General features: G+C 44.9%; 3 protein-coding genes across 4 annotated transcripts; 1 reads left to right on the top strand and 2 right to left on the bottom strand.

Moving 5' to 3' along the window:
* The first annotated feature begins 13,228 nt into the window (after positions 1–13,228).
* On the top strand, positions 13,229–34,516 carry MEAK7 (MTOR associated protein MEAK7). Its single transcript, XM_087729410.1, has 9 exons — positions 13,229–13,425; positions 15,517–15,701; positions 20,831–21,025; positions 22,415–22,645; positions 24,346–24,490; positions 26,194–26,637; positions 28,048–28,166; positions 30,566–30,745; positions 33,667–34,516. Exons 3-9 carry the CDS (start codon positions 20,855–20,857, stop codon positions 33,790–33,792), a joined length of 1,416 nt encoding a protein of 471 aa, XP_087585536.1. The 5' UTR covers positions 13,229–13,425; positions 15,517–15,701; positions 20,831–20,854; the 3' UTR covers positions 33,793–34,516.
* ATP2C2 (ATPase secretory pathway Ca2+ transporting 2) lies at positions 34,039–81,204 on the bottom strand. Its single transcript, XM_087729409.1, has 27 exons — positions 80,945–81,204; positions 74,261–74,371; positions 71,729–71,845; positions 70,574–70,663; positions 68,708–68,743; positions 68,545–68,606; positions 67,713–67,821; positions 66,902–67,051; positions 63,555–63,623; positions 62,218–62,293; positions 61,197–61,263; positions 59,524–59,648; positions 56,904–57,001; positions 56,154–56,255; positions 55,442–55,531; positions 53,873–53,974; positions 51,759–51,915; positions 48,815–48,985; positions 47,402–47,499; positions 47,250–47,300; positions 45,750–45,916; positions 45,017–45,085; positions 43,379–43,495; positions 41,276–41,423; positions 39,392–39,487; positions 35,552–35,693; positions 34,039–35,131 (listed from the first exon to the last, which is right to left on the bottom strand). Exons 1-27 carry the CDS (start codon positions 81,047–81,049, stop codon positions 35,013–35,015), a joined length of 2,844 nt encoding a protein of 947 aa, XP_087585535.1. The 5' UTR covers positions 81,050–81,204; the 3' UTR covers positions 34,039–35,012.
* Positions 81,205–86,078: 4,874 nt separating this feature from the next.
* WFDC1 (WAP four-disulfide core domain 1) lies at positions 86,079–98,231 on the bottom strand. 2 transcript variants are annotated; one of them, XM_087701769.1, is made up of 7 exons: positions 97,655–98,231; positions 91,792–91,987; positions 91,610–91,615; positions 91,173–91,250; positions 90,949–91,089; positions 89,939–89,980; positions 86,079–86,618 (listed from the first exon to the last, which is right to left on the bottom strand). In XM_087701769.1, the coding sequence occupies exons 1-7, from the start codon at positions 97,799–97,801 to the stop codon at positions 86,560–86,562; spliced, it is 669 nt and encodes a 222-aa protein (XP_087557895.1). In that variant the 5' UTR covers positions 97,802–98,231; the 3' UTR covers positions 86,079–86,559. The 2 variants fall into 2 exon arrangements, with proteins under 2 accessions (XP_087557895.1, XP_087557893.1); XM_087701767.1 differs by lacking the exons at positions 91,173–91,250; positions 91,610–91,615.
* Positions 98,232–110,000: the final 11,769 nt, after the last annotated feature.

Genomic DNA, 110,000 nt, shown 5'->3' with positions numbered 1-110,000 from the left:
CCCTTAACCTAACCCTAAAACAAACCCCTAACCCTAACCCTAAACCTAACCCTAAACCTAATCCTAAAACAAACCCCTAAACCTAATCCTAACCCTTACCTTAATTGAAATCGGCTTTCTGCCGCGGCGCCGTTTTAAAGCGCCCTTTTGTTGCCGCGCTGTTGTCGCGGCGGTGATGACACGCGGTGACGACGTCGCGGCTTTAGCGACGCGCTTATGTCTCCGCGGATAAGGGCTTCGCGGTTTTGTCATGCCACGCAAATCCTTAGCAACCGGTAGTCCTCAACTTACAAGAGTTCATTTACTCCCCCAAAGTTACAACAGTTCTGTGAGAAGGGACTTACGGCTGTTTTTTTTACACCCGCGACCATTGTTAGTACCCCCATAAAGTCAGACGCTTGGCAATTGACTCATGGCGGTTACCGCTTCCCCGTGGTCACGTGACCAAAATTCAAATTGTCCCGCTTTCTGTTTGCGGGAAGGTTTTATGCGGTGTAGCTTGTGGGGAACCTGAAGAAGTCTTGCAAAAAATCTGTTGCAGGTGATATTTGGGCTGCAAGAATCCAGGCGTTTGGTAGAGATATACGACATTCATTGGGAAGGCGAGGAGATTGCAAAGTGCCATGATTAAAATCAGATTTTTTTCCCCCCTTTTCCCGTTCTCCCCCTCCCAAGCACATTGTTATCAGGCTCCTTGGCAACAGTTGCCATAGCGATCCAGCCTTTCCCCCCCCCTCCACCTCCAAGATGTGTTTGTACCCACAGTGGTGGAATGAACCCAAAATCAGATCATTAGGGGGGGAAAGAAAGCAAAATTAAAGTCTTGCCCACTTAAGTGCCCCTGATTTTCAGCTCTGTTTAACTGTTTAACTGTTTATTTCATTTGTATGCCGCCCTTTTCCCCCGAGGGGGACTCAGGGCGGCTCACAACTCAAAACAAGGGAATGGGGGATACAAACAATTTAACAAACAACACAAAATAATACATAATTTAAAAGCACAACAATCATACCATTCGAGATAGGGGCACGGTTCTTTAGCCCCAGGCAGGCCTGTCGGAACAGCCAGGTTTTAAGGGCTTTGCGGAAGGCCTGGAGGGTGGTGGGGGTTCGAATCTCCACGGGGAGTTCGTTCCAGAGGGTCGGAGCAGCCACAGAGAAGGCTCTCCTCCGGGTAGTCGCCAGTCGACACTGGCCGGCGGATGGAATTCGGAGGAGGCCTAATCTGTGGGATCTAATCGGTCTAGTGGAGGTGATTGGCAGCAGGCGGTCTCTCAAGTACCCAGGTCCAATACCATGAAGGGCTTTATAAGTGACGACTAGCGCCTTGAAGCGTATCCGGAGACCAATAGGCAGCCAGTGCAGCTCGCGGAGGATAGGTGTGACGTGGGTGAACCGAGGCGCACCCACGATCGCTCGCGCGGCTGCATTCTGGACAAGCTGAAGTCACCGAATACTCTTCAAGGGCTGCCCCATGTAGAGCACGTTGCAGTAGTCTGCATTTTCTTTGTAACTTCCCCATCTAAGAACAGACCAAGTAACAGAACAACAGAGTTGGAAGGGACCTCGGAGGTCTTCTAGTCCAGCCCCCTGCTCAAGCAGGAGTCAAGCATGAATCATTCATTCCGGACAAATGACTGTCCAGTCTCTTCTTAGAAACCTCCAGTGTTTGAACAGCCACAACTTCCTTCTGGAGACAAGTTGTTCCACCGATTAATTGTTCTCACGGTCGGGAAATTTCTCCTTATAAGGAGCTTGCTTAGTTTTAAATCACGTTTGAGCTCATCGCTGCCTCTTAACAGATCTCGCTTCATCGTAAGTGACGTTAGGGACCAGATGTCATAATTAATAGCTGAGTTTTACTTCATTGAGTTAGGCTGCGGTAACAGAATCTCGAGAGCAGCTTGAAAACACCTTTTTCCTTTCTTGAATTGAATTGAATTTGAATTTATTACACTTATATGCCGCCCTTTTCCCCGAAGGGGACTCAGGGCGGCTCACAAGTCAGGGAAGGGGATACAGATAAGGGATAAAAAGACGAACAAAACAATACACAATTTAAAAGCACCCAACAACCATACCATTCGAGGAGGGGGGCAAAAGCTCTTTAGTCCCAGGCCTGTCGGAACAGCCAGGTTTTAAGGGCTTTGCAGAAGGCCTGGAGGGTGGTGAGGGTTCGAATCTCCACGGGGAGCTTGTTCCAGAGGGTCGGATCAGCCACAGAGAAGGCTCTCCTCCGGGTAGTCGCCAGCCGGCATTGGCCGGCGGATGGAATTCGGAGGAGGCCTAATCTGTGGGATCTAATTGGTCTGGTGGAGGTAATTGGCAGCAGGCGGTCTCTCAAGTACCCAGGTCCAATACCATGAAGGCTTTATAAGTGACGACTAGTGCCTTGAAGCGCACCCGGAGATCAACAGGCAGCCAGTGCAGCTCGTGGAGGATAGGTGTTACGTGGGTGAACCGAGGTGCACCCATGATTGCTCGCGCGGCTGCATTCTAGACAAGCTGAAGTCTCCGAATGCTCTTCAAGGGCTGCCCCATGTAGAGCACATTGCAGTAGTCCAGTCTAGACTTTCTTGCCTCTGATACCCAAAAAACTCAAAGTGGATAGTTCCTTATTTTCTCACCAAGAGAGAAAGAGAAGGAAAATAAGCTGGGAAGATTTACGAACGGGTTAGCAATGAGATATAAACAAGAGTCTCTTCTGCAAGTCGATTTAAAGTTAGTTCAGTTCGTGGGCTTTGAAGAGATCGTCTCCCCAAAAAATCCAGGCACATTCTGAATTCCTAAGTGGGGAAGGCTAAAAGGGGATGCTTTTTTTGGGGGGGGGGAATCTCTGAAATGCGACCTTCCACCATAGGGCCTCTTAAACCAGCTGAAACCATCAGAATTTCCTGCCGAGTCATCCTTCTGACTATCCAGCTGTCTGGGTAGAGTATTCGGGTCCGTCCCAAGCCGACTCAGCAAAACGGAGAGTTATTCAGAGTTTCCAAAGATTAGGAAATTCCCCGTCACGCCACGCAAGACGGGCTGAGGGACAGCAAGAAGGTGGTGGAGGGAACTGAGTCCCTTCCTCCGAAAGGAAGTGCAGCCAAGACCATTGTTCGCAAAGCTGAAGGAGATCTTGGAAGAGGAGGCCAGGCCAAGGAGATGATATGCAGCAGAGGCCTTACGCAGGCCAGGCAGGAAACAGACAGCCGAGGCAGATATGGATTTCCTTAGGAATTATTTTTCTCTTCCTCGGTTGGAATCGGACAATTTAGGGTCATCCAATGTGCTGGAACAGAGGCACGGTGGCTCAGGGGCTAAGACGCCGAGCTTGTCGATCAGAAGGGTCGGCAGTTTGGCGGTTCGAATCCCTAGCGCCGCGTAACGGAGTGAGCTCCCTTTACTTGTCCCAGCTTCTGCCAACTTAGCAGTTCGAAAGCACGTAAAAAATGCAAGTAGAAAAATAGGGACCACCTTTGGTGGGAAGGGAGCAGCGTTCCGTGCACCTTCGGCGTGGAGTCACACCGGCCACATGACCACGGAGACGTCTTCGGACAGCGCTGGCTCTTTGGCTTTGAAAGGGAGATGCACACCGCCCCCCTAGAGTCGGGAATGACTAGCACATATGTGCAAGGGGAAGCTTTACCTTTACTTTAATGTGCTGGATTCTAGTAGGTTTAGGAGGTAACAAAAGGATCCTTGCTTTTTGACATCAAACATCCATATTTTATCTCCTTTAACCGAGGTGGCGCAGTGGTTAAATGCAGCACTGCAGGCTACCTTAGCTGACTGCAGTTCTGCAGTTCGGCTGTTCAAATCTCACCGGCTCAAGGTTGACTCAGCCTTCCATCCTTCCGAGGTGGGTGAAATGAGGACCCAGACTGTGGGGGGCGATATGCTGACTCTGTAAACCGCTTAGAGAGGGCTGAAAGCCCTATGAAGCGGTATATAAGTCTAACTGCTATTGCTATTGCTATCTCACTGCTTGGCTCAAGGCTTACTGTGACTGCCAAAGGCAATTATACAGGTTCCCAAGCTTCTTTCCTAAAAAATATGATATAAAGGGGCCTCTCCCCCACCAAAAAAGAGAGGCATGGGGCTGCAGATCCTTCATATGGGCCCTCTCCTTGAAGAAAAAAGTCAAAATTCCACCCCAAGTATACACAAGTTTTACTCGACGAGACATTTTCAGATTACGAGGTGCAAATATCTAGAAATCCTTCAGTCTGGTAGAACAGCGCACAAAAGGAAACAAGATCAACTCGAGGCACATGATAGACTTGAAAAAGAAAAAAATATATACCAGAGAAGTTAAAAATAAATTCTAAACCTAAAACATCCTGAAAGAGGCACAACAAGTGGTGATGAAAATCTTTTGGACGGTGGAAGGCAAATTTCACCACCATACAGTAGAATCATGAGCAGAAAATGTGTTTTGCTTGGCTCCACGGTTCCTTTTCTTAGACAAGGAAACCTTCAAACAATTTGGGGCGGGGGCACGGGAAAGGGAAGGAGGGGAGGAAGAGAAAGGAAAGGAAAAGAAGGAAAGGAGGGAAAGGAAGGGGGGAAAAGAAGGGAGGAAAAGGAAGGGAAGGAAGAGAAAGGAAAGGAAAAGAAGGAAAGGAAGGGGGAAAAAGAAGGGAGGAAAAGGAAGGAAGAGAAAGGAAAGGAGAGGAAGGAGGAAATAGGAAGGAGGAAAAAAGAGGAAAGGAGAAGAGAAGGAACTAGGAAGGAAGGAAAAAGAGAAAGGAAGGGGCAGGAGGGAGGGAGGGAGGAAAGCAAAAGAGAGAGGAAAGGAAAGGATACCATTTGTCTTCTATTAATATAACGCCAGGAGATTTCACGCTGTAAGGCTTCAAAGCGACTGAGAAACAGATCAGACATAAATCCATGTTTCATTTCTTCTTAATCCTGGGATTTATTCTTCCGGCAGATGAAAGAACCCGGCTGTCCAGTCCCAGCCTTTTCAACATGGTCGTTTCTCCATCCACAATTAGATAAATATATATATATATTTCCACCCTTTCTCTCCCCCTCTTGGTGTCATCTTCAACCACCGGTGTGGTGGCGGGAATGGCTCTGTCCGGTTGGAAAGCATGAAGAGCAAGCAGCTGCTCCCAAGTGGGGCCACCTCTCTCTTCCTGCCCTCCGAACTGACCTGGCGGAAGAGGAGATTAATGAAGCACCATCGTCCTGATTCCCTGAGTAGCTGCTGAGGACGATGGATCCACTTTGCCTCGCCCTGCTGGTCAGTTAAATCAAGCGTGGCCATGTGCGGAGGCTGCCTTGACCTCACGGGCCAACCGCCAAAGGTTCATTTTCAGCTGACTGCAGTTCTGCAGTTCGGCTGTTCAAATCTCACCGGCTCAGGGTTGACTCAGCCTTCCATCCTTCCGAGGTGGGTAAAATGAGGACCCGGATTGTTGTTGGGGGCAATATGCTGACTCTGTAAACCGCTTAGAGAGGGCTGAAAGCCCTATGAAGCGGTATATAAGTCTAACTGCTATTGCTATTGCTATTGCAGTTCGGCGGTTCAAATCTCACCGGCTCAAGGTTGACTCAGCCTTCCATCCTTCCGAGGTGGGTGAAATGAGGACCCAGACTGTGGGGGCAATATGCTGACTCTGTAAATGGCTTAGAGAGGGCTGAAAGCCCTATGAAGTGGATATAAGTCTAACTGCTATTGCTATTGCTATTCATTTCATCCCACGTAACCCAACAAGCGAGGCCAAGAGCAGGAATCTCCAACCTCGGCAACTTGGAAGAGACTGGACTTGCAACTCCCAGAATTCCCCAGCCAGCCACGGGGGATTCTGGGAACTGAAGTCCACAGCTCTCCAAGATGCCGAGGTTGGACATCCCTGCTCTAGAGATGCTTTCACCTGAAGAGCTCTTGGGGTCACCTCGAGGGGGATAAGGCAAAGGTTCCCCTCGCACCAGTGGTGGGTTGCCGGCGGTAGACCCCGGGCGTAATGGAGCCTGCCCGGAGCACCGGATACTGTTCCGGTACGGTGCTCCGGAGGGCTCACGTGCCCGCCTGAGCTCCTTACCTGGCTTTTAAGCTTTTGGCGCTTCTGCACACACGCATAGTGTGTACGGCGCCTGTGCGATGCTCTGCCAAGCAGCTGGAGCACCATGGAGGCTTGTGGAGGCATCGTTGGCAGGTATGATGCTTGCACGCGCTGCGCACATCCATGTAGCAATAGCAATAGCAGTTAGACTTATATACCGCTTCATATGGCTTTCAGCCCTCTCTAAGCGGTTTACAGAGTCAGCATATCGCCCCCACAGTCCGGGTCCCCATTTCACCCACCTCGGAAGGATGGAAGGCTGAGTCAACCCTGAGCCGGTGAGATTTGAACCGCCGAACTGCAGATAGCAGTCAGCTGAAGTGGCCTGCAGTACTGCACTCTAACCACTGCGCCAACCTTGGCTCTACACCAGGCCTGTTCCAACCGTACCGGGATCCGGAACCCACCACTGCCTCGCACATATGCGCTAGTCGTTCCCGACTAGCTTCTGCAACCGTTCCTCGTATGTTTGAGCCTCCGGTCCCCTAATCCTCTTTGTTGCTCTTCTCTGCGCTCTTTCTACAATCTCAACATCTTTTTTTTACATCGTGGCGACCAAAACTGGATCTTGCTTGATGATGAAGGGCCTAGTCCCGATTTGGGTTCTGCTTTTTCTGTCCGAACAGTGAGAATGAAAGTCCAGCGCATTGACTTCCTCGCCAAGGGAAGGATGTCGGCTTGCTTCAGGCCCTGATTAAACAGCGGAAACCCCTCAACACACTGAGTTATTTAAAGCAGCTGGTCTGGTCGGTTCTTATTCCCCCGCACCCCCACTTCAATCTGCTATTGATTCAGCCTTCGCTGTGGTGTGTGATAAATTAATAGGCTCTTTTCGTTGCTATTAGAAGATGCATTTAGAGCTGGCCAGGAATAACTCCGTTAGGGGAAATTGAAGTTCTGGATCTCAAATCTTCTTATTCCTTCAGGAGTATTCAAAGGGCCATTTCACACACGGGGCATTTAGGGGGTGGAGAACACACTGCTGCGGACATCACTGTGGGATGTTCCCAGATAGTCCTTTTGATGTCTACGGAGGTTCTCAATCCTCCGAGTCATGTTGTCTCAAAGATGCTTTTTCAAGAAGCAATTGGACTGCCTTGTTTTTTTCTTTGAAGAGGTTTCGCTTCTCATCCAAGAAGCTTCTTCAGCTCTTGAGTATATGTTGGGGAATGGAAGGGTCGATGCTCCTTGCAGACAAAGCTGGTCATTTGCATCCTTTTTAGAGAGTTGTTGAGGCCACTTGGAGGTTTATCTGTGTGCCTCCATTCCCCACCATCCAGTCAGAGCTGAAGAAAAAAATGACTTGTGAGGACTCCGCCAGATTCTTATGGCCTATCCAAACAGGAAAGGAGGTGTTAGCCTTGCACACCATGGCACGAAAAAACCACGCTCGACTAAAGCGCGCCCGAATAAATCGCGTCGCTGACGTCATCAACAGGGCGACAACAGCGAGCGCAGAGAAAGAAGGGCGCTTTAAATAGCGCTTTAAAAGCAAGCCGATTTAAGTTAAGGTAAGGGTTAGGTTTAGGGTTAGGTTTAGGGTTAGCTTTAGGGTTAGGTTAAGGGTTAGGATTAGGTTTAGGGTTAGGTTAAGGGTTAGGTTTAGGGTTAGGTTTAGGGTTAGGTTAAGGGTTAGGTTAAGGGTTAGGTTTAAGGTTAGGTTTAGGGTTAGTTTAGGGTTAGGTTTAGGATTAGGTTTAGGGGGGTTAGGTTTAGGGGTTAATTTTAGGTTTAGCGTTTACAGCGTGCTTCTGTCTCCGCACTGTTGTCGCCCTGTGATGATGTCAGCTACGCGGTTTCGTCAAGCGCGCTTTAGTCGAACGCGGTTTTGTGGTGGAACCCTTGCACACACATGTGCCAATTCTATCAGTCCATTAAAAAAGGCAAGATATTAATTTGGATCTAGTTATATATGGCAGAGATGCCACCCACCCACCCTTTATGTACAATACCTGGGCATTACAAAGGAGAGGCAATGCCTGTATTGCTGAATCCTTCTTATTGCATTAGCTTACAGCTTACAGCTTACAACTTTTCATCAGCTGGCAGCTATTAAATCCTCATTACCTGACAAAGCTTCTTGGATAAGAAGCGAAACCTCTTCAAAGAAAAAACAGAAAGTCCAGTCGCCTCTTGAAAAAAAACACCTTTGGAGATAGTCCTTGAGTTACAACCAATTCATTTAGGGACTGTTCGAAGTTACAATGCCGCTAGAAAAAAACCGACATGACCATTTTTCACACTTATGACTGTTGCAGTCTCCCCCGGGATCCAAAATCGGACGCTTGGCCACTGGCTCATATTTATGACGGCTGCATGGTCCTGCAGGTCACGTGACCCACTTTTGCGACCTTCCGACAAGCCAAATCTATAGGGAAGCCATGTTCAGTTCACAAGTGTGGGACTAACTTAACAACGGTGGTGATTCACTTAACAACGTCGGCGAGAAAGGTGGTAAAATGGGCCAAAATTCGTTAAAAGAATTATCTCCCTCAGTGACAAGAATTTTGGGCTCAGTTGGGGTCGCAAGTCGAGGACTTCCTGTAATCGGTTCTTAAAAGCATCTCCAGCATTTGGAGGTCCGTGCATGCATTTCTCCACACTTGTAATCTTTAGTCCCTTTTTAACGGATTAACAAAGAGTTGGAAGGGACTTTATAGGTCATCTAGTCCACCACCCCCTGCTCAAGCAGGAGACCCTACACCATCCCTGACAGATGGCAGTCCAGTCTCTTCTTGAAAGCCTCCAGTGATGAAGCTCCCACAACTTCCAGAGGCAACTTCTGTTCCATGGGTTGATTGTTCTCACTGTCAGAAAGTTCCTCCTTATTTCTAGGTTGAATCTCTCCTTGTTGAGTTTTTATCTGTTGTTTCCTTCTCTGGCCTTTGGAGAATAGGTTGACCCCTTCCTCTCTGTGGCAGCCCTTCCAATAGTGGAAGACTGCTATCCTGTCTCCCCTGGTCCTTCTCTTCACTGGACTAGCCAGGCCCAGTTCCTGCAACCGTTCATCATATGTTGTAGCCTCCGGTCCCCTAATCATCCTGGTTGCTCTTCTCTGCACTCTTTCTAGAGTCTCAACATCTTTTTTATAGTGTGGTGACCTAAACTGGTTGCAATACATATTAAATTTTAATAATTCAAACAATAGTCGAACAAAAGACGAACAGAGGGAGATGCAAGATCAACCATGTTGATCAATCATGATCAACCTTGTGGCGGTTAAGTCAAGCCTTACCTGCAGGGATTTACAGGTTTGCTAAAATGCTTATTTTGGGATCAGCATTCCTGCCCCCCCCCCAGGTATTTCCATTTCAAAAGCCTGATATATTTTCTTTTTTAGCAGTTTAAAGAGAGCCCGAAAAAGGCCCACAGGAGAAAGAGGGGTGGGCTTCTCACCCTTTCTGTGATCTCAGCCTTTTTTTTGATGATCTGCAAAACCAAACACAACCCAGTGGGGAAGAACCCCCCCCCAAAAAATTTCTTCTCCCAGGACCGTCTGACGCTTGGGGGGGGGGGGAAGGGGGAGGACAACCAGCTTCTGATTCAGCCTCAAGCCTCAAGCTTCTTCAGGCTTCCTAGCCATATATGGTCAACACATTCACGCAAGGAATGTCAGCGAATCAGGTGAGCTGTCAGTCAAAGGGAACCTCGCGGAGCAGAAACACAAAACCACAGGAAGATGACTGTGCAGAATGAGAAATGGGCCAGTGGGAGCGAAGCAGCAACTAAGGTTGCCTTTTATGGTTAAAAAAGGGGGCGAAAATTAGCAATAATCAACGAACCTTCATTGCAATCCGAATCTACCCTTAAGTCTAATTTAGCCAGCAGTGGTCAAGTGGCTTAATAAGCCAGAGGTAGAAGCGTCATTTATGCATTTATTTGTCTCAGGTGTGCAATGCAATGCAATGCAATGCTTTTTTTCCTTATAAGGTCCCCTCCCCTCCTTAAATCATGTGCATGGACAGACAGTCCTTGACTTATGACGATAATATAGCAGTAGACTTATATACCGCTTCATAGGCCTTTCAGGCCTCTCTAAGCGGTTTACAGAGAGTCAGCATATTGCCCCCAACAATCTGGGTCCTCATTTTACCCACCTCGGAAGGATGGAAGGCTGAGTCAACCCTGAGCCGGTGAGATTTGAACCGCTGACCTGCTGATCTAGCAGTAGCCTGCAGTGCTGCATTTAACCACTGCGCCACCTTGGCTCATGGAGCCTGCCCATTAGGGTCATACATAGCAATAGTCCTTAAGACTTATATTCACAGTGATTCACAGCCCCTCTCTAAGCAGTTTTACAGCATATTTGCCCCCAACAATCTGGGTCCTCATTTTACCCACCTCGGAAGGATGGAAGGCTGAGTCAACCTTGAGCCGGTCAGGATCGAACTCCTGGCAGTGGGCAGAATCAGCCTGCAAAGCTGCATTCTAACTACTGTGCCATGATGGATGGATGGATGGATGGATGGATGGATGGAAGGAAGGAAGGAAGGAAGGGCAATAGCACTTGGATTTATATACCACTTCACAGTGTTTTCCAGCCCTCTCTAAGCAGTTTACAGAGTCAGCCTCTTGCCCCCAACAAGCTGGGTCCTCATTTTACCCACCTCAGAAGGATGGAAGGCTGAGTCAACCTTGAGCCGGTCAGGATCGAACTCCTGGTAGTGGGCAGAATCAGCCTGCAAAGCTGCATTCTAACTACTGTGCCATGATGGAGGGATGGATGGATGGATGGATGGATGGATGGAAGGAAGGAAGGAAGGGCAATAGCACTTGGATTTATATACCACTTCACAGTGTTTTCCAGCCCTCTCTAAGCAGTTTACAGAGTCAGCCTCTTGCCCCCAACAATCTGGGTCCTCATTTTACCCACCTCGGAAGGATGGAAGGCTGAGTCAACCTTGAGCCTGGTGGGATTCAAACTGACAAATTGCAGACAGCAGAACCAGCCTGCAATACCGCACTCTAACCACTGCGCCACCTTGGCTCATAAGGCATGACAATGTTAAGGCGTTATCCACATGACTGAGCTGATTTTGCAACAGTTTTGGGGGACTATTATTAAGCAGCTGTTTGAAGTTACGACTGACCCCACAAAAGGGACTCCCGAGCCAGATTTGAAGTTCTAACATTCACACATAACCCCCCCCCCCACATTTTGGGGGCGCAGAAAGAGCCCGCATGTACTGCTGTTTGTAGAATCCTACAGTTAATGGATTGCAATTCCCCCCCCCCAAAAAAACCCCTAATGTTTATTTCTGGTTTCTGGCAAAAATAATACCATAACAAGATGTAGGTTTGCTGAACAACTGCAGTGTTCAGTTTATGACCGTGGTGTTGCTTAATGACTGCCACCAAAAAGCTGAGAAAATCAGTCACATTGATTGTTGTTTCTTTTTTTAAAATATTTTATTTTATTTTTTATTTAAAACAAATGCAGCATGCTGTTTCTTGTGCTGTTTTGCACACTCTTGGCTCCTAAGTATCTGGTAAGATGGTAGTAAATCAGCACCCCTGTTGACTGACAAGGGACCCGTTTCCCAGCTTCCAATCGTTTCTCTGGCTATTTTTGTTTCTGCTCGGCCAACAATCTTAGCAACTGCAAAACTGAAGGCATGACTTTCTTCATTGCAATATGAGGCTACCAAGGAGCTTGCGTCTCCTCGTCTGACAGATCGCTCGTGTTCTTGTAATCTGGTGGTTATTTCCCTCCCACTCTGTAGTGTCAGGGAATCCGGTAAATCTGGATATTTGATAAGCTAGTTTGTATTTCAGCTGCACTGGCAGGCCCTGTTCTGATGAACTAGCTTCATCAGATCTCTTCCACTCCCAAAAAATTAGGGTTCTGAAAAAAACTCGCCCAGTTTCTGATCTCATTCTCTCCCCCGAACCCGATTCCCCATGCAACTCAAGCTGCATTTCTTCTGAAGCCGACTCAAAGGGGATTGTGATGTAAACCCAGCACGATTTTGTTCTCCTTGGCATCAGTTGCATCGTGCAGAAACATAGCCCGGATCTTTGTAGAATTGCACAACAATGAAAAAATGTGGAAGGCGATGATTTTGACCGCCAGAATGACTTATTCGGGGCGATCAATGTGGAGCTCAGAGGGGAAACAGCGCAACGGTCCTTGTTTATTGCACAATTCTCCTTTCATGCCTTCTGAACAGCTGGGCACACAATGAAAAGGCTCCTTTTTTTTTCTTTCTGGAACGCGTTGTGCGTTAATAAACATCCCACTGCCATCGTGTGGGCATCGGCCCAAAAAGCACAAGGCGGTTGGCACCGTCCCGGGGACTTTTATCACACCCAGCCAAGCCACCACCCTGTTGCATGGGAGGTTTGCTAAAGGCACGGGAGGCTGATCTGGAGCAAAGGCAACAGGCAACAGCAAAATCTAATCTTTCTATTTTGAACGTCTTGGATATTTTTGCATTGGTCGTTCAACTAGCTGGAAAAAGTGTCTTTAAGGTGCACAAGTTTGTCTTTTGCAACCAGCTCTCCTATTGGTGTGTATTATTGTAGAAGCATAAAATTTGGGCCTGATTTGGATGGACAGGCACAGAATTAAAAATCTCCAGGAAAATAAAAAATATAAAATTATTTGCCTTGAATTCCTGTGTCTGCTAAGTATAAGTATAATCTTTATTGTCATTGTATTTAAATACAATGAAATTGGTTAAGGTGTGATACTAAAAAAAAAAAAGAAGAAAAGAAAAAGCTTCTTCTGGGCGCAATCGGGATTCGAACTCGCGACTTCAAGACACCTTTGAGATTTTTGCCCGTCTCGCCCCTAGGAGGGTTCTCATTGGCTACGACTGAAAAGGAGGACGCTCTTTCCCGCAGGAGGGCGCTCGCTTCAGATCGCATCTCCTCAACCTCCACAACATAGAGTACAACATCTAGAAAGTCATCCCCTTCGTACTTCATTTCCGGCATGACCGCACAAACTCCCAGGAGGCCTCCTTACCACGGAGCTGGCGATGCCTAGAACGTCACTGATGCAGCATAGGAATCCCGCTGTTGAGGCGTTTTAAAGCCTTATGAATGACGGAGACGGTGACGTCACGTTTAGAACCGCCCTCCCGAGGTCTCTGACGCTCCCATTGGCTGAGTGCTCTGTTGCTCAAGCGGCCCCAGGGGCGGAGCCTCAGCCGGTGGCGTCTCAGAGCTGAGGGCGGCGGGGCGGGGGGCGGCGCCGCGGAACAGCGAAGCCGCTGAGGGAAATCGAGCGGCGGGGATCCCCCGGGGCCTCCGGCACCGTCCCTACGAAGCGAGCCAGCGGCTGCCGCGAACCTTCGGCCTTGACGGAGGGGGCGGAGTCCGCACGGGGCCGTCTTTATTATTCATGCGCGGCGCGAGGCATGGTGGGTGCCCCCTCATTGATATTCATGAGCCTCATGAATATTAATATTTATGAATATAAAGGGGTGGAGCTTTGGGTTTTTTTTTCTTTCTTTCTCGCTTCCTTTTCCAAGTTCTCCAGCTGGGTTAGGCCAAATAGGTATGTTTTCTCTGCATGTTTTTAATAATAAGTAAAAAGGAAGACGCCATCTCTTTTTTTAAAAAAAAATATTTTTGGCACAACAACCTTTCAAGGTAGGCCAGCCTGCATTCTTTGCCCAAGTCGTGGGAAACTCATTGAATTTTCCTGCCTCTCCATGCACTTTGGGCTGTTTGCTTAAGGCTCCCTGACTTTCCCTCCTTTTGCACTCTTCTTCTTTTTTTTTGGCAGATTTTATTTATTTGCTAAATTTATTTGCTCCCCGCCTGGCTACAGGCGAGATAAAGCAGTGAAAAATGATTTAAAACGTGCAAATATAACATTTCTTTTTGCTGGAAAGCTGGGTTGCTCTGTGGGAGCCAAAGGTTTGGAGACGTTAGGCAGCCCTGTTCCTTTTTAAAATGTTTTTTTTTTTTTGCATATATTTTTATTTTTTAAAATTATATTTACGATATGAAGACGTGGCTTATAGTCCCGAGTTCGAATGCCGGCTGCCCCCAAAGGGAGCATTTTTTAGTATTGATAGGAGCTTAGCAGCTGCAGGGAATCAAGCCAAAGAATTTATATTTATTGTATGTGTGTGTGTGTTGTATTTGTGCTGATAAATTTATATATATATATATATATATATATGTGTGTGTGTGTGTGTGTGTGTGTGTGTATGTATGTGTGTATGTGTGTATGTGTGTATGTGTATATGTATATGTATATGTATATGTATATGTGTGTGTTTTATTTGTACTGTACGGTTTCTGTTGTGATGGACTCTTGTGACGAGCCGATTGACAGATGATGGAAGCAGTTAGCTTCCTCCCATAATTGTGGCTTACCAGGGGTTGTGACACTAGATAGATAGATAGATAGATAGATAGATAGATAGATAGATAGATAGATAGATAGATAGATAGATGATAGATAGATAGATAGATAGATGATAGATAGATAGATAGATAGATAGATAGATAGATAGATGATAGATAGATAGATAGAGATAGATAGATAGATAGAGATAGAGATATAGATACACACATACACATACATACACACACACAATTGTGGCTTACCAGGGGTTGTGACACTAAATAGATAGATAGATAGATAGATAGATAGATAGATAGAGATAGAGATATAGATACACACATACACATACATACACACACACAATTGTGGCTTACCAGGGGTTGTGACACTAAATAGATAGATAGATAGATAGATAGATAGATAGATAGATAGATAGATATAGAGATATAGATACACACATACACATACATACACACACACACACACACATATATATGTGTGTGTGTGTGTGTTGTATTTGTGCTGATAAATTATATATGTGTGTGTGTGTGTGTATGTATGTATGTTACTGCTCAGTTCATCAAGGACATGAAGAAGGTGGACTCGGCATATCTCAGAAATCTTTTAATAGTTACGTGGGTTTGTTTATGTGCACCTAAGTATAGATAGATATAGATAGGTGACAGATAACCAAGTAATTGTTAATTGAATTGCGCCTGATTTTATGATTATTATTTTTTGGCCATGGTTAAGCGAATCACTCCAGTTTTTAAGTGAATTGTGCCGTCATTAAGTGAATCCAGCCCCCCCCCCCCCAATTGTCTTTGCTTGTTGGAAGATGGCTGTGAAAGTCTCAAATGGGGAATCACACAATCTCCGGGATGATGCCACCGTCACAAATACATTGGGATCCACCCGTCTTAAAAGTTTAAAACCCTCTGCTTTCTCCGCCTCTCAGATGCCAGGTTCCAGTTTTCACTTCCACATCTGTTAGAAAATAGGTGCAGCAGCCACAAAGGAGAAGCATAAATGGCTTCAACACCGGCAAGCTCTGTATTTATATATTGCCGGAAATCAGAAAGCTAAACCTGGTGTTTTACGATGTCTTTAGAAAAGCTGGGGTTTTTTTTTTGCTTCTTTTTTTTTAAACCAGGTTCCTGCTCCATAAACATCGGTCTAACACCACCGGCCAAGACACGAGATGAGAAAATAAAAGACCCGTATTTCATCCGTTAAATTCCTGCACTTTTTGGGCAAACCTTGACGGGAGTCCCATCAAGAAGAAGAAGAAGAAGAAGCAGCAATTACTTTTGTGGGAGCCCTTATTTTTAAAAAGAGGTAAATGCCTTCTTGTTTCTGATTGGTTTCATTATGCTAAGCAAAGAAGCAGGCAGCATTCATTATGTGTGAAATATTATTATTCCTGATATTTTCCTATGTGTGTGTATGTTTTTGGGCTGCTGAATAATTCATGTTTTTCGGAGGCTTTAGAATAGAATAGCAGAGTTGGAAGGGACCTTGAAGGTCTTCTAGTCCAACCCCCTGCCTAGGCAGGAAACCCTATACTGCTTCAGACAAATGGCTATCCAACATCTTCTTAAAGACTTCCAGTGTTGGGGCATTCACAACTTCTAGAGGCAGGTTGTTCCACTGATTAATTCTTCTAACTGTCAGGAAATTTCTCCTCAGTTCTAAGTTGCTTCTCTCCTTGGTTAGTTTCCACCCATTGCTTCTTGTTCTACCCTCGGGTGCCTTGGAGAATAGTTTGACTCCCTCTTCTTTGGGGCAGCCCCTGAGATATTGGAAGACTGCTATCATGTCTCCCCCTAGTCCTTCTTTTCATTAAACTAGACATACCCAGTTCCTGCAACAATTCTTCATATGTTTTAGTCTCCAGTCCCCTAATCCTCTTTGTTGCTCTTCTCTGCACTCTTTCCAGAGTCTCCACATCTTTTCTACATCGCGGTGACCAAAACTGAATGCAGAATTCCAAGTGTGGCCTTACCAAAGCATTATAAAGTATTAACACTTCGCGTGATCTTGATTCTATCCCTTCTGATTCTATTTTAAACCTTTGATGGTTTAAAATGTGTATATCTGGAGCTTGTTTAATTATTATTATTATTATTTTAAAAAAACTCATGTTTCATGCATGTTTTTTCCCCCCCTCTTCTTCTCTTCCCCTGGTCTTTTATTCTGCATTATGTGTGAGACAGAAGGAGTGGCCTAGAGGTGGTGTTCTTGCCTCGTAATCAGGGAGCTGTGAGTTTGATTCTAGGGGGAAGCAGATGTTTTCTCTATCTGGGCACAATGTGAATATACCTGCTGAATATAACTCTGCATTGGCAACAGGAAAGGCATCCGGCCAGTAACCCCTCTGCTAGCTCTATTCTGACTCCACCCGGCAAGGGATTATGGGGTTGTTAAAGAAAGATGATGATGATGAGGTGTGATGCAGAAAAAAGAAGAAATCCTTTCTCCCTAAAGTGGAAAAAAATGAGATTTCCAAGATAGTGGTATTGTTGAGGACCACCTATACAGAACCAGTTGTTTTAACATCTCTACCTGGGCACAATGTGAATATATCTGCATTGGCAACAGGAAAGGCCACCGGCCAGTAACCCCTCTGCTAGCGCTATTTTGACTCCACCCGGCAAGGGATTATGGAGTTGTTAAAGAAAGATGATGATGATGATGATGATGAGGTGTGATGCAGAAAAAAGAAGAAATCCTTTCTTTCTCCCTAAAGGGGAAAAAAAAATGAGATTTCCAAGATAGTGGTATTGTTGAGGATACCTATACAGAACCAGTTGTTCTGTCACCTATACAGAACCAGTTGTTTTAACATCCCTGCCCTTCCTGTTTGCGATGCTTTCTGGCGCTGTCCGTGTTCCCAGACAATGAGATTTCGAGAAGTCCCTGCGTTTTGTAACATCCTTTTCTCCTCCTCCTCCAACGATTTCTCATTCGGGCCTTTGAGGTCCTTCAGGTCAGGGAAATGGGTTGCACAAGGACTCCATGTGGTTGTTGTGGTTGTTGTTGCTGGGTTTAATAACAGGGCCCTAACACAACAGAATAACAGAGTTGGAAGGGGGCCTTGGAGGTCTTCTAGCCCAACCCCCTGCTTAAGGAGGAGACCCTATACCATCCCAGACAAATGGCTTTCCAATCTCTTCTTGGAGAGAAGGCGCAGTGGTTAAATGCAGCACTGCAGGCTACTTCAGCTGACTGCAGTTCTGCAGTTCGGCTGTTCAAATCTCACCGGCTCAGGGTTGACTCAGCCTTCCATCCTTCCAAGGTGGGTAAAATGAGGACCCGGATTGTTGTTGGGGGCGATATGCTGACTCTGTAAACCGCTTAGAGAGGGCTGAAAGCCCTAGGAAGCGGTATATAAGTCTAACTGCTATTGCTATTGCTATTCTTAAAAAAAAACCAGTGATAGGAGAGGAGAGAAAAAAGAGAAAGGAAAAGCAGAATAACACAGTTGGAAGGGACCTTGAGGTCTTCTAGTCCAACCCTCTGCTGACGCAAGAGACCCTACAGCATTTCAGGTTAATAGTTGTCTAATTTTTTTTTAAAAAAACCTCTAATTATAGTGCACCCACAACTTCTGGACGCAAGTTGTCCGACTGAATAATTGTTTTAACTGTCAGGAAATTTCTCCTTAGTTCTAAGTTGCTTCTCTCCTTGATTAGAATAGAATAGAATAACAGAATTGGAAGGGTCCTGGGGGGGGTCTTCTAGTCCAACCCCCTGCTCAGGCAGCAAACCCTGTAACATTTCAGGTTAATAGTTGTCCAATATTTTCTCTAAAAGCTTTAGTTAACTTCCAGTGTTGGAGCATTCATAACTTCTGGAGGCAAGTTGTTCCACTGATTAATTCTTCTAACTGCCAGGAAATTTCTCCTTAGTTCGAAGTTGCTTCTCTCCTTGATTAGTTTCCACCCATTGCATCTTGTCCTGCCCTCAGGTGCTTTGGAGAACAGCTTGACTCCCTCTTCTTTGTGGCAGCCCCTGAGGTATGGGAACACCGCTATCCTGTCTCCCCCGGTCCTCCTTTTCACTATAGACTGGATTCCTGGAAGCCTGACCTTGTTTTTTGCCTCCTTAGGGCAGAACAATCTTGAGTTTTCTTCTTTTACTTCCTCCTCCCTTGGCAGACTCAGCTGGTGTTGACTTAAGGGCTACTGAATACCTTTCTCAAGGCCGTCTCCGTCTCCTTCTGCAGCTCTCTGCTTTTTTCTCTCTACTTATTCCCCCACCACCTCCAAGTCCTTGCAGGGCTGAGTTGCTCAAAATTTGCTGCTGAAGCTTACTTACACTCTCTCTCTCTCTCTCTCTCTCTCTCTCTCTCTCTATCTCTCTATCTCTCTATCTCTCTATCTCTCTATCTCTCTATCTCTCTATCTCTATCTCATCTCTATATATCTATATCTATATCTCCGTCTGTCTGTCTGTCTATCTATCTATCATCTATCTATCTATCATCTATCTATCTATCTATCTATCTATCTATCTATCTATCTATCTATCTATCTATCTATCTATCTATCTATCTATCTATCTATCTATCTATCTATCTATCTATCTCTATCTCTATCTCATCTCTATATATCTATATCTATATCTATATCTATATATCTATATCTCTGTCTGTCTGTCTGTCTGTCTATCTATCTATCTATCTATCATCTATCTATCTATCTATCTATCTATCTATCTATCTATCTATCTATCTATCTATCTATCTATCTCTATCTCTATCTCTATCTCTATCTCATCTCTATCTCATCTCTATATATCTATATCTATATATCTATATCTCTGTCTGTCTGTCTGTCTGTCTATCTATCTATCTATCTATCTATCTATCTATCTATCTATCTATCATCTATCTATCTATCTATCATCTATCTATCTATCTCTATCTCTATCTCATCTCTATATATCTATATCTATATATCTATATCTCTGTCTGTCTGTCTATCTATCTATCTATCTATCTCTATCTCTATCTCATCTCTATCTCATCTCTATATATCTATATCTATATCTCTGTCTGTCTGTCTGTCTGTCTCTCTCTCTCTCTCTCTATCTATCTATCTCTATCTCTATCTCTATCTCTATCTCTATCTCATCTCTATATATCTATATCTATATCTATATATCTATATCTCTGTCTGTCTATCTATCTATCTATCTCTATCTCTATCTCATCTCTATCTCATCTCTATATATCTATATCTATATCTCTGTCTGTCTGTCTGTCTATCTCTCTCTCTATCTCTATCTCTATCTCATCTCTATATATCAATATCTATATCTATATCTATATATCTATATCTCTGTCTATCTATCTATCTATCTATCTATCTATCTATCTATCTATCTATCTATCTATCTATCTATCTATCTATCTATCTATCTATCTATCTCTATCTCTATCTCATCTCTATCTCATCTCTATATATCTATATCTATATCTCTGTCTGTCTGTCTATCTCTCTCTCTCTCTCTATCTATCTATCTCTATCTCTATCTCTATCTCTATCTCTATCTCATCTCTATATATCTATATCTATATCTATATATCTATATCTCTGTCTGTCTGTCTATCTATCTATCTATCTCTATCTCTATCTCATCTCTATCTCATCTCTATATATCTATATCTATATCTCTGTCTGTCTGTCTATCTCTCTCTCTCTCTCTCTATCTCTATCTCTATCTCTATCTCATCTCTATCTCATCTCTATATATCTATATCTATATCTCTGTCTGTCTGTCTCTCTCTCTCTCTCTCTCTCTATCTCTATCTCATCTCTATATATCAATATCTATATCTATATCTATATATCTATATCTCTGTCTATCTATCTATCTATCTATCTATCTATCTATCTATCTATCTATCTATCTATCTATCTATCTCTATCTCTATCTCATCTCTATCTCATCTCTATATATCTATATCTATATCTCTGTCTGTCTGTCTATCTCTCTCTCTCTCTCTCTATCTCTATCTCTATCTCATCTCTATATATCTATATCTATATCTATATATCTATATCTCTGTCTGTCTGTCTATCTATCTATCTATCTCTATCTCTATCTCTATCTCATCTCTATCTCATCTCTATATATCTATATCTATATCTCTGTCTGTCTGTCTATCTATCTATCTATCTCTATCTCTATCTCTATCTCATCTCTATCTCATCTCTATATATCTATATCTATATATCTATATCTATATCTCTGTCTGTCTGTCTATCTATCTATCTATCTCTATCTCTATCTCTATCTCATCTCTATCTCATCTCTATATATCTATATCTATATATCTATATCTATATCTCTGTCTGTCTGTCTGTCTATCTATCTATCTCTCTATCTCTATCTCATCTCTATCTCATCTCTATATATCTATATCACTATATCTATATATCTATTTCGATCCCTTGCAGGATTTCGCCCCCAGCCAAAGGAAAATGGGCAACGTGGAAAGCAGCGGCTCTTACCAGAAACACCTTTCCAGGTTTCTTCCCGATGAGCTCATGGACATCGAGGGCGTTTTTAGCGCCTTATCTGGAGCGGATGAGGCCGTGGCTGTGAAAGTGGGGAAAAAGGCACAGGCCGGGGTGACCCTTGAAGCACTCAAGGTGAGTAAGCAATGGGCAGGCTCCCTTAGGGTTGTAAGTCGAGGACTGCCTATAATTTATTCATTGATTATTTTTTTCCCCAGCATGGGCTGTTAAGTGGTACCTTGCTCAATAGTAGCCGTTGTGAGAGGGATCTTGGAGTCCTAGTGGACAAACATTGAAATATGAGCCAGCCGTGGGCAGCAGCTGCCAAAAAAGCCAACACAGTTCTAGGCTGCATAAACAGAGGGAGAGAATCAAGATCACGTGAAGTGTTAAATACCACTTTAAAAGGCCTTGGGAAGGCCACACTTGGAATATACTGCGTCCAGTTTTGGTCACCACAATGTAGAAAAGATGTGGAGACTCTAGAAAGAGTGCATAGAAGAGCAACAGAGAGGATTAGGGGACTGGAGGCTAAAACATATGAAGAACGGTTGCAGGAACTGGGTATGTCTAGTTTAATAGAAAGAAGGACTAGGGGAGACATGATAGCAATGTTCCAATATCTCAGGGGTTGCCACAAAGAAGAGGGAGTCAAACTATTCTCCAAGGCACCTGAGGGCAGGACAAGAAGCAATGGGTGGAAACTAATCAAGGAGAGAAGCAACTTAGAACTGAGGAGAAATTTCCTGGCAGTGAGAAGAATTAATCAGTGGAACAGAAATTGCCTCCAGAAGTTGTGAATATCCCAACACTGGAAGTTTTTAAGAAGATGTTGGATAGCCATTTGTCTGAAATGGTGTAGAGTTTCCTGCCTAGGCAGGGGATTGGACTAGAAGACCTCTAAGGTCCCTTCCAACTCTGCTATTGTATTCTATTGATTATCTTATAACTGACTCAAGGTAGCAAAAATTATATAATACTCCCCCCCCTCGCCCCCCCAACAACCCTGTGAGGCTGTGACTGTCTTGTGGCGCATGACAGAGGAGTTTTGTTCTTCTGGTGACAGGGTAAGCTACTTCTTATGGGTGGTCCTCGACTTATGACCGCAATTGAGCCCCAGATTTCTGCTGCTAAGCAAGACGGCTGTGAGGTCCATTTTGCCCCATTTTACCACCTTGCTTGACGCAGCCGTTAAGTGAATCGCTGCAGTGGTGAAATTAACAGCACCGGCCGTTAAGTGAATCCGGCTTCCCGACCGACTTTGCTTGTCAGGAGGTCGCAAAAGGGGATCACGTGACCCCCCCCCCTCCGGGGAGAGTGCGACCGTCGTAAAATATGAGTCAGTTGCCCAGCGTCTGAATTTTGATCATGTGACCGCAGGGGGGGGGATGCTGCAGTGGTCGTACGTGTGAAACACGGTCTTAAGTCCTTTCCCCACCCCAGTGTCATCGTAAACTTTGAATAGACACTCAAGGTTGTAAGTCCAGGACTGGTTGTATGGAGGCCTTTCGGTCCCTTTCCTAGGTCTACGTCAAGGACGCCCTGCCTCCATCCATGGTGACGAGACTGTACAGTGGGATGAGGAGCATCCAGGAAACCCACCATCCCCCCGAGCCCATCCCCTGGGTGGCAAAGGAGCAGTTCGTGGTCTTTGCCTCCACCCTCTTCAAGGGCAACGCCCAGGAAAAAAGTGGGGTGGTCCTGCAGATGGTCTCGGGGGCTCAGAAGACGGTCAAGGGGAGCCAAATCCTAGAGGTAAGCAGACCAACACCTCGTTTGCGTTTAAGGGGGGAAAGGTGAGGTCTGTTCATTTATTTAGCACCTGGCATCTCCCACGCAGTCTGTCAGGCCTGCCTCCTTCAATATCTGTTTACTGTTTACTGTTTATATGTACTTGAGAGACCACCTGCTGCCAATCACCCCCACTAGACCGATTAGATCCCACAGATTAGGCCTCCTCCGAATTCCATCCGCTGGCCAGTGTCGACTGGCGACTACCCGGAGGAGGGCCTTCTCTGTGGCTGCTCCGACCCTTTGGAACGAGCTCCCCGTGGAGATTCGAACCCTCACCACCCTCCAGGCCTTCCGCAAAGCCCTTAAAACCTGGCTGTTCCGACAGGCCTGGGGCTAAAGAGCTGTTGCCCCCCCTTCTCGAATGGTATGACTGTTGTGTGTTTTTAAATTATGTATTGTTATGTTTCATTTTTTATTTTTTGTCTGTACCCCCCCTTCCCTGATTTGATTTGTTAGCCGCCCTGAGTCCCCTTCGGGGGGAAAAGGGTGGCATATAAATATAATAAAATGAATGAAATGAAAATGGATGAATGTATTAGGATTTGTATGCCGCCCACTCTCGAGAGACTCAGGGCGGCTTACAGATAAAGGCAGGAAGGGGGAAACATATAAAAATTAAAAAGAACAGACATTAAAATTTCACAACATTCATATAACTTAGAATGGGGCTGGGTGAATCAACAGCCCCAGGCCTGCCGGAACAGCCAGGTCTTAATCGCTTTGCGGAAGGCCGGAAGAGTAGTAAGGGTCCGGATCTCCACGGGGAGATCGTTCCAAAGGGCCGGAGCAGCCACAGAGAAGGCCCTTCCCCCGGGGAGTCGCCAGCCGACATTGACCGGCAGATGGAATCCAGAGGAGGCCCAGTCTGTGGGATCTTATGGGTCTCTGGGAGGTAAATGGCAGGAGGCGGTCTCTCGGGTCCAAGAAAGAAAAACCTCAACTCCATTGGAATAGAGAGAAAGGTACTTTTACGAGATATGGATTGAAAGCAGCGAAAAGGAAAGCAAGATCTGAGCCAAAGAGGAGCGAACAAGTACATATCAAATGAATGTTGAATGTTTGAATGTTTATTTCATTTGTATGCCGCCCTTTTCCCCCGAAGGGGGACTCAGGGCAGCTCACAACTCAAACCAGGGAAGGGGGATACAGACAAATTAACGACAACACAAAACAATACATAATTTAAAACACGCAACAACCATACCATTCGAGAAGGGGGGCAACAGCTCTTTAGCCCCAGGCCTGTCGGAACAGCCAGGTTTTAAGGGCTTTGCGGAAGGCCTGGAGGGTGGTGAGGGTGCGAATCTCCACGGGGAGTTCGTTCCAGAGGGTCGGAGCAGCCACAGAGAAGGCTCTCCTCCGAGTAGTCGCCAGTTGACACTGGCCGGCGGATGGAATTCGGAGGAGGCCTAATCTGTGGGATCTAATTGGTCTGGTGGAGGTAATTGAAAGGAAGAAAGGTCAGACATCAATACCGGGGCAATGCCAGGTCATCAGCTAGTATAATATATAAGGTAAAAATATTGTATTAAGGTCAAAACATAATAAAGCCTCCAAAATCTCTTTCGAGAAGCCCTTTTCGGTCCCCGCGAGAGGACTTGTTTCTAGAAGCGAAATCACCCAAAGACCATTTAATAAATCCTTATTCCACCTCCTTGAAGTTTGCAGGGGATCTGATCAGCTCCGTGATTCAGGTGCTCGGCTACAGGAAGCTGCTGAAAGGCTGGAATCCGAAGAAGCTGGATAATTCGGTCGCTAGGATCAAAGCCTTGGCTACTCAGTTGACTTCTGAACTGAAGTCGGCAGGTGAGCTGCCAGCGCTCGGGTTTAGTGGCGACAGTGGGACATAAAACAAAGACTACTATGGGAAGACTCGAAAGAGCCGGTATCAAACGTTTCGCACAATTTTCTGACTTAACACCCCTCATACTGGTAGTCCTCGGCTTAATGCCTCTTTGGTTATGATGGATTCCCATCCAGTGGTGAAATTCAATTTTTTTTTACTACCGGTTACGTAGGCGTGGCTTGTTGGGCATGGCAGGGGAAGGATACTGCAAAATCTCCATTCCCTTCCCACTCCAAAGGAAGGATACTGCAAAATCCACATTCCCTCCCTACTCCAGGGGAAGGATACTGTAAAATCCCCATTCCCTTCCCACTCCAGGCAAAGGATACTGTAAAATCCCCATTCCCTTCCCACTCCAGGGGAAGGATACTGCAAAATCCCCATTCCCCCCCCACTCCAGGGGAAGGATACTGCAAAATCTCCATTCCCTCCTCACTCCAGGGGAAGGATACTGCAAAATCTCCATTCCCCCCCCCCACTTTAGGGGGAAGGATACTGCAAAATCTCCATTCCCTTCCCACTCCAGGGGAAGGATACTGCAAAATCCCCATTCCCTCCCCACTCCAGGGGAAGGATACTGCAAAATCTCCATTCCCTCCCCACTCCAGGGGAAGGATACTGTAAAATCCCCATTCCCTTCCCACTCCAGGGGAAGGATACTGTAAAATCCCCATTCCCTTCCCACTCCAGGGGAAGGATACTGTAAAATCCCCATTCCCTCCCCACTCCGGGGAAGGATACTGTAAAATCCCCATTCCCTTCCCACTCCAGGGGAAGGATACTGCAAAATCCCCATTCCCTTCCCACTCCAGGGGAAGGATACTGCAAAAGCTCCATTCCCTCGCTACTCCTGGAGGAAGGATATTCTACATGATACTTGGAACGCTGGCAGCAGCATCTGGTGTGGCTAAAAATTGGAGCGTGGCAATCCCTTCCACACTGAGGGCAGATGCATAAGTTGAGGATTACCCGTAGAATCCCCTCTGAGACAGGGAGATGTTATATTAAGAGTTAGGGGGATTCTGGGAGTTGAAGTCCACCGTGACCCGTCAAAACCACACTCGACTAAACTGCGCCCGATTAAACCGCGTCGCTGACGTCATCAGCAGGGCGACAACAGTGACTGCGGAGAAAAAAGGGCGCTTTAAATAGCGCTTTGAAAGCAAGCCGATTCAACTTAAGGTAAGGGTTAGGTTTAGGGTTAGCTTTAGGGTTAGGTTTAGGGTTAGGTTAAGGGTTAGGTTAAGGCTTAGGGTTAGGTTAAGGGTTAGGGTTAGGTTTAGGGTTAGGTTTAAGGTTAGGTTAAGGGTTAGGTTTAGGGTTAGGTTAAGGGTTAGGGTTAGGTTTAGGATTAGGTTTAGGGTTAGGTTAAGGGTTAGGTTTAGGGTTAGGTTTAGGGTTAGGTTTATGGGGGTTAGGTTTAGGTTTAGGGGTTAATTTTAGGTTTAGGGTTTACAGCGTGCTTCTGTCTCCGCTCTGTTGTCGCCCTGTTGATGACGTCAGCGACGCGGTTCAGTCAGGCGCGGTTTAGTCAAGCGTGGTTTTGTGGTGGAACCGAAGTCCACCCCTCTTAAATGGAGAAAGCTTGGTATGTGTAGTATATGGGTTTCACCTTGCCAAATTCTGATTCGGACCTGGCCAATTCATCTCTCTCTCGCTGCAGAGGGAAAGAAGATGGAGGGAGACTCCGTCCTGGATGCCACGTGTGACCGAAACAGCCTGGAGGATTGGCTTTTCCGCGTCCCCCAGATCTCCACCTTCCTCAAGGTGGTCCTCCAGCAGGGCCTGCTCCTCCTGCAACCCCTCTCTGATGAAGGGGACGAGACCCTCCGCCTGCTGCCGGCGTGCCGGGGCCTCCAAGCGACCGCTGCCTTCGTCAGCCTCCTCGACCTCCCTTCCATCACCTACCTCAATTCCCACCTGCCTTCCGAGCTGCGGGATAAGTGGCAGCTGGTCTTCGCCTCCGGGATTCACGGCGAGAGCTTTTCCCAGCTGTGCGGCCATATTGTCAGCCAAGGGCCCTGCCTCCTGGTCCTGAAGGACACCGATGGCCACGTCTTTGGCGGGTTTTCCTCCTGCTCCTGGGAGGTGAAGCCTCAGTTCCAAGGTGAGGTCTTTGGAATTCAAGGTGAGATGAAAGGCCCTTCTCCCAGCCTCCAGAATTGTCCATGCATTGGAGGAGGGAGGAAGAGAGAGAAAGAGAAGGAGAGAGGGTAGGAAGGAGAAGAAAGAGGGTAGGAGTAGGGGAGAGGTAAGGGAAGGAAGAAGGGGAAGGAGAGGAGGAAGGAAGGAAGTAGGGAAGGAAGAGAAGGAGAAAAGAAAAGAAAGGGAAAATAAGGTGGTGTCTTAGCAGGTGCGAAGGATGGTAAACAAAGCAATCCAAACTATATCTTATAACCTTTTAAATGGAATAACGATAGTATAAGAATGGCAAAGAAAAAGAATAACTATGTGAATGTATACCTATAATTGTATGTAAGAGAATAAATGACAGTAAGAATATAAAGCACAATAGAGGTAAACAATATTTGGTTATAAATAGCTAACTTTAAATAAATATAGAATTATACATAAAAATGGATAACGAATAAGGAGATTATGAATGAAAGTTGGAAATGTATAGAAGGGAAAACACTTAACTGCAAAGAAACCGATACGGAACTGCTGTATGATGTACGATGGGACATTGTTCCTATGTTGTTTTAAGTCATGTGTCTGTTTCTGTTGATGTGTTTATGTGTTTAAAATGAAAATTTATTAAGAAAAAAAAAAAGTTGCAAACCAGGGACTGCGAACCTTTCTGGCACCGAGTGCCGAAAAGGGAGCATGCACGCTCCTTTGGGATGTGACCTGGAAAAGGAGCTGCCCAGGGAGCATGTGAGCATCGGAAAATGGACTTCTGGTTTCCAGCGGGCGCATTAGCACCGGACTTATGGTTACTGGCACACATGTACCATGTACTAGCTAGCAGGCATGCTCACGCTGGGAAACAGAAGACCAGCTTTCCCAGCTCCCAGGACTGCGGCATGCACGAAAGTCAGCTGATTGTCACGCACACATGCGCGCCAGAAACCCAGAAGAGGAACGGGCGATGCCGCGTGTGCCAGGCGACATGGCTCCCCGTGCCACTTCGGGCACGCGTGTCTCCATCACGGTTATAAAGAATTGTTCGGATATTCCATGCATTAATTTAGCAGATTTTAAGTACGCTGGTTGCAATGCACTGTTTGGGCTCTTTGGAGGTCACAAACAGACAAACAGAAAACCACAAAATGTGAGTTTTAGTGGTAGATAATAAGTAGAGACACCCCTGCATACACAAAGTGTGACAGCTGATGCTATCCACCAGGTGGCAGCCTTCTCTCAGAAGAAACTTCCAACAGCTAGCTCTCCCCTCAAAATGGGAAATGAATGAGGACTAGTCACTTCACTTTTTCCAGTTAGGCTCTGCCAGGTCGAATCTTTTCTGTTTTCCTTCTCTCTGGTCCTCAACTCGTTATTCATTTGTTGCTTACAGGAAACAACACCTGCTTTTTGTTCTCCGTTTCTCCCTCGTTGGAGGTCTTCACCTGCAGTGGCTATAATAACCACTACATGTACCTCAATCACGGGCAGCAGACTATGCCGAACGGACTTGTGAGTAACAAAGAGTGGGACATTTGAGTTTACTTTGGCCCCAAGGCTTTAACCACGATGGCTTGTACACGCATGCTTTGAAAATGGGTCAAAACAGGGGTCTCCAACTGTGGTAACTTTACGACTTGTGGACTTCAACTCCCAGAATTCCTCAGCCAGGAAATAGACTTCAACTCCCAGAATTCCTCAGCCAGGAAATAGACTTCAACCCCCAGAATTCCTCAGCCAGGAAATAGACTTCAACTCCCAGAATTCCTCATCCAGGAAATAGACTTCAACTCCCAGAATTCCTCAGCCAGGAAATAGACTTCAACTCCCAGAATTCCTCAGCCAGGAAATAGACTTCAACTCCCAGAATTCCTCAGCCAGGAAATAGACTTCAATTCCCAGAATTCCTCAGCCAGGAAATAGACTTCAACTCCCAGAATTCCTCAGCCAGGAAATAGACTTCAACTCCCAGAATTCCTCAGCCAGAAGATGGGAGTTCAGCTCCCAGAATTCCTCACTCAGCATGTGCATTTCAACTCCCAGAATTCCTCAGCCACTACCAGGACTTCAACTCCCAGAATTCCTCAGCCAGGAAATAGACTTCAACCCTCCTTCTCCACCCCCCCCCCCCAGCCCTGCTGAAGCCTGCAGAGTATTCCGGGGGCCAGGGAGGACAAAACTTTTTTTTTTTCTTATTTACCTCTTCGAAATCTGGGTGCGTCTTATAGTCCGAAAAATATGGTAATAGCTGCACAGTGTTAACTTAACATAACTTAACACAGTGTTTCTCAACCTTGGCAACTTGAAGATGTCTGGACTTCAAGTCCCAGACTTGAAGATGTCTGGATCTTCAAGTTGCCAAGGTTGAGAAACACTGACTTAACAGCTGTGGCAAGAAAGGTAAAGTGAGACAACTCCTTTTTTTAAAATATATTTTTATTTTCAAAACAAACATACAAACCCTCCTTCTTTACATACTGTAGAAAGTGTATCAGTTGGTTACAAAAGGCTTTTGTGCATCTCTCCCACCGTCATCAAATATAGTTCATGTTAACTCTAATATCTTAACTCGGATATTTATTATATTACCATCATCATACCTCCACTTTTATTTGACTATGATTATTTAAACGTCCTTCATCATAAAATATACCAAGATTTAATACCTAACCACCTACTGGCATTTCATTTACTTATTTATAAAATCCTCCCTTAACATTAAATCCTCATATCCTATTCTAGCTAAACATGCATAAAATTTTATAATCCTCCTTTCCAAATCTCTGTTTACCATTTACATCCAATTCCCTTATATTATACCCATACATGTATATAATTTATTATCATGATCTCTTTCTTTATTTAACTATATCCTATATCATAACATTTCCCCCCCTAATAATTAAAACTTAGCTGTGTCTAATTTTGCTCTTTTTTTGTGTTGTTATTCTTAATAACCTTTATATATAGTCCAAAAGGATTTCTGGCCTTCCCTTCACGGGCAACATTCAATATTCATATCCAATCATTACTTATCATAACACTACACATTATATACTCATTGTATGACTCAGCCTTCCATCCTTCCGAGGTGGGTAAAATGAGGACCCAGATTGTTGGGGGCAATATGCTGACTCTGTAAACCGCTTAGAGAGGCCTGAAAGGCCTATGAAGCGGTATATAAGTCTACTGCTATTGCTATTGCTATTGCTATACATTATTATCATTATCAATGTTTGTTTAACTCTACCTATTGTCACTAAATTTAACTAAGTTTAGCTAGTTTAAAATTATACTCTTCCATCCTTAAGACAACCGTGCTTAACTGTCTCACTTAGCAACAGAGATTTTGGGCCCAACTGTGGTCGTAAGTGAAGGGCTACCTGTAATTGGCCTTCCAGGTGTGTCTGTCGGTGGGAGGTTCATTCTTGCATTCTTTAAGAGCCGAGGTGGCGCAGTGGTTAAATACAGCACTGCAGGCTGCTTCAGCTGACTGCAGTTCTGCAGTTCGGCTGTTCAAATCTCACCGGCTCAAGGTTGACTCAGCCTTCCATCCTTCCGAGGTGGGTAAAATGAGGACCCGGATTGTTGTTGGGGGCGATATGCTGACTCTGTAAACCGCTTAGAGAGGGCTGAAAGCCCTATGAAGCGGTATATAAGTCTAACTGCTATTGCTATTGCTAATCTCACCGGCTCAGGGTTGACTCAGCCTCCCATCCTTCCGAGGTGGGTGAAATGAGGACCCGGATTATTGTTGGGGGCAATATGCTGACTCTGTAAACCGCTTAGAGAGGGCTGAAAGCCCTATGAAGCGGTATATAAGTCTAACTGCTATTGCTATTGCTGCTATTAACCTTTCCATATACCAATACAGACATGATGACGTGCCCGCATTTTCTCCTTCCTTCCAGGGCATGGGAGGTCAACACGAATACTTCGGCCTCTGGGTGGACAGTAACTTTGGCCAAGGCCACAGCCGAGCCAAGCCTCGGTGCACCACCTACAACAGCCCTCAGCTGTCGGCCAAGGAGAACTTCCTGCTGGATTCCATGGAGGTGTGGGCCGTGGGAGACAACTTGGAAGCCAAAAATGTAAGTCTTGCCATTCCGAGCAAAGCCACCTTAGCGGGGGTGGTGCAAACTTCCTGTTTGGTCAGGAGGCGCCTGCTCCCTGGTAGGGCATGAAATTCATGAGGTCAACGTTGGTTTAGGCTTCTCCTTTGCCCCTGGGGAGAAGCCTAAAAGCTTCTCCTGTAGCAGAAGATGGGAAAAGTCCCCAAGATTGGGTTGCATGGAAGTTAACCAAAACATGACCAAGATAGGAAGAGAAGAAGGGGAGGGGAAAGAGGGTCTTTAGGGCCCAGTGGTACCCTTGGTGTCTCTGAGTGAGTGGCCCGTATGAGGATGAACAGAGGGAAGAATGATTGACAGGGAATGAAGGAAGTGGGGTTCAGAAAGACCTCCTTAAGCTTGTCTGTTCTGACCGAGGCTTCCCACGAGAACGAAGCAAACTCCTGGTCCCGACAAAAAGAACTTTTATTAATTTCCAGTGAATTCTGCTCAATCACATCCAGCAAAGTCTTTTGGGGGGAGGATTTACAATCACAGACCTTATCTGGCTTGGAGAGCTGCCAGGCCCATATCTCCAAAACTTGGCAAGGAGTCTCGGAGAGTCACGAACCAATTAAGCGAACTAATTGCCTCCTGCAAACTCCACTCCCCTTTCGCTCCTCTTTTATGTCCTCTGGGAGGGGCCATTCACTGTCCACCTGTGTGACCTTACTCCCAAGTCGACCCCTGTTCTTTAGCTCTTCCCTTCGTCTGGCAACTCTGCGCATGCGCACACTGGGAACAGGCTCCAGCTGTTCTTCTGCCCCATTGATGTCTGAAGGCAGCTGATAACTGTCAGACAGCCCTGGCCCCCTCTCTGCCTCCGACACAGAGCCCTCATCAGAGCCTTCCCCAGACTCCAGGACTGGCCCAGGTTCCTCCCCAACCCTCCTCACAGTCCGAATCTGCTGCCAGCACTGTTGGCAGGCCACAACAATGTCTGATTTCAACCCAGGCATGTTTTTGATGGGATTGTAATTGCCACGAGGATGCAAGCTCCGATTGGCTTTTTTTCCAGGATGAAAGCAACTCTTGAACAGGGAAACAATTTTCTGTCCTGGGTTAGGGATCAACATTTTGGCCAACAACAAGGGGAATTTATTCCCCCTTGTTCTACTTCCCCCATCAGAATGGATTTAAAGGCCAGGGATATCCTGGTTGCTTCCAATGTACCTACAAACCAGGTCCAACCCTGTTTAGAAGCCCCCTAAATGAACACCACATACGTAAACTAGATTAAATGGTGGTTGGTGATTGAACGTATTGGGTTTAATCTAGCCCTTGGCTCATGGGGTGAGTCAACCCATCAGCTTCAATCATCCCATGGGTGACTTGCTTGGACCGTGGCCCTTTGAGGTGTTTTGTTAACCTGGGCTTAGTAAAGGTAAAGGTTCCCCTCGCACATATGTGCTAGTCGTTCCCAACTCTAGGGGGCGGTGCTCATCTCCGTTTCAAAGCCAAAGAGCCAGCTCTGTCCGAAGACGTCTCTGTGGTCATGTGGCCGGCATGACTCAATGCCGAACGCTGTTCCCTTCCCACCAAAGGTGGTTCCTATTTTTCTACTTGCATTTTTTACGAGCTTTCGAACTGCTAGGTTGGCAGAAGCTGGGACAAGTCACGAGAGCTCACTCCGTTACGCGGCGCTTAGGGATCCGAACCGCTGACCTTTCCGATCGACAAGCTCTTAGCCCCTGAGCCACCTTAGTATGCTAAGGCTTAGTATGTTGTGCATATTCAGCCCCTTCCCATCCACTCCTAGCAAGGCAAAAATAAGTTAACACAGGACATCGACTCTCAAAAATCTCAGGTATTTGGTTTCTGAGATCTTAACGTAAGCGGGAGGCTTTGTGTATCTTGACCTGTGACTTAAGCAGCTGCGTTTTCTCTTCCTTTTGAACAATTTGCGGCCCTATTTGGACCGGGAGGCACTTCAGACAGTCACTCACGCCCTCGTCATCTCAAGACTGGATTACTGTAACGCGTTCTACTTGGGGCTGCCCCTGAAAAGTGTTCGGAGACTGCAACTAGTCCAGAATGCAGCCGCGCGAGCGATACTGGATGTGCCAAGGTACACCCACATCACACCTATCCTCCGCGAGCTGCACTGGCTGCCCATTGGCCTCCGAACACGATTCGAGGTGCTGGTTATCACCTTTAAAGCCCTACATGGCCTAGGACCTGGGTACCTACGAGACCGTCTCCTGCCACATACCTCCCTTAGACCAATAAGATCCCACAGGATGGGCCTTCTCCGGGTGTCTTCAACAGGACAATGCCGGTTGGCGGCGCCTAGGAGTAGGGCCTTCTCTGTTGCCGCTCCGGCCCTATGGAATGAGCTGCCCCCAGAGATCCGGGCCATCCCCACTTTCACGGCCTTTCGCAAAGCCATTAAAACCTGGCTTTTCCGGCAGGCCTTCTGATTGGGTGTTTGTTGTCTTTCTTTTTTAACTTTGTGTGTCCTATTGTTTTTAAGTTTTTTTAATTTCTTTTTTATTCTGTAAGCCGCCCGGAGTCCTTCGGGATTGGGCGGCATAGAAACCTAATAAATTCATTCATTCATTCATTCAATTTCAGGGGATGCGGGGGGAGACAATCCAGTGCTCTTTGATTCCTTCCTTCCCCCCGTGTCGCCCCCCAGCTCCAGGAGGCTTAAAACTGACAGCAATTTGCTTTCTCTGGCAGTGCCTGTCATCTGATCTAACCTGTTTCATTGATCAGGTCAAAGCAGAACCTTTCCCTGTTTGCCAAACACTAAGGAAAGGGAAGGAATCCACCCAAATCTTTTTTTTTTTTTAGCTCAGGTTTCAGGAACTAAGAAATTCGGTCAGAGCTGGTTGCAGCCCTGCTTTCGGCTGTGGTGGTTGTTTTGTTATGTTTTCTTTTATGTTATGCTTTGGCTTTAGGGAAGAGGCCAAAAGAGCATCTTAGATACCGATCCAGAGGCCCAAGCCTTGCTGGAGATGATGGGGAAAAGCCGGCAGAGTGACGGGTTTCGCAAACCACCCGATGATGACGGAGAAGACAACTGAGATCTCACCTCGGAATCTTTTTTTTTCCTCCCCAAGTCTGACCGGGATCTTGCTGGAACGCCCCCCCCGAGCTTTCTATTTTCCACACGTCGGTATCCGTTGTCCAATCTCTTTAAGCGCGGTGAGATTCGGTAAAATAACAATTGGTGTCTTTGCAAACTTTGGATGTCTTTATCTGCAGGGTGTTGTTTTTTTTCTCCTCCTCTCCCCAGGGATTGGAGCGTGTATTTCTTCTAAATTCAGGACCTTCTTTTCACATTTATTTTGGTGTGCGAAACTTCCAGTATTCCTTGGAGAGACCCCAGTTCACTCACAGGAGTTCTCAAAACCCAAATGTCTTCCGTGCAGATCGATTTGTATTTTGCTGGGGGAAATTTAAGTGCTCCATAAAAAACATAATTTGGGTGTGTGTGTGTGACTGCTGAGGTGCCATATCCAGAAATCAGGATTTCATATCTGAATTAATCATACCACTATAAACAATTGAATCAGGTTCAGGCCAAGTTTTTAAGAGACTGGACAGATGTTGGCTGTGAATTTCCAGCTTCGTGGAGTAGCAGACTGTAAATGTGTGAATCCAGCCACTGTTGTTGTTTTTTTAAAACCTAATTGAACACCAAGATTGCAATACCCCGTTGACCCAACCCCAGGAGAAACCAAGGCAGACTTTATGAACAAGTGTCTTTTATTACATCTTAAATAAATAAAAGCAGGGAATCCTTCATTTCGGGGACCTGTTTTGAAGGGGGACACAATTGTCAGATGGCATCCAGGCATCGTTTTAACTTTGCAGGAGCGGATGGCCGGTGATGGGATCAGCTTGTGATTAAGAGTTGGGGAACCTTCTGAGATTAGAAGAGACCCAAATGACTCCCAAGGGCTTTGCAGAATCTGACATCCCCTTTGAACCCAATTGGGGTGGGGGGTGGGGGCAAGGTTCCAGCCGTGCCAGGTTAGCCAGTTGTCGTAATCATTCACGACCCGATGAGCTTAATTCCACTTTGTTGTGAAGTTACATTGTGCAGAACTCTTCAGGTCTGGAAATACGGGTCTTCTGCCCTCACCTTTACAGACTGAGAAACTAGGGAAGGGGCCTCTTCGGAAGGTCTTCCCCAATCCCTTATGCCGCTGAGGGCTACGCGGTCTCCTATTTGACCGTTCCTCTGCACCCCCCGTGGTCTTTGCCCTCGCGCCGTCGACACAAGGCGCGTCCCTATTCGTCAGACCATTTCCAGCGGTCTCTGCTCCGCCTTTGACCCGCAGCAATATTTCTCGCACACTTTGACCAGTTCCGAGAGGATGAAGACTGAAGACGCCAGAGCGGTGAGGAACAACAGGTCTATCGAGAGAAGGGAACAAATGGGTTACTAATACGGACAGCAGAACACCAAGGCGGGCATCAGTTGGCAACCGACAATCCATTCAACTTCCATTGAAGCCGCATTTTGGAGGGCTGCTTTCTTAACGATTAACGGGAGCCATAAGGACGCTGGCACGAAAATAAAGAGGAGGGTAGTGTGTCCCCTGAACCTCGTAATTTTCACCTTTTCGAAGGTTGCCATTTAGATTTGTTGAAAAGAAAAAGACAGGCAATCCTGAAAACGAGCTTCCCTCTCCCCTTCCCGACGCTTAGAAGCTGGATTTCACAGAGCGTATCATTAGGCGTCCCAACAAATCTCTCTATCGCCAGGAGTTTAAAAAGCTTTTATTTGGAAAGATTGAAATCCTCCTTCGATAAAAGGGTAGCCCCGGGACTTACCCAACGCTCGTAAACTCTCTGTCTGGAAGATCTTTTGCAAGGGAGGGATGTATATAACAGCCATTTGACCCAAAATAGATCCTAACACCGAATATAGGAACATGCGGTTTCGGAAAAGGCCTATTTCCAGAATCAGTTTCGTCTGGAGGAGGAAAAGGAAGATCAGATCATTCAATAAGACATTTGGTTTTTTTTTCTTTTTCTTTTCTTCTATGAGCCCAGCCTGGTTTTTTTTTCAAAATAGTTTTTTTTTTTTTTAGCAAATCAGATGATTAATAAAATCAGGTATTCGATAGCAGATCAATGCAACATCAATGCAGGTATTTTTAAACTAGGGTGCTTTTCTTAACTATTGTTGGCATCAGTAAGGAAGTCCAAGGATTTTGAGTGAATTTAGTATTTCTCCTGCAAGTGCCAATTTGTTGTTTTGCAATTAGAAGGGGAAAACACCCTTCAGATATCTTAAATGCACAGACGTATTTAATGTGCATAGCCTGGATCACATATCCTAACAAACCAGCATCTGCTTGGTTTACTTTGTAATATGAAGTCAAGCGTGCTTGTGTAACCACGGTTTGTGGCTTAGTACAATATACAGGGCTGCAGTAAATTATGGTTTACTTAGCAATCGAGGGTAAAGCAAACCGTGGCTTACTGTGATGCATAAAATTATGGTGGTCTTTTAACATTTACTTTTTTTACTGAGACAAAATAAAACCGGCAGTCCCCTGTTCAAATTCTTTCAAAGATGCAGTGACTCTTTGTTGAGGGTGGCAAGGTATGAAATCTCCCTCTGCTCCTGCTAAATTGTTCTTGCTTTGATTTTAAAGCATTCCCCCACCTTCAGAACCTTGTCTTGAATGCTCCCTGTCCAGTTTGATTGGTGCTTTGCTACAGATTAACCCCAAGAGTTTTATTTCATGCCCCGGAAATCTTCTACCTCAAATGACTAAAACAGGAGACCATTGGGCTTATTAAAAGAAGCAGCACGAGGGAAGTCTCTCTGTCTGTCTGTTTATCTATCTATCATCTACCTACCTACCTACCTACCTACCTATCTATCTATCTATCTATCTATCTATCTATCAATCATCTATCTATCTATCTACCTACCTACCTATCTACCTACCTACCTACCTACCTACCTACCTACCTACCTACCTACCTACCTACCTATCTTTCTATTTATATCCTCTATCTGTCTGTCTGTCTGTCTGTCTGTCTGTCTGTCTGTCTACCTACCTACCTACCTACCTACCTACCTACCTATCTTTCTATTTATATCCTCTATCTATCTATCTATCTATCTATCTATCTATCTATCTATCTATCTATCTATCTATCTATCTATCTATCTATCTACCTACCTACCTACCTACCTACCTACCTACCTACCTACCTACCTTTCTATTTATATCTATCTATCTATCTATCTATCTATCTATCTATCTATCTATCTATCTATCTATCTATCTAATCTAATCTAATCTAATCTAATCTAATCTAATCTACCTACCTGCCTATCTTTCTATGTATATCATCTATCTATCTATCTATCTATCTATCTATCTATCTATCTATCTATCTATCTATCTATCTATCTATCTATCTATCTATCTATCTACCTACCTACCTACCTACCTACCTACCTACCTACCTACCTACCTACCTATTTATATCCTCTATCTATCTATCTATCTATCTATCTATCTATCTATCTATCTATCTATCTATCTATCTATCTATCTATCTATCTATCTATCTAATCTAATCTACCTACCTGCCTATCTTTCTATGTATATCATCTATCTATCTATCTATCTATCTATCTATCTATCTATCTATCTATCTATCTATCTATCTATCTATCTATCTATCTATCTACCTACCTACCTACCTACCTACCTACCTACCTACCTACCTACCTACCTATCTTTCTATGTATATCATCTTATCTATCTATCATCTATCATTATCATCTACCTACCTACCTACCTACCTACCTACCTACCTACCTACCTACCTACCTACCTATCATCTATATCATTATCTATCATCTGTCTGTCTGTCTGTCTGTCTGTCTATCTATCTATCTATCATCTATCATCTATCTATCTATCTATCTATCTATCTATCTATCTATCTATCTATCTATCTATCTATCTATCTATCTATCTATCTATCTATCTAATCTATCTTGCCATAATAGCATTCCTAGCAAAAACCATTCTAGAAGTTGTTGGAGATCGAGAGGCGAATTAAACGAAAAATGGAATTCTTACATTAAAGCTGGTTATTGTGCTTGCACAAATATGTATTTTGATGCAGTAACTGTATGGACAGTTGTTCAATGTAAGCTATGTATGTGTTATCTACACGCATGCACACTTGTGCACATATACATTCACACACACACCCTATTTTAAGTTCAGTAAGAAAGGAAAGGAAGCAACTGACTGTTGTTTTCCCAGGTCTGGATTGTGGGAGGACTCAACACAACAGTGAGGGAATTACTCAGTGGGAGTATGGAGTAGCGTCCTGTCTGGATTGAATACTTTGCACACAGACTATTGCCAAAGTATTTCAGTTTGGACAAGGTTTTCATAATAGCCTTAGCACTTAGTCTTATATTCTACTTCACAGTGCTTTACAGTCCTCTCTAAGTCAGCCTCTTGCCCCCAACAATCTGGGTCTTCATTTTACCAACCTAGGAAGGATGGAAGGTTGAGTCAACCTTGAGCTGGTCAGAATCGAACTGCTGGCAGTTGGCATTCAGCAGAACTGGCCTGCAATTCTGCATTCTAACCCCTGCACCCCCAGGGCTGAGCTAAGGGGAGGAGCGATTTAAGGGTGCAGTGCAGCTCCGCCCAGCTTCTCTTCCCCGAGGGAAACAGAAATCAAGCTGGCTCTTGTTCAAACGTTGTACACGCTTAAGAGCCGAGTTGGCGCAGTGGTTAGGGTGCAGCACTGCAGGCCACTTCAGCTGACTGTTATCTGCAGTTCAGCGGTTCTAATCTCACCGGCTCAAGGTTGACTCAGCCTTCCATCCTTCCGAGGTGGGTGAAATGAGGACCCAGACTGTGGGGGCGATATGCTGACTCTGTAAACCGCTTAGAGAGGGTTGAAATGAAGCGGTGTATAAGTCTAACTGCTATTGCTATTGCTAATCTCACCGGCTCAAGGTTGACTCAGCCTTCCATCCTTCCGAGGTGGGTGAAATGAGGACCCAGACTGTGGGGGCGATATGCTGACTCTGTAAACCGCTTAGAGAGGGTTGAAATGAAGCGGTGTATAAGTCTAACTGCTATTGCTATTGCTAATCTCACCGGCTCAAGGTTGACTCAGCCTTCCATCCTTCTGAGGTGGGTGAAATGAGGACCCAGACTGTGGGGGCGATATGCTGACTCTGTAAACCGCTTAGAGAGGGTTGAAATGAAGCGGTGTATAAGTCTAACTGCTATTGCTATTGCTAATCTCACCGGCTCAAGGTTGACTCAGCCTTCCATCCTTCCGAGGTGGGTGAAATGAGGACCCAGACTGTGGGGGCGATATGCTGACTCTGTAAACCGCTTAGAGAGGGTTGAAATGAAGCGGTGTATAAGTCTAACTGCTATTGCTATTGCTAATCTCACCGGCTCAAGGTTGACTCAGCCTTCCATCCTTCCGAGGTGGGTGAAATGAGGACCCAGACTGTGGGGGCAATATGCTGACTCTGTAAACCGCTTAGAGAGGGCTGGAAGCCCTATGAAGCGGTATATAAGTCTAACTGCTATTGCTATTCTAGTTTTGCAAAGCCCTTCCTTTCTCACTGGATTCTGCCGAATTAGCTTCCCCTCTCACCTGAGAACGACAGGTCAGGGCGTTGAAGAGGTCAAAGAAAACAAAACAAGTGAAAGTCATTGTTGTCGTCCGGGGCGTTACGCCACTTTCCGGAATCTGGAAAGGCAAGGTGGTAAAATGTGTCTTTGTGAAAGAGGAGGAGGAGGAGGAGGAGAAACCACATCAATGCCCTCCCGCCTCACAATGAACCTTTTGTTGGTCAAGTCACAATCGCCTTGAAAAAACGGGGTTGCCCTTCCTTTGAAGGAAAGCTTTGGCAGGAAGGCAGCACCTAAATATCACAGGCATAAATCCCCTACCTGCTGACAGGTAAGCTGCCAGAAGATTGATCAAAGCCTAATGCAAAAACAGTGCGCCGAATTTTGCCACTCCTGCAATTTCCTCCTGCAAAAAGTCAACGGTGCTTTTTTCCCCCTTCTTTTTCTAAAGGCAACTGGACTTAATTTTTTTTCCCTCCTGAAGACATTTCGCTTCGCATCCAAGAAGCATCTTCAGTTCTGACTGAACGGTGGCGAATGGCATGGCACGACAAAACCGCGCTCCACTAAAGCGCGCCCGATTAAACCGCGTCGCTGACGTCATCAGCAGGGCGACAACAGCGAGCGCGGAGAAAAAAGGGCGCTTTAAATAGCACTTTGAAAGCAAGCCGATTCAAGTTAAGGTAAGGGTTAGGTTTAGGGTTAGGTTTAGGGTTAGGTTAAGGGTTAGGTTTAGGGTTAGGTTAAGGGTTAGGATTAGGTTTAGGGTTAGGTTAAGGGTTAGGGTTAGGGTTAGGGTTAGGTTTAGGGTTAGGTTAAGGGTTAGGGTTAGGGTTAGGGTTAGGGTTAGGTTAAGGGTTAGGGTTAGGGTTAGGGTTAGGGTTAGGTTAAGGGTTAGGGTTAGGGTTAGGTTAATGGTTAGGGTTAGGTTTAGGGTTAGGTTAAGGGTTAGGTTTAGGGTTAGGTTTAGGATTAGGTTTAGGGGGGTTAGGTTTAGGTTTAGGGGTTAATTTTAGCTTTAGCGTTTACAGCGTGCTTTTTTCGTCGCGCTGTGATGACGTCAGCTACACGGTTTCGTCGAGCGCGCTTTAGTCGAACGCGGTTTTGTGGTGGAACCGGCGAATGGAAGGGTTTCTATTCCTTGCAGTGATCTGGTCTTTCTGAGAGTCACTAAGGTTTTGTCTGCGCTCCCAGGGTCCACCTGAAGACGGATCCAAATGGATGCGGAGCCTATTTGGAATTGCTGAAACCTCTTCAAGAAAATCCCAAAGGTGCTTTTTCCGGGGGCAACTTGGATTTTGATTCAAGATGTTTCACTTCTCATCCAAGAGGCTTCTTCAGTTCTGAAGAAGCTTGGATGAGAACCTTTCGCTTCCCATCCATTCTTAGTCATCCAGATCAGGGTTGTCCCAAAAGTGCTTTTTTCCAAAGGCAACTGGACTTTCTTGGATTCTGCTTGAAGGCATTTGCTTCTCATCCATGAAGCTTCTTCCGTTCTGAAGAAGCTTCATGGATGAGAAGCGAAATGCCTTCAAGAGAATGAAAAATCCAAGAAAATCCAGTTGCCTTTGCAAAATCCACTTTTGGGATAACCCTGATCTGGATGACTGAGAATCTCAGACTCCTGCAAAAAAACGTACTTCTCTTTATCGAGAAAGGCTACTGAAAAAGAAATTGTGTGTCTTCAAAAAGAAGACAACCATCCTTTGGTCTGAAGTTTCAAATTCAACCAATTTGAACATCCTCATCCTGAATGCAAATCCAGAAGGCTCATTCTCTGAGTTTGGGTGAGTTAAAGGAGGGGGGGGGAAATCACATTAACTAAATGTGCCTAACGTACAGGAACGGTGTCCCAAAAGAGTAATGGAACCAGAGATGGTCTTGGGATGGTCATCTATGATCTCACCTCCTTCCAAAAGACGTAGATGGTCCCCATGATGATAATGGTTGCCGAAAGGATAATTTTTAGAACCAGGGACTTGCTGAGAATTGTATCTGTGGGGTTCCTTGGTGGCTTTTTGATAGCATCTTTGTCTACCGGCTCAACACCCAAACTGGTGAAGAAGAAGTAGAAGTAGTAGTAGTAGAAGAAGAAGTAGTAGAAGAAGAAGTAGAAGTAGTAGAAGTAGTAGTAGTAGAAGAAGAAGAAGTAGAAAAAGAAGTAGAAGAAGAAGAATTAGAATAAGTGGAAGTAGTAGTAGTAGTAGAAGAAGAAGTAGAAGTAGTAGTAGAAGAAGAAGTAGAAGTAGTAGTAGTAGAAGAAGTAGAAAAAGAAGTAGAAGAAGAAGAATTAGAAGAAGTGGAAGTAGTAGTAGTAGTAGAAGTAGAAGTAGTAGAAGAAGAAGTAGAAGAAGTAGAAAAAGAAGTAGAATTAGAAGAAGAAGTAGAAGTAGTAGTAGAAGAAGAAGTAGAAGAAGTAGAAAAAGAAGTAGAATTAGAAGAAGAAGTAGTAGTAGTAGAAGAAGAAGAAGTAGAAGTAGTAGTAGAAGAAGAAGTAGAAGAAGTAGAAAAAGAAGTAGAAGAAGAAGTAGAATTAGAAGTAGTAGTAGAAGAAGTAGAAGAAGTAGAAGTAGTAGTAGTAGAAGAAGTAGAAGAAGTAGAAAAAGAAGTAGAAGAAGAAGAATTAGAAGAAGTGGAAGTAGTAGTAGTAGAAGAAGAAGTAGAAGTAGTAGTAGAAGAAGAAGTAGAAGAAGTAGAAAGAAGAAGTAGTAGTAGTAGAAGAAGAAGTAGAAAGAAGAAGTAGTAGTAGTAGAAGAAGAAGTAGAAGTAGTAGTAGAAGAAGAAGTAGAAGTAGAAAAAGTAGAAGAAGAAGTAGAATTAGAAGAAGTGGAAGTAGTAGTAGTAGTAGAAGAAGAAGTAGAAAAAGAAGTAGAAGAAGAAGAATTAGAAGAAGTGGAAGTAGTAGTAGTAGTAGAAGAAGAAGAAGAAGAATTAGAAGAAGTGGAAGTAGTAGTAGTAGTAGAAGAAGAAGTAGAAGTAGTAGTAGAAGAAGAAGTAGAAGAAGTAGAAAAAGAAGTAGAAGAAGTAGAATTAGAAGAAGTAGAATTAGAAGAAGTAGTAGTAGTAGAAGAAGAAGAATTAGAAAAAGTAGTAGTAGTAGTAGTAGTAGTAGTAGTAGTAGTAGAAGAAGAAGAAGAAGAAGAAGAAGAAGAAGAGGAAGAGGAAGAGGAAGAAGAGCAGCATTATTTTTCAACACACAGACTAACTGGTTATTTATATTTACTATGGAAATTGCCAAGGATAGACTTTGAATCCCTAAGGCAGTGGCTCCAACCCTGCCAACTCTTAAGACTTGTGGATTTCAACTCCCAAGGAACTCTTGGAGTTGAAGTCCACAAGTCTTAACAGTTGCCAAGGTTGAAGACCTCCTGCTCTAAGACATGTTGGACTGCACCGGACCAAATATGGACAGTGCGAAAGTTGGACAGTAAGTAGGGATACTGAAATGCCAGTTATGAAGAAAATAAGTTGTATCATCTTAATCACGAGGTCCTTGGTGGTCTCTGACCTTGGTGTTTTCTTGCAGAGGTTTCGTTACCGAAGTAGGTAATTTCATCAGTTCTAGCACAGTCGTAGCCCTGATGATGTTACCTAGTTGGGTCAGGAAATGTCTGCAGGAAAATCACCAGGCTTAGAGAGCATCAAGGACCCCACAGTTCAATTCTCAACTACAGATATATTTTTTCTCCGGGGTCATCTGAATCCTTAGGGGGAAAAAAGAGAAAGGGATGAAGTGAGATATTTGATAATAGTTTTGTAAACTCTCATTTCAAAAGAACCGATGTTTGTGCAAATACTGAGCACACATATTTGTCTTTGTTATATTTGTAGCGGATGAAAGGATGGGCATTCGCCAGCTTTCCCTCACAATCACTTTTAGTATCCAACTTCCAAGGGTTTTCAACTTCTATTTTAATTGTGTACTTTAAGTCTTCATGGAAGAAGCCGAAAGGAATCGGATCCGGATTTCAGGATGGGAAGGTCCTAATGTTCACACCGGGGTCCTCACCTTTGAGCTGGAGGCCCATCCATGATGATATTTATCCATAAGATCTGCATGGCGTTGAGTGGATTTGGCAAATTGAATATGGTGGACAGAGTTATTAAACTTAGAGCAGAGATACTCCTAAAAGGAGGAAAAGCAGGAGAAAAAAAAATTAACCAACATTTGAAAAACAGCTTTGGTTCCATTCTTGGGATCCAGTCATGCAGGGGTGAAATGCTACTGGTTCGGGGCAGTTCACCCGAACCAGTAGTAAAAAAATGCTATCATTTGCCCAAACCGGTAGTAAAAAATGCTACCATTTGCCCGAGCCAGTAGTAAAAAATGCTACCATTTGCCCCAATGGGTAGTAAAAAATGCTACTGTTCACCCCAACCGGTAATAAAAAATGCTACCATTTGCCCCAAACGGTAGTAAAAATTGCTACCATTCGCCCCAATCAGTAGTAAAAAATGCTATCGCTCACCCCAAACGGTAGTAAAAAAAATGCTATCGCTCGCCCCAAACGGTAATAAAAAAATGCTACAGTTCGCCCCAACTGGTAGTAAAAAAATGCTATAGTTCGCCCCAACCGGTAGTAAAAAAAATGCTACCATTCGCCCCAACCAGTAGTAAAAAAATGCTACAGTTCGCCCCAACTGGTAGTAAAAAAAATGCTATAGTTCGCCCCAACCGGTAGTAAAAAAAATGCTACCATTCGCCCCAACCAGTAGTAAAAAAATGCTACCATTCGCCCCAACCGGTAGTAAAAAATGCTACCATTTGCCCCAACCAGTAGTAAAAAAATGCTACCATTCGCCCCAACCGGTAGTAAAAAAATGCTACCATTCGCCCCAACTGGTAGTAAAAAATGCTACCATTTGCCCCAACCGGTAGTAAAAATTGCTACCATTCGCCCCAATCAGTAGTAAAAAATGCTATCGCTCACCCCAAACGGTAGTAAAAAAAATGCTATCGCTCGCCCCAAACGGTAATAAAAAAATGCTACAGTTCACCCCAACTGGTAGTAAAAAAAGTGCTATAGTTCGCCCCAACCGGTAGTAAAAAAAATGCTACCATTCGCCCCAACCAGTAGTAAAAAAATGCTACCATTCGCCCCAACCGGTAGTAAAAAAAATGCTACCATTCGCCCCAACCGGTAGTAAAAAATGCTACGGCTCGCCCCAAACAGTAGTAAAAAATGCTACCATTTGCTACCGTTCCCCCCAACCAGTAGTAAAAAAATGCTACCATTCGCCCCAACCAGTAGTAAAAAAAATGCTACCATTCACCCCAACCGGTAGTAAAAAATGCTACCATTTGCTCCAACGGGTAGTAAAAAATGCTACCATTCGCCCCCACTGGTAGTAATGATCAACTGTGTGAAAATCAGCTGTGCTGTGCAATTGTGGGAACTTTTCTTTTACTTTTTTTAGCATTTTTGTTTTTACTACCGATCAGCTCTGCAACAATCAGCTGTGCCTGAGTGCCTGTGAGATTCCTGCTTGTTGCAGAGGCCGTTTTGTGTGAAGTCCAGCTGCTCTTTTGCACTGTCTGTGAGTCAGTTGTGTACCCGTGCCCACCTGGTCACATGACCACCAAGCCACGCCCACGGAATCGGGAGGGGAAAATTATAGAATTTTGCCACTGCAGTTCGTGACTTACGTGCTGAGTTGAAATCGAACAAAGTTCTTAATGTTGTAAAATATGCCCTTCCCTTCCTCGATGGCGTGTCTGTTGGGAAGAAAACACAACTTCCATACTCGGATCTACATAGTTTAAGCTCGGACAGAACATCATCCATTATTATTATTATTATTATACAATTGTATCACAGCGGCCAGTTGTTTCGCCGGATTTGGCATTGGTTACTAGTCGGGCCCCACCCAGGGGCCTAGAACGTCGTAACGTATTTTCGTAATATGCGTGCAGATCCAAGCAGTGCGGCTTTTTGCATTGACTGATGGTGGTTTTGTCAATTTTTAACTGTTTTAAATGTAATTCCAGTGCTTTTGGAATAGCACCCAGTGTGCCAATTACCACTGGAATTACCACTGCTGGTTTGTGCCATAGCCTTCCTTCCTTCCTTCCTTCCTTCCTTCCTTCCTTCCTTCCTTCCTTCCTTCCTTCCTTCCTTCCTTCCTTCCTTCCTTCCCATAGCTCTGCCCACTGCCAGCAGTTCGATCCTGACTGGCTCAAGGTTGACTCAGCCTTCCGTCCTTCCGAGGTGGGTCAAATGAGGACCCAGATTGTTGGGGGGCAAGAAGCTGACTTTGTAAACTGCTTAGAGAGGGCAGTAAAAGCACTATGAAGTGGTATATAAGTGCTATTGCTATCGAAGGATTTAAGAAAGTGTGTGTGTGTGTCGGAGAAAATCATTCCGGCACGAACTACTTACATGATGGATGAGAAATTGTCATCCACAAGAATCATGTTTGCAGCCTCCTTGCTGACATCCGTGCCCGCCCGTCCCATCGCGATCCCGATATCGGCAGACTTCAAAGCCACGGCATCGTTCACTCCATCCCCCGTCATTCCCACGATGGCCCCAGCCTTTTGCAAAGCCTACGGAAGTCACAGATGAGTTTAAACCTCAGCGTTCACCCGCTTGGGATTTTTTAGGTAGACAGAAGCTTTGACTTCGGGGGGGGGGGATGAAGCTGATTTAAATTGCAGGCAGTTTACTTGACTTAACGACCACAATTGGAAGCAGGACGTCCGCCAAGCAATGGAGTCATTAAGGAAGTCACTCCCAATTTTCATGAACTTTTTTTTCCTTCTGTGCTCATTAAACGAATCACATTAAGTCATGAAGTGAATCCGGTTACGGCCCCCGCCCCAATTGATTTCGTTTGGCAAGAGCCCCAGGGTGATCATATGACCCCAGGCACTCCAATAGTTGTAAGTGAGAAGATCAGTCATAAATCATTTTTTTCAGTCCCGGCGTAACTTTTGAACGGTTGTTAAACAGTGGTCATAAGTCAAGGACATTCAACATCGAGAAAAGAGCTAAACGTTCAGAGTAGGGATCTTAGGTTATTGATGCTGAAACTTACACAGATGTTAAGTGGGCTGTTAGACACTGTAAGCATTAATTCTTCCAATTAAAAAAAAGTTAAGATTTGTGATCTAATGAAATCTCTTCATCAGAGATTATTTTGCGCATAAACCCACGGATAAATGTTTGCACAAAGATAATTGCTAGACTCAAATCAAACCATGTTCATATTGATGCTTTAATCCCACATTAGCCAAATGGGTGTTTATATCCAGGTCTATTTAAATGATTATCTGATCGTCCCTTCATGATTGTCCTAAACTGGAACAAGGTGATTGTGGATTAGCTGTTGGGAGGTTTTTTTTTGAGCTAATTAGCTGCTCGTTTTTAACTCACAAGTCTCAAATCAACAACAAATAAAAGTTACTTGCACCTTGGTGCAGCCAAGAAAATAGTAATAATTCGATCAAGGCCACAGTGTATTTTTACTAACAAGTTCAGTCTATTTTTTTTCCTGCAGTTTGTTGTTAATTCGCTACTTAAGGAAGCAGAAGAGAGTTGGAAATTTCCTTCGCTGAACTAAAGGGCAACAGTCTGGTTTTGTCACTGCTGAACGATGCAGTCTTAAATTTAGTCAGTGATACAAAAAAAAGTACATCCTACTTTGGAATTATTTCTTTCTTCACTATCGGAATAGCTCGGCAGAAGACGGTCCCTTCCTCCTGATTTGTCAGCATAGCAAGCAATAGATCATTATTCCCAGAATGAGATGCAAGAAAAACGAAGAATCTTAATTTTACAGTCAGCAGTTAATTCATACCTTAAGGGGGAGATCGCCAAGAAGCAGAATCATTGCAAGGAAGAGAAAAAAATTATGGCACTTTATAGTCTAAAGGGTACCTTTATTATTTTAACTTTGTGTTTGGGGCTTGTTCGGAAGAAGATTGAAACCTGGAAGAGGAGAGGAAGAAGAGATGTACGTGAGACCGTGGCTTTGGCTGTGAAGAGTCGCCCAACACCATGTTCTCACGACTCCCTCAAGCCACCATTACGTTTTTGACTCTTGAAGACAGCGTCAAGTCATCGATGCTTTCCAGTTCTTCCCCAGACATAGCGTTCATTTTCCCATTACAAAGACCAATATTCTTCCCTGCAATGAAATGAAATGCATTAAGCACAGAGGTGGGTTCCTACCAGTTCGCACCTATTCGGTAGAACCGGTTCGTCAAATCTACCGAACTGGTTAGAAGAGGTCCCACCAGGGGACCCGGAAAGCAGGCCACACCTACAGAAGAGGTTCCAAAAGTTTTTGAAACCCACCACTGGTCCTTGGATATGATTATTCTACACTATCATGCTCCTATTTATAAAACTCAGTGCCTCTGTGAAAGGTAAGGATGACTACTGCGTTTGTGGTGCAATCAGAACATTGCGTGTGTCGAAGTTGTTTTAACGCAAACCAAAGATGCCTTTTAAAAGACAAGTTTACATCCTATTCTTATGCATGCCAGGGCTGTGTGTGAGGTAATTTAAGGTGGTTCTGACAAGTGTCGTCGGCATCTTCATATCCGGTCACATGGGCGGCAAGCCACTCCCATCCGGTCACATGGGCGGCAAGCCACTCCCACAAAGGAGGCCACACCCACAGAGTAGGTTCAAACAATTTTTGAAACCCACCACTGATTAAGCACATAATGGTAGATTTAACTTATATAAACCATGCGTTCATAGAAGAAGAAATGGCTCATTATGATTCAAAAGGGGGCATTTTTTGTTTTAGTGTTTCACTTCAAAATTGGACCCCCTCTGAGACCTTTCATGATGGGGGGGCCTTCTGGACACCTCTTGCCTTTTTCTTGGTCTGTGATTCTCTTGACTGCATGCCTTGAGTGAAAGAACCAATACATGATCTCAAGGAAGCCACCAAGGAAGTTGGCTTGAAGCCAGATTGAACTCCATTGGAGTTCTTGGAGAGAAGCATCCGTGCAACCTTCTTCAGAACTTCAGAGAAGGACATCTGGAATGAAAATAAAGCTGGGATCCCGCAGAGTTTGACTTTTGCCATTGACGTTGGATCCTCAAAAGGTTGCAGGACATTGACACGCGATTTCTTTGTAGTTGACAAGGGAGGACAAAGTTGGCAAGGGAAGAGAATGCATTTTCTGAAATTATTAGCCTCTCCCTTAATGACATCAGATCATGCAGATGACAAATGGCTGAAGGTCTCTGACTTGTTAAATGAGGAGGGTAAAGCAATTTGTAATGAAGAAAATAATATTGTGTTGTTGTCAATTTTCGCACGGTTGGGTTAGATGAGAAGAAAACAGCCTTGCTGTGTCTCCAACCTGAACCTTTCAGCCCGGCTTCATCTTGGTTTAAGAGGGAATCAAGGTAAGGATCAAAGCAAATAGAGCATTCCCATTCTAAAAAAAAACAATAATTGGTATATTTCATCCTTTGCTTACCAATGGCCCAAGCTGTTTCCAAGGCATCTCCAGTTATCATTTTCACCGCTACCCCTGAGCCGTTGAGAACTTCAACGGCTTCTTTAACACCTTCTCGTGGGGGGTCAATGATTCCAACCAGACCCAGAAAGGTTAAACCTCCGAGTTCTGGGCCAGAAGCCAAGGCAAGCACTAAGAAGGGAAAAGAAGACTGGAAATAAGGATGAATGATATTACTTTCCATCTAAATTACTGGCCTCTGGAGTGGCCTGTGGAGAATTTAGAAAAATGCAGTTGGTACAGAACATTGCAACTTGATTCGCTGCTATCAGTTACCAATAGCAATAGCAGTTAGACTTATATACCGCTTCATAGGGCTTTCAGCCTTCTCTAAGTGGTTTACAGAGTCAGCATATCGCCCCCAACAACAATCCGGGTCCTCATTTCACCCACCTCGGAAGGATGGAAGGCTGAGTCAACCTTGAGCCGGTGAGATTTGAACCGCTGAACTGCAGATAACAGTCAGCTGAAGTGGCCTGCAGTACTGCACCCTAACCACTGCGCCACCTCAGCTCTTTAGTTAGAGAGGTAGGTAGGTAGGTAGGTAGGTAGGTAGATAGATAGATAGATAGATGATAGATAGATAGATAGATAGATAGATAGATAGATAGATAGATAGATAGATAGATAGACAGACAGACAGACAGACAGACAGACAGACAGATAGATAGATAGATAGATAGATAGGAGATAGTAGTAGTAGTAGTAGTAGTAGTAGTAGTAGTAGTAGTAGTAGTAGTAGCAGCAGCAGCAGCAGTAGTAGCAGTAGCAGCAGTTAGACTTATATACCACTTCATGGGGCTTTCAGCCCTCTCTAAGCGGTTTACAGAGTCAGCATATCGCCCCCACAGTCTGGGTCCTCATTTCACCCACTTCGGAAGGATGGAAGGCTGAGTCAACCTTGAGCCGGTGAGATTAGAACCGCTGAAGTGCAGATAACAGTCAGCTGAAGTGGCCTGCAGTACTGCACCCTAACCACTGCGCCACCTCGGATCATGCTTGACCCATCTTAATTCAGTTGGGTTGGCTTCCAATTTGTTTATCCATCCAAATCTTTTTTTTAAAAAAAAATACATTCTAGATTTTGGCCCTTGCCTATAAAACAAACTCTTCAGAACCAGGATATTTAAATTTAAATTTTTATGAGAACCTTCCCCTAATTTACAGTGTTTGTAAGAGGTGATGTTTTATGTCCCATTCTTGAAAGAAGGGAGGGCTGATTTATTTATTTAGTTGAGACGCTTCTAGTTTGCTTCATGGTGCTAAACACACTTACAGTAATATAAAGAAAGTGTCAATGCTACATTACAATCACCATAGTAATTAAACAATAGCATATTGTTTAATTCCAACTATAATAATTCATAATCCGGTAATTGTAAACAAATTGTCAGGCTTAGCTCAGGAACACCATAAAACAAAAGATTTAGCCAAAGTCCAGCTCTTCATTTGCTTCTGCACAATAGACAGAATCTTGCCAGATTAAACAGTTACAACTCTCACCTTCATAAATATGCCTGTATGAGAATGAATGGCAGAGCCTGGGACCAGAGTCAAGAGAGGAATCAGCCTAGAGTCTCAACATTCCCACAAGCATTCTAAATCCAACCCCTCTTACATTCAATTAATCCTTACCTAGGTCAAAATAGTTCTAATCCTTCTAATCTGACTACATTCCTGTCCACAGGCGTGGACAATAAATCAGTTTAATTGGAACTTAATGTGTCGCCATGCTCTTATGCACCTGACAATATCCCGGGAGATTATAAAGGTAAAAGTTCCCTTTGCACATATATGCTAGTCGTTCCTGACTCTAGGGGGCTGGTACTCATCTCCGTTTCAAGGCCGAAGAGCCAGTGCTGTCTGAAGATGTCTCCGTGGTCATGTGGCCGGCATGACTAAACGCCGAAGGCGCATGGAACGCTGTTACCTTCCCACCAAAGGTTGTTCCTATTTTTCTACTTGCATTTTTACGTGCTTTCGAACCGCCAAACTGCTGGCTGTTCTGATAAGACAAGCTCAGCGTCTTAGCCACTGAGTCACTGCATTCCTTCCAGGAGATTGTAGGGAGTGGCTATTCCAAATCTCTTTCACTGACCCAGCTCTGGGCTGTGCTGCATCTTGTGCACAAGCAGTCCTTTTAGAGTCTGGAGAGGAGCCCAATGACCACCAGCTGAGTGCAATTACCTCCTGTAATTGCTTAATTGTTCCTTACGCCTATTAGCTCTCCGGTGCTGGGCATCTAGCAACCCCTCTGCTTGGAACGTGTTCCTTCCTTCCTAGGAAACGGCCACTTCACCATAGTCCATCACATCCATAGCATCATTCATAATCCGAATGCCACACTCTTGCATCCTCACATTCCTGTCTCAAATGTTCTTTGAAAGAGCTTTTGTGAGCATGGACGGGGTCTTTTCAATTGTGCTATCCTTAGTATAAGGGACGGGGCGGCTTAGTGGTTAAGATGCTGAGCTTGTCAATCAGAAAGGTCAACAGTTTGGGAGTTCAAATCCCTAGCGCCCCGTAACAGAGTGAGCTCCTGTTACTTGTCCCAGCTTCTGCCAACCGAGCAGTTCGAAATAATGTAAAGATGCAAGTAGAAAAATAGGAACCACCTTTGTTGGGAAGGTAACAGCGTTCCCTGCGCCTTCGGCATTTAGTCATGCTGGCCGCTTGATCACGGAGACGTCTTCGGACAGCCCTGGCTCTTGAAACGGAGATGAGCAACACCCCCTAGAGCCAGGAACGACTAGCACATATGTGTGAGGGGAACCTTTAACTTTACCTTTATCCTTAGTGTGGAGCTGTTTTCCTTAGACGACTAAAGACTTTGGTTTTTGCTCAAGAACCTTAATTTGCTGAGGACGTAGGATTGGGGTAAAATGAGGCGCAGGTAGGGACTGACCTCGCAAGCCAAGGGAACCCATGCGCTTTTCTTCTTGGGCGTAGGAAGCTTTCTGTTGGGGAGTCAATGGCAGAGCAATCCCTCCATTGTTGAACGTGGTGCAATGCTGCATCACCTCTTTGAAGGCCCCTTTCATGAAATAGATGTCTTCCTGATCCTGGGAAAGGAGAAGGTAGAAGATGCCACCAAGAGAACGTTTAGAACCGTGGACCTTTTTACACCCTAAATTAAGTGGTTGGTTTGATTCTATTATACATTACTGTTCTGACCCCCCTCATCCCACACCAACACACACTCCAAGCCAAAGATAAGTTACGGCATTTAATTAACAGACAGACAGGTCCTTGGCAGCAAACCGGCACAGATCAAGCCGTGGCCTCCAACATTAGTTCCTGCGTTGACTTCTGCAAGAGGGGCGTGTGCACAAGCAGTCCTTTTATAGTCTGGAGAGGAGCCTAATGACCACCAGCTGAGTGCAATTACCTCCTGTAATTGCGTAATTGTTCCTTACGCCTATTAGCTCTCCGGTGCCGGGCATCCAGAAACAACTCCCTTGGGTCCTCCCCACTGCTGACGTCCGGATCACACTCCCTTGTCTCCTCCCCACTGGTCCAAGGCTCAGGCATCTACTGGTGGCCAACCAGCCTCTCTGCGCCCTGCTCAGAGTCGGAACCCTGTCCAGGGTTCTCCATATCCTCCAAAGCCGACTCATAGGGCCTCTCACTGTCGGAGTCTGGTGGCAGCTCCAATGGCTCCTGCTGGGCCACAACACATTACATACACAATATCTTTAAAACATGGCATGCTATACCATGAGTGGTGCAGTGGCCTAGAGGTGGAGCTCCCACCTCACAATCAGGAGGCTGTGAGTTCAATCCTGGGTAGAGGCAGATATTTCTCTCTCTGGGCACGATGAGAATATATATGTTGAACAAAACTCTGCATTGGCGACAGGAAGGGCATCTGGCCAGTAAGTACTCAGCTCTATTCAGTTGCCCTGAGTTCATCCCGCAAGGGATTGTATGATCATTAAAAGATGATGATGATGATGATGATGATGATGGCATGCTATACCATATTAAGAAAGGAAATATTTTGTTTCTCCATCTTAGCATGTTTCGGAGATAGCAAACCTTCATGCTAAGCTTTGTCGTAGTTAATTTGACGTTGGTTTAGGATGTGGTTGCTCTGAACTAAGCTTCCTGGGAAAGCATAAATCACAATTTTAGTCCCCCAAAACCCTCTTTTATTTATACGGCTGTAAATTATGGTCATTAAGTCCGCAAGGCTTCACAAACAGCCTGTGAAGATTCGGACAGATGTCTGCTTGAGTTGCCATAGTATTTCAGGGGAAGGTTGATAAACACCCACCTTATCTTCCCTGGAATGCTGCCAGAGACCTAATTGGCAAATGCGGAGCAAGGCCAAACTTAGCACAAAGTCAAACAGAACTTCTCAAAGCTTGAACCGACCAGATGAACTAATTGCTTCCTGCAAAAGCTCACGTCCCATTCATTCCTCTTTTATGTCTTATGGGAGGGCCCAATCATCTCCAAGCCTTATTCCTGAGTTAACCCTGTTTTCTTAATTGTTCTTGCCTTCTGGCAGCTCTGCGCATGTACACACTGGGAACAGGCTCCCGTTGTTCTTCTGCCTCACTGAGGCAGGCTCCGGAGGCTCTGGAGGCAACTGATAACTGTCAGACGGCCTTGGTCCCCTCTCTGCCCCCAACACAGAGCCCTCATCAGAGCCTTCTCCAGACACAAAGACTGGCCCATGTTCCTCCCCAACCTCCTCACTGTCCGAATCTCCTGCTGGCCACTGGTGGGCCACAACAGTGGTTTGAATTCCACAAGGATATAGGAAAACTTGAGCACCGTGTTTGGAAAGTCCTCTGGGTTTGCCGTATCCCCGACCCTTGAAGGCCATCAAGTCAATTTGGGTCAACTCTGCTGAGCTTTCCTCAAAAGGAGTTGTGAGGACCAGAAAGAGGAAAAATAAAAGTGACAACATGCCTTTAACTGGAAGAGATTCCTACCCACAAATGATTTCTTCTTGTAATTGCTAAGCTTGGAGGCAGCTAAAACCCACACAGTTTACTTTCGTATGTATACCTGATTTTTCGAAGCACACTTCACAGCCATCCATTTTTGCTCTGAGCTAAAGGGGATCTCTTTTGTCCGCAGGTAACGATCGTTTATATCACCCAGGTCCATCTAAAGCAGATAAGAGAAGGACAGAATGTCAACTGTGACCCAACAAAAACGCGCCGACAAAACCGTGTCGCTAAAACCGCGATGTCATCAACGCGCTGACAACAGGCGCGGCAACAACAGCACGGCAACAGAAGGGCGCTTTACAACAGCGGGCCGACAAAAGGGCGATTTAAGTTAAGGTAAGGGTTAGGTTTAGGGTTAGGTTTAGTTTTACAGCGCGCTTCTGTTGCTGCGCTGTTGTCGCCGCCATTCAGCGCTCATTCGTCGGAGCGCTTTAGAACTTGCGGTTTTGTCCCCCGCGTTTTAATCAGGCGCGGTTTTGTCGTTCGCCCTTTTGTCGGTGAACCAATGTCAACACGAATTCATTACTCAGGGCTATTGTTTGAACTAGAGCAGATCAATACAAATCAAATAATTTAACAACCGGTTCTCTGCCCTAATGACTGTCTGGGTAGGTGGGGCTCGGTGGCCATGTGACTGGGTGGGCGTGGCCAACTCAAGGTCACTCAGGTCGATGGGCGCTTCGCCTTAGCTGTTAGAATGGAATAAGGGTTAACCGGAGAGTCAGTTTCTGTAAGCAGGTCAATAAAGATGAGGCTAGAAACAACACCAGAATGTTTCCTTCCTGCCTCCCTTACAGGATTAGCCCTGTAAAGTGGGGAAAAACAAAAGGAGATTTCTTTCAACATCCGGTTCTCCAAACTTAGAAAGTTACCAACCGGTTCTCCCGGATAGGTGCGAACTGGCTGAATCCCACCACTGGTGGGTGGGTGGGGGTGTCAAGATTATGTGGCGTTATTCAAATTCATTGGATATTGTGTGTGCCCAATGCATGTGTGTATTATTTTTAATATAAAGTTTTTTTTTGTGTGATCTATATACAATTATAGGTATACATTCACATAGTTATTATTCTTTTTTTTTTTACATTCATAGTTCTTATACAGTTGTCATTCCGTTTAAAACAAAGGCACGTGTGTATTTTTACACCGAGGTGGTGCAGTGGTTAGGGTGCAGCACTGCAGGCCACGTCAGCTGACTGTTATCTGCAGTTCAGCGGTTCTAATCTCACCGGCTCAAGGTTGACTCAGCCTTCCATCCTTCCGAGGTGGGTGAAATGAGGACCCCGATTGTTGGGGTGATATGCTGACTCTGTAAACCGCTTAGAGAGGGCTGAAAGCCCTATGAAGCGGTATATAAGTCTTAACTGCTATTGCTATTGCTAACTGACTACATTCCAATCCTTTGAAGGAAAAATAAGAAGAAATGGTGGACTCCATAATACACAGACAACTGCTTATCCTGATCGATTCATTTTTTTAAATCTCACAATCATTAGAATACTAACTGCTAAATGTTTTCCCAATCTTGACCTTTGCAGTACAGCAAGGGCCTACCTGTATGCATTTTCAGATTAAACAAAACCCAATGAAATATAAAATTCGTAAGTCGTATGAAGGACCTTACCTTCATGGCCAAGGCAAGGAGGGCTCCTTCTGTGGGTTGACCCATCACTGCTGCCTTCCTGATCATGGCGTTGTTGGCGACACAGCCAGCCTGCAAAAGTTTCATTCCAGCTTTTAGGGAGTGCAGAAAGTGATGAACGAATCACAGCTCTGGGTTCAACTTGATTCGAGCATGAGCTCTCAAACCGTGAGCCAGTCCTCGAAAGTTAACCTTCCTCCAATAAATAAACACTTTGCGCGTCACAAAATTTTGCTTTACTTTAAAGGAACCTCTTAAGAAAAGAAGAACAGCATATCTCCAGCAATCTGTTATTGGCTGCAAATATGTTGTCGTTTATAGGGGAAACCATATTTGTGGACAGAACTTTTTTTAAAAAAATACTAATCTCCCCTTTATTGAGATTTAGATGGTAAAGCTTTTCTGTTCAGCATGGACTTTAAAAAAAATGCTCAGTTCATGTCTTTTATTCCCACTTAGAGTTTCTATCCTAGTCTTGTTGTTCAAGGTCCTTCAGCTGCCCCAGAGGCCTTGGAAATGATTTTATAAGTAAATAAAAATATTTTATGCATGCCTCAGGACTGGAAATGAAACTTCACAAGCAGCATTCTGATATTCTGAAAATGCTGCGTTTGCTTTTATCCCTCAAGGCACTGTTACTAGTAATAACAGGTTGTCGGAATAACCTGTTATTTGAAGCAATCAAATAATTTACCTCCACAAGTTTTCCCACTGAGATGTTTGAAAATCCTTTGACGACTTCTTTAGATGGCAAAAGGCACACGCTCCCTTCTCTGTTATATCCAACTCCACTCACCTGTGGAAGAATATAAACCAGTGAGAAGGAATGTAAAGAAATAGCCCAAGGAACAGCCAACCATTTCTATCTACATTACAAAGATGAAATCTTGATTAGAACTCAGTTCTCTCTTTTGAAAGAATTGGACAATGGGAAAAGTCATAAATTAAGGAAATTTGGGATGGAAACAAATAATTAGTGCCTGTGAGTAGGACAGGTATATAAAAGTAAAGGTTTCCCCTCGCACATATGTGCTAGTCGTTCCCGACTTTAAGGGGCAGTGCTCATCTCCATTTCATAGCCGAAGAGCCAGCACTGTCCGAAGACGTCTCCGTGGTCAAGTGGCCGGCATGACTCAATGCCGAAGGCGCACGGAATGCTGTTCCCTTCCCACCAAAGGTGGTTCCTATTTTTCTACTTGCACTTTTTACGTGCTTTCGAACTGCTAGGTTGGCAGAAGCTGGGACAAGTCACGGGAGCTCGAACGGGGGAATTTGAACCGCCGAACTTCCGACCTTTCGATCGACACCCTCAGCATCTTGACCACTGAGCCACCACGTTCCCTAGGACAGGTATGGACCACATTACAAAAATATCCAGTCTAAGGCATTAGACAAGAATGGCTAAGATGAAACCCATTAAGTGCTGAGGAAACATCTGGAGTACCTCTGCCTTAAATCCATCGGAGGTCACAAGCTGAGTCACAGTCATCTCGTTGGTTGTCAGAGTTCCAGTCTTATCAGAGCAAATCACATTGCAACAGCCTGAGAAGGAAGAATTTGTCCAAACTGGGTCTTATGTTAGTAACTGACGCGGACCCTCCAATTACCAAAGAATTAAGTTGTCTAACTTTTTTATATTTATATTTATGTATTATCACAAGAGATCAGTTGGCAAAATGAAAGGGTGGCTAGGCAGAAGGATAAGAGTTTTGGATGAGATTTCTGAATGCTGCAGGAAATAAACACTGTTATCAAATAAATATTGTTATCATTAACCCCATAACGGTACAGGTCAGCTAACCCTGAAAGACACGTCTTCCAATCTTAAAACAAGAAGTTTAGAGTCATTTATTCGTTTTTTTCAAAAGGACGAAAAGAAATGTAGAAAAGATATGGAGACTCTAGAAAGAGTGCAGAGATAATTAGGGGACTGGAGACTAAAACATATGAAGAACGGTTGCAGGAACTGGGTATGTCTAGTTTCATGAAAAGAAGGACTAGGGGAGACATTATAGCAGTCTTCCAATATCTCAGGGGTTGCCACAAAGAAGAGGGAGTCAAACTATTCTCCAAAGCACCAGAAGACAAGTGGAAATGGATAGAAAATAATTTAGGAGAGAAGCAACCTAGAACTAAGGAGAAATTCCCTGACCTTCAGAACAGGTAATTAGTAGAAAAACTTACCTCCCGAAGTGGTGGATGCTCTAACTCTGAAGGTTTTAAAGGAGAGAAGGGACAACATTTGCCTGAAGCAGAGTCCCTGGAGATTGGACTAGAAGACCTCCAAAGTCCCTTCCAAAACTGTTATTCTGTATTCTATTTTTCCCAGTCTATTTGTCTGAAATGGTTTAGGGTCCCTTCCAACTCTGTTGCTCTATTCTATTTCTATTCTATTTCTATTCTATTTCTATTCTATTTCTATTCTATTTCTATTCTATTTCTATTCTATTCCTATTCTATTCCTATTCTATTTCTATTCTATTTCTATTCTATTTCTATTCTATTTCTATTCTATTCTATTCTATTTCTATTCTTTTCTATTCTATTCCTATTCTATTCCTATTCTATTCTATTCTATTCTATTCTATTCTATTTTCTGTCTTAGGGTGGCAATGTAGGTAAACTTCAAGAAATCCACCAGAAAAGATGGCCACCTCATATCAGAGGCCACCTAAAAGATTTATCCTATATGTCTGCCCCCATTTAAAAACCACTAAGCCAGCAGCCATCAATTCCCTCTTGTGCTAGAAAATGTTATTAATTTTATCGCCTTCATCTAACCTTCTCCCAACGTGATTCTGAAGGGTTATTATCTCCAGGAAAACCTATATCGTTTGCAATTTGCAGACTGCTTGAACTAATAAAAGATATCTTCTCGGGTCTAAATCATGAGTAGGAATCACTAATTCTTCTCTCTACCTGGAATTAATGCAATAGCAATAGCAATAGCAATAGCAGTAGACTTATATACCGCTTCATAGGCCTTTCAGGCCTCTCTAAGCGGTTTACAGAGAGTCAGCATATTGCCCCCAACAATCTGGGTCCTCATTTTACCCACCTCGGAAGGATGGAAGGCTGAGTCAACCCTGAGCCGGTGAGATTTGAACTGCTGACCTGCTGATCTAGCAGTAGCCTGCAGTGCTGCATTTAACCACTGCGCCACCTTGGCTCTTATGTCCTCTGGTCAGGAGCACTCATTGTATTGTCTATTTTCATTTGCTTCTTATGGTAGTCCCCCCCCCCTCCTGTAAATGTCTAACAGATGGCCATTCCAGGCTTTTAATATTAGATCTGTACCCTCCTAGAGATTTTTTAAATTATGTTCTCTTCAGCGTTCCTGAAATCCAGTGATCATTCTTCAAATTATGCCCTCCAAACAGTCTTGGGGATTACAGAAAATGCTGAATTTAACCTCTTTTACTGGGGAAGGAAGGAAGGAAGGAAGGAAGGAAGGAAGGAAGGAAGGAAGGAAGGAAGGAAGGAAGGAAACAGAAGGAACAGGGGGAGTGAAGGAAGCGAGAAGGATTAAATGAAAGAAGAAAAATCAAGGAAGGAGAAAGAAGTGTGCAATTTTTAAAATATGTGAGGGCTGCTCATGCATTTAAAATACATTCCTTCAATTAACTATGAAGGAAAAAATTAAATCTGAACATTTCTCCTTTTTCAGATTCTTTATTGGCGTATCCATCCCTTTGCAAATGTAAGTCTCTGAAGAAATGTATTGCCAAACTTTAAAGCTCTTTAGTGTTTTTGCAAAGGAAAAATTTGCTCCACATACTACCAAGAAGTATTTTAACATATCCCACCACAGAAATTCAAGCCAATCTGATAATTTTAAATGAATACTGCTTTCAAAAATAGCTACGTACAGTTCTATTCGTAATGGGGAGAACCCGGAAGACGAAGGGCAAACTTTAAAATTAATATCAGCGCTCATGGAATCACCTTAATTAAAATAATAGAAACTGTCACAGTTGAATTAACCTGGGTGCTAGTAAATTCAATTGCAGGATATTCCCTATTATTATCAGTTTTACCCACAACATGGGATTGTTCCGACTCACCTAGAGTTTCCACTATGGGCAACTTCTTCACGATGACTTGCTTCTTGGCCATTCTCAAGACGCCCAGTACTAGCGTCACCGTGACGACGATGGGCAGGCCTTCTGGGATGGCAGCCACCGCCAAGCTGCGCACACACAATCATTTACCACTGATGTTACACACCACTACCTCTTCCTGCAAGGAAGTATACCCAAGCATCAACTTGCTCCAGAACCCTCATTCTAGAATACAGGTAGAAGATTGGGCCATGACCAATGGATACGGATAAATGACCCAGGAATGCAGGGTTTTGTGGCATGTCTATTCCAGGGAAGACTATTAGGTCGAAGTTGACTTTTCAAGAAGACTTCTAGTTCTACTGTCTTGAGCAGATGTCTCTACTGTCAAGGTTCCAGGTAATGTACCCGTGGCACGACAAAACCGTGCTCGTCAAAATCGCGGTGATAAAATCGCGGCACTAAAGCCGCGACGTCATCACCGCGCGTCATCACCGCCGCGACAACAGCGCGGCAACAGAAGGGCGCTTTAAAACGGCGCTGCGGCAGAAAGCCGACTTCAATTAAGGTAAGCGTTAGGATTAGGTTTAGGGGTTTGTTTTAGGGTTAGGTTTAGGGTTAGGTTTAGGGTTAGGGTTAGGTTTAGCATTAGGTTTAGCGTTAGGTTTAGCGTTAGGGTTAGGTTTAGGGTTAGGTTTAGGGTTAGGTTTAGGGTTAGGTTTAGGGTATTGAGTGCTTGGGAATGCGTGAATTTGCCCTCTGTGATTATGTCATCGCGGTAGGGTCGCGTTTTTCCTTAGCGCTTAGAACGCCGCAAATTAGTCTTCGCGCTTATGTCTCCGCGGATAAGGGCTTCGCGGATTTGTGGTGGAACCAATGTACCCATTAATGTCAGAACTCCGAGGCAGGGAGATTCCTCAAAGAACAATTTATTTGGATACCTCATATTGGCACAACTGGTGAAAACCGACTCTGAAAGTTCCCACGGTTTCCACCTGATTAAAAGTGAAAGTTTCCCCCTTTTCCCCAAGTCATAGGTCACATTATCCAGTAGAGGTGCTGGATGATTGCTTGGTTACTTTGCACCTCCTCTCCCAGCCACCTGTTGGAATGACCTTGGTTCCCACAGGAAAACCTTTTGTTTTGACTGAAAAACCCTAGCTTCCTATTTCTCCTTCCCTGTCCCCTCTTCTGTCTTGTGGAAACCCTGAAGCCACAAAAATGTCAGCCAGGTCCGCTTCAGGGTTGAGAATTGTTGGGAATTGTTATACAATATATCCAGAGGAAGCCAGTTAGAAAAAAAATCTATTGAAATGTATTAAAGATGAGAAGACTTTTGAGAACATCCGTCCTCTGCACTGGTCTTAAATTAGAGGCTGGACAGCACAGGAATTTCTTCACTGAGCTGGAAGTCCATTAGCTATGTCCCTTTTTGACTCTATGAGAAAGTTTGCATGTCACACTGATTCATAACATGGTATATCTGGCTTTGACCTAGCATGATGAGTGATTCCCAACTACTGTGGATTCCCTGAAGTCAGAATCAAGTCATCATGATTTTTTTTAACCAAGTATAGTTCAACAAAACCAAATCTCAGCAAGTCAACTCGGCTTCGGGACCTTTGATAATTCAACATGCTACGCCTACATGTGGAAGAAATCTCTCTCAAACTTACCTCACTCCAATGGTGAACATATCAAGGAGATGTTTCCCTTGCAGCCAGCCGATCAGCATGAGTAAACCTTGAAAAACATAGAAAAACATTTTTCTGATCGTACCCACAAACATAATTTTGTGGCTCCCCAGTGACAAGCAGAGCTGGCAGCAGATTCGGACAGTGAGGAGGTTGGGGAGGAACCTGGGCCAGTCCTGGAGTCTGGGGAAGGCTCCAATGAGGGCTCTGTGTCGGAGGCAGAGAGGGGGCCAGGGCCATGTGCCAGTTATCAGCTGCCTTCAGAGTCAGACATCAGTGAGGCAGATGAACAGCTGGAGCCTGTTCCCAGTGTGCGCATGGGCAAAGTTACCAGACGAAGGGAACAGCTAAAGAACAGGGGTCGACTAGGGAGGAAGGCCACAGGTGGACGGTAAATAGCCCCTCCCAGAAGAAATAAAACAGGAGCAAAAGGGGAGTGGAGTTTGCAGGAGACAATTAGTTCGCTTCATTGGTTCGTGGCCCTTCCGAGACTCCTTGCCAAGTTTCGCATATATTGGCCTGGCAGCTCTCCAAGCCAGATAAAGTCTGTGACCGTAAATCCTCCCTTGAAAGACTTTGCTGGATGTGAATGAGCAGAATTCACAGTCAATTAATCAAAGGGTTTTTTGTCGGGACCAGGAGTCTGCTTCATGCTCTCAGGAAGCCTCAGTCAGAACACATAAGTAGCTCAAGAGGAGAATCAAAGCACCTCGTTTCATGTAACAATCTATTTCTCAACTTTCTGATCATTTAGATATGAACATCTAAAGAGGGTTATGTCAAAGCCCCCCATTTCATGTTGATCACTATTTCTCAACCTCATCAACTTAAAAGATGTGTGGACTTCAACTCTCAGAATTCCCCAGCCAACCTTGTTGAAGTCCACACGTCTTCAAGTCGATGAGGTTGAGAAACACCGATGAGGACAGTGGAAGACTGAAACAGCCGATATAGTCTTTGGTCTCCAAAGCTTTTCGAGAGGAAAAAAAAAAGTAGAACTCACCAATGATCCCGAAGGAAGCAATAGTAAGCTGTTTCCCCAATTTATCCATGTTTCTCTGCAACGGTGTCTTTGGAGTCTTGATGCATTCGACCAGAAGGAAGGAAGAAATGGAGGTAGAAGGGCAAAAGACAGGAAAGAAATCTATCAAATGGATTGGCCCCACAATAACAATATCACCGTATCTGCACTGGCTGCCGGTCAGCTTCCAGGTGTGACTCAAAGTGCTATTTATCATCTGTAAAGTCCTACTTGGCTCTATGTAGAGGGAATCTTGAAGAACAGGAGGAAGATCTGCTCCCAAGGCAATGGTCAGATAAGAGGGGCTTAAATTTGGCCAATTTCAGAATGCCCCTCCTTAATTGACACAAAGATAAAGGAGATGATGGTACTAATAGAAGAGAATATTTATAGCTCATGATTGAACTGTGGGCTTCTTGGCACCCTCTGAGTTTGGTTGTTTTCTTGTAGATGTTTCTTTAACCAACTAGGTAACATCATCAGTGCTCAGGAAGTACATTCAGAGTCGCAAGTTTCTGTTATTATAACCGTCTAGTAGAAGTAGACCTGACCTGTATAGCCATCAAGGACAAATATCTTAAAATTGTCCCTGAAATTCTAGATTCCACAGAAATTGAATGATATGCTGTCCTCGCCATAGATGGTCCACTCTACCCTGAATTTTTGCAAGCTCTATGTGGTTGTGGCTGTAGTAGATTTACGCCAAGTTGCTGTAGCTTCCTTTTATGTTTTGTCATGTGTTGTTGCTAACTGTTCTGACCCCCCCTTCTTCGCTGGTTCACAGACGACAGTCAGACAGACTTAAAAAGAAATAACTTTATCAGTCCTGGCTCACGCTGGCTGCGAGCCCAAAATAAACATAAATAATGTCTGGCAAAAAGGTAACGCAGCAGAATGCAAAAACAAAGCTATTACAGCAACACCAGGTTTACAGAAAGAAAACAAATCACTTATCCAAGTGCCTCTCACAAACAAACTACGACCGATGAACGACGAACCACAAACGAATGAATGAACGTTGACTTCTGCAACTAGGGCGTGGCACCATCAGTCCTTTTATCTCCAGAAGACGACACTAACGAGCCCCAGCTGCATTGTTATTCCTGCATCCCAACTCAACTCACAGCAAACTTCTGCTGAGTCACAACAGCTAACTATGTCAACACCTTCCCCCCGTCCCCCCCCCAATCTGGTCATCCTGAATGGAGTGGCAACTGAAATCTAACCCACAGGACAAATGAAGGCAGGTTCTCAAAGGAACATCTTGGCTTTGAGTTGAGAACGACATGCTCAGAGTCCGTTTCTCTTCCTTGTCTTACCTCTTCCTCTTGCATCATTTTGAAGACTTCCCCAAACTGTGAGTTTTCGCCGGTTCCAATAACAATCCCCTGCAGAAGAAAAAAGAGGTTCGAAAATGGCATCTATCCAAAGGTGACTCTTTGCTTCCATTCCGAAATTCACAGTCCAAAGTTGCAGACCCTTTTCTGAAATAACGTAGGGAATCTATCACACCTTATTCTCCCCAGCCCCTTGTATACTTCCAAAACATCTGGGGGTGGGCAATTATGTAAGTTCTGCAACAACTACAAATACAACTACAAGAGAGCTGAGGTGGCGCAGTGGTTAGCGTGCAGTACTGCAGGCCACTTCAGCTGACTGTTATCTGCACTTCAGCGGTTCTAATCTCACCGGCTCAAGGTTGACTCAGCCTTCCATCCTTCCGAGGTGGGTGAAATGAGGACCCGGATTGTTGTTGGGGGCAATATGCTGACTCTGTAAACTGCTTAGAGAGGGCTGAAAGCCCTATGAAGCGGTATATAAGTCTAACTGCTATTGCTATTGCTAAATGCAATTTTAAGGGACCTCTTTTTACTGAGCTAAAAGCTTTAAATCTGGACTACTAATCTAGTAGGGTAAAGAGCCTCTCATTTTTTCTGTTTCCAAATTAATTAAATAATTTTTCTCTCCTAGCTAAAGCTTTCCCCTTCATATTAACTGTGGCATATTTTTTTCCCGTCGTAGTTGACGGCTGTAGGAACAATGAACACAAATCCATGGTGTTGGGAATATAGTTTATTCAATACACCCAATATGCTGGATTCACACAACATGTTGAACCGTGACCGAATTGTGCGAGCAAGCTTTGTACTACAAGATAACTTAAATATGGATGGCTAGTTTATGATCCAGTGTTGTACAAAACACAGACTTTACGTCTTAAGGGAGATTTTCTCGAGAAGAAGGTCAGAATCCCAAAGTCCAGAAGAAGCTGGGATACAGGGAAGAAATCTAGATTCAGAAGTGGAGGAACCAAGACCATGGAGACATGCTCAAAAAGGAGGGTTTTTCCCCCAAATATATTCTTACATCTCTTTCTACTCAAGGGGATACATTGACTTCTGTGTATAGGTTTATATTTCAGAAGCTTCCACCATGCAATTCCATGGTTCACCGCTTGGGAGAGCCATCCACCAGGCCAACATCTGATGAAAAATATCAATTTTGAACCCCAGAGTGGCCCATTTCTACCGGTAGTGAATTCGGTCTCTTCTAGTTCTATAGATTTAGTTCTGGCTGATTTAGTCAGGCTTCATATTTGAGAAGGAAGGAAGCCCATCTCTTCATTGTGTGTAGGTCCTACAGCTGATGAATCAGAAAGGAACTCATCAAGGCCACAATACAAAACCACGTAGCATCCTCAAGAGAGAACTATTTCGGAAGGTTCTCTCAAACCAAAACTATTTCTTTTGGGAATCATAAATGATAAACATAACAAGGGGGCAATCTACTTAATAATACATATTATTACGGCAGCAAGAATTGACTTTGCCCAAAATTGGAAAAACAAGACGAGGAAGTCATTAGGAAAATTCTGATTTGTGCTGAAATGGATAAATTGACCTGGGAATTGAAGAACAAAGATGAATCAGAATATGATAAGACCTGGGATAAATTTTATCGATCGGTTGGAACAAAAAAGGAAAGAGCAACGGCTAAGATTTATAGAATGGAGATTAGAATTGTGTATGACATCGTAACAGTGAAAAGGTATAAGATGAGAACAAAGCAGCATGGATGGAAATACGGCATCCTCATATTTGTAACTACTGAATAGACCGATTGCAAATAAGCATGGTGGTTATAATATTTGACTTTATATTCTAGTATGTGTGGAAAAGACATTGCCGGGACGGTTACACCGTGTCCCGTGTTTTAATGTGGGTTTAATTTAAAAAAAACTTTTTAATAAAAAGAAAAAAGAGGGAAGAAGGTGGGGCTTAGCAGTGAGAAGACGGAGTTTCAGGCTATTCCTGAAATTCCCCTATTCCGAAGGAATTTGGACGGGTCTTTTGGACCCTAGCTGTCCCGTAGAAAACAGTGAAAGATGAGGGGAGATCCAGTGACCTCAGAGATGATCGCAAGTCTCTGGGGGGTGTGGAATTAACCCCTCCTGCCAATTCCTCTCTGGATTAGCTGTATGCTAACCGAAACTGCAGGTTGCCCCTAAGAATGGTATGAATGGATTCAACTGGTAAGCTGATTTTATTACTCAAAGAGAGACGGTCCGTACTAAAATTTAAGCTAATGGGAACCAAAGAACAGAATAATCTAGCGGCGAATTGTTTTTTTTCCCCCTTCTAATGGATTTATGGCTGGTGGTTATTCTATCTCTTAAACGCTTTAAGGAACTCTTCAACATCTCCCCCTGACTCTTTCTAAGTGGGTTGTAAAACTAACGATCTGACACTTTTATTGCTTGGCTGTGTTAGTCTAAGATCAGATAAGATCGCATAGCTCCCAGCGTGTTTTTTACTTGCTATCTTAGAGTTTGTAACTACGACACAACAAATCTGGAGTTAATCCTTTGTTCAAATTGTCCAGAAATAGGTCCAGGGTCTTAAAACCAGAAAAGATCATGTTGTTCCCATCCTTCAGAGCAGCAAATTACCCCGGAAGCCAGAGACAGATGAAACATCAACATTCCCAACAGCAAAGAGGGAGCTATGTCAAGGAAGAATGATTGCAATGAAAAACGCTCAGCTTGTTTTACAGCTCTCTTGGTTCAAGATATGATGAACTGATTTGGATCTCAGAGCCTCCAAACAGACGTCACCACTCCCACCTCTCAAACGCTGGGAGGAATGATGATGCTAAGGATTGATGTCCAACCAATTACCTCCACTAGACCGATTAGATCCCACAGATTAGGCCTCCTCCGAATTCCATCCGCCGGCCAGTGTCGACTGGCGACTACCCGGAGGAGAGCCTTCTCTCTGGCTGCTCCGACCCTCTGGAACGAACTCCCCGTGGAGATTCGTACCCTCACCACCCTCCAGGCCTTCCGCAAAGCCCTCAAAACCTGGCTGTTCCGACAGGCCTGGGGCTAAAGAGCTGTTGCCCCCGTCTCGAATGGTATGACTGTTGTGAGTTTTAAATTATATATTGTTATGTTTGTTTTTTAATTTTTTTGTCTGTATCCCCCTTCCCCGGTTAGAGTTGTGAGCCGCCCTGAGTCCCCCTTCGGGGGGAAAAGGGCAGCATACAAATACAATAAACTGAACTGAACTGAACTGAACTGTCAAGATCTCAAACAACTCCTAGCACACACCAAACTTAAAACCCACACCAACTCTCTTCGCGATGTGACAGACGGAGAGCCACTCACTTTAGCCTTGCCGTATCTCACAAGAGTTCCCATGAAGACCACGTTGGTGAGAGTCATTATGTCTCCTGAAGTGGCTAAGATGCCATCGTTCTTGCTACAAGGTTCCACTTCCCCAGTCAAGCTGGACTCATCCACCAGGAGATCGATCACCTTCAAAGAAAAATCAGGATCAGCGCATTGGATCACCAAATCGTTTTGAGTCCACACTGCTCTTTCATTTAAACCACCCATAGTCACTTTCTCACAAGACACGGGGTGACTACCTACAGAAGTCAAATAAATAAATACATGTGCTTCCAAAGAGGTGATGTTCAAATTGCGACCACAACTGGGGCCAGAATTTCCATGACCAAGCAAAGAGGTTGAGAAGTGAGTTGCGCCCAACGAATCTACAACTGGGCCTCTTCTCCTTGAAGCTTATTTCCTTGACCATGATGTGCTACATCTCCAGCCACAGAAAAACCTTGGAGTGGGGACTCTGAAAACACTTTCCAGACACTCAGACCCAAGAGTTTTGCATGGACTTTCTCAATTCACCTACTCTTCGTGGTCCAGAATCATAAGAACCGCTAACGTGGGGCTGTCTGTTGAATTTTATTTCAGCTTGTCTCACGTGATCACATGCCTATAGGGCAGTGTTTCTCAACCTTGGCGACTTTAAGTCCTGTGGACTTCAACTCCCAGAATCCCCCAGACAGCTATGCTGTCTGGGGAATTCTGGGAGTTGAAGTCCACAGGACTTAAAGTTGCCAAGGTTAAGAAACACTGCTATAGGGGATATTCAGGACCTTTTGTGTGCCTTGAGCGTTACCTCTGTGAGTCTTATGTCCGCAGGGATGCGATCTCCAATGGCAAGGCAGACAACGTCTCCTGGGACAAGTTCTCGAGCGAGAAGATGTTGCATTTTCCCTTCTCTCAGGCTGGATTTACAGAGAGACACAGACGAAATGCTAGGTGTTACACATGGCATAGCACAATTGTGAATGGAATGTGGATGAAGATAGGTAGGAAAGGAGGAAGGATGGATACATACATACATACATACATACATACATACATACATACATACATAAAATCAGCAGGTTCTGACCAGTTCTGGAGAACCAGTAGCAGAAATTTTGAGTAGTTAGCAATAGCAATAGCAGTTAGACTTTCATCGTTGTTCACATTCAGCCAGCAGAGAGGATGATCCATAGGCAAGAAGTTGGAGCAACTGGCCAGCTGAGTACAAGAAGCTCAGCTGCTGATAGTTCCTTGAGCAGAATTCAGAAGTTGCATGAATTTTGTCTGCAAAGATGGGGGCCAGAAGTCTTCCAAAGCAGAAAGGAAGAGAAGAAGGGGCCGTATGTAAGAGCCGAGGTGGCGCAGTGGGTAGAGTGCAGTACTGCAGGCCACTTCAGCTGACTGCTATCTGCAGTTCGGCGGTTCAAATCTCACCGGCTCAAGGTTGACTCAGCCTTCCATCCTTCCGAGGTGGGTGAAATGAGGAGCCGGATTGTTGTTGGGGGCGATATGCTGACTCTTTAAACCGCTTAGAGAGGGCTGAAAGCCCGTATGAAGCGGTATATAAGTCTAACTGCTAACTGCTATTGCTATGTGCTCCCATCTCCAGGAGTGAGTTACCTTCCAAGGATCCTGCTTACCAGCTGCATTCTGGTGGAACTAACTTGTTCAGTTCTTCCAGCGATTTTTCAGAGCGATACTCCTGCAGGAAGAGAAGCACAACTGACATGACTTCACGGATGGCTGCTGCTACTACTACTACTACTAGTAGTAATCATAATCCAAGGTGGACAATCATCGTACCTGGACAAACGCTACTGTGACAACGATGATGACAGCCTGTTGGGGAAGAAAAGACGGAAGTTGGCAGAGAAATCAGACATATTTTTAATGCCAATAAACGGTTCTGGCAAATCCCATCACAACTATCTGGATATAATAATTAACTGCAGTTTTTTTTTCCTTGAAGAGCATCCGGCGACTTCAGCTAGTCCAGAATGCGGCCGCGCGAGCGATTGTGGGCGCACCGCGGTTCGCCCACATAACACCTATCCTCCGCGAGCTGTGCTGGCTACCTGTTGATCTCCGGGTACGCTTCAAGGTGCTACTTACCACCCATAAAGCCCTCCATGGTAGTGGGTCTGCGTACTTGAGAGACCGCCTCCTGCCAATTACCTCCCTGCGACCTATTAGATCACACAGATTAGGCCTCCTCCGAGTTCCATCTGCCAGTCAGTGTCGACTGGCAACTACGCGGAGGAGAGCCTTTTCAGTAGTAGCTCCGACCCTTTGGAACGATCTCCCCGTGGAGATTCGCACCCTCACCACTGTCCAGACCTTCCGCACAGCCCTCAAGACCTGGCTATCCCGTCAGGCCTGGGGATAAAGATTCTAATCCGTCCCCTCCCGAATGATGAATGAATGTTGTGTTTTATTTTTACTTATGTACTGTCTCATGTCTTGTCTTGTATTCCCCTCCCATAAATTGTAAGCCGCCCTGAGTCCCCTCAGGGAAAAGGGCGGCCTATAAATAATAAACAAATACCAAAAAATACCAAAGGGTGCAAACTTTCTCAATTGTTTTCCCTTCAAGTATGTGGAAGTCATTCCCAGAACCCATCTAAGAGAAGCAAAAGATGGAGGGATTTTATTAGGAAGTAGCTGATAACCCAGCATTTGCCCAAGTATTTATTCATCCCGATCCTCTATTAGACAGGAATGGCGATGTCAAACGGCAACGTAACGTAAGTGCTGTGAATGTGCTGCCCTCCCTCCTTCCATGAACGTCACCACAATTCCTGGAGAGCCGATGGCAAGATCAACTTCTCCCTGAGCCCCGATTTTGAATTAGTTAAAAATGTTTTCCCTCTGCTCCCAGAAATGTAATTTCTAATGTTGGATTCCCCCCCCCCCCTTACCAGAGGGAGCCCTCTTGTGGAGTACTGTGAAGCCGTTACCATGGCAACTCCATTGCGCTGTGCAGTAGAAGCCATTTAAGGCAGTACGGTAGAAGCCGTATTAAGGCACAACAGGCTGCATCTTAACAGAACACACATCCCTTGGGGTGTCTTATCCCCACAGTATTTTTTTTCCAGAGAGTAAGTCATCTGTGTACCAAGTTTGGTTGAAATTGTTCAAGGCATTCCAGAGTTATGCTGGAACACACACACAGAGAGCCATAGATAGATAGATAGATAGATAGATAGATAGATAGATAGATAGATAGATAGATAGATAGATAGATGGAGATAGATAGATAGATAGATAGATAGATAGATAGAGATGGAGAGATATAGATAGATAGATAGATAGATAGATAGATAGATGATAGATAGATAGAGATATAGAAATATAGATATATAGATATATAGATATAGCTATAGATAGATATATAGATATATAGAGATTAGATAGAGATATAGAGATATAGATAGATAGATAGATAGATAGATAGATAGATAGATAGATAGATAGATAGATAGATATAGAGATAGAGATGTCGAGAGATAGAGAGATAGAGATAGAGATATAGAGATTTGACAGAGAGAGAGAGAGAGAGAGAGAGATTCTTAGATTTTTTTCATCTTGTCGTTTGGCAATGTTCCCTTTAGATTGTGCTGAGGCCAAGGGTTGCAGAAGCCATGCTTCCTTTGGAGAGAAGCCACATACCATTGTAATACTCACGGCATCTTCATACTCTTTAGTAATCAGACTAACCACAGCAGAAGCCAGGAGCAAAAGGATCAGAGGGTTCTTAAACTACAATGGGAGAAGAAAGAGTTGGTGATGAAAGTCATTCTTGTTTTCTTTGCTTTAACCGTGTATTGTGAGACAGGCTCAAATCATCCTACTTTTGACGAGTTACGTGAAGAACCATCTCTCTGGAGAATGCTATAATGCTGGGAAAGGTTGAAGGAAAGAGGAGAAGAAGACAACCCCCAGAAAGGTAGAGGGATTCAGTTCCGGGGGTTATTGGTGCATCATTGGAAGAGCTGAAGGACCAGTTTAGGGGCAGCTCATCACAGAGAATATCGATCTATCTATATGGTCACCAGGAGTTAAAAAAAAGACTTGATGGTCCCTCATCAATTGATCAATAGTAAGATTAAATATTGCCACACTTCACACCCAAAATTAATACAATATAGTGCAATAGCAGAGTTGGAAGGGACTTCGAGCCAAGGTGGCGCAGTGGTTAAATGCAGCACTGCAGGCTACTGCTAGATCAGCAGGTCAGCGGTTCAAATCTCACCGGCTCAGGGTTGACTCAGCCTTCCATCCTTCCGAGGTGGGTAAAATGAGGACCCAGATTGTTGTGGGCAATATGCTGACTCTCTGTAAACCGCTTAGAGAGGCCTGAAAGGCCTATGAAGCGGTATATAAGTCTACTGCTATTGCTATTGCTATTGCTTTGGAGGTCTTCTAGTCCAATGGTCTCCAACCTTGGCAACTTTAAGACTTGTGGACTTCAACTCCCAGAGTTGGCTGAGGAACTCTGGGAGTTGAAGTCCACAGGTCTTAAAGTTGCCAAGGTTGGAGACCACTGTATCTAGTCCAACCCCTTGCCTAGGCAGTAAACCCTGCACCATTTCAGACAATTCATCGCAAAAGATCCATATCTCTGCACCAACTCCAGAAGTTGTACAGCCACCTTAACCACAGATGACTCTTGAGCTTCTGGACACATTAAAAGTACACTTTTCTCTCTATCTCTTAACTTATTGGTCCATCGCTACAATCCCGTCTCAGCCTCAGAAGGAATATTGTGTCTACACCACTTTGCCACCACAAGTCACACGTTTCTCTGCTGCTAAAATGCGCTACCTGGTCAAGGTATTTCTTCCACACCGGTTCCGTATTATCTGCCACAAGTTCATTCCAGCCATGCTTGATTCTGCGGTGCAGCACTGAGAATTCTGAAAGTCCTCTCTCCAAGTCAACCTGGAAGAGACACCAACGAGCAAAGGAGTAGGGTCAAGACTTTTGGTCAAAACTGGCTTGGCGCAATGGAGCTAAACATCTCTGTCAACAAACAAACTGACTTTGATCAGACAGTTACCATTTTTTTTTTGACATTTGGGTTTCCTAGTGCTTGGCCCCACTATCCTTCACACCTAGAAGAGTGCTGCTCAAGCTTGGCTGGCTGGGGAACTCCAAGCGTTGAAGTCCAATTCTGGGAGTTGAAGGTGAAGTCCATCTTAACGTTGAGAAGGTTGAAAAACACTGGTCTACTAGAAGAACTTTTCAAAATGGGGAAACTTTGCTCTGCACGTAATGTCTACCAGGAAGTAGGAGCCCAGATGCTCAGAGCTGCAAAGCACATAACATCCTAGGGAAGAGCCAAGGTGGCGCAGTAGTTAAATGCAGCACTGCAGGCTACTGCTAGATCAGCAGGTCAGCGGTTCAAATCTCACCGGCTCAGGGTTGACTCAGCCTTCCATCCTTCCGAGGTGGGTAAAATGAGGACCCGGATTGTTGGGGGCAATATGCTGACTCTCTGTAAACCGCTTAGAGAGGCCTGAAAGGCCTATGAAGCGGTATATAAGTCTACTGCTATTGCTATTGCTATTGCTATTCTCCTTCCACCTCACTCAAGGCAGGAGAGATAAGTAAATGGAGATCCAATCTGTTAGCCTTCTAACATAATTCTGGTTGGGGCCAATGGGTCTTATCTTCATTCCAACACTTGAACTGAGGTAGCCTAGATAAAACACTTCACCAGCTTGCAAGCTGACTTGAGTGTGTGTGTTTGTGTGTGTGTGTGTTTATCCATGCAATGAGATTTGAAATGTCACCTTTGCTATTTGCCTCGTAAATTCAAAAGAAAGGAGTGCCGTTATTATTTATTATACTTATTAGTAACCTATGATTATCAATAATGAGCCGAGGTGGCGCAGTGGTTTAGGGTGCAGTACTGCAGGCCACTTCAGCTGACTGTTATCTGCAGTTCGGCTGTTCTAATCTCACTGGCTCAAGGTTGACTCAGCCTTCCATCCTTCCGAGGTGGGTGAAAGGAGGACCCAGATTGTGGGGGCGATATGCTGACTCTGTAAACCGCTTGGAGAGGGCTGAAAGTCCTATGAAGCGGTATATAAGTCTAAGGGCTGTTGCTATTGCTATTATTTATTATACTTATTAGTAACTTATGATTATCAATAAGTGTTGTATCTTATGATTCGTGACGAATGTATCTTGTCTTTTTGTACACTGAGAGCATCTGCACCAAAGACAAATTCCTTGTGTGTCCAATCACACTTGGCCAATAAAGAATTCTATTCTATTCTATTCTATCCATATTCTATTCTATTCTATCCATATTCTATTCTATTCTTTCCATATTCTATTCTATTCTATTCTATTCTATTCTATTCTATTCTATGGAAATTGTGCATCCAATCACACTTGGCCAATAAAGAATTCTATTCTATTCTATTCTATTCTATTCTATTCTATTCTATCCATATTCTATTCTATTCTATTCTATTCTATTCTATTCTATTCTATTCTATTCTATTCTATTCTATTCTATTCTATTCTATTCTATCCATATTCTATTCTATTCTATTCTATTCTATTCTATCCATATTCTATTCTTTCCATATTCTATTCTATTCTATCCATATTCTATTCTATTCTATCCATATTCTATTCTATTCTATCCATATTCTATTCTATCCATATTCTATTCTATTCTATCCATATTCTATTCTATTCTATTCTATTCTATTCTATCCATATTCTATTCTTTCCATATTCTATTCTATTCTATCCATATTCTATTCTATTCTATTCTATTCTATTCTATCCATATTCTATTCTTTCCATATTCTATTCTATTCTATCCATATTCTATTCTATTCTATCCATATTCTATTCTATCCATATTCTATTCTATCCTATTCTATTCTATTCTATTCTACTCTTTCCATATTCTATTCTTTCCATATTCTAACTGCTTTTCATTTTCCACCGTGACAAAAGGGAAAGAGGCAGTGAATCAAAATCACCATTAGGGGGAAAAGATCACAATCCGTGTTTATTCCTATAAACCTCCTTATTCACACAGAACTTGCACCGGCTTGAATCTTTGCAAAGAGATTGCCGTCTTATGCAGAGAAAACATCGTGGCTGGGAGAAAAAACAACAACAACTAATTATCTATCAAGTCCTCTTTGACTGACATTCTTCCCCTGAACGGGTTTAACCTGGTTAGCAAACATTCCTTCACGTTATAAAAAAGCTCTTCGGATAGACAATTATTTATCTTATTCTGAACAGATTTTTAAGCCATGGACGGTTATCCTTCCATAGGGATGATACTAAAGTGCCCCCTTTTAAGATTTCGATGACACTTACCTGCAAGGTTTTGGCCAGCTCTTCTACTTGACATTGGCAAGCTGTTTTGGGTGGAATGGCCTCAATTTCTTTCTCTTGATGAAGCGACTTCAGTTCAGATTCATCTTCTGACTGCATCATGCAAGCGATAAATTGAGGGACATTAGCCGGTGGGTAACAATTAAGCTTCTCCTTGATCCTTGTCATAAATCACTGCTTGGGCTAGAAAGAGGACCAAGTTTCCCCAGTTTCACACACAAACGCCAGTTCTTTGTCACTGCTGGCAAACATCTCATGAACTTTGACAAAGATGAAGGCGTTATTGTTTTCCCCTTCTTGATCGAGGGGGGTGGGGGCTTTCAAAACCGTTCAGCAGAATTATGGGGCCTCTGACCCGTTTTGGTTAATTCGCCCCACCGCAAATTGACACTCAGCTTCACAAGATGCTGTGCTGTTGTGACTCTGGAGGCCATCAGGCAGTTGCTTCTCCCGATGAGCCCACAGAGGGGAAATGTTGAAGGAAAAGATTAGGGCAGTGATTAGGGCACGATTCATTTTCAATTCTGTTTGCTTTCTGTGAATTTATTTGGGGGTTCATTCCCCCCCCCCGAGGGTCCCGTGCAGGAATAGCATGATGCTTTTAACCAGGTTAGTGCATGAACACACTTCCCCAGATTGAACCATACACTGAATCGTATGAAAGGGTCTGCATTCACCCAAGATGCCTATCCATCCGACCCTAACCAGGTTCCCTGGGAATGGAGTTTTTTAGATTGATAACAATCTTTGTTAGGTTTATAACAATCTTGTGTGCGCATTATGCCAACTCAGTCATTGTTTAAGACAGTAAGAAAACGCACTTCTGGGTTTGTTTGTTTTTTGCAATTGTGCGTCCCAGTTTCCTTGGGAAAGAATTTCTGGAGGCCACAAAAACTGGTGCAGAAGTTCATGGGGTTATGAACAGTGGTGAAATTCACATTTCTTTACTACTGGTTCTGTGGGCATGGCACGGTGGCCATGGTGTGGCTTGGTGGGCGTGACAGGGGAAGGATACTGCAAAATCTCCATTCCCTCCCCACTCTGGGGCCAACCAGAGGTAGCATTTGCCAATTCTCTGAATTACTCAAAATTTCCGCTACTGGTTCTCCAAACTACTCAAAATTTCCACTACTGGTTCTCCGAACTACTCAAGATTTCCACTACCGGTTCTCCGAACTACTCAAGATTTCTGCTACCGGTTCTCCGAACTACTCAAAATTTCCGCTACTGGTTCTCCAAACTACTCAAAATTTCTGCTACCGGTTCTCCGAACTACTCAAAATTTCCGCTACTGGTTCTCCGAACTACTCAAAATTTCCGCTACTGGTTCTCCAAACTACTCAAAATTTCTGCTACCGGTTCTCCGAACTACTCAAAATTTCCGCTACTGGTTCTCCGAACTACTCAAAATTTCCGCTACTGGTTCTCCGAACTACTCAAAATTTCCGCTACTGGTTCTCCGAACTACTCAAAATTTCCGCTACTGGGTCTCCGAACTACCCAAAATTTCCATTACTGGTTCTTCGAAATACTCAAAATTTCCGCTACTGGTTCTCTGAACTACTCAAAATTTCCGCCACTGGTTCTCCGAACTACTCAAAATTTCTGCTATCGGTTCTCCAGAACCTGCTGGATTTCACCCCTGGTTATGGATTGATTGTGGATACACCAAGGTTTCCTTCCATCGTTCTGCTAGGGCAGTGTTTCTCAACCATGATAACCTTAAGATGAGTGGACTTCAACTCCCAGAATTCCCTAGCCAGCATGCTTTAAAAAGCGTGGACTCCAACTCCCAGAATTCTTCAGGGAGTTGAAATCTGTGCATCTCAAAGCATGCTGGCTGGGGATCTTTGGGAGTTGAAGTCCACTCAATTTAGAGCACGCTAGTGGGGAATTCTGGGAGTTGGAAGTTCATCATCGCAAAGCCGCCAAGGTGGAGAAATACGCTCCAGTGGGCTTTAGCTAGGTAGTTTCTGAATATGTGGCATGTTCTTTGTTCATGGGAATTAATACCCTTGGCCAGAAGTTTCATAAGCCCTCAGCTGTGAAAATGAGCACTCTCATTGTTTGCTTTGCTTTCTAAAGTTCCCTCCTTCCCTCTTTTGCTCTTTTAATTAAGTTCACTGTGACTTCAAGTTTAGGAATTAAAGTAAACACTGCCCTTAAATTTCTGGGAAGCAGATAAATGCGTTTTTTTTTTTTGGTTAATAGAAGCAATCCAGAATGGACCCAGAGCTGCAACGCATCAGGAAATCTAAAGGAAAAACTTTTCTGTTTGCATTTGGTTCGCGGTGCCAAGGTTCCTTTTTGACAAACTTTGCCCTTGGAGAGCTAAATAAATAAAATAGGCAGGTCGTCTCTCACCAGCTGGGGTTTTTTGGGGGGGAGGGGGGGGAAAGACAAGCCAACGTGAACACCGAACAGGAGTTAAACATGCTTTTTGTACAAGCCAGGCTGGCAAGGATTAGATTTGACACATACAGTATGCATAGACGTCAGAATCAAAGACTTTTGGTTCACTTTTAAGACTTGAGGACGTGAGCTCTCAGAATTTTCCCAGGCAATATGGGATTCTGGGAGTTGAAATGCTCAAGTCTTAAAAGGGTCAAGTTTTCACACACACCCCCCCGACTTTTACAGCTTTTCTCAGTTCAAATAAACCAGGTTTATTATAGACTTCATAGGTGTGATGGAAGCTTTGTAAACATTTGAGCAATGTAATCTTAGAAGACAGCGGGGGAACCACGTGTAACTTCCTTCCAGTTAGGGAAGTGGCATTTTTAAAAATCTTCTATCCTGGGTGCCTTCATTTTAATGGAGATCGTTCCATCGTTTCAGATGGGGGAGAACAAATGATCCTGAACTGGACAACATTGGGGATACGAGATAAAACCCAATTCAGGTTTTCCCAAGTTAATGAATGAGTGCTTGGTCAACTTTTAGTCACATTTCCTCTTTGGCGCCTAGAAGCTAATTTCTTGGAGGGGAACAAATGTTTGCTAAAATGGACGAATGAGTCGATCAATCAAATCACTCAATCAATCTAGAGGAATAAGGTGTGGTACACAGGGTGTGGTTAAAAATATATATTAGCCAAGCGTTTCTTACCTGCCATCTGGCTATTTTTACAACAAGACATTAGCAAACCATTTCTGCAGCGCAGCCAAGAACATGGATATATAGTCATGTAAGCACTAGAATTTAAACACAGCTAATCCTTGACTTAGGGACGCGGTGGCTCAGTGGCTAAGACGCTGAGCTTGTCGATCAGAAAGGTCGGCAGTTCGGTGGTTCGAATCCCTATTGCCATGTAACGGAGTGAGCTCCCTTTATTTGTCCCAGCTTCTGCCAACCTAGCAGTTCGAAAGCACGTAAAAAATGCAAGTAGAAAAATAAGGACCACCTTTGGTGGGAAGGGAACAGCATTCCATGCGCCTTCGGCATTTATTCATGCCGGCCACATGACCACCAAGAAGTATTTGGACAGCGCTGGCTCTTTGGCTTTGAAATGGAGATGAGCAGCGCCCCCTAGAGTCGGGAATAACCAGCACTTATGTGCGAGGGGAACCTTTACCTAAGCCTTGACGTACAATAGTTTAGTGACTGTTCAAAGTTACAACAGCACGCAATAAAGGTGACTTATGACCATTTTACACACAACCGTTGCAGCGTTCCCATTGCTGTGTGTTCAAAATCCAGACGTTCGGCAACTGACTCACATTTATGACGGTTGCAACGTCCCAGGATCACGCGATCCGCTTTTGGGACCTTCTGAGAAGCAAAGTCAACGGGGGAAGCCAGCTTCACTTCAGGACCACATTACTAACCGAAGAACCGCAGGGAATTGCCTTAACAACTGTGGTCATAAAACGGGGCATGGCTCGCGTACTAAGTGTCTCATTTAGCAAGAGAAATGTTGGGCTCCGTTGCTGGTCGTTAGTCAAGGACTACTTGTATCCTCTTTGAGCAAACTTCTCTTCTGTTTCCTGGCACTCCGAGGCAAAAATAAGAAATAAAGAAGAGCACTTTCCTTTCCTGATTAGTTACCATTAATTAACATCCATTCTAACAAATGTAGGTTTTGGCTACATTTGCTACAGAAAACCAGCGTTCCAGCGAAAGAGATGTATTAATCTCCTTGCTCTAAAAAAAGAGGCTCATTAAATTTTCCAGGAGCACTTTTGATTACCCATTTTTTCAATAATAATTTGTCCCTCCGTTGCTTTGTTTCTAGGCGATATTTACGCTTCAAGGCGCTAGTCGTCACTTATAAAGCCCTTCATGGTATTGGACCTGAGTACTTGAGAGACCGCCTGCTGCCAATTACCTCCACTAGACCGATTAGATCCCACAGATTAGGCCTCCTCCGAATTCCATCCGCCGGCCAGTGCCGACTGGCGACTACCCGGAGGAGAGCCTTCTCTGTGGCTGCTCCGACCCTCTGGAACGAACTCCCCGTGGAGATTCGAACCCTCACCACCCTCCAGGCCTTCCGCAAAGCCCTTAAAACCTGGCTGTTCCGACAGGCCTGGGGCTAAAGAGCTGTTGCCCCCGCCTCGAATTGGTATGACTGTTGTGTTTTAATTATGCATTGTTTTTTTGTCGTTTAAATTCTTGTTTGTATCCCCCTTCCCTGGTTGAGTTGTGAGCCGCCCTGAGTCCCCTTGGGGGAAAAGGGCGGCATATAAATAAAATCAACATCAACATCAACATTTAGTGCAGGGAAGGGTGTGGAGAACACTTTCATAAAAGGGCCCAGATTTAAACTGCAAAGTTTCCTTTATTCTCTGATTTTATTGCATCTTATTACTGGTTTCCTGCTGGCTATTTCAGGCCAGGAAACGAGGCTCCAATTTATTTCTAAGATTGCTTAAAAAAAAAAAAACCTGCCAAATCTCATTCCTTAAGTACTGAATATCTAAATAAACACACAACCAGCCCAAAACTTTCCTGTCTCTTTAATGGCTTTTGAAATAACACATGATGCTAAAAGTATCCGTCCTAGCTATTTTATCAGGATAGCAATCAGGTGCAATGAAAGATTAAGCACTTTTAAGAGGTTTTTTTCTTTTCTTTTCCAGGTAACAGAGATGTTTGCCCAAAGTTTTATTAGCATAGTTTCATGCAGAGGCTGTGTACATAAATCTTATAAGAACAGAACAAGCTGGGAAAGGAAAATTTGGAGAGAAAATACACAGGCAGTTTAACTTCCCTCGTCTGGCAAGTTAGCTCTGGGGTCCACAAGAATTCTCCTTTGGGTATGTGAAACCCTGGGGTGAAATCCAGCAGGTTCGGAGAGGTTCTGGAGAACCGGTAGTGGACATTTTGAGTAGTTTGGAGAACCAGCAAATAACACCTCTGGATGATACCAGAGTGGGGAGGGAATGGCGCTTTTGCAGTATTCTTCCCCTGGAGTGAGGAGGGAATGGAGATTTTGCAATATCCTTCCTCTGCAGCGGAGTGGGAATGGAGCTTTTGCAGGATCCTTCCCCTGGAGTAGGGGGGGAATGGAGCTTTTGCAGTATCCTTCCCCTGGAGTGAGGAGGGAATGGAGCTTTTGCAGTATCCTTCCCCTGGAGTGAGGAGGGAATGGCGCTTTTGCAGTATCCTTCCCCTAGAGTGGAGTGGGAATGGAGATTTTGCAATATCCTTCCCCCAGGAGTGGGGACGGAATGGAGCTTTCGCGGTATCCTTCTCCTGCCACGCCCACCAAGCCATACCCACAGGACCGGTAGTAAAAAAAAAAATTGAATCTCACCACTGCTGAAACCATTCTTGACTTCTCACAGATAGGGACCAAGACAACAAGCAATGAGCAGGTGATGGGTGAATGTGTAATGGCAAACCACCATTGGTTTAATGTTGGTGTCAACCCTGCCACCCTGTTTTGCTACACCAGAATGTGGGCTTCGAGAGCTACGTGAACCCAACAACGGAAGAGATGGAGTTTCAGAGCCGTGAAGAGCAGAAGGTCAACCTTTTGAGGTGAGACTCACGTGGAACGTTCATCCTGTCCTTCTCCGCCTACATCTGTCCTCCCCCTTCCCCATTCTCCCACCAGCGCAGGGGAAGAACATCGGGGATGTTGAAAGAACACTCCCAAGGGAATCGAGCCCAGAATCTAACTAGGGCACTGCAAATGTCACTAGGGTGATTAAAAAACGACTTTCAAAAGACTTCGAACGGAGGCGAGACACTTTAGAAGTCCCCAAGTAGGTGGATCAGCCGAACAATAACACTTTTGTGTCCTATCGAGCCTCGCAGAGCCAGTTACAAACTCACACGCCGGACTCAACGACTCCATCAGCTCTTCTCCCTCTTCCCAAGACCCACATCTCCCTCTCTCTCCCCCCTCCCCAAACAACCAAAGGTGCTTCTTAAAAGGGCAACCGGACTTTCTCGTTGTTGTTGTTTTTTGTCTTTTTAAGATAAATCCTTCCATTTCCCCGCTATCCTGCCTGAGCTGAAAGAAGCTTCTTGGATGAGAAGCGGAACAAAAAGGAACAAGAAAATCCAGTTGCCTCCTGGAAAGAAAAAAAGAATAGCACCTTTGGGAGAACCGTGACCTGGATGAGAGAGAAACACTCCCTGGAGATTAACGAAAGTGACCCAGAGGAAGGATGGTCAGTTCCAACCCCATATCCCCTCCACAGCAAACTTCCTGACCTGCTCTGCTGCATCCTTGCTGCCCAAGGACTGGTATTTCCGACCCAGATGGAGGAAGGAGGACCCATCCTGGAAGAACTTGGCAAAGCAGTGCTTGGCTCCCATCTTGGTGGCTGGGGTGGGAGCAGGCACAGGTCAGGAGGGCAGGCAGCTCGAGGAGAAGCTGCCACCAGCTGCAGCAGCCGCTTCTGTGAATTACCTTATGTATGTATATATCGATATTTCCTGGATGAAAGGCTCACATTCCCTCCTAAGCTCAGGAGGTGCACAGAAAGGTGATCCGGGGAGGGGAGGGGTGTTACCTGATGCCGACACACAGCATACGCCCCGCCTGCAACAATTGCCTGGGAGGGGCCAAATTCTTGCTCAGAACAGCTGACCTACCTAATCAGGTCTGGTCTGCCGAGGCTCAATCTTTCTCCGAGCCCTGGGAAACTCGGCAGTTGTACGTTTACACAAGGATTAAAGTCCTACCTGTTGCCCCAGGTCACAATTTGGGCTGCATTCCTACTCTCGCGTCACCACCGTAATTCCAGCCGTTTTCCAGCCACTGCCAGCTGTACTGCAGGCTGCAAGCAGAGACCTTGTGGTTGATAGCAGTTAAACTTATATACCGCTTCATAGGGCTTTCAGCCCTCTCTAAGCGGTTTACAGAGTCAGCATATTGCCCCCAACAACAATCCGGGTCCTCATTTTACCCACCTCGGAAGGCTGGAAGGCTGAGTCAACCCTGAGCCAGTGAGATTTGAACAGCCGAACTGCAGAACTGCAGTCAGCTGAAGTAGCCTGCAGTGCTGCATTTAACCACTGTGCCACCTTGGCTCTGGTGGGTATTTCTGCATATGTTTGTGTGCCTTTATGAAAGGGATGTTGTGTCAATTAAGCCCAACGTCGGTTATTTTATGACTTGGGATTGGATCGACCCAGAAGTGAGCGAAAACCCAAATGAAGTGGGGCGATTCAGCCTTGTTTGAATTTGTGAAGTTGCTGTTGTACTTTTATTTATTTTTTATTTATTTATTTATTTATTTTTATTTATATGCCGCCCTTTTCCCTGGGGGGACTCAGGGCGGCTTACAACTTAAAAAGGGGGGTGGGAAACAAACTTTTAACATATAGAACAATACATCATTAAAACACAACATTCATACCATTCGGGCGGGTTGCAATCTTTAGCCCCAGGCCTGACGGGATAGCCAGTTTTTAAGGGCTGTGCGGAAGGTCTGGAGGGTGGTGAGGGTACGAATCTCCACGGGGAGATCGTTCCAAAGGGTCGGAGCTGCCACCGAGAAGGCCCTCCTCCGCGTGGTTGCCAGTCGACATTGACCGGCGGATGGAACTCGGAAGAGGCCTAATCGGTGAGATCTAATTGGTCGAATGGAGGTGATTGGCAGTAGGCGGTCTCTCAAGTACCCAGATCCACTACCATGAAGGGCTTTATGGGTGACGAGTAGCACCTTCTTCTCGTTTACTGCTTTATGGCGTTAAAAAAAAGAGAGAATCCCAAAGGTGCTTTTTCAGGAAGACTTTCTTGTTTTCTTCTTTGGAAGACGTTCTCATCCACATCCTTTCAGAACAGAAGAAGCTTCTCGGATGAGAAGCGAAACATATTCAAAAGGAAAAAAACCAAGAAAGTCCAGTTGTCTCCTGAAAAAACCCACTTTCGGGACAACCGTGACCAGGAGGACAGAGAATCTCTATCGAGAAATCTGGGAGCATTTTTAAAAAGATAAACCAACTTCTGGGAAAATGGAAGGCTTCAGGAGTTGTGGAAAGGATGCCACCAGACTCCCGGTGTTTTTGCCATTGTAAGCTGACACATTTCCCTGATAAGAACCTGCTCGAGGTGTCCACTCTTGACTTCAAGGTGTTGGTATCCATCTTTCTGTTTATCTCTCCCAAATGGTCTGCTGTGATACATCCAGAAGAATCTTTCAGTTGCAAATTACTATGATTATTTTTTACAAATGTTAAATGAATGTTCATAAAGGTGAAGGTTCCCCTCGCACATATGTCGTTCCCGACTCTAGGGGGTGGTTCTCATCTCCGTTTCAAAGCCGAAGAGCCAGCGCTGTCCGAAGACGTCTCCGTGGTCATGTGGCCGGCATGACTCAACGCCGAAGGCGCACGGGACGCTGTTCCCTTCCCACCAAAGGTGGTTCCTGTTTTTCTACTTGCATTTTTCATGTGGTTTTGAACTGCTAGGTTGGCAGAAGCTGGGATAAGTAACGGGAGCTCACTCCGTTACGCGGCAATAGGGATTCAAACCACCGAACTGCTAACCTTTCTGATCGACCTCAGTGTCTTATCACTGAGCCACCATGTCCCAGTAAATGTTCATAGGGTTCATAGAGAGCCGAGGTGGCGCAGTGGTTAAATGCAGCACTGCAGGCTACTTCAGCTGACTGCAGTTCTGCAGTTCGGCTGTTCAAATCTCACCGGCTCAGGGTTGACTCAGCCTTCCATCCTTCCGAGATGGGTAAAATGAGGACCCGGATTGTTGTTGGGGGCGTTATGCTGACTCTCTAAACCGCCTAGAGAGGGCTGAAAGCCCTATGAAGCGGTATATGTCTAACTGCTATTGCTAGATAGATAGATAGATAGATAGATAGATAGATAGATAGATAGATAGATAGATAGAGGTAGGTAGGTAGATGAGAGTGAGAGAGAGAGATAGAGGTAGGTAGGTAGATGAGAGAGAGAGAGAGAGAGAGAGAGAGAGAGAGGGAGATAGATGATAGATAGATAGATAGATAGATAGATAGATAGATAGATAGATAGATAGATAGATAGATAGATAGAGCCGAGGTGGCGCAGTGGTTAAATGCAGCACTGCAGGCTACTTCAGCTGACTGCAGTTCTGCAGTTCGGCTGTTCAAATCTCACCGGCTCAGGGTTGACTCAGCCTTCCATCCTTCCGAGGTGGGTAAAATGAGGACCCGGATTGTTGTTGGGTGCGATATGCTGACTCTGTAAACCGCTTAGAGAGGGCTGAAAGCCCTATGAAGCGGTATATAAGTCTAACTGCTATTGCTATTGCTATTTCCAACAATGTTGGCTGGGGAATTCTGGGAGTTGAAGTTCACATGAGTTAAAGTGGCCACGTTGGATTGGCACAGCTGTACAAAAAGACCTTCAAAAAAAAAAAAAAGAAATCCAGGCCACGTTGACCTAACCTTTAGGAGAAAGTTCAATGACTCTGCCTTCCCTTGGTCTTTCCAGAGAAATTTCCTCTGTTTGCACGAGCAATGTGTATTTACACAGAACGCAGCTAACCTCCGGTAGAACAACTACAGGTCATAATTACCCCCACGAGGAGGCTGCATCGGGAGTTGTTACACAATGGTCAACCCAACTGTGCTTTTTTCCCCCCCCCCAACCCTCCTCTCGGGTTGATTGGTTTCCTCGATTCAAAGAGCCAAAACCTGACACCGCTTTCCTGCAAGTTGAAAAGGACATCCTTGCGTCGCAGTCCACAGATCCGCGTGTGAAAAAACTGCACGGCTGATGAATTCTTGTCCCGACGTGGAATAAAACAGCTGCTTTATAGCAGTAGACTTATATACCGCTTCATAGGGCTTTCAGCCCTCTCTAAGCAGTTTACAGAGTCAGCATATTGCCCCCAACAATCCAGGTCCTCATTTTACCCACCTCGGAAGGATGGAAGGCTGAGTCAACCCTGAGCCGGTGAGATTTGAACCGCTGAACTGCTGATCTAGCAGTAGCCTGCAGTGCTGCATTTAACCACTGCGCCACCTTGGCTCTTATAAAACAGCTGCTTTATGGAAGGTCCTCTATCCCTTTTTTTTAAAAAGATATTTTTATTTCCATTTCATAACATACAATCACCTGTATACTATACATAGCCAATATCATATAGTATTAAATTTCTGGGTGCTCCATCCCTGGAGGGTTTTCGAGAAGATGTTAGGCAACCATTTGTCTGTAATTTGAGAGTTGGACTGGACTGGAAGGTCTCCAAGGTCTCTTCCAATCTTGTTATTCTATGTTCTACACAGGGGTGGGTTTCTCGCCCCGTTCCAACCGGTTCGGTTAGAACAGGGCCGGCGGCGTCCTCGTGCATGTGCGGGATGCACGCATGCGTACTAGCGTCTGCCCGACGCTCCAGCTGCTCCTAGACGATCGCGCAGGCGCTGTATGCATCCTGCGCATGCGTGGAAGCGCAGAACTCGTCCAAACCGGGTAAGGACCGCGGGCGGGCGGGCGCACCCTTCGCCGTTCCCGGAAGTTACTTACTTCCGGGTTCGGCGACCAACCGGTTCGCAGGGACCGCCGCGAACCGGTTGAAACCCACCCCTGGTTCTACATCATCATATCCCAACCCCTTGATCAGCGGTGGAAACCAAGTTAAAACACTTTTGATCAAGGGTTATTTTTTACAGCCTGAATGTATCTCGTAAAGGAGAGCACATCCCTTTTGGGATTGTGAGTTCCTCTAACCGTTCTCCCTGTTAGAAAATCTGTATCTAATTGGGGGAAAGCATAATAACTCCATTGTTCTCCTACCTCACAGGGAATATAACATTTCCTGCTTCAAGAGAGGCACTCCGGTCATACATGATGCCTTCACTCCATCAATATCCCATGTTTGTGGGACTACTGTTGTGGTCTGCCAGTGGCCAATGGAGCTGGCAGCAGATTCGGACAGTGAGGAGGCTGGGGAGGAAGATGGGCCAGTCCTGGAGTCTGGGGAAGGCTCTGAGGAGGGCTCTGTGTCGGAGGCAGAGAGGGGGCCAGGGCCGTATGCCAGTTATCAGCTGCCTTCAGAGTCAGACATCAGAGAGGCAGATGAACAGCTGGAGCCTGTTCCCAGTGTGCACATGCGCAGAGTTGCCAGACAAAGGGAACAGCTAAAGAAGAGAGGTCGACTTGGGAGTAAGGCCACAGGTGGACGGTGAATGGCCCCTCCCAGAGGGAATAAAAGAGGAGCGAAAGGGGAGTGGAGTTTGCAGGAGGCAATTAGTTCGCTTAATTAGTTCATGACTCTCCAAGACTCCTTGCCAAGTTTTGCAAATATCGGCCTGGCAGCTCTCCAAGCCAGATAAGGTCTGTAACCGTAAATCCACCCTTGAAAGATTTTACTGGATGTGGAATGAGCAGAATTCACTGGAAATTAATAAAAGGGTTTTTTAATCGGGACAAGGAGTTGGCTTCCTTCTCTTGGGAAACCTCGGTCAGAACAGCTACAGACCAAAGATCTCATTCATACAGAGGTTTTGGATGAATAATCATCATTATTAGTACGGATAGAATGGCTGAATTCTCCAAAGACCAAATTAAATGCCCAGACTATACATTGCCATCTTGTAAAAACGACACTATTAAAGGGTAGAGTTGTTGGAGAAGACCACTCTTGTCCATCCTGGTTTTAATGATAAGGGTTGAAGTCCTATCTAACCCCTTACCCCGGCAGGAGGTTCATATGAGGCACATTGAAAAGAAATTCAAACCAGCCTGGCACCACCAACAGATTAGAAATGTTTCTCCTCCCGGTTTATTTTCCCTTCAGTCATGGTTAACCCTTTGCCCATCCAAGGTTGTTGCTGTTTTCCCTTTGACATCACACGTGGCCATTCGTAAGAATCTTCCTTGAGTTAACCAAGATGTTTCTGCGTTTGCTTCACATAACCCACTACGTTGCTGGAACTGCGCCCTGCAAAAAAAAAGTGGGGGCAGAAAATCAAGCAGTTAAAAAGAGTAAAGGTTCCCCTCGCAAATATGTGTTAGTTGTTCTCGACTCTAGGGGGCGGTGCTCATCAAAGCCGAAGAGCCAGACTTATAAATACCATCAACACAAAAGGGAGTTTGCTCAGAAGCTGAAATGCACCAAGTGAATGAGAGGAAGAGTGGGAAGCAGAGGAGAGAAGAAAGATAGGAAGAGGGGTAGGAGGGAGGGCAAGGGGGGGAAGGAGAATAAGGAGGAGTGGGAAGGGGAGAGAGGAGAAGGAGAAAGGAAGGGGAAGTAGAGTAGAAAAGGATGGAGGGAAGACAGGATGTAGAAGAGTGGGAAGCAGAGGAGAGAAGAAAGATAGGAAGAGAGGGATAGGAGAGAGGGTGAGGGGGGAAGATGAGAATAAGGAGGAGTGGAAAGGGGAGAGAGGAGAAGGAGAAAGGAAGGGGAAGTAGAGTAGAAAAGGATGATGGAGGGAAGAAAGGAGGTAGGGAGGGAGAGGAGAGAGGCGGAAGAAAGTGTTGGATAAGGTATAAATATGGTGTATGGAGAGCAGAAGAGCCAATAATTGGTTTTTGTTTTTATTTTTATTTTTTTAGGTAGCTGATGGCAAGATGAATTGATGTAATTACTTAATAATACAACATGATATTGGCTATGTAATAGTATACATGTGATTATATGCTATGAAAATGGAAAATAAAACGTTTTTTTGAAGAAAAAAAAAGCCGAAGAGCCAGCACTGTCCGAAGACGTCTCCATGGTCATGTGGCCGGCATGGCTCAATGCCAAAGGCGCACGGAACGCTGTTCCCTTCCCACCAAAGGCGGTTCCTATTTTTCTACTTGCATTTTTTACCTGGTTTCGAACTGCTAGGTTGGCACAAGCTGGGACAAGTTAACGGGAGCTCACTCTGTTATATGGAGCTAGGGATTCGAACCGCCGAACTGCTGACCTTTTTGATCAAGAAAAGCTCAGTGTCTTAGCCACTGAGCCACCGCATGCCCCAACATGGCAATACTTAGTGACAAAATAAACAAAATATATCTCCTAGGTGAGGGTGGGAGTGAGAAATTGGCATCTCGTCTATTTAACCATCATCCGACTTGACGGGCAATTCAAAACAAATTGTAGATAATCACCTAAACAATAGTTGTTCCAAAGTAGGAACCAGTTTTTACAGGATGGAGGCGAGGAGAGGAGACCTTCTAAAAGAAATCTAAGTTGGCTCACTCCGTTACGCGGCGCTAGGGATTTGAACCGCCGAACTGCCGACCTTTCTGATCGACAAGCTCAGTGTCTTAGCCACTGAGCCACCCGCTCAGTATAAAAATAGCCTACCTAAGTTAATTTTGAGATATTTTTGTTTTAGGAAATAGCAGGACGAACCAGTTCCTTTCCATGAAAACAATCTCGCTTCCCATCGCAATTTTGCTTGGAGTCTCGTTTCCAAATCTTTTCCTATATTCTGCGCAGACCAGCCTCTTCGAGCCAAAGATCTCTTTCCTGTTTATTACGGTGAGATGGAATGCTGAAGGACGAACCTCGACTTACAACAATGGAGACCAGAGTTTCTGTCATAAGTTGTTGCGGTCGTAAGTTGAGTTGCATGCGATCTTATGACCATTTTCCTGACGGTCATTAAGTGACTCCGCAGTTGGCAAGCAAAGGCTGTAGTTGAAAGTATGAATCCATTCTTCCAAATATGTGGGCGGTTTTGCCAAAAAATTCCCGGAAAGGTGCCGAATCGTGATCGTGGGATCGCAGGATTCTGCGGCGGATCGAAAATGTGAGCTGGTTGCGAAGTCCCTGACTTGTGACTGTCTGACCATGGGGATGGGGTGATGGCCATAAATGCAAGGATCAATTATAAGGAGGTCTTTTTTTTTCCAGCACTGTTGTAACTTTGGACATCAAACATTCAAGAAACGGTTATAAATTGAGGATCGCCTTGGTAAACTATCTTTCTAGATCCATGTTCTTCAGATTGCAACTCCTCTCAAATATGATTTAATCATTAACTGCTTTTTATAAATGCTCCAACACTGGACGTTTTAAAGAAGAGATTGACAGCCATTTATCTGAAATGGTGTAGGGTTTCCTGCCTGAGTAGGGGGTTGGACTAGAAGACCTCCAAGGTCCCTTCCAACTCTGCTATTCTGTTATTCTGTTATTCTCTTTTCCTTCCTTCCTTCCTTCCTTCCTTCCTTCCTTCCTTCCTTCCTTCCTTCCTTCCTTTCTTCCTTCTCCATCAGTGGAGGGTTTCAAACAGAGATTGGACAACCATTTGTCTGAAGTGGTGTAGAATTTCCTGCCTGAGCAGAGGGTTGGACTAGAAGACCTCCAAGGTCCCTTCCAACTCTGCTATTCTGTTATTCTGTTATTCTTTTTTCCTTCCTTCCTTCCTTCCTTCCTTCCTTCCTTCCTTCCTTCCTTCCTTCCTTCATTCATTCATTCATTCATTCATTCATTCATTCTCCATCAGTGGAGGGTTTTAAGAAGAGATTGGACAACCATTTGTCTAAAATGGTTTAAGGTTTCCTGCTTGAGCAGGGGGTTGGACTAGAAGACCTCCAAGGTCCCTTCCAGCTCTGCTATTCTGTTATTCTGTTATTCTTTTTTCCTTCCTTCCTTCCTTCCTTCCTTCCTTCCTTCCTTCCTTCCTTCCTTCCTTCCTTCCTTCCTTCCTTCCTTCCTTCTCCATCAGTGGAGGGTTTCAAACAGAGATTGGACAACCATTTGTCTGAAGTGGTGTAGGATTTCCTGCCTGAGCAGAGGGTTGGACTAGAAGACCTCCAAGGTCCCTTCCAACTCTGCTATTCTCTTATTCTGTTATTCTTTTTTCCTTCCTTCCTTCCTTCCTTCCTTCCTTCCTTCCTTCCTTCCTTCCTTCCTTCCTTCCTTCCTTCCTTCCTTCCTTCCTTCCTTCTCCATCAGTGGAGGGTTTCAAACAGAGATTGGACAACCATTTGTCTGAAGTGGTGTAGGATTTCCTGCCTGAGCAGAGGGTTGGACTAGAAGACCTCCAAGGTCCCTTCCAACTCTGCTATTCTCTTATTCTGTTATTCTTTTTTCCTTCCTTCCTTCCTTCCTTCCTTCCTTCCTTCCTTCCTTCCTTCCTTCCTTCCTTCCTTCCTTCCTTCCATCCTTCCTTCTCCATCAGTGGAGGGTTTCAAACAGAGATTGGACAACCATTTGTCTAAAATGGTTTAAGGTTTCCTGCTTGAGCAGGGGGTTGGACTAGAAGACCTCCAAGGTCCCTTCCAGCTCTGTCAATCTGTTATTTTAATGCTGAAACTTACCAAAATAGTCCTTGTAGTATTTGGGTCTTAGATTCCATCCATCTGGAGAAGGAGAAAGAAACATCAAAGCCTTCGGCATCTTCACAAATCACCATGTTGCACAAATAACAAGCATAGTGAGCATTTTTTTCCTTCAAATCCCCTCAAAAAGGAAACGACAAAGTGGAGTTGTGAACCAGCCAGGAAAGATTAGCTGTGCTTTAGGTTTCTGGGAGAAAGTTGCACAGAGATATTTCCGGTCTCTGGAAAACCAAGAAACTATGAAAACTACAGCAGGAAACAACATTGTTTTATTTTAGTTTTTGTATCACCTTCCAAAGATAATTCCACACCTAAAGGTAAAGGTTCCCCTCGCACATATGTGCTAGTTGTTCCTGACTCTAGGGGGCGGTGCTCATCTCTGTTTCAAAGCCAAGAGCCAGTGCTATCCAAAGATGCCTCCATGGTCATGTGGCTAGCATGACTAAACACCGAAGGCGCACGGAACGCTGGAATAGGAACAGGTGGTTCCTATTTTTCTACTTGAATTTTTTACGTGCTTTCGAACTGCTAGGTTGGCGGAAGCTGGGACAAGTCACGGGAGCTCACTCTGTTACGCGGTGCTAGGGATTCGAACCGCCAAAGTGCTGACCTTTCTGATTGACAAGCTGGGTAGGTGGGGCTTGGTGGTCATGTGACTGGGTGGGCGTGGCCAACTCAACGTCCCTCACGTTGATGGGCGCTTCACCTTAGCTCTTACAATGTACTAAGTGTTAACCGGAGAGGTTTCTGTAAGGAGGGCAATAAAGATGAGGCTAGAAACAACACCAGGATGTTTCCTTCCTGCCTTCCTTACAGGATTAGCCCTGGAAAGTGGGAAAAAACAAAATGAGATTTCTTCCAACAACCGGTTCTCCCAACTGCTTAGAAAGTTACCAACGGTTCTCCTGAATAGGTGCGAACTGGCTGAAATCCACCACTGCTTCTCTCCTTCTCTCCTAGAATGGTTCACATTCCCATTGGTAACTCACCCGAGTTCCCACGTAGCTTGATGCATTGTCCCTGGTTAGGGATGCCCTCGGCAGCATTCCCCGGGTGAATGATGTGGCATTCGAACCCCGTTGGACAATGAAGGGGGTCATCTCCGTCCTCAGTGGTGCTGCATGTTTCAGCTGTGAAAGAAACATTTCAAGGTTCAACGAAGGCCCCTGGGGCACCTTGGAAGCCATCACTGCTGCATCTTCTGCTACTATACCTTGTAGGACTTCCTCCGGTCCGTCCAGCAGCCAGCCATTCCCTCCCAACCAGCGAGGCTTGGGCTGAATCAGCCAGTCTAAACTTTTCCAAGAAAAGAGACAGAAATATGTCTTATTAATGAAGCAGAAGCATCCATAAAGGAGATTATTATTTGTAGCCCAGGGTATCAGGCCTGCAATTATATTCCTTTTAGAATTTTGGCCTGCAGCACTGCAGGCTACTTCAGGTGACTGCAGTTCTGCAATTCGGCTGTTCAAATCTCACCGGCTCAGGGTTGACTCAGCCTTCCATCCTTCCGAGGTGGGTAAAATGAGGACCCAGACTGTGGGGGCGATATGCTGACTCTATAAACCGCTTAGAGAGAGCTGAAAGTCCTATGAAGCGGTATATAAGTCTAACTGCTATTGCTATTGCTATTTGCAACAACCGGTTCACCCAAAGCTGTCCAAACCGGCTGAATCTCACCCCACTTACACCCATCCTTGTGAAGGACTCGAAGGACAATTGAAAAACTACACCACCAAATTCAAGACGTTTGTTTTGGGCTACGGCAACAGTTGCAAGGATGGACCTACTCTGCTCGCATCTCCAGCGTGAGATATTATGGGCTGGCCTACCTGGGGGCGGGGGCACGGATTCTAAGCAGGCGTAGATGCATCCATTATAGCAACAGCGCTTGTGTTTCTCGCATTCAGAGTCCGATCGGCAGCTGGGTGCTTCACACGCTCGTTCGGGTAAGGTCTGCGATGGGGGAGGACACCGGTCATTCTTCTGGTAGTGTGCGTTATGGGGATGAAGGGAGTCCTCATAATCCTGGAAGAGAAGAAAGTAGATCTTTTTACTCGACTTTCCCTTCAGCATTTTTCAAACACATTCTCCCATCTTTTTCTGTCAAACTCACTACACGCCTGTTCACCTGCGTAACTTGACACATGGTTCAATGTTTTCATGAACCGAGCAGAGGTGGGATTCAGCAGGTTCTGACAGGTTCTGGAGAACCAGTAGTAGAAATTTTGAGTAGTTTGGAGAACCGGCAAATACTACCTCTGACTGGTCCCGCCTCCATCTATTCTCTGCCTCTCAGGTCCCAGCTGATGGGGAGGAAATGGGGATTTTGCAGTATCCTTCCCTGGAGTGGGGAGGGAATGGGGATTTTGCAGTATCCTTCCCCTGGAGTGAGGAGGGAATGGAGATTTTGCAGTATCCTTCCCCTGGAGTGGGGAGGGAATGGAGATTTTGCAGTATTCTTCCCCTGGAGTGGGGAGGAAATGGGGATTTTGCAGTATCCTTCCCATAGAGTGTGGAGGGAATGGGGATTTTGCAGTATCCTTCCCCTGGAGTGGGGAGGGAATGGAGATTTGCAGTATCCTTCCCTGGAGTGGGAGGAAATGGGGATTTTGCAGTATCCTTCCCCTGGAGTGAGGAAGGAATGGGGATTGTACAGTATCCTTCCCCTGGAGTGGGGAGGGAATAGGGATTTGCAGTATCCTTCCCATGGAGTGGGGAGGGAATGGAGATTTTGCAGTATCCTTTCCCCGCCATGCCCACCAAGCACACCCCACCAAGTCATGCGACACACACCAAGCCACGCCCACAGAAGAGGTAGTAAAAAATTAATCCCACCACTGGAACCGAGGAATAAAAAGCTTTTAAGGAGACAATGTTGTTCTTCTGAAAAATTTTGAGAATTGTGTATGATACCTAGATGTTCCACAAGGTGGCCCTGTCTTCTGCTTGTTTGTTTGTCTGTTTGTTTATTAGGATTTATATTATATTGTTTGTTTATTCTGCTTAAGGATGGCTCCAGTGGAAACCATCTCATCCCCAGTTTTGAGCAAGGAAAACACCAGGATGCAATGCCGATTAAATTTCATATGTTTGCCAAAGGAGATGACGGACGTTTATTGATTTTTTTATCAGTATTTGCATTTGGGAGCAAATGAACAGATGAAGCTTGACCTGCAAACTCCCAACCAACACCGGCAGGGCAAGTTATTATATCTAAATATAGAGCAAACTCCACACTCCCTAGCACTGATGATGTTGCCTAGTTGGGTAATGAAATGTCTGCAATGTCTGTAATGAAACCACCAAGCTCAGAGGGCGCCAAGCACTGACAAGACATGAGAATTTATCTGGTGCAAATTTCTTTGAAACAAATACGTGGTCACAAGCGCAATTCTCCTCCTCCTCCTCCTCCTCCTCCTCCTCCTCCTCCTCCTCCTCCTCCTCTTCCTCCTCCTCCTCCTCCTCCTCCTCCTCCTCCTCCTTGCAGGAGGATTGGCAGGAGGAGGACTGTGGGGTCCTTGGCGTTCTCTGAGCTTGGTGATATTCTTGCAGATGTTTCATTACCCAACTAGATAATGAAACAGTTTGCATTGATACCAAATGCAAATACTGCTAGCGCTCCCCTCTGTCCCTGATGATGTTACCTAGCTGGGTCATGAGACGTCAGCAAGAAAACCTCCCAGCTCAGAGAACACCAAGGACCCCCAGTTCCAACCCTGAGCTACAGATATTCTTTTCAATTGATAGCCGGTCAGTTCTTGCTTGTTCTCCGGCCTCTTCTGTGGCCAAAGATCATGCGAAGTTAAACCCTTTCAATTGGAAGGAGGGGTGCCTTGTCCTCCCCCACTCCGAATGGCACTGACCTCTCCAAGGTCAAGTCACTAAATTTGGCTTCACAGTGTCCACTGTGGCTACTTCTGCCCACATTCTTTTCTAATTAATCACAGGCATTCTGAGTATTTTTGCTAACTCGGGGGGGATACGCAGATGACATGCCACCAGGAATAAAAAATCCTTTCGAAAGGATTATTGCTAATCTTTTCAGATGAGAAAGATTATATCCTACACAGCCTGGACTCAAACCCAATTTAGAAGAACAGTATTCCCTTTAGATGGGGCCCTCCCTCCACGCGATGTGAGCAGATGTTTTTAGCCAGCGCACACAGGTAGCATTCAAACAGCAACGGGTTTTCACACTTGCTGGGGTTCAACAAACTTCCCTTCAGGTGAATCAGAAGAGCCGAGGTGGCGCAGTGGTTAAATGCAGCACTGCAGGCTACTTCAGCTGACTGCAGTTCTGCAGTTCGGCGGTTCAAATCTCACCGGCTCAAGGTTGACTCAGCCTTCCATCCTTCCGAGGTGGGTAAAATGAGGACCCGGATTGTTGTTGGGGGCGATATGCTGATTCTGTAAACCGCTTAGAGAGGGCTGAAAGCCCTATGAAGCGGTATATAAGTCTAACTGCTATTGCTACTGCTATTGCTAATTTGCTCCTGCTAATTTGCTAATTGCTAAACAGGCTGGAGAACATTTGAGAATTTCAAGAAGATCGCCCTATGTCCTTTATCATCTTGTTCCGTTGTCTCTCCAGCCGTCTCAGACCTCTGAAATTTAGCCCTTTCGAACCGAACCCAGAAGAACATTTCTTCCAACATTACAATGTCCACTGAAGATGGCATTTAATTTTGTTATGCGAGGTGCATTGACAATAAAGTAAACTAAACTAATAACTCGATTAATTGAGGAGAATTAATCCTAGAGTCTGCCACTAGGGGTCTCCCTTTGCATATTTGTCAATATTGGAGAAATGAAGCAGGCGGGAATAACCAGGCCTAAATCAATCCATGCACCATCAAAAGCAGGGGTGGGTTCCTGCCAGTTCTAACCTCTATAGAAGAGGTTCCACAAATCTACAGGGTCTTATAGAACCGGTTCCAGCTCCCTCCCCCACCCATCCGCACATCATCAAGATGAAGAGCGAGAGAAGGAATTCTGGGAGTTGAAGTCCACAAGTCTTAAAGCTGTCAAGTTTGAACACCCCTGGGGTTTTTTTCTAAAGGGTTAGGGGTGCAAGGGTCTTGTAACTTGACAGCTTTAAGACTTGCACACTTCAGTGCCAGAGTTCCTGAGCCAACATGACTGGAGGAGGAATTCTGGGAGATGAAGTGCACAAGTCTTAAAGCTGTCAACTTTGAACACCCCTGGTTTTTTTTCTAAAGGGTTAGTGGTGCAAGGGTCTTGTAACTTGACAGATTTAAGACTTGCACACTTCAATGCCAGAGTTCCTGAGCCAACATGACTGGAGGAGGAATTCTGGGAGTTGAAGTCCACAAGTCTTAAAGCTGTCAAGTTTGAACACCCCTGGGGTTTTTTTCTAAAGGGTTAGGGTGCAAAGGTCTCGTAACTTGACAGCTTTAAGACTTGCGTGCTTCAAATGCCAGAGTTTCTGAACCAACATTTTGGTTGCTGAGCAAGAGCGTTGTTAAGTGAGTTTCACCACATTTTACAAGTTGCCACGCCCACCCAGTCACATAACTAACAAGCCACTCCCCTGCTCACATGGCCGCCAAACACTTCCACCCAGTCACATGGCTGGCAAGCCACTCCCACAAAGCAGGCCACACCTACAGAAGAGGTTTTAAAAATTTTTGAAACCCACCACTGATCAAAGGCACCTACGTACTCACTCACTCAATAGAATTTCTTTTATTTATACATAACAGCTCTAAAACAAACTAGATTCTCCAGCAAAATCCTCTCAAGGGTTCTGAGTTCAGTGGAAAACACCATTCCTCCACTTTCCACCACCCCCTTCTTTCTTACTTTTTTTTTTAAGTTTTCATTCCTTATCATTCTCAGGGCTTCTTGTGACAAAGAGAGGAAACGTTCTTTCAAAGAAACGGTGATTAAAAACACCTTGGCATTTTAACCTTGAACAATTCTCCGGGGCCCTTTGGGATTTCCACCTGCCCCAGAGTTGGTTCCTCCCTGGGAAGTCAACTCCACCCAACATTCTGGTTTGGTGCCACGGATGCCTTCCTTGATGGCTTCCCCGGAATCAGGTCGGAGGGTCTTTGAGATTGCGTCTTGGGAAGACGTGCGAAGAACAACCAGATCCTGTTTTAAAAATGACCCGAGTTGTATCCCAACGCACAATGGGAGAACCTCGCCCCGGAACCTTCCAAGAAGATTTGATTTATTCGTCGGAGGCCAAATAAATCGCAGGGGGAAAATTCCGGGCCAAACTTTCACAGGTTCAGAGCAGCATTTGGAAAAGTATGTCCTAGCAGTGTTTTTTTCAAGAGGCAACAAGACTTTCCGGTTTTTCTTTGAAGGCGTTTCACTTCTCATCCAGGAAGCTTCTTCAGCTCCGGGTTTCTGCCAGCATTACTGCTGGTTCGCTTCGCTGGTGCGCTCCGCGTACGTTACGCATTTGTGAATAATTTGCATGCACAGAACCGAAAAACAAGACGGCGCCTCTGTAGGAGAACCAGTTTGGAGGCATGGCAGGCCTGGGCCACTGCTGGTTCCAGCAACCCAGGCCGCCAGGTTACTACCTGTTTAGCCAAACTAGCAATAGCAATAGCAGTTAGACTTATATTCCGCTTCATAGGGCTTTCAGCCCTCTCTAAGCGGTTTACAGAGTCAGCATATCGCCCCCACAGTCTGGGTCCTCATTTCACCCACCTCGGAAGGATGGAAGGCTGAATCAACCTTGAGCCGGTGAGATTTGAACCGCTGAACTGCAGATAACAATCAGCTGAAGTGGCCTGCAGTACTGCACCCTAACCACTGCACCACCTCTGGTCCAAACTAGTAGGAACCCACCTCTGATCTAACTTCTGGAAACATTAAAACAGTCCAGAAAGCATAGATAACTAAGATTTCAGTTATCGGAGCTATCAAAACATCCACCCATAAATCAAAAACACAATAAACACATCATAACCCAGCGTAAACTCAACTATAACACCTGGGCAAGTAAGGAAAAGAAAATTGCAACTGATCACCCTAAATTCACAATTATTACATTTTCTCTCTCAATTCAATAGGCTAAGATAATTAAGAGCGCAAAGACCCCACAGTTAATTAAAAAGAGAAGCGTAAAGTACCACAGCAGAGAAGTTACTAGGCTGCCCCAAAGTTAGGTATAAGTAGATAAGTGGATAGAGTAACCGTACCAAACTTGTCCCTTTGCGGAAACAGAAGTGAAATAAGAAAGAAAGAAAGAAATATACTTCTTTAAGGGGGTCTTTACTTGATTACACCACATCCCTTTTTGGCAGAGAATAGTTCTCCAGATGTGTGCCAGGCAGGCCAAACTCAACACCAGCCAGAAACACTTAAGTTTTGTTAAAACTCTCTGGGTTTGGGGGATTCAGCACGGAGAAAATGTACGGCAAGCAAAGTCGTGATGGGGATGGAAACTCCGATGGAACCATGACAAAAATCTGAAGACAGATGTTGACAGAACTGAGCCAACTGTGAACGCTTCGAATTGCTGAATTCTCTGGAGAGAAAATCGAAAGGCTCGTGAGTTTTTTCCCCCCTTCAAAGACCACCAAACCAAGCCTAACTATGCAACCTACACTCCAGACATGTTGTTACACTTTCAGCAGAGGGTCAGACTAAGTGACCTCGGAGGATTCCTGTTCTACCCTTCCCTTTCCTTGACCGCAACTGTTTACTTACATCGTAATTCTCCGCCGGCTTCAGTGGCGAAGCCTTCAGTTGCCTTCTCCAGCGCCTCTTTGCATAGTTCCAGGACGGGGAGAGCAAAAACATTAGGCACAAAGTCGTCGTAAAGAACCTGGTGCAAAAATACAGCTTGCTCCCCATTCTACCTCCTCTTTCAGCTGTCTTTGTGTCAAAAACAAAACACACACACACACACACACAAATGAGAATTGCAAACCCTGGTGGAGGATGGAATTTGCACCAGGTTTCTTTGCAGGAAGAAAAGAGAAAGGCAGGAATGGAAGTTAGCTAATCCGCCGAAGTCAAATTCTGTTCTCTCCCAGACAATTTGTCCTTTAAAAGGGTTCAAGTCTGCAACCAGAAAGGATGCTGCGGTGTTGCCAATAGGTTCCTTGCTCCAAGTTGGAGCTGCTGCTCCCGATCTTGCGATTGCTCCCAAGCGTGGAGGTCTCCCCACCCCTCACCGGCCACCCAGCTTTCCAAGGAAAGATAGATGAAAAGATTATTTTTAGACCCTTGTCTCAACATCTTGGCTCTCCGAAAAACGGACCCACAGAGAATGAGAGAGAGAGAGAGAGAGAGAGAGGTGGTGGTGGTGGGGGAGGTCATTCAAATTAGGAGGGGAAGAAAGGATCGGATGTCAGCCGCTGGGAGCGAAGGAAAAGGAGAAAGCTGGGAAAATAATAAGAAGGATGTGATTAAAAAAAGTTCTCTAAGGAATAGGAAGGACAGGTTGGAGCAAACAGCTTTTCCAGGCAAGTCCATCACAGCTGTGAAAGGCCTTTTCTTCTTCCTAATTGTATCCTTTTCTTTCTTTTTCTTCCTTCCTTCTTTCCTTCCTTCCTTTTTTCCTCCCTCCCTCCCTCTTTCTTTCTTCCCTTCTTTCTCTTTCTTTCTTCTTCCTCCCTTCCTTTCTCTCTCTTTCTTTTTCCCCTTCCTCACTCCCACCCTTCCTCCCTCTTTCTTTCTTTCTTTCTTCTTTCTTTCTTTCTTTCTTTCTTTCTTTCTTCTTTCTTTCTTTCTTTCTTTCTTTCTTGTGTCCAACCAACATGTGCAACCCATTTATTTTTACTTTCTTTTATTTCACCTTCCTTCCTTCCTTCCCTTCCTTCCTTCCTTCCTTCCTTCCTTCCTTCCTTCCTTCCTTCCTTCCTTCCTTCCAGGAAACTCCAAATTCTAGACAGGCAAGGAACAAGTCTCTCTTATACAGATAATCCTCATTTACCACTGTTCGCATTTATGGTTGAAAAAAAATCACTTTATGACCGATCCTCAGATTTACAACTTTGGCAGGACTATAAAGTGAAGGAAAACGGAAGCAATCTATCTATCTATCTATCTATCTATCATCTATCTATCTATCTATCTATCTATCTATCTATCTATCTATCTATCTATCTATCTATCTATCATCTATCTATCTATCATCTATCTATCTATCTATCTATCATCTATCTATCTATTATCTATCTATCTATCTATCATCTATCTGTCATCTATCTATCTATCTATCTATCTATCTATCTATCTATCTATCTATCTATCTATCTATCTATCTATCTATCTATCTATCTATCCATCCATCATCTATCTATCATCTATCTATCATCTATCTATCTATCTATCTATCTATCTATCTATCTATCTATCTATCTATCTATCTATCTATCTATCTATCTATCTATCTATCTATCTATCTATCATCTTCTGCCAATGTACAATCTCTGGAGTTAGATATGGTCACCTACAGAATTCAAGAGAGGTTAGGTTTCATCTGCTTATGGCCACGTGTGGATTCTAGGCTGGTTCCTCATTTAACACCGCCTTCAGGTGCTTCTACTCTTCTTTGTACCTTTTGGCATGTTATCTTGGTGTCTGGGTTTAGGGTTGGTTGTGATAGCTGGAGCACAACCAGCCTCCAAATATGGATGCCCGGCGAAGAGCACAAAGATAGCCAGCAGCGCAATCTTTTTCTGGGCGCCTCATGTAGAAAGCAGCAGCAGCCAGCAGCAGCACCGCAGGAAGACCTCTGCTGTCAGGACTTCGCAACATCACACTAATCAGTCACCCGTAACCAAAGACAAAGCATTTTTGTCACCGACGCCTGTTGGGGATTTGTTCAAAGACCGCCCGGGGTCCTTGTCTAATGAAATGGGGAAAGTGTGCTTTGGGAAGGGAGGAATTTCTTTCCAGATTAGTTTTTCTACTTTGCAGAACAAACCATGGCCTCGAGTCTGAGCATCTCAACCAATAAATGCTCTGTCTGACACATTGGCAACAAAAATCAGAACACCAAATATAAGCTGGGAGGACACGACCTCGTAGACGATGCTTACTCTGTCGAGGACCTTGGAGTATTCATCTCAAATGATTTAAGTGCCAGAGCCCACTGTAACAGCATTGCCAAAAGGGTATTAAGAGTTGTTAACCTAATTTTGTGAAGCTTCTTCTCCCGTAACACTCTACTGCTAACTAGGGCATATAAAAACCTTTGCCAGACCAATTCTCGAATACAGTTTGTCTGCCTGGAATCTGTATATCGGACGTTAATACGATTGAGCGGGTCCAGAGGTATTTCACGAGAAGAGTCCTCCACTCCTCTGCTCACAGTAGAATCCCTTACGCCACCAGGCTCGAAATTTTGGCCTTGGACAACCTGGAACTACGCCGATTAAGGTCTGATCTAAGCATAGTACACAAAATTGTCGGCTACAACATCCAATCTGTCAATGACTTCTTCAGCTTCAACTTCAATAATACGCGGGCAAGCAATCGATACAAACTCAAGGTAAACTGCTCCAAATATGATTGCAGAAAATACGACTTCAGCAACAGAGTTGTCAACGCCTGGATTGCTCTACCTGACTCGAGTGTTATAGCCTCAAACCCCCCCCCCCAGCTTCAACCTCAAACTGTCCACCGTGGACCTCACCCCATTCCTAAGAGGTCAGCAAAGGTGCACCTTCTATCCCTGTCCTACTGTCCTCTTTTATTCGTACCCATTTCCTCTGTTCATGTCCATGTTTATACTGTTATCTTGTACATATTTGACAAGCTAATTAACTAAATAAAATATATAATAAAGTAAACACTAAAATAAATGCTCCCTTCAATTAAAGGCTGTCATCTTGAGGGACCCAGGAATTAAACTTCCTTTGGCGCAGCCTTCAGTCCACTGGAATAGCATCTTCCTGGAGATACTGATGGTCTCCTGGATTTCCAGAAGGTCCTTAAGACTTTGCTCTGTTCCCACACCTGGGTTTGGAAGAGTTAGATGCGGCTGGCTTGCTTTTTATAATCATTGTTCCCCATTTTGAATCCAAGCTGTCTGATTTTGTTATCGTTGTTTATTTTTAGCTGCTTTGGATTCTGCAAGACGCTGGATTTGGGGGCCATAACAAGTGTAATGAAGCAGATAAACAAAGGAATACGGTGCACGGATGGCATTATCGGAGCTCCTTAATTAATTTCTGGAGATAGGTCATCTTTTGCAGAAGTAGCCATTTGACATCGCCGATGATTTATTGTTTTTATATCTTCCTTTCATCCGTAGTACTTTGTCCTCCGAGTTTCAGCCAAGGGGCCCTGTCAGCGGTGAGTATATGGCGCTGTCAGTCTGCAACAACCGGAATGAATATTGTAAAATAATCAGGACCCATTTTTAAAGTGTGCAACAGACGTGAAAAAGGTGTGAGACCACTTGGTCTACTTGGCCTAATAAACCCATCAAATTAACTAGCAGAAGAGATGACACTCACCCTCAAATCACCACTCTTCTAAACAAACAATGTGTCAGCGTTCCAAGTATCGTGCAGAATTAAATCAGAGTCCAAGGCAAAATGATCCTTAAAGTTCCAATTTAATAAGTCAGATATCTTAGCACCTCTGTGGAATCCCAATTCTGGAAGTCACCTAGGATTCCCACCCAGTTGAAAGTTCATGATCTTGTCCCCATGCCCACAAATCCATCACATGGTCCAATCTTCTTCTTCCACGCTGGCATCTCCACCCAGCTAATTCCAGTCAGGTGCAGAGGTGCGGAGACGAAAGATGACCTTGGGCTTCTAGGAAAGAATGACAACAACACATTCCACAATTCTACTCCTTTCTATTCCCCCCCTCCCAACTACTACACTAATGGAGCAGCATAATGAAATAAGAGAGAGTGTGGCAGGCCAAAGATCTCAAAAGGGACATAACTGCAGGCCTGACACAATGAGTACCAGGACAGGAATGTGTCAGATTTGATGGGTTTCAAACCAACCGAGAACCGAGGTACCACCGTACTACATATTATCTCCAACAGTATGGATAGGCAACATAATATTAGCTTCCAGGAAGCACCAATGAAAGCTTGCTGGAGTTATGTTTTGTGCTGCGTTGAGATTTCATGCAATTGTTGGTAAATTCATCCATCCAGTTGCATTGTTATATACAGTGGCTTGGCAGGGACCTTAAATCCAGTCCTGTAACACATTTTGTGAAGTCTAAGGAGACAGAGAGTCTGCACAAATCACATTCCTGTTGCGTTTCCTACAGTTGAGCCAAGGACCACATGGTAGGGTGCACTAACATCTGCACACTGGAAAAATATAAGACGTGAAGCCTGCATTCTTTTTTCTTTTAGAAGAGACTAACAGTGTAGTCCATTTTTATTTTTATTTTGGATTTGGGGGAGATGTGGGGCCAAAGGGCTGCTCTGAATTAAGGCCACCATTAAATCCCTTAGAAACCAAATAAGAAAAGGTTCATTGGTCCTTTGGCCTTGTCGATTTTCATCCCATCTGTGAACAGAAAGTTGAGTAGCAGAAGGGAGATCACTTCTCAAGAGCATGTGGATTTTAATTTGTGAAAAGAATTTTCCAGTTGGCACCAGAAACAAAATGCTAAGTGGTTCTTCCTCCCCGCGGTCTTCATCTACCCAAGCATTGTGGGGTCTTCAGACCAGTTTCTGGTTCTTTTGTCGACCTAAACCCAACTCAAAAGTCTTTGTCATTCAAGGTTATGAACTGTCAAGGCAGCTTGGCCTCGAAGCTGTAGAGCAGAGTTCAGCTGTTCTCATCCCCCGAGACGATGGAGATGTCCATTTTGGCGTTGCCCCTCCTTGGGGGTCCTCTGTCTCTGAACTCAGCTTTTGTGTAGGGACCTGTCAATCAACCGGGCAATGCCATTCAGAGAAATGCCTTGAGAAATCTGCGGATAATAAGGAGGTCATCACCAAGTGAACTGTGTCGTAGCTTGTTTTCTGATCTATCAGAAAGACTTCCAGCTACATCATGTCCCTCTGGGGGGTGGGGCGGAGAAGAACCAGCCTTCTCGATTGTTCCTTGACTGACTGAATGATTGATTTACTGGATCAGTTCATAGTCCATCTTTTTCTTCCAGAGCTCAAGAAGGTTCGTAGAAGAATCTCTCTGCATTTTATCCCCAAAGAAAGATTGGAGGTGCTCAAGGAGTGATGGATCCAAAGACCCATACTGGAGTTTCCATGGTTGAGGGTCCCAAGGCTTAAAACTAGGTCTCCCCACTCCTCCACCCCACGCTTTAACCATTGAGGCCTTTGGTATCAGCCAAGGGTTGATCCTCCGACTAGTTCATAAACATTCTGATAAGGGTGCAAACACGGAATGATTTCATGGATGACTTTTAAAGACTTTTAATGACTTTTAATGACTTTTAAAGACTTTTAATGACTTTTAATGACTTTTAAAGACTTTTAAAGACTTTTAATGGATCACATGGATGTGGAAAACATCTGAAAGGCTGTTTTTAAAGACTTTTAAAGCACCTCTTTACAAGCTGGCATCTGCTTTTCATCCCATCACTCCATGGGCTGGATACTTTGCATTGGCAAAGTTTGAGGATGCCTAGTTTAAGCCATGTTCTGGCTTCACACAGTGCTTTAAACCAGTGGTCCCCAACCTTTTTATCACCGCGGACCAGTCAGACGAGCCTCCCTCGGCCTTCCGGACCGGCGGGTGGGAAGGCAGCCATCATGGGCGCGCGTTCCGCAGGGCGGGGGGGGGGCTTCCTTCACGCCAAGGCCGACAGCCCGTGAGGCTGCCCCGCCTCCTCCTCCTCGGCCGCCGGGGGAAGGGAGGGGGAACCGACCCCGTGATCCGCTCGCTCGGGCAGCCCTTTTTCCTCGCTGCAGTTCAGCGGGGGAAAAAGATGGCGCCGTGTCCTACTTCGGGCGGGCAGGCGGCTGGCGCGGCGGAGGCCGGCTGCTTCCGAGGGGGTGGGCCTCCGCGCCGCGCTCCATGAAGGGAAGAGGGGGAGAAGGCGGGCTGCGGCCGAAGGGCCCCCGAGAGCCCGCTGGCCTGACGCAAAAAGCGCTTCGGCAGAGCGGCGGGGGGGGAGGGGCAGGAGGCAGGTGACACTCCAGGAGGGGGGGCAGAGCTGCACCGCGAGTCTTACGTAAAGCCCCCCCTCCCCGCCTCGGCGGAGGAAAACATCTCCCACCTGGGTGGGGCTGCGCGCGAAGCGCCTCTCGGAATGGCGAAGCTCCCCAAGTTCCCCCGAAACGGCCGCGCTGCGCCCCTCCCCCCGCAACCTTCGTTTCTCCTTGGGAGGAAAATGCAGCGCCGCCGCCCCCACCTGCCCCCTCCTTGTCATTCCACGGGGCAGGCGGGCCGGGCGAGTCCGCGGACAAAGTTTCGCCTCCCAGGCAGCCTCCGCCAGCAGCATCCTAAGTTCAGGCCGAGGCCGCCACCCGCCACCCCCTCCCTCCCAGGGCGAGCAGAGCAAGAGGGCGGGGGGGAGATCAGGCCTCCCCTCGCCCCCCCAGCCCCGCACATCTGGGGCGGCGGGGGGGGGGGCAGAGAAAGGGCGCGTTCATGAGGACTACAAAGTTGCAAATATGGCCCCCGGCCACTGCAGCGATCATGGCCCCCGGCCGCTGCGCGGCCCGGTGCCAGGTACTCCACGGCCCGGCACCGGTCCGCGGACCGGGGGTTGGGGACCACTGCTTTAAACCATTAGTCCAAAAGTCTGCATTCCCTTAATATGCTACACTGCAAAAAGTTAAAACTCTGTTTTCTGAAGTGTAATGACTTTATCTGTCTGGGGTAAGTGGGCTTCTGAACGCAGCCCTTGACTTGTTAGTGTGAGAATAAAACGGGGGGTACTCTCCTGGATTGCTGTGTTGAGGTCCTCGTGGGAATATTGAGATGAAACACTAAACAAGCAAACCCAGTTTGCCACAAACTGTGTTTTACAAACCATAGTTCAGCTGAAGCGAACCTCGTGTTTTCATTAGCATCTGAAGGGAGGATTTAATCCAGGGCGCAAGGAAAACATTCTAAACTCATTTGGACCGCACGGCCCTGCTGGAAATTAAAACACGTTGGTTTTTCTCAAATATTTATGCAATGCTGACTTTCTGAGTGATGACAGCTTAAAAGTGGATTGTTACTGAGCTCCCTCTGCTGGAAGAAACATCGCCAAGGTCAGGATGCAAAAATGAAAGATGCTATCAAGTTCACACATTATCTTGTGTACTAACGGAAGAGAGCATTTGTAGCGTGGGGTTGCACGGTGGAGTCCTTGGTGCTCTCTGAGGTCGGCTGTTTCCTTGCAGGCGTTTCATCATGACCCAACTAGGTAACATCATCAGGGTTAGAAGAGAGTGGAGTTTGTGGAGAATTCAGAATCACGGGCACCGTTCTGACAGTTTTTTGACACCACAAAAGACCATTATGTTTTGATTCAACTCCCAGATTTTCTCTCTCTGTAGCTGCGGCTGTCTTTGGAGAAGTATAGAGAAAAGGCAAGGAAATTCACCGTATCAAGGAGCACGTTTGAATTTAGGAGCTGTGAGGCTGGCTTGATACCGTTCTCCAAGATTAGATTTGAGTTTTACCTTAGCAAAGGAGACCCCAAAGCTGAAAATTGTCCACAGAAGAAATAAGATCTTTTCACGAGAGCTTCTGGCTCCCTTAACTCTGTTTAATGAATTGTTTTTGGTGGAAGGGGGAGTCCTAATTTAAAACCAGAAAAACACCAGGCCTGTAGTTTTCCAGCCTTAAATAAAAATTCTTCTTCCACTAATGTCCAGCGGCATCTGGATTTGGGCCCCTTCTATAAACAAAGTAGAAAGCTTTGGCTTGCTTTGATTTCCAACAAATTAGCTGTTTTCTTCCCCTGCGGCTTGAATTTAAGAGTTCTAATTTTCTCTCCACTCCATTCCAGATTCTTTATTATGGAAATGGTCTGGACCTTTGATTTTTGGTTCCCCCCCGCCCCCAGATTTGGAAATAAGTTTGCTAGGGATTTGAGTTTGAGGGTCGCCTCTTCCACTCGTTAATTTGATGAGTTTATTAGATCAAGTGATGCAGTGGCCTCACAGTCAGGATATCACAATCAGGGGCTGATATTTCTCTCGCTGGGCACCATGAGAATATATCTGCTGAACAAAACTCCGCATTGGTGACAGGAAGGGCATCCGGCCAGTAAACGCTCGGCTCCATTCAGTTGCCCCTGAGTTGCCCACCCTGCAAGGGACTATGGGGTTGTTAAAAGGAGCCGATGATTAGGCAGGTGGATCAGAGGTTTCCAAACTTGACAACTTTTAAGACTTGTGGATTTCAACTCCTAGAAATCCTCAACCAACCTAGTCCTGCATTGACCATGAAAGGTGAAAATTCCAGAGGAATATTTTAAAGGAGAGACTCGAGAACCGTTTGTCTGAAATGGTATAAGGCAGAGATGGCGAAGCTTTTTGGCACCTAGTGCCCAAACCGAAATGTGTATGCATGTGTGCACGCCCGAGCACCGCAAACTCGAAGACCAGCTGACTGGCACACACATGCCTGTTTTGGGGGCATTTTGGCTGTTTTGGGGGTTGTTTTCAGGCTGTTTTGGGGGCAAATGGCCTGAAAAAGCCCCAGAAAACAGCCTCTAAAACAGCCCAGAAAATGGCCTGGTTTTTTTAGCCATTGTTGGCCATTTTCCAGGCTGTTCTAAGGCCGTTTTCCAGCGCTCCGGTGCCTGCGAAGACTAGCTGGCCAGTGCGCACATGGGTGCTGGAGACCAGAAGACCAGCTGGCGATGGCATGTGTGCCCACAGAGAGGGCTCTGCATGCCATCTTTGGCACGTGTGCCATAGGTTCGCCATCACGGGTATAGGGTTTCCTGCTTGAATAGGGGGATGGACTAGAAGATCTCCAAGGTCCCTTCCAACTCTGTTCGTCTGTATATATATATATGTATTTCACCTGAGGAAAATGTTCAGATTTTCACCTGAGGAAAATGATCAGATTTTCACCTGAGGAAAATGTTCAGATTTTCACCTGAGGGAAATGATCAGATTTTCACCTGAGGAAAATGATCAGATTTTCACCTGAGGAAAATGATCAGATTTTCACCTGAGGGAAGAAAATGATCAGATTTTCACCTGAGGGAGGAAAATGATCAGATTTTCACCTGAGGGAGGAAAATGATCAGATTTTCACCTGAGGGAGGAAAATGATCAGATTTTCACCTGAGGGAGGAAAATGATCAGATTTTCACCTGAGGGAGGAAAATGATCAGATTTTCACCTGAGGAAAATTATCAGGTGAACATCAACAGAGGACAAAGTTCACCTGCAAACCTCTTTTTTAGCTGTCTACAAAGGCAATCTGATTTACGCAGCCGGTTTTCTGATTTGCCTGGACGTCAAGTGTCTTCCCATATGGCGCACAACACACAAGGCTACAAATCAGCCCCAGCCATCCCAGAACGGTGCCCTTTGATGAGAAACAAAGCAGGAAGAAAATTAGTTTCGGCATCCACCGAGTGGGGCTAATTATCGAGAACAAATGTGCAGCAGGTTTATTGAGTTCCACATCTGGAGAAGATGCCCGAGGAGATCAGGCATCCGCCAAAGGCGTTTCGACGTCCTCTGGGGTACGACCGAGTCTTAAAATACACAGCTTGTAACCCCATTGTAGATGCAGAATTGATTACAGGCCACTCCGCTGAGCTGTTTTGGCATTAATATAGACGGATTACAGTGTTAGGGACAAAACTGTTTAATCTTTATTACTTTTTAATTTGGGCTTTCTTAATTACAGGGATCCGGCAGGGCTGGTGCAAAGGTGGTTGTTTACTAGGGACAGCGCCTTAGGAAGATCAGCAATGAAGGTTGCGCCCTGCGGGTTGATGCAGGAGGCAATTTGGATCAACGTAGTAAAAACTGTCATTTCACCCAGCTTGGATAATAGCTACGATTTTTATGAATGCCGGGGAGAAATGCTCAAAGGATGTAGGTTCCCACGCAAAGTCCTTTCCACTGTTGTTTTGACAGGCAATTTTTCGCTAACTGTGGGCTCGGTAGGGAAACGTTCTTCTCATGCAAAACAGATGTTCAGAGGTTGACTCCCACCGGTTCGGCCCGGTTCAGCTGAGTACCGTATTTTTCAGAGTATAAGACACTCTGAAGTATAAGACTCGTCTAGCTTTTGGGGAGGAAAACAAGGGGAAAATATCTGCCTGTGCCTCCCAGCAATTTGCCTCCTTGTAGCAAACAATATACATTGTTTATAATGTTATATTTCAGACTATACTTGTACAGATGCTGTTAAAATTGATGTGCTTTCTGGAAGTTTAGTTAGTCTCTGCTATTTAAAAGAATAGCACTTTTTAAAACAACAGCACTGGGCCTCTTCAGATCAAGCATTTATTTTAAAAAGCTTCTTCATTTTGTCAAGCTGCCTAGAACAATAATAAAGCAGTCTTTAAAAAATAAGTCTCATAATTTGAACATTCTATAGGCATTTGTAGTTGTTGAATTGCCTCCTTGCAGCAAACAGCCTGATTAGCACAAGAAAAAACATATCTGCCTCATGGAGCAAACAGCAAGTTTCACTTTCAATTTCTCCCAATCATCAGCTGTTTCAGGGATTGCTATAGCTTATTGAAGTGTACGCCCCGTTTGCTGCAAAAGATGTAAATTGCTGGGAGGCAGAGGCTAAAGGATGGGGGGGGGGCGCTGGGTGTGGGTGTGGGGGCTACATTCAAAAGAGCCGAGGTGGTGCAGTGGTTAAATGCAGCACTGCAGGCTACTTCAGTTGACTGTTATCTGCAGTTCAGCGGTTCAAATCTCACCGGCTCAGGGTTGACTCAGCCTTCCATCCTTCCGAGGTGGGTAAAATGAGGACCCGGATTGTTGTTGGGGGTAATATGCTGACTCTGTAAACCGCTTAGAGAGGGCTGAAAGCCCTATGAAGCGGTATATAAATCTAACCGCTATTGCTACATTCAGTGTATAAGACGCACCCAAATTTTCACACTCTTTTAGGAGGAAAAAACGTGCGTCTTATACTCCAAAAAATACAGTAGGTAGTAAATCGGCCGGACACACACCTGAACTGGTTCTATGCTCGTGGCCACCATCTTGATTTTCTGTTCTGCACATGTGCAGAAAAATATCTTGTGCCCAAACCAGTTCTATGCTCGGGGATGTGGAGTGTGAAAAACGGTTATTTCACATTTTTCAGTGCTGTTGTAACTTTGGTCACTAAATAAACTGTTGTAAATTGTGGGCTACCTGTACAAATGATATGCTAAGTGATGGCATCCTCTAAAACCCCATTATTTCTGCGTCGTTGCATTCTAATTTTGCCCCCCGCCCCATGATTACTGTCTCCATGATTCCTAACCAGCATTCTCCAATACCTGCCATCCGATCAAAATTTGCAATTCTTCTTTTTTTTCTCAGAGTGACAGAAGGCAGTGGAAAAGAATCTAAAAACGGAAAACCGATGCAGAAAAACATTTTTTGACCTTTCGAAATCCGACAATCTCAATAACAGGTGGCTTTTAAAATACACAAAACCTTTTGCGGAGACGCGTTTGTGTCCCCCCCAACCCCCAAGTCGATGCTGAGAACAAAAAATAAAATTAAATAAGATATCTCCTCCACCAGCTACTGTTTGAATGTTTTTTCCCCCCTTGATCAACTTTGATCGGCAAATAATGCACGAAAGCAGGAAACGCGGATTCTTATAACGAAAGCAGATGGCGGCATATGCTTAATTGGGAAGGAGGGAGAAGGATCGCATGTTGGATATTGTTCTCTGGCACGGGTGAGAAGTTTGATTTGGGGCTTTGGTTCGTGCGCAAATCTCCAGATCAAAATCAATGTATTGTATTGTATTGTATTGTATTATTTGTATGCCGCCCTTCTCCGGGAGGACTCAGGGCGGCGAACAATTCAAGGGGAAAAAAAAGGGGAACATAAAAGACAAAATACAAATAATAAAAGTAGACAACAGTCGCACAACCATACATGTCGAGAGGGGAGGGAACTCATCACCCCCAGGCCTGCCGGCAAAGCCAGGTTTTGATGGCTTTTCGG

Source organism: Thamnophis sirtalis, unplaced genomic scaffold, assembly GCF_051295495.1.
Source record: "Thamnophis sirtalis isolate CommonGarterSnake01/CBP01778 unplaced genomic scaffold, rThaSir2_p1.2 scaffold_14, whole genome shotgun sequence".
Taxonomy (NCBI): Eukaryota; Metazoa; Chordata; class Lepidosauria; order Squamata; family Natricidae; genus Thamnophis; species Thamnophis sirtalis.
The sequence above is the reverse complement of the archived record's forward strand: the minus strand, read 5'-3'. Positions and strand labels throughout refer to the sequence as shown.

What these genes read in the sequence shown, in the direction of transcription:
- MEAK7 (XM_087729410.1), top strand. Translation starts at nt 20,855, where the DNA reads ATGGGCAACGTGGAAAGCAGCGGCTCTTACCAGAAACACCTTTCCAGG. An exon ending in TTCTGAACTGAAGTCGGCAG is followed by an intron (nt 24,491 to 26,193) that starts GTGAGCTGCCAG and finishes CTCTCGCTGCAG; the next exon opens with AGGGAAAGAAGATGGAGGGA. An exon ending in GGTGAAGCCTCAGTTCCAAG is followed by an intron (nt 26,638 to 28,047) that starts GTGAGGTCTTTG and finishes TGTTGCTTACAG; the next exon opens with GAAACAACACCTGCTTTTTG.
- ATP2C2 (XM_087729409.1), bottom strand. Translation starts at nt 81,049, where the DNA reads ATGGGAGCCAAGCACTGCTTTGCCAAGTTCTTCCAGGATGGGTCCTCC. An exon ending in GGAAACAGCTTGGGCCATTG is followed by an intron (nt 47,500 to 48,814) that starts GTAAGCAAAGGA and finishes ATTTCATTGCAG; the next exon opens with GGAAGAATATTGGTCTTTGT. An exon ending in TCTACGTCTTTTGGAAGGAG is followed by an intron (nt 39,488 to 41,275) that starts GTGAGATCATAG and finishes TTGCCTTTCCAG; the next exon opens with ATTCCGGAAAGTGGCGTAAC.
- WFDC1 (XM_087701769.1), bottom strand. Translation starts at nt 97,801, where the DNA reads ATGGGGAGCAAGCTGTATTTTTGCACCAGGTTCTTTACGACGACTTTG. An exon ending in ACCGGAGGAAGTCCTACAAG is followed by an intron (nt 91,090 to 91,172) that starts GTATAGTAGCAG and finishes TTTCTTTCACAG; the next exon opens with CTGAAACATGCAGCACCACT. An exon ending in ATACTACAAGGACTATTTTG is followed by an intron (nt 86,619 to 89,938) that starts GTAAGTTTCAGC and finishes TTTTTTTTGCAG; the next exon opens with GGCGCAGTTCCAGCAACGTA.